At 38.8% G+C, this 121,896-nt stretch overlaps 2 protein-coding genes across 3 annotated transcripts; one reads left to right on the top strand and one right to left on the bottom strand.

The window, feature by feature from the left end:
- The first annotated feature begins 40,771 nt into the window (after positions 1-40,771).
- On the top strand, positions 40,772-44,574 carry gadd45aa (growth arrest and DNA-damage-inducible, alpha, a). Its single transcript, XM_036556499.1, has 4 exons — positions 40,772-40,945; positions 42,125-42,226; positions 42,317-42,530; positions 43,727-44,574. Exons 1-4 carry the CDS (start codon positions 40,905-40,907, stop codon positions 43,838-43,840), a joined length of 471 nt encoding a protein of 156 aa, XP_036412392.1. The 5' UTR covers positions 40,772-40,904; the 3' UTR covers positions 43,841-44,574.
- A 14,567-nt stretch (positions 44,575-59,141) lies between these two features.
- gng12a (guanine nucleotide binding protein (G protein), gamma 12a) lies at positions 59,142-121,506 on the bottom strand. Of its 2 annotated transcripts, none has more exons than XM_036556180.1 (3): positions 121,267-121,506; positions 60,114-60,222; positions 59,142-59,307 (listed from the first exon to the last, which is right to left on the bottom strand). In XM_036556180.1, the coding sequence occupies exons 2-3, from the start codon at positions 60,216-60,218 to the stop codon at positions 59,182-59,184; spliced, it is 231 nt and encodes a 76-aa protein (XP_036412073.1). In that variant the 5' UTR covers positions 60,219-60,222; positions 121,267-121,506; the 3' UTR covers positions 59,142-59,181. The 2 variants fall into 2 exon arrangements, with proteins under 2 accessions (XP_036412073.1, XP_036412072.1); XM_036556179.1 differs by lacking the exon at positions 121,267-121,506 and adding an exon at positions 107,038-107,125.
- Between the last annotated feature and the right edge of the window lie 390 nt (positions 121,507-121,896).

Consider the following 121,896-nt stretch of genomic DNA (forward strand, 5'->3'; position numbering starts at 1 on the left):
AAAACTGCCCCATCAGATAAACAGCACTTAAAGCTTTCATCTCTGAGAGAGAGGAGAAAATCAAGCTGCTTCAGATCTGAAAACATCCACAGGTGTTTCTGTCCATCCTTCTGATGAGTTTACATTGTAACTGGGATTACTTGGATCATGAGATGTAGAAAGTGCAACCAACTTCTAAGACTGAACTTTGGAGGTGTGGAAAAATACCCCTGCATATTTCTATGGAAAACTGAAAGCATTTCCCCTGAAGAGAATGATAAGAGTAATAAAGGAAAGAGTGGGCACCATAAATACTGAAACATTTGATTTTATTTAATATTTATTGTGTAATTTTCTTAATATTCCCTGATATTTGCACTTTACTGTATGACAACCTTTCATCCATGTCTACAGATAACAGTATGTCATACCAAGTCAATTGCTTGTCCTCGTAGCTAAAGATAGAAACACGTCTTGGCTGATTTACTGCGTTTTGGGGTGAGGATGTCCATTTTTGTTGAACCATTGCTTTATTGAGCTCGCACTTGTGCCGAGATGTGACAAGACGGCCGGAGAGTCGAGCCCAGCCAGAGGAGTGTGGACCGGTTAGCGTTTCTGACTGATTCCAGCCTACCTGAAGTATGTTTCCACGTCTTTTTTACGCCCCCTTGAGAAAAGGCGCCTCACTCTCAGCCCTGTTTTACCCACAACCCCCCTCTTCTGCCCCGCGGCGCTGCGTTCCACAATGGAGAACAGAGCGGTTTGGGAAATGGAGGCCATTTATAACCGCCGTCCGCGGCCCCCCCAACTTCAGAGACAAAGCGAGAAACACGTCCCCCCCCCTTTCGCCTCCATGCTAATGCTAATGTCACACAATTACCTCTTAACCGCTCAGACAAACTGCGCACAGGGGAAAAGTGACATCCAATCAAAACTGTCACAGGTGATCGAGTCCAGTCATGAGGAGAGCGGGCCCGTCACAACCACACAGGAGCGCGCGTGGGAACGCCGGCGGTCGAGGGGAGCGCGAGCGAAAGATTTGAAATGATAACAGGCCGTTAATATCCCACCAACACGCTCCTATCATCAGCCCTTAATGTCAATGCACAGGCAGGCCCTAAGACACCCCATGATAAATCACCAGACTTCTGAATCTCTCTCTATCTCTCTCGCCCTCTCTCTCTCTCTCTCTCTATCTCTCTCGCCCGACTCTCTCTGGGACTTGAGCTGGCAAGCATGGAAAATGGACTGCTCTCCGCTAATGATATTCAAAAATGATAGCTGGAAAGAGATTGAAGAAGGAAAAAAAAAAAAAGCGCTCCCCTCTGAACCATGCAGAATGTGTACCTACCAAAGCATTGCTTTTTCTTAATAGAGTTTAGGGGACACTGTCAAAAACTGCGGCCCGCAGTCAATGTCAACTTTATCTCCCTCCACCTTCAGCCGCGCCCGTGATGGATTACACGCTCTTACTGTGGCCTCCGCTTGAAACTTCCACGCTAACGTTTACGTATTCTCACTCGTCTTAAAAGGGGAATTCCACATTTTGCTAAATTGCTGCACATGCATGTGGTTATGATGTAGAATCAGAACTGTTCACAGTGGTGGTCATAGGAACCAGACGTCCACCTCTAAAAGCTCCCTCACAGAAAGTTATTAAATGAAGTGGTTATGAATACAACGTCAGATGTCTGAGACATTGTTTTACGAGAGGTTTGAGACAAAGACTGGCCTAAAAGCTATTTTTAAATGTGAAAATAAAAATGAAAAATAATTTTATTTTTCTCACTTTTTTGAAATAAGAGTTTGAGGTAGTGTGTAAATAAAGCGTCCAAACATACCAGACCAGTACAGTCCATATTTAACAATTATACTGCAAAAAACATTTTATGTTGTCATGAAAACCAACACACACACACACACACACAAACATATATACATATAGCCACCTCTTCAGCCTACAGCAGTTTAGCCCTGCCCATTCACACAGAAGTTTCAGCCCAGAACTGCTTTTTGAATAAGGGCATGATGCAGGGCAGCCAATTATAACAGAGCTCATTTACATATATCAGTCTTAAAGGCACAGTCTGTTTAATTCCAAGGGACATCATAAGTGGAAAATAAAACTATAGGATATGGACCCTATAAATAAATTATAAATAAATGATAAATATTCCATATAAAAACTCAGAGGACTCGTGTAGGTTCACTGGTGGTTCTGGATAGTAAATAAAATGTCTATATTTGTGTTGTAGTCATGGCGACCCCTGGTTCCTATCACCACCACTGTAAAGACATCTGAACCATTTCACACCAAACCCCTCTGAATCTCTCTGTTTACATCTCAACCGTTTTGAAAAATTGTGGAATTCCCCTCCAATAAAACCAAAATGGTCACATTATAGGAGAAGGAAATCCTTAGCTTTGATTTATTGTGTTTTAATGGGTTTACAGCTTTGTGGTTAAATGCAAATGAATGTTTATACATAATGTGCTTTTATGCTCTTATGTTTTTTGTTGTTGTTGTTGTTTTCACTGTGTGCCTGTTAAAGGGTTAATGTACGTTAAGGTTAAGACCGTTTTCCCACTCCTATGATGTTAACATATCAGAGAGGTCTTGACCATACATACATTTTTGTGTCAGGTTTGTAATCAGACATCACAGAAAGAGGAGAAGGCAGAAAACCTCCTTTACTTTAATGTGTGTTAAAAGGCCATATTATGAAAAAAAATCCATTGCTATTTTTAAATTAAGAGTTTAACGTAACAGTTTTAAAGTTTCAAAACATATCATTCACTTCCCAGTCAATACAGTCAATATCAGGACACAAAGCTGCAAAAACAGCCTGTTTTGAATTCATTGGGCCTCATTCAACAACCGTTCTTACGGAGAAATTTCTTCTTAAAACCCACTTACACAGTTTTTACGAAGATTCTGACATTCCGCAGTGTTTTCTTACTTGGGATTTGTTCTTAGGTAAGAACAGAATCTACACACACTCAAGAGCAAAGGTGAGAACAGTTCTGCGCTTTATAAACGCACCATGAATCTGACGCAGACTTTTTCTTAGGATCTTTCTCAAGAGCACATTAAAGAAAAAATTTAGGAAGATATTGGAGAATGAGGCCCAGTTGTTTTTGTGATGTCACAAGAAACAACCTAATTTCATATATCCAAAGCAATTTATCTCTGCCTGCTCATGCTGAAGTTATAAGGAGTGTTTCAGCTCTGAGTGTTTTTTGAAAAAGGGCAGCCAATCAGAATGGAGCTCATTTACATATCGCTGCAGTTTTGTCATTTTTCAGTTTTTGGCATAATTTGAAAATGCCTGTTGCCCTTTACAGTGTGCATACATTTGATGATAAATGGACCAAAATAAAAGGCCCAAAGTTACTTGGAAAGATTTCTGGTTCCATTGACTTACATTAAAAATAAAGTATGTTTTTACCTTCTCCTGTAAAGTTACTATTTTTACAAGGTTTTGATCCGACAGTAGCAATTTATCAATCTTAAAGGCACAGTAACAATAATAAAAAGCCCGTTTGATTCTAAGGGATAAAGAGAGGTTGGAAATGGTCACGTAGAAATGAATTGTGAATATTTTGTTACATAAAGCAACACAAATGTCAAGGGAAACAATAAAATACAAGAAAAATGTAGGACATGAGCCTTTTAATGCAACATTTCCTTTCCTTTTGTTTTGGGCTGTTTCTATTGGTCTATCTATCATGAAATATTTGTACAAAAGAGTAAAAACAATATGAAAAATGTGCAACGTAAAAAAATCACAGTGGAAGTCAGTGGAAGTCAGTGGAAGTCAGTGGAGTCAGGCGGTTTTGATTAGAATGCATTAGATAGCATGTCCCTAAACCTCTGAATCAAACAGAGGATCCTATTCAGATCTACCGAAAATGACTTTAAAACTGTATTTTCTTGTTATTTATAGCTCACATTTCCTCCACGGCTGCGTGTTTGATGGCAGATTGGCTTCTTGCTGCGTCTTCAGTGCTGTTCCGAGGCAACAGCCGGCAAATTACAGCAACATTACAGCCCAGCATGGAGCCGCACACGCATGCAGAGAGACGAGCTCCAGCGCGAACGCAGACAATCCCAACAGATTTACTGATAATCAGCATCTAATCTGTGTTTTGACTTTACACTTTAACTGTATGGTGTGTGAGTGCAGGAATCAATTCATCAGATTATAGTAGAATAATGACAGTTATGATGATTAATAATGATGAGGATGATTATTATTACTAATGATAACCAGCTGCAAATGCTTCTTATCTGTTATTCAGCCTTAAATTTTAAATGTAAATGTAGGAGGAGTCCAGTATGCTTGGGAGAATAAATAGAGCATAATATAATAGTGATAAATAATAACAGTTCCAGTGATGATGGCTATTGTTATTAGTCGTATTACTACTATTTATTTCTTATTATTTGTCTTTTGGTTATTCTCACAAGCATGAAAAATATTGGAAATATTAAAAGGACTCATTACATCTTTATCTCTTCTCTGTTGTTAAAGTTAATTAATAAAAAAAAATCTTCTATATTGTGTTTTTGCTTCTGAAATCAATAAAGTCATCATGCATGATTAGAATTAATACAAATAATCATAAACAAAGTAAAAAGTACGGTGAATGAAAAAACGCTTAAAAAAGATGGTTCTTCAAGAGTTGTTTAGTAAAGACAGTGGTTCTATAGAGAACCATTTGCATGCTTAAATGGTTCTCTGCATGTGAAATAGCTCATGAAAGCGTTCTTCAGATTGATGGAGAATGTGTTGTATACAGTTCTAAATAGAACCTTTTTTGAAAAGGGTTCTATATAGCACCAAAAAGGGTTCTGTGATGTCAAGCTTGTAGCAATAGAATAAACCTTTTTGGTGCTATATAGAACCATATACAACACATTCTCATCAATCTGAAGAACGCTTTCATGATGCAAATGGTTCTTTCTGTGTTCATGGTTCTATACAGAACCATTTTCTTTACTAAAGAACCCCTGAGGAACCATCTTTTTTAAAAGTATGTGTTCTATATAGTATCAAAAAGGGTTCTTCAAGGATTCTTTAGTAAAGACGATTGTCTTGTGCAGAACCATGAACATCCCAATAAAACAACTGCATGCTTAAATGGTTCTCGGCATGGTGAAATGGTTCTTCAGACTGTTGGAGAATGTGTTGTACAGAATCCTTCTGAAAGCCTGACATTGTAAACAACAGCAGAACCCTTTTGGTACTATATAGAACCACGAACACTTTTTAAAAAGATGGTTCTTCAAGAGTTCTTTAGTAAAGAAAATGGTTCTGTATAGAACTTGAACACTCAAATGGCCATTTGCATGTTTAAATGCAATTGCATTGTAAAAACGTTCTTCAGATTGATGGAGAATGTGTTGTATACAGTTCTATATATGGAACCTTTTTGAAAAGGGGTTCTGTATAGCACCAAAAAGGGTTCTGCTATTGCTGTTGCTATGATGTCAAGCTCGTAGCAATAGAAGAACCCTTTCTGGTATAGAACCATATACAACACATTGTCATCAACCCTTGAAGAACCATCTTTTTTAAAAGTGTTTGTGGTTCTATCTAGTACCAAAAAGGGTTCTGCTGTTGTTTAAAATGTCAGGCTTTCAAAAAGGTTCTACATAGAACCATATACAACCATTCCACCATGCAGAGAACCCTTTAACCATGCAAAAAGCACTTTGAGGGTTCATTGCTAAAGAATCCCTGAAGAACCATCTTTTAAAGTTGGTACCTTGAGGGCTGGATTGAAGAACATGGTTTGGTTCCAGATTTCTCCTGGACGCCTCCAGCCATCACGTGAACGTCCAGCACACCTGATATAATATAATGATGTATTGATTAACCAAACAGTTAAACTAAACAGACACATCGACATACAGCCATGTGCAAAGGTTTGTGCACCCCGGTCAAATTTTGATGTTTCGTTGATTTTCTAAGTGAAAATAAGTGAACGCACTTCTGCACACTTTAGTGCACAACTACTCTTTATTTACTGAATTTAACACCCTGGGGGAAAAACAAAACACAAGAAGAGTCCTGTGCAAAAGTTATGGCACATTTAATATGTTTTTTTTTTCAAAAATGTTTAAAGACATAAATGGAAATTTTGCACTAAAATATGCAGAAAAATATACCAGTAGAGGACAGATTAGCATGTAACTTGATAGGGGTGCTCAGACTTTCACAAAGGACTGTAATGATAGTCATGATGATGATGATGATGATGATGTTGCTGATATTAGATTATTATTAGTACTGATAAGCAGCTACAAACGCTTTAGAATGGCTGGGAGAATAAACAGATCATAATGATGACACATGACAACTGCACTGATTATTATTATTATTATTATTATTATTTGGATGGTCCCCTATAGATGCTATATATTTCAATCACTAACAAACCTTCTGGTTGATTATTAACAACATTAGGGTTATGGTTAGGGGTAGATGTAGGTTTTGCCTTGAGGTTAAGGTCAGGGTTAGGTTTAGGTTTAGGGTTAGTAATAGATTTAATACAGTCTTTCATACTGAACTTTAAGTTCAGTTTCATTTAATAGATATTTAGTTGAATGTTACTTACAGATACACTGAGCATTTACAAAGCATCTACAGTGGACCATCCAAATAAAGTGTTACCATTAATATTATTATTATTAGTAGTAGTAATAGTAGTAATATTTATCTTTTGGAATACAACCTGAAAAAGCTTTTTTAGATGTATTAATTTATTCGATTCCCACTGCTGTAACACAGTAAGATTCGAAAATAAATCTGTAAATGATGCCTGAAAATCACTGAGATTTTTTTTTACTTGTGCTGAATTTCATTTCCTTCCCTAAAATTTACAAGGAAAACATTAAAGTTAAAATTCTCAACAGTTAAAAGTGATACAAACATTTTTTTTCTAAATAAAAAAGTAAATAAAATGCTAAACATCAGTAGTGAGAAGCAGATATGTGGACACATTGTGATAATAACAATTAGGGTTAAAATAATAAAAAAAAGAAAAATTAATAATTTAATTTGCTGTCATTTAGAGCTCATAGTATTTATTGACATAAAGATTATGACCATTTTGTGCTTGTGCACCCCATTTTTGTTATTATTATTATTATTATTATTATTATTATTATTATTATTGTGTGTGATTTGCTAATAGTAGTAGTAGTATTGTTAATATTACTATTGATTATGACAGCCTTAATCAATCAGAGATGTTTCCGGTGTGGAGGGGTGAGAGGCTGATCACACACTCGAGTGTGAGCGAGCTCTCAGCCTGTCAGAGCCTCACACACACACACACACACACACACACACACACACACACACACACACACACACACTGCTCCGTACACTCACAGCTGTCACACTCTTAATTGGCTGTGTGACCCCCTGTCCACCCCCCAACCCCTGACAGCCCGCTAATTACCCCGCACACGCGTGTGACTGAGCGCAGCTGCATGCCAACAGCTCTCAATAGAACACTGTGGACAAGTATTACAACTGTAACAATATTATAATTGTATAAATAATAATACAGGTGGAGGAATAGAATATGAGATATAAATGTGTGTGTGGGTGTGTGTGTGTGTGTGTGTGTGCGTGTGTGGGTGTGTGTGTGTATGTGTGTGCGTGTGTGTGTGTGTGTGTGTGTGTGTGTGCGTGTGTGTGTGTAGCGTGTTCCAAAATGTTGTACACTGGTTCATTGAAACTGTCCTTTTCAAGTTGAATTTTTAATGTGAATTCTTTAAAGTCAAATAAGTTCATTGTTAATAAGTGAATTGCTAATTGTTTAATAAGGCCTTTAGGCAAGAGACATACAGACAAGACACACAGGGTCCAAAAGTCAGAGAACGCCCTTAATTTATTTAATTTCCAGTCAAAACTGCCATTAATTTGTTGATTTTTCAGCATCAGGAAAAAAGCAGGAAACACATTTAACAGAAAATCACACAGAAGCCTCAACAGCTAAATATCAGCTGTTTCAGTGTTCAGTGAGTCACTCTTTCCCTTTATTCCAGCTTCCATTCTTTTCAGGAGACTCACTTTCAGTTCCTCAAAGAATCTGCAGACACACCTCCAAAGTTCAGTCTTAGAAGCTGGTTGATCATTTTCTGAAGTAATCAAACACATTCAGTGGTGTTGAGGTCTGGACTCTGGGGTGGTCAGTCCATTGTTCAGCCTCTTTGTTTGATGTGTCCGTCTCCTTTTCTCAGTGAGGTTCTTCTTGACAGCTACACATCCTTTCAGACCCACAGCGCTGAGTCGTCTTCTCACAGTGGAAGGATGGACAGAAACACCTGTGGATGTTTTCAGATCTGAAGCAGCTTGATTTTCTCCTCTCTCTCAGAGATGAAAGCTTTAAGTGCTGTTTATCTGATGGGGGCAGTTTTGGGGTCGACCAGCTCTTCCAGGTGGTTGTTAGGAAGCCAATTTTTTCGTACTCCAGTTTATAAACTTAGGCTATTTATTTTGCTCTGTCTTTGTGCAAGTGGATTATATCTAATCTCCTCAGAAAAGCATCCTAAAACATTAATAACTTTTACTTAATGGCTGTTTTGACTGGATATTAAATAAATGCTGCTGTTGGAACAAAACCTTGTTTCTCCATTTTTGTTGTTTTTCAGTTTTTGACATAATCTGAAAATGCCTGTTGCCCTTCACATTGTGTGTAAATTTCGTGATGAATGGACCAAAAGAAACGGCCCAAAATGACTTGGAAAAAAATCTGGTTCCATTGACTTACCTTTTATGGTAAAGCATGTTTTTTCCTTCTCCTGTAAAGTTACCATTTTGGAGATACAAGGTTTTGTTCCGACAGCAGAGAAATAAACTGTGGTCTCTGACTTTTGCTCATTACTCATTTCAATGTATCTAATAAACAACGTTGTCTAAGGTCTGCATTCTTATAAACACAGGTGCTACAAAGGGTTCTTTGGCAATAGAAGAATGTCTTTGTCCGCTTTTCAGTCGACACTTCTTTTTAACAAGCCCTTTTTTGGTTCTTTAGAGAACTAAAAGTGTTTATTCCGTGGCATCACTCAAAAGAACCTTCTTGGCACCTTCATTTTTAAGAGTGTAAAGGTTCTGCTATGTGCCGTTCTCCCTTATTCTCCTGCTCCGCCGACAAGAGCAGAAAAACAATTAAAGTAGATGAGGGGAGTGCTCCTAAAAAAAAGGCCATGCAAATGACATGCTAATGGTATGCTAATGAGGGCAGTAGGGGGGCGAGTGGGGGGGGGTAAAGTTTGGTTAGAGAGCGGAGCGGCGAGGAGAGCGGGCGATGGCTGGGTGAGCAGTGAGTACGCCTGGTGCCACGCTGAGTGGCAAAACGTTTCGTTAGCGAGGGATCGGGCGAGCGAGGGGGAGAGAGAGAGAGAGAGAGAAGGAGAGAGAGAGGAATAGAAAGAGTGAGCGGACGCCCTCTGGGCTAATGAATACTGATTGATTCCCAAATTAAATTTCACAACTGTTCTCTCTCTCAATTTCCTTTCTCTCTCTCTCTCTTTTTCTCTCTGTTTCTCATCGTAGTCCAGTCCTTCCCTCACGCACTCCACATTTTAGCGACCGCAAGTAATTTTACTTCTCATATCCCTGAACAACATTAACAAAAAAGGGTGATTACTGTGAAGCAGGAAAACAAAAAACCTGTCTAGCTCATCCTAAAAAGGCTGATCTTGCTCTTCTTCCTGGTAACACAAGGCTAAGAGTGAAGGAACGCTAGCAAGTTCACATCACTTCACTATCATGATGCTATGACTGCTAATTCAAAGTGTTAGTAATAAAAAGACCCGACAAACTATAAAGTGGAGTTATTATCAAGCAATAAAAGAAACACCAGCCTCGCTCCTCATCCTAGCTAACAGAAGTCCAGATAGTAAGTATATATAGGTCCCCTGGCTTGATAAGGTCAGCACCCCACTGACTGTCCACCCTCGGACCACCGAGATTACTCTAAATACTTTTTAATCTCCTCAAACAGATTTTAAACGCACAGAGACCTTTATTTTAGAAAATAAACTTGGACAAATATTAGAAACACACACACACACACACACATCATCTAGACCGCTTATCCTTCTGGGTCGCGGTGGGGTGCTGGAGCCTATCCCAGCTGTCATCGGGCGGAAGGCAGGATACACCCTGGACAGGTCCATCGCAGGGATATTAGAAACAACTGAGAGAAAAAAAAAAGACTAGGCCTGATATAAAGTGATCTTATAGAAAATGTTGTTGCTGATTCTGTGCCAGATTAAAATTTATTTTAATTGAAATTTATTTCTAAATTTATTCACTAAACTCATTTACAAAGTGTAACTAAAGAAAGGAAGGAAGGAAAAATAAGAAAGCTGGACCATGAGTGGAAAATGAGCGATGAAAAGGGGAATTTTATCTAATACTCTGCGTTACTATCGGTGGGCAGCCTGGAAAACGCTGAGCAAAACACCCGTCGACTACCAGCTCTGCCATCAGCGGGCCAACAGTGGTCCACTATCCTCTTGCCAACAATGAAGGAGGCTTACAATGAAGGAAAGCTAGCAAGGGGCAGCAAACATACACAGTTTTAACAAGCGTTGACTCAACAAACTCTGTAGAGTAATTTTCAAGAAAAGCGAGACACGTCTTCTTCATCCTGGCTAACACAAGGCCAACAATCAATGGAAGTTGGCAAGATTTAGCATGACCTCACTGATTCTAGCTAATGATTAGCAATGTTATTAAGTGTTAATTAATAACGACCCAACAAACTAAACAGACTTATTTTCAAACAAGAAAACCAGACAGTTCTTCATTTTTCAGGCTTACAAGGCTAACAGTGAACAAATGCTAGCAAAGGCCTGTCAGGATGGCTTCACTGGCATGACTCTCGCTAACTGATCACAAGCAATGTTATTAAGTGTTAATTAATAAAAACCCAACAAGCTATAAAGTGGAGTTATACAAGCTAGTTCTTCATCCTGGGTAACACAATGAAAGAAAGCTAGTAGGAGACAGTTAGCATGGTGTCACTGGCATGATAGTAGCAAACTGCTGATTAGCAATGTTAAGCATCAGTTAATGAAAACAAACTATACAGTGGAGAAAGGAAGACAATGAAGGTGCTTTTCCTGGCTAACACAAGACAAACAAACAAGGCTGAACCAGAGCTAGCAAGAGGCAGTTAGAAAGAGCCCTTACTAGCTGACCACTAATTAGCCATGTTAATTAATAAATAAGTGTTAAAATAAATGTGTTAATAAATGAAAACTACAATCAATAAAGAGTTACTAGAAAGCATTAAAACTAATTCTTCATAACAAGCATTACTGGCACGACCGCTAATAGCAGCATTAGCATGCTTTGGTGGGAAACTAGGTTAAACAGTGGCTGTGTGGGTGTCTGTGGGCAGATGAAAGAAAGCTAGTAAGAGACAGTCAGCATGACATCACTGGTGTAATGGTAGCAAACCGCTGATTAGCAATGTCAAGCGGCAGTTAATAAAAACAAACTATACAGTGGAGAAAGGAAGAAAATGAAGGTGGTTTTTCTGGCTAACACAAGACAAACAAACAAGGCTGAACCAGAGCTAGCAAGAGGCAGTTAGAAAGACCCCTTGCTAGCTGACCACTAATTGTTAAGCATTGTTAATAAGTGTTAATTAATAAAGACTATAATTATTCTTCATAGCTAGCATTATTAGCACAATTGTAGCTGGCCGCTAATGAGCAACATTAGCATGTTTTGGTAGGGCACTAGGTTAAACATTGTTAATTAATAGTGTTAATTAATAAAGACTGTGATTAATGAAGAGCCTCTAGAAAGCATTAAAACTAGTTTTTCAAATCTAGCATTATTGGTACAATCATAGCTGACCACTAATTAGCAGGATTAGTGTGTTTTGGTGGGAAACTAGGTTAAACAGTGGCTGTGTGGGTGTCTGTGGGCCGATCGAGTCTTTAGGCCTCTTTTTGTGCACCACTGTTATGGATATTACAGTCAGTCAAAACAGAGCAGTTTGAGGGGGAAAAGGCAGTTAGCCAGACCCCTTGCTAGCTGGCCACTAATTAGTATTGTTAATAAGAGTTAATTAATAAAGACTGTGATTAATGAAGAGCTACTAGAAAGCAATAAAACTAGTTCTTAATAACTAGCATTATTGGCACAATTGTAGCTGGCTGCTAATTAACAACATTAGCATGCTTTGGTGGGAAACTAGGTTAAACAGTGGCTGTGTGGGTGTCTGTGGGCAGATCGAGTCTCTGTATGGATATTACAGTCAGTCAAAACAGAGCAGTTTGAGGAGGGAAAAAAGGCAGTTAGCCAGACCCCTTGCTAGCTGGCCACTAATTAGTATTGTTAATAAGAGTTAATTAATAAAGACTGTGATTAATGAAGAGCTACTAGAAAGCAATAAAACTAGTTCTTAATAACTAGCATTATTGGCACGATTGTAGCTGACCACTAATTAGCAGCGTTAGTGTGTTTTGGTGGGAAACTAGGTTAAACAGTGGCTGTGTGGGTGTCTGTGGGCAGATCGAGTCTCTGTATGGATATTACAGTCAGTCAAAACAGAGCAGTTTGAGGAGGGAAAAAAGGCAGTTAGCCAGACCCCTTGCTAGCTGGCCACTAATTAGTATTGTTAATAAGTGTTAATTAATAAAGACTGTGATTAATGAAGAGCCTCTAGAAAGCATTAAAACTAGTTTTTCATAGCTAGCATTATTGGCGCAATCATAGCTGACCACTAATTAGCAGCGTTAGTGTGTTTTGGTGGGAAACTAGGTTAAACAGTGGCTGTGTGGGTGTCTGTGGGCAGATCGAGTCTTTAGGCCTCTTTTGTGCACCGGTATGGATATGACAGTCAGTCAAAACAGAGCAGTTTGAGGGGGGAAAAAGGGGAAAGAGACACCTCATCAAGCTGTCACGTCGTTCCACACTTACAAATGACAGACTGGGACCTGGCTTGGTTTGTCTGGGGCACTAATGTTGCCACTCTGTCTTGTGGCCTGACAAATTGGAAAGCCACCCCCACCTACAAGCGCACAACCTCGTTTTCACTGCCGGCTTCATTTCAATCTCAGAAGCCCTCGGAAGGTGCGGCGAAAGTGGAAGCGTTTGTTTATGTGGGTGCGGATGGGCGTCCATCATTAGCCGGCTGAGAAACAAATGCACAAAGGTGTAAGGGGCCTCATCATGGGGGGAAAAAAACACACGCACACAATTGCTGCTTCCATTTCAACAGCGGCGTTTTTTTAAACAAAATATTAATGATCTTTCATTTGGGTCTCATCACGAGGCGGCGAGGGGGAAATTGCATTCTATTTGGCTGAAGCCGAAGAAAGCGCAGGGCTAGGTAATGGGTAATATGTGTAGAGAGCAGGAGAACGAGGGAGAGGGCCGTGAGGCTCGGGTGAGGAAAGAAAGAAAAAAAAGATACAGAACGAGAAAGAAATTCCCTGAGAGAAAGCGGGGCAGGACAGACCGGCTAAGGTAAGGAGTGAGGAGGGAAAAAAAAAGAGGAGAGGAGATTGGAAATTGAAATTTATGACATTGAGAGCGCCGGTGACAGAGACAGGCCCTTTTCTTCCTCTTTTTTTCTTTCTTTCTTTCTTTCCTTCTTTTTTTTTTCTGAAGAAATCACAGCAGCCAACCTTGCAATGAGGGCAGATCAAACTAAAATAGGCTGGTCAGAGAGAGAGAGAGAGAGAGAGAGAGAGAGAGAGAGAGAGAGAGAGAGACAGAGAGAGAGAGAAGAAAATATAGAGCGAGAAAAAGAGAAGTTGATGGAGAAAGATAATGAAAAAGAAAGAATTAAAAAAAATAAAAAGATAAAGAATGATGGAGAGGATGAAAAAGGATAAAAAGAGACAGAGGAGGGAAAAGGGAGAAAAGAAAGATTAGAGAGACAGGAAAGAGAAAGAATGAAAAAGAAAGAAAGAGAGAGATAAAGAAGATAGAAAGCGGGAGAGAGATCAAAAGAGAGACTGAGACAGTTTGAGAGAGAGAGAGAGAGAGAGAGAGAGGCAGAAGAAAGAGTGAGAGAGAGACAGAGAAAATGAGAAAAGAGAACGAGAAAGAGAGAGAGAAAGAAAATGACAGAGAGAGAAAAAGAGAAGGGGATAGAGAAACGAAAGAAAAGAGATGGGAAGAGAGAGAAAAGAAAGAAAAGAGAGAGGAAAGAGAAAGAATGAAAGAGAAAGAAAGAAAGAGAGAAAGTTAAAAAGAGAGAAAGAGAGAGCGATCAAAAGAGAGACTGAGAGAGTTTGAGAGAAAGAGAGAGAGAGCAGCAGAAGACAGAGAGTGAGAAAGAGAGACAGAGGCAGAGAGAAAATGAGAAAAGAGAGAAAGAAAGAGAAAGAAAACGATAGAGAAGGGGATGGAGAAAGATGATGAAAAAGAAAAAAGGATTAAAAAAAATTCAGAGAGAAAGACAGAGAAAAGAGAGAAATAAAAAAGACAGAGAGAAGGAGAGAGAGAAAAAAGAAAGAAAGGACAGCTAAGAAAGAGAACTAATGAAAAAGAAAGAAAGAGAGAGAGAGAAAGATAAAAAGAGAAAGAAAGAGAGAGATTGAGAGAGAAACAGAAGAAGAAGAGAGAGAGTGGGAGAGAGATAAAGAGACAGAGAGGCTGAGAGAGAGTTAGGGAGAGATATAAAGAGAGTCTGAGGGAGAGAGAGAGAGAGAGAGAGAGAGACTGAGAGGGGCAGAAAAGGGAGAGAGAGAGAGAGTGAGAGAGAGGGAGAGAGAGAGGGAGACAGAGGGGGTGGGGGGGGTTAGAGGAGAGTGAAGGGGGACATTAGTGAGTAGATGATGTTGTCAGTGAGTGATGTAAATCGGCGAGCGCTACATAGTCAACAGACACAGCCGGCTGGCCGCGGCTGGCACTGACAAATGGAATATTTTCGGGGGACTTAATCAGAGGAAAATGGGGTTTCATCTACACGCCTCCGCGCTCCGCTGCCCTCAACCAGAGGAATGATTGCCTGTCTTTCTCACACTCTCCTTCCATCCCCGTCCCTCTCTCACTCTCACTCTCCCTCTATCCATCGTCACCAAACACTGGAAAGGTCACACGAAGACCGCGTAGCTGATTTGGCCCGATGTTATACGGCGAAAGATGAGCACATCCTCGTGTCCACATATGTCCTCACTGATGGACGTCGTTATCTCAGATGATGAAAGGTTAAAAGCACTGACGTCTCACCCTAAGGGCACAGTCTTGCTGTCAGAAGTGCTGGGGGGACACTACACCGTTAACCGCCTAAATTCTCAGGCTTATTACATTAAGTTTGATTATTCAGTTACTGCATGAGTTATGGTTAAGTTACACTGATCAGGCATGACATTCTGACCACCTCCTTGTTTCTACTCTCACTGTCCAGTTTATCAGCTCCACTTACTATATAGGTGCACTTTGTAGTTCTACAGTTACAGACTGTAGTCCATCTGTTTCTCTGATACTTTGTTAGCCCCCTTTTACCCTGTTCTTCAGTGGTCAGGACCCCAATGGACCCTCACAGAGCAGGTAGTGGTGGGTCATTCTCAGCACTGCAGTAACACTGACGTGGTGGTGGTGTGTTAATGTGTGTTGTGCTGGTCTGAGTGGATCAGACACAGCAGTGTTTAGTGTAAACATGGACATGAGTGTAGCGTAACCATGGAAATGGGTGTAGTTTAAGCATGGAAATGAATGTAGCGTAACCATGGAAATGGGTGTAAGTCATATGTGTATTTTCTATGATATGTTAAACTCAACAAATAGAAATTGTGCACTAGAATTTGCTTAATAATAATGTCATATTTAAATATGTCCTATTAGAGGACATGTTAACTTATTTAGGCTTAGAAAATCAACAGAACATGTAAATTCACAAGGGGTGTTCAAACTTTTGCAAAAGACTGTAAGCCTAACCTCATTAGGCTTGTAGCTCTACACTGTTTAGATATGGGGAGATTTTGTCTTTTCTCCAAACTATCACTTTAACTGTTTTTACACACGAGGCCTAGAATGAACTGTCCTCGGCCGCTGTAGTGGTTTTGGACGCTTCGTGGTCCCGTGAGTGAATCGGTGTCAAACCAATATGAACCGATATGCAGCTAAGAATTACTGCATCTGGTCAGTGCTAACCTCACTTAGCCCATAATCACAATTTATGGCTGATATCTGCAGACGGTTTGAAAGTGGAGTTGTGGGTCACTCTTTCTGGTCAGAGGATAAGAAGTCGCCTCTATCAGGCTTTGCGTTAAGTTTGTTTTTCCACAGGGCAGTTTGGGCGCTTGGGGATTTGAACAGCTGAGATAGGGAGATGACATTCTGGCAAGATGGAATATATGTATTTCTCTCATATACACAAACACACACACATACACACACACACACAAACACACATACACACACACACAGAGAGTACTGGGCAAAAGTCCTTCATTTATCTCATTTCCAGTCAAAACAGCCATTCACTTTCTTTTTTTAGTGTCAGAAAAAAGCAGAAAACATATTTAACAGTAAATTACACAGAAGATCCAACAACTAAATGTAATATTCAGTGTTTCAGCATTTAGTGTGTCCACTCTTTTATTCCACATCCTTTCAGACCCACAGCGCTGAGTCGTCTTCTCACAGTGGAAGGATGGACAGAAACACCTGTGGATGTTTTCAGATCTGAAGCAGCTTGATTTTCTCCTCTCTCTCAGAGATGAAAGCTTTAAGTGCTGTTTATCTGCTGGGGGCAGTTTTGGTGGTCTTTGACTTTTGCACAATACTGGTACTATATATATATATATATATATATATGTATATATATATATATATATATACACACACATAAAGTATGTTTTTTCCTTCTCCTGTAAACTTACTATTTTTCTTCCAACAACATATATACATATATTATATATATATATATATATTATATATATATATATATATATATATATATATATGTAGGACTGTGCACACACACACACACACATGCAGTGTGTTGTGTGTTTAGTGGTGTACTGGGTCCAGGTCTCTAAGCCGCAGGTGACCACCGAGCGCTGGATAAACACTAATAAATCTTCCTGTGCAGGCAGGCAATCAGTCATCTATCAAAACTCAGAGAGAGAGCAAGTGCAGGAGAGGGAGGGGGGTGTAAAGAGTTTAGAATATCAAATGTGTGTGTGTCTGTGTGTGTATTTAGCTCAGTATGGGAACCAAATTAGATTTCTTTACAGTGGTGGTGATAGGAACCAGGGGTCGCCATGACTACAACACAAATATAGACATTTTATTTACCATCCAAAACCACCAGTGAACCTACACGAGTCTTCTGAGTTTCATATGAAATGCTGCTGATGGTAAAATAGTGGAAAATCTGAAAAAAATGTTTTCTTTGGGGACTATTTTGCCTCACAATGGTATGTATGTTTCCCTCCACCATGCATGTATTATAAAAATACATTTTAAGCCGAAATCTTCTCAAAGCTGTCATAAAACAGTGTCTCAGTCATCAGGCAGTGAATTCATAACCATTTCATGTAGTAACTTTCTGTGAGGGAGCTTTTAGAGGTGGAAGTCTGGTTCCTATCACCACCACTGTGAACAGTTCTGACTCAGTAAGTTTCTCTAGAACAGAGCGTTTCACACCAAACCACTCTGAACGGCTCTGTTTACTTCTTAACATTTAATTATGCCAGAATAAAAAATAGGGGGGGTGGTTCCTTTTCATTGTTATGGTTGAGTGCATGCCTTTATTATAACTGCACCACGAATATTTTTTTTCACTCTGTCCTTTATTGTCAAAAATTGTCTATCTTTAATTATAAGACTTTAATTTAATGTAATGTTAGTCTTTTATTTATAAGACTTTTATCGCATTGTTTTGCACTTGTTTCGTTTATTATTAGTACAGTGTACAGAATTAGGAACAACAGAATGAGTTTATTATTATATTAGTGTTTATTAATAACTTCACAGTCTGTCAAAAACTGCTAACACTTTTCTGTTTCACCTTTTTTTTACTACACTAGCTGTCCTTTCTACTGTGTGAACATTTCCTGATGAATTGACTAATAGAAATGATCCAAAATTGCCAGGAATAAAATCTTGTTACATTAGCATACATCAAGACTAAGAACTTTTTCCCTTCTCCTCTACAGGCCTGGATCATCCAATCAGATCTATGGGTTTTCAGGAGCTCGAGCCACGAGGGGGCCCCCCCGAGCAATAATGCCAAAATCTAAACAATTGTTTTGACTCTTGGCAGAAACTTCACTAGCGATACAAAAAAATTAACTCATTTCAAACTTGTTGCTGTGTCACTGCCGATCATAATCCTGACGCTCTCCGTGTTACTCCTCTCATAAATCCTGTTTTTCACATACAGTCACTGCTTAGCAACCGTTCCAATATCTGCCATCACCTCAGTCAAACTTTTATTCTTTTCTAGTAGCGATCCTGTGAAAGTACTTTAAATTTGAAGCTCCAGATATACAAAAGTTGTGCCTGTAAAAGTGAGACCTGACAACCCAATAAAGTAGAGGATGCCAATTTCCAAAAGCAAACACAAAAAATGGTGCAGCATCATTTTCAGCAGTGATCCATGAATTGTCTGCTTCAAAGGTAAGATACAAATGGTCCATAACATTTTGCACACCTGCTGTGACAGCATGCTTTAGCTTAGGATTTTTAATCATGTTTTAATTTCTATTCTCTTTTACTTACAGTCGTGGGCCGGAGGTTAGGGAACCAGCCCTGTGACCGGAAGATCGCCGGTTTGATCCCCTGAGCCGAGAGTACGTGACTGAGGTGCCCTTGAGCAAGACACCTAACCCCCAACTGCTCCCTGGGCTCTGTGGATAGGGCTGCCCACCGCTCCAGGCAAGTGTGCTCACTGCCCCCTAGTGTGTGTGTTCATTAGTGTGTATGTGGTGTTTCACTGTACAGATTAAATGTACAGTAAATATTTGTTTAAATGCAGAGGTGAAATTCCCCTGTTGTGGGAATAATAAGGGTCTCTTAATTTTTAAAATTGACTCTGTACTCTGTACTTTGGGTTTTTAAGTTTGCGGGTGGTCATCATCTTTGATGTGTACATCTCTGATTTTAATCTGGTATCTTTATTGCGGTAAATATTGTGCTTCTGAAGAACAGACACATGCTTTATAACAAAGTACTGCATTGGTTCCTGGGTTGATGTTAACCTGAGTTCTTGTTAATGTATGCAAAATGTACATTCTTAAAAAAAGATGGATCTTCAAGGGTTCTTTAGTCAAAAAGGTATGGTAAAAAGGTAGTATGAGGTATTTCCAGGGTGTTTCCAATAAAGTGGCCAGTGAGTGGAAGTACAAGGTGGTGTTTCCAATAAAGTGGCCAGTTTGTGGACGTACAATGTAGCTGTTTCCCATAAAGTGGCCAGTGAGAGAAAGTATAAATTAGCTGTTTTCAATAAAGTGGCCAATGATCAGAAGGACAAAGTAGGTGTTTCCAATAAAATGGCCAGTGAGTGGACGCACATTGCAGGTGTTTCCAATAAAGTGGTCAGTGAGTGCAAGTACAAGTCAAGTACTACACAACACCAAAAAGAGTTCTGCTATAGTTACAAGCTTGACATCGTAACAATAGAGGAACCCTCTTTGCCTCTATATAAGACCCTTTTCAAAAAGGTTCTGTATAGAACCATCCACAACACATTCTCCATCAATCTGAAGAACGCTTTGGTGATGCAAAGTGTTCTTTGAGCATTCCCGGATCTATATAGAGGCATTTTCTTGAATAAAGAACCATTGAAGAACCATGAGTGTACAGGACAACAAATAAATGATGAATAATTAACTTTACATTAGACTTTCATACTTAACAGAAAGATTTAATTCATGTTTTGAGGTCTGTTCCTAGAACCACTTAAATAGCCAGCGTTTAGTTTTTCTATACCACAAACACCAGACTATGCAGTTTGGTTGGAACATTTCAAACGACAAACACAAATTTGGGTGCTGCACAGCCCACATCTGACCTTCTGCGATGTCACAAAAAGGTACTCAAGTACCTCCCTGACCATTTCAGACATAAGAGCTTTTGTTATGAAAATTCCCTGAACTCATAACGAAACGTACAGTATGTGTTTCACTGAGTATTTCTGTAATCAAAAGGACATTCAATAGGATCTGAGGCTTTGGTTTGTCCTTCTAGCCGCCGCAGCCGCAGTGCTGGCAGTAAGCGCTAAAAGCCCCTGATGCCATCTAGTCCTCTCATGATGAATGTGGCAATCTCCCAGCCCTTTGCCTTGTCCAACTCATTTGTTACGACCTGACGTGCTCGCTGCTTTCTGCTCTGCTGTTGCCAGTGGGGACTGCTAGCTAAGTAGGATGATAACTTTTTAGCAGACTCGGCCGAAGAGAGGCTGCCAGTCAGTGCGACAAAGTTGGTTCCTTTTCCCAATTTTTTTGTCCATCAGGGTTTAAATGTTTGTCTCTATTGTTTGTGCATGACTATAAAGAACATCAGATCTTTGATGGTAAATGACACAAAGCAGTTTTGATGCTAAAGCCCATGCTAAAGCCCATGCTAAATGCTGCCCGCCACTTTCGTCTGCTAATTGGAACCATCTCCCTCACTTTACAGACAAAAGTTGGTAAAGATTAAGCTCATTAAGCAAAAGAAGCCTAGTTTCACCCACTACTTACCTAGCTTCACTGTTGACCCAACACACAGGCATGAATCATGCCCCCGTACGACAGCGAAATTTGTCACTTTTTTCCAGCAGATCAATGATAATTACCTCCCTGACACGCGTACGGTTATTACTTTACAGGATCAAGGACAGAGGGGAGGGAGGGCTACAGGCGATAGGCACTGCCTGATCGATACGTGCTGAAATATGGCTGAACAAACCCCTAGGCCTAGCCTCAGCAGCTCAACAAGCCATTACAGGCTCCGCTTCCACAGCTTAGCACTGGATCTGCTCGCTAAGTCCAGCTCAAAGTCCATCTGCTTGTTCCCTCAGAGAACCTCACCACTGCTGGACTCACCAGAACCCATAAGTACAGTTATATACACTCACTGTCCACTTTATTTAGAACCTTCTTCCTTGTACTTCCCCTCACTGACCACTTTATTAGAAACACTTGTACATGCACTCACTGACCACTTTATTGGAAATGCCTGTCTTGTGCGTCCACTCTCTGGCCATTCTATTGGGAACAGCCACTTTGTAATTCTGCTTAATGGCCACTTTGTTGAAAACAGCTAATTTGTACTTTCTCTCACTGGCCACATTTTTGAAAACACCACCTTGCACTTTCACTCACTGGTCACTTTCCTGGAAACAGCTACCTTGTATTTCCACTCACTGGCCACATTATTGGAAACAGCTCATTTGTACTTTCTCTCACTGGCCACTTTACTGGAAACAGCTACCTTGTATTTCCACTCACTGGTCACTTTATTGGAAACAGCTACCTTGTACTTCTACTAACTGGCCACTTTATTTGAAACACCACCTTGTATTCCCACTCACTGGTCACTTTATTGGAAACAGATACCTTGTACTTCCACTAACTGGCCCCTTTTTTGGAAACAGCTACCTTGTACTTCTACTCATAGGCCACTTTATTTGAAACACCACCTTGCACTTCCACTCACTGGCCACTTTATTGGAAACAGCTTGGGAGCCCCAACATTTAAGGTCCAGTATGTCTCAGTGTGTGATAATGTCCTAGTATAGGCTAAACAATATAAACGAGAGCGCAGATTTACTTCGCTCTGCTTTAAGCTTCGCCTACAGCCGCTTTCCTCCCATCTCCTCCAGAAAACTTTTCCTCAGAAGTAGATCAGTTTCTTGTAAAATGTCTCTCAACATTCTGCCTGAGGCGGACACCATTTAAGGTGGAACGGGGAAGTTCAAAAGAGAAGCGACTTCATCTTCGTAACTGTTTGCTGTTTGACAGTCTCTCATTGCAGATTTAACGTTCCAGGAAACCAGCTGCGCTGCTTATAAATGCAAATAACGCATCGTTGCTAGGTGACCTGCAGTCTGCACAGCAATTCTCAGTCGTTGCGAAACAGGGCTTTTGCGCAATGTTGCACACGTCCCGCCTCGATCCTCCCCACCCCTTTCTCTACAACAAGACCAAACCAAAGTTATAAAGTCACTAAAAACAGGTAGGACGGCTGTAACGTGTGCTGCGTGGTCATCCACTGCCCCTGGATCTTATTTCACCGTAACTGCACATTTTATCGTAGTTGAGTGGCAGCAGCATCTCATGTGCTCCCAAGGCAGTGAATGAGAGCCTTCCAGTTCACTTACCACATCACTTCCATTAGTTTTATTAATAGAAGAGATTGGAAGTAAATTCATTATGGATCATTACAAATACTTTGCTTTAAAACTACCAAGTCCTCAGACAGTAAGAAAATAGAAATGATGTATAGAAAAAAAAAGATGCATCGAGATGCATCGATAATCGTTTTATAATCGCATCGCAGCCCTCTGAATCGTAATCGAATCGAATCGTGAGGTGCCTAGAGATTCTCACATATACATATATAAAATGCAGACATTAGCTCTATATGACTATAATATAATCTATTCACTGCTTAGAGTACACAAACCCTGCCTGCAGCCCAAAGAGTGGCCTGATGCCAGTTTTGCGGTATCTTCTTTCTTTCTTTTGCTTTTTAAAATCTTATGGGTTACATGTGCCAGCTGTGTTTTAAGCGCTTTTAAAATTCTGGGATGAGGGCTCTTTATATCTAGGGCTATTAAGGTTTTCCATTGAAATCTTTAAGGCTTAAAACCACAGAGCTTTGTGATTTCTTTTGTGCTTCCACAGATGGTTAGTCAACGATACTGCTGGAATCACAACGAAATGACACCACTATCCTCGCGTGACCTTATAAGCGACTGTTTTTATGAAATGCTGCAAATGATACGTACACGCACATTTTGATTTAAGGTCCAAATGAACTCGCCGGGCAAATCGAAACAAGCCGCACACAAAGCAGATCCAATTAAATTCCTCCCTTGGTCTTGGACAAAGTCAGAAAAATTATACAAAAGCCTGTGAAATCTTTCCCAGGATGCTCGGGCTTTGTTTACAAAAACTTTTGAGTATTTAAGAGGCGAAGGATGGAAAGAAATAGGCCAGTTTTTGAAAAGTTTGCTTGTGTTTTTGCACAGCGAGGCTGGACCGGGCTTCAGGTTTTATTTTTAGACTCTCCCTCACACGCACACATACCCATGCAAAGCTCGCACAGAGCCCCCGTTCTCCACCTTATTCTATGACGGAGGGTCTCTGTGTCTCTCTTTATTAAATGACCTGTCTGCCTGTATTCGCTGGGGGTCCCTGGTGGGGCCTCTCGCTAAATTCCATCATTAAACCCCATTACTGAGCCATCAAAACCCACTGTAATTCGAGCTAATGACCTCATTTCCCTAAGTGTCACCCATGTCAGTCAGCGCCGGGGCCGCTTGTTCTGGCAAGCGTTCAACAACGGCGCACACACCTACACACTGCAGTATGTATTCCTATCTTTGTGGGGTGTTTCGCTGTGTTTGAGTATATGGACCACTCTACCAAATTAGCTCAAACTGCCGTCTCACAGTAAAATAACTATTAAAAACACAAACATGTATTCAGACCATTGATATTTACAAGGATTATGGTCTGATCTATTGAAACCCAAGGGATTAATAGAGATAGAAACAAGTTAAATATATACAAAATCATAATTATATCTATTTTATTTATTTTAAAATGAAGTTGAAGGATTTAGATTTATCATGAGTTTAATTTTTGTTTTAAAAAAAAAAAATGTCCCACATTTTCGTGTCACTACTGAGTTTTACTCCATGGGTGGAGCCTTATTTTAGCCACACCCCTGCATTATAGAGGCTGCGTCCCTGTGCCTCATGGCCACATGGTGAGCAGTTAGGTCCCATTGTTTTGAAGTATACTTCAAATGTTTTCTGCAGTTAATTAAACTTTTTTTTATGCGTGAACAGCTGTTCAAAGCTGTGCTTGTTAGTCATGTACTGGCCAGTGTTTTTGAGTTCTGCTCAAAGTGAGCTAAAATTGTCACTATCGAAACAGTCGCTACTGAAACACCTGGTAAAGTTTCGGTAGTGTTATGATTGTTTTGGGAGCGACAAAATTGGATGGTCAATTATTTTAATAAAATAAACATAATTAATGTATAGGGTCACTCAAAGCAAAACTATTTTAGTCTAAAGTCTACGTCAGTTAATGTGTTTTCGGTTCTGACTTAGAGCCAGTTCAGTAGAATGACCCAACTTTAGTCCCTTTCTGTAGTGCCCCCTAGTGGCCATTCTGCTGGCTATATGCAAATGGACTCAAATATTTTTTATTAATATAATAAAACAAGACATTTATCTCTATAACTCTGCTTTCAGATGAACTAGGACTCTGTTGTCTCTGTCTGTGTGAACTGTTGAGACTCTATGTTGAGCTGCCAGTGAGCAATGAGGGTTTAAAGGGGAGGGGTGAGAACCTCCTGCTGTGAAAGCAATTCACACCTCTCCACAAGGACGGCCGTGCCGAGATACAACAGACAGCACAAACGAATCTGGTGGCTTTGGATAGTAGTGGCTATATTGTGCTGCAGACCCCTGGTTCCTATGACCACTAATGTAAAGTCGAACCACAGCAAACCACTCTGAATAACTTCGTTTACATCTCAAACATTACAATATGAAAAATCTCTTTTGAGGTCATGCAGACTTGCTGATGTGGTTTAACAGTAAGACTTACTGTTAATATAAATGAGCAAAACTTCACCAATGTAGCTGAACACTGTGGACACGTGTTTATAGAAGCAATTTGGGTGACTATTGTGTTCTAGTGTTTGTTAGCAACATCATCCTTGTAGCTCCAGTGCTAAATTAAAGAGGCAAAGAGACACAAAACACTTCTTGGCTGGTCAGATACATCTGGAGTAAGTGGAAAATTGTGCACATTTGATTGTTCACCTAACGATTCCTTCAACCTCAGCAACCAAAAGATCAGCTTTGGACCACAACCAGAAAATGTTTATGTTTTCCTTAGACTGAAGAGGGGAATCCGGTCCCCACAAAGGGAGAAATACACACATAAACACACATGTACACCTCCTCCTCTTTTAAAACGGGGGGAATCAGCGGCGGGGGAAAGTGACAGGGCTCTGTGGTTTGGGACGCGTGTCCACGAGTGGCCGTTCATATATTCCTATTGACCTCCACTTCTAACAGCAGCAGTAGTCAAACGAGGGGCGGGTCCTGATGTCCCGATGTCCTGATGTTCTGCTGTTCTGCTGTTCTGATGTGATGGAGAACGAGGAGCAAATGAAGAGGCAAAAACGGCGACTGACTGCTCCAAATCCTACTCATTAGACCACCATGTCAGGCAAAAAATAATAAAAATCAGGCATTTTTTCACCATTTTTAATTACATTATGTGCTAAAAGTGGGTAAATAAATAATTAAATAAGTAAATAAATGGCATTTTACATTTTGAGTTAATTATTTAATTCATTAGCTAGTTAGATACTTATTTTATTAGTTAGATCATTAGTTAGTTAGTTAGTAGGTTACCTAGTTACTTGGTTAGTTAGTTGGTTAGTTGGCTTGTTAGTTGGCTAGTTGGCTGTTTGGTTAGTTAGGATGGCTTTTCAGTCTATATATATATATATATATATATATATATATATATATATATATATAAATTAAAGGGACTGAGATGGTACTGCATTGTACCTATATCCATGTTAGTTGGTTAGTTGGTTGGTTGGTTAGTTAGTTAGTTTGTTAGTTTGTTAGTTTGTTTCGTTTGTTCGTCGTTCTTTCGTTTACAGCATGGCTTTTCCAGTGAAAATATATATTAAAAATGCACAAAGTGCAGAATTAAGGGGACTGAGATGACACTGCAATTTATATATATCCATGTTTATAGATAACAGTGAGTCATACAGTGTCAGAAACCACATAATCAAGTCTATTAGAGATACTGAACACCTCCATACAGTTGAAGTTGAGAGTGTGATGATTTAGGAATGCATTTAGCACCAGGCCTATTGGTGGAGTATAAGCTTCTTCCAAGTCCATTGGCTGACTGACTATATTGGAGTAAGAAATTACTCCACTAAATTACTAAATTAGATTTTTGGGCAGGCTATGGCCTTAGTCAATGGTCACCTAAATCTTTTCTGTAAATTCATCCCCAACCTCTCTCAACTTCATTAGGGTGGCTCAGACTTGTTGTGGTTTAGGACACAGTATGACTTACTGTGAGCTATAAAACTGAACAGAACTTCACTGTGGAGCTGAACACAGCAGGTACTCATTTTGGTTGGGTATCATTCTGCACTAGACGACAGGAGTTTAAAGCAGCAAAGAACTGAAAGTAGTGCAGATGATAAGTAAACGCAGTCTATGTTTGCTATCACTGCTATGTCACTAACCTGTTTAAAGATGAGATTACATAGCTTCAACAATGTCGTTTGACGCACGAACGTGAAGTTTTATGCACGTATTTATGAAAAAGATTTGGGTGACTATAGATTTCTAGTGTTTGTAAGACACATTAGCCTCATCTTGCAAAAAAAAAATTTGGACATAAAACATAACTTAGTTAAACAATAACAAGAATCTTGCTGTATTTGTTAATTCATAGTTATTTTAATGCTACATAGTGTTTATACTGACGTTAGCACACTTACGGCCATAAATAGATTTGAACAGTTTTGTCTTCTGCCTGAGAATTTGTTGTTTTTATTTATTTTTTTACATAACTTAAACATCCCAGTTATCCTTTACAGTGCGTATAAATTTCATACGAATGTACGAAATGAAACGGTCCAAAATTACTTGGAAAAAAAGTCTGGTTACGTTTAAAGTAAGGTATATTTTTTCATTACCATATATATATATATATATATATTCTAACAGCAGCAGCATCCAAACTAGAGGCCAGTTTTGATATGAAGGTGGACGGAGAGCAGATAAAGAGGTACAGATATCTGCCTTTAACTGCCTGTTCTAGATCCCGTCTCACTTTCACACTCATCCAGCACGGCCGGAGCGGAGAGAGGGAGCCAAAGGGAAGAAGCGGGACGCGTCCCGTCCCCTCTCTAATCTTCATCCCTCTCTATTTCTGCAGCTCTGCTTCCTTCACGTCCCCCAAAAATCGTTCCTTCAATTGGAAAAGGGGCCCTTAGGCCACCGCAGGGCCCGCCGCCGTTTCTGCACTGGATAATTGACTCCCTTCTCTGGGTAATTCATCGCTTGCATATGCGGCCTAATACATCAGCAGGCGCAAAGCTGACGACGTCCCAACCTTGTCCTGCAACCCCACCACACACCATACACACACACATATACACACAGATACGCAGAGAAATCACCCCCCAACAACGCCCCCCCCCCACCTCAGTAAAGAGCCAGGAGCCTGGAGTGAATTGGAGAGGGAGAGAAGTGGCAGGGAAAAAATGAGATGATAGATGGGCTGCATTGTGGCATTATGAATGAATTATGCTGGCCAAATACCTTGAGCAGTGCGCTCTGTCAGCCTGTATCTATACTAATCTACGAGGAAATATGACTTTTTCCATATTAAAGAGAGCCGCCTAGAACAAATCAGCGACTTAACTGAGCAATCGGTCCTTTACAGAGACGGATTCTCACGTGCCATTTTTTCTGCACGTTCCACATTTGTGTTTGTCACTGGACACTGTCCTTCTACCCCGGTGAATGCAGATAAAACATAAAACACAAAACAATATCTGAGTTGTTAGACTGTTACAATAATAATAATAATAATAATAATAAAGTCTTTATTTATAATCTTTAAGTAATCAATACTCCACATGCAATTTAGGTAAAATACTCTTACAGTGTAAATATTATTAAAAATAGTGTATAATTGTTTATATTGTTAATTTTTGTTAAGGATAGAGTTTATAGTTTTTATCTTATTTTTACCTTTAGTGTTATATATTCTGTTTATATGATAACAACTTAAGTAATTAAAAAGGTTAAGTAATTAAAGTAATTAAACAGTAAAAAGGTTAAGTAATTAAAAATGTTTATTACTTGATGTTAATTCTCTTCGTGTTAGTCTTTTCCTGAATGCCTTGCTCTCCCTTTGCCGCTGTTATCTTATCTTTATTAACACTGCGCTTTTCATTTTAGTCACAAAATCTCAAAGTGATTTACATGGAAACAGTAGTAAAACATTCACACTTAAAAAAGATGGTTCTTTAAAGGTTCTTTAGTAAAGAAAAAGGCTCTATATAGAACCATGAACACTCAAAGAACCCTTTGCATGATTAAAGGGTTTTTGCATGGTGAAAGGGCTCTTCAGATTGATGGATAATGTGCTGTAGATGGTTCTATATGGAACCTTTTTGAAAAGGGTTCTATATAGCACCAAAAGAGTTCTTCTATTGTGAAGATGTCATGCCTGTAACAAAACAAAACACTGTATTCAATATAAAACACTCTCCATCAATCTAAGGGTTCTTTGAGTGTTCATGGTTCTATATAGAACCATGTTCTTAACTAAATAACACTTGAGGAACCATCATTTTTAAGCATGTTGGAATGATGGAAACCACACTGTCTAGATGAGCAAACCACAGTGAGCCACAATACTCTACTCATATGGTAGCATAAAGAAATATTCTGTTAATCTGGATTTTAAAACATCTGTCCAGCTTGAGAGATCCTGAGTTTACAGTATTAGAGTCCATCACACTTCTTATATATATATTTCTGCTAAACTTCCAAATGATTGTTTTTACGGTGGCTGAGAAGACCCAACAAACTGCAAATAAAAACGAGCTGCAAAACACAGAAGATGGGCGCTGCATCAGAGCCGGTTTATGAGGAGCCTGGCCGCTTCCTATTTCCCCTGTTATATCAAAAACTGGACTGCTAAACAGCAGAGGGCGCCCACGAGGGAGTCCTCAATGAATGGCAGTAAAATGGAGCTAAACGGCTAAAAACAGTTAAAATAGTTTCTAATCACTGAACCAGAGCGTTTCTTTAATTTTAGAAAGTAGAAGGCTGGATTTCACTAAAAAAACAAAGAAATCTCACCTGTATGTTTCCTTTTTTCTACAGTAAACAGGTTTTGGGCAGCAGATCGCTGGCATTACTGCTACTGAGTGCTGATTGGTTGGCGAGCGGAGCAGCTCATTGGCTGTTCGCGCTCACAGACATCATGAACGTACATGAGGCACCGTTTTAAACTCCTATAACTAGTAGTTAATAGTTTAAAAGCTCTTAAAAACATAACAGCAGTGTTAACATGTTTTACGCTGCTCTGTGTTCAGGAAATGAATGTATTCTTTTACGTTAAAAATGTTTAAGCATTTATGAACTATGATTTTGCTCAAATGCTCCATTTTATCCCATTCATTTTTGACTCGCTCAGGAGCGCCCTCTAGCGTCTGAGAAACCCTGGACGACATTGCAGAGCAGTAATTCTCCTCTCTACAAGTTCTCTGATCACACTTCTTTTTTAAATATGTTTCTGTTAAACAACAAACTGCAAATAAACCCAACAAACTGCAAATAAACCCAACAAACTGCAAATAAACCCAACAAACTGCAAATAAAAAACGAGCTGCAAAAGCGCTTTCATCTAAATAACAATGTGGCGCTGCTTTTTACAAACGTGCTGCAAATACAGAAACACATGCAACTTCAGAAACGCTGCAAAGCCAGTCACAGCACAACGGAAGTGTATCTGGAAGACTCAAAGGCCTCGAAGGGGATGGAATATATATGACGGAAAATCACTGCCAGAAGTTGATAACCTGGCTGGCTACTTCGCTCTCTGACGTCACAGCTGTACTGTGTTGGTTAAGCTGGTATTACCAGTTAAACGTTTACAGTTACACTCTAAATCTAATTCCAGTTACGCTGCAGTGATAGCAGTAACTTAATCTACTCAAATAAAAGTCTGTTTTTTCCGGTGAATGTTTGCGCTGCAAAGAATTGAAAAGTCTGAGTGGCTCCGTCCTCTGAGTGTCCTCCAGAAACACCTCCGCTGTGTTGCGACTGGTTTTGTGTTTCCGTATTTGCAGCGCGTTTATGAAATGTAGTGATGTTATCGTTTTGATGAAAGTGCTTTCTGTGTTCTGCAGCTCGTTTGTTATTAGTTAGTTGTTTTGTCTTCTCAGCCACCGTAGTTTTTGTCCTGTTTAAAGCTGAGGTGCCCAAACCTTTTGTCTCGTTTGTTGTGGGCCTACAAGACAAAACAGCTGGCAAGCAACTAATTAGCTTTACATTTTGAGACGTTTCCATCTTTGCTTTCGGAAACAAAACCTCACATCTCCAAAATGTAACTTTACAAGAGAAAGAAAGAACATCCTTCACTTTCAGTGGAAGGTAATATAACAATAGTCATTTTGGAGCATTTCTATTGGTCCGTTCTTCATGAAATTTTGACAACGTGTAGAATTACTGGCTTTTTAAATGACTATTTAAAAATGAAAAACATAGAGATGGAAGGTTTTGTCCCAACAGTGTCAGTATGTGGACAAACTACAGTGTTTTCTTATTTGGGATTTGTTCTCAGGTAAGAACAGAACCTACACACACTCAAGATCTGTCTATCTATCTGTCTATCCATCCGTCTATCCATCCCTCTGTCTGTCTGTCCATCTATTTATCTATCTGTCTATCTATTTATCTATCTATCTATATGTCGGCCTGTCTATCTATCTATCTATCTATCTATCTATCTATCTATCTATCTATCTAACTCTATCTATCTATCTATCTGTCTGTCTGTCTGTCTGTCTATATCTATCCATCCATCCATCCATCCCTCTGTCTGTCTATCTATCTATCTATCTATCTATCTATCTATCTGTCTGTCTGTCTGTCTGTCTGTCTATCTATCTATCTATCTATCTAACTCTATCTATCTATCTATCTATCTATCTGTCTGTCTGTCTGTCTGTCTATCTGTCTGTCTGTCTGTCTGTCTATATCTTTCCATCCATCCACCCATCCCTCTGTCTGTCTATCTGTCTATCTATCTATCTATCTATCTATCTATCTATCTATCCGTCCATCCGTCCGTCCATCTATCTATCTGTCTGTCTGCCTGTCTGTCTGTCTGTCTGTCTATCCACCTATATCTATCCATCCATCCATCCATCCATCCATCTATCTGTTTCACAGACTACGCCAAACTCGTAGTTGAAAGGCTGCGTAAGAAAATGATCTTCTGCACTGTTACTGTCTGCCACACTACTTCATTTCTACTCTCTGTCCCCGATTTCTGTTCTAAATCATTGTTTTTGTTTTGTTGAAAGCAGAGGTGCCCAAACCTTTTGTCATGGGGGGCAAAGTAAGGGCCAAAAGGGCAAAACAGCTCACTAGCAATTCATTAGCTCTTCATTTTCTCATGTTCCCAATAAACTGTATTCGTGAAATACTCCAGTGGTTTCTTTAGGTAAGCGATCTGCCTTTAAATCCCGTGCAAAGAAATTCTTCACCCCGGTGGTCCCTAAATCTCCTCCTGCCCGCCTGTTACTCTGTTTTAGCTCATAGCTGTTAGCTTTGTGCTGTTGGGCCATTTTACCATTGCGGTGACCCACAACTTTAATGATGCACTTATTTCAGTGGTTTTACGTCACATAGTGCATGAAAAACAGCAGGTCACAAGAGCGACTTCACAGATGCTGAAGTATTACTTTTATGTGAGACAACAATATTAAGTTTAATTGTAAAAAATCAAAAGTGATTGTGATATAGAAATTTATTATTATCAATTTTATTTTGATAATCCTGTCTCAGGATTTTTTGTCAGCAGTGTTACAGATATATAAAAATCAGGTTTTTCTGAATTTCATCTTGTACGCATATCTAATAGGAAGAAACACTGACTCTAAAGTCCCCAGTCAGTGAAGCCACTTTTTATGTTCATGATAAATTTGCCTGACAGCTTCATGTGTCGCAAAAAAGATCATCATGATACATTTTAATAATGAAATTACAGCAATAACAACATACAAAAACGTACAGTGTGAGTTTGACACTAAACTGTCAGTGGAGAATATTTTGGAAAAGCTCAGGTTTTGGTCTTTTAGTCAGTGCTGTTACAGTCAGCAGATGCAATGTTACGCTTGAATTACAATAGCAGTTGCACCCTGTTTGCCCCAACAGTGGCACAATGACCACCCTGCACTGCAGCCAATCACTAATGTAATATCATAAAATTACATGCAAAACATCCATAACTATTGACACCATACAGTTGTAGCTGACTGCAGTGCAGATTGGTCATGATATTGGAAAAAAGATTTTTTACGGTATTCAGTATTAAATTCATTTGTTATTAAAATTTTACAAATACTGAGCTCGGAGTTTCTTGTGCAAAATGCATTTTTGTTGTAGTTTCAACACTTTAAATCAGGGCTGACCAAATTTGGCCTACAACTTTCTAGTAGGCCAAATCAAACATCGTTGCCAAATTCGGTCAGCTCTGATTTAAAGTGTTGAAGCTGCAGCAAAAATCCAAACTGCACAAGAAACTCCAACCTTGGTATTTGTAAAATTTTAATAACAAATGAAATTAATACTGAATACTGTAAAATACTCTTCTATCCAGCAACACTATAGAAAATCGCATTTGTTAAACATTTTTAAAACAAAAACATCCTTATTAAATTCATTTATAGCTCTATAAGATTACATAAAATATCATAATGTATTTTTAAATATTTTCTAATTTTTTTTTACTATTTTTTTGACTGTTCATCTATATGAGAATTACTGATTTTGTATCGGCAAATAAAAAAGCAACCAAAGAAGCAAAGATCATGCTGGTCATTGATTCGTCAAGCTGCTTTTACAAAATTGCCTTTAAATTGTCTTAATAAAATCATCATAAAACTTTAGGCTGTGATCTCAGGTCAATTTTCCCATAGAGCTCACAGAGATTTAAAAAGGCTTTTTTCTAGAAACAGACTGAAAGCTTGGACATTAACAAAGCCACATTTGCAGAATCTAAGTGCTCCATTTAATAATGAAGGCCTTTTCACGATTGATGCGCATTTAGAGCCCAGCTAGTCTGAGCTCAACCGGCTCTACTAATCATCTCAGCATGTAAAAGACTTGTATGAATCGTCCGGCTCAGGTCAGTTTATCTGCAGCCAGAATAAAGCACAACTTCAGCAGCTTTAAAAGTCCATTTTTATGAATAATATCCTCAGACAGCTGCATTCAAATGAAAACATCTCAGTGCCATTGACTTACTGTGAGGCTGCTCTTAATATGAAGCTCTGTCGCCACCTGGTGGATCAACACAAAACTGCTGTTGTTTTAAGCGTTTTTGCCAAGTGGCAGAAAACAAGCTTAAGCAAAGTTTTGAGTGGCTAAAGTTGGCTATTCGACAGCTTCTTGCTGGAACTTTCCGTTCCACCTTAAATGGTCCAGCAGTCACATTCTGGTGCCTTTCAGAATCTGGCAAACTGTCAAAGATGCAGAAACTGATCAATGTTGAGGTCGAAGTTCAAAACACATTTCAGACTTTAGACTAAAGTCTAAAGAGTGACTTTATACCTTAATTATGTTTATTGTACTGAAATAAATGATTGAACATTTAATTTTGTCACTACCAAAACAATCATGACACTACCCAAACTTCACTGAATGTTTCAGTAGTGAGTGTTTCGGTAGTGACAATTTTAGCTCATTTTGAGCTCAAAAATGCAGCCAGTACATGACCAGCAAACACAGCTTTGAACAGCTATACACACATAAAATCACCATATTTTTCATGTTCTTAACTTCAGAAACTATGTGTTTCGGTAGCAGTGGTGTCTCTACATTAGGGGCCAGGCCCCACCAGATGTCGCTGTGAAGCAGTGCACGACATGATCAATAATTCAGTATAACAACTAAAATATATGTATATATTTTCATAACTAACATTGTGGCACGTTTATTACATATGACAGTGGTAGGGCTGTCTGATACATTCCGAATATCTTCCTGTACCTGTTGTGTAAATGCCAGTAGCCGACCTACATCTCCCAGCAGTCTTCGTTTGGTGAGTGTGGGGCCGTCAGCGCTCGTCTAACCAAGTGAGCAGTGAAAAACACTCATGTTCAATGCACTTTCAATAACCAGCCATGGGGCCGATCACGTTGGCCCCATGCTGAGAGCAGCCAATAAAAAATTATACGTTTGCATACGTCCAGACGTTTAGTAACGCCATTTACGGTGTGGACGTTGTGACGCAGCTAGCCTGTTCCTCATCAGTTGTGGTAGCCGCTCCTAATAGCAAAACTATGTAAAGACTCAAGTCAAAAACTGTAATAAAAGTTAAATTTGGTTCCAGCTATTAGAGCAGAAATTAGAGACTAAACGTTTGGGCCACGGGGCGGCACGGTGGCGCAGTGGGTAGCACTGTCGCCTCACAGCAAGAATGGCCTGGGTTCAATTCCGGTTTCCTCCCACAGTCCAAAGACATGCAGTCAGGCCGATTGGACATGCTAAATTGCCCCTAGGTGTGTGTGAATGTGTATGTCTGTCTGTCTGCCCTGCGATGGACTGGCGACCTGTCCAGGGTGTATCCTGCCTTCTGCCCAATGACAGCTGGGATAGGCTCCAGCACCCCACCGTGACCCAGAAGGATAAGCGGTTTAGATGATGTATGTATGTATGTATGTTTGGGACACACCAGCCAGAGGATTTCAACATCATTCAGTCTCGAAAGGACAAAAACTGCTCCTTCAGTCCAGAGAGGTTCAAGAGAAAAACATGGCTAACTGTGAGTGAAGCTAAAAACACCCTTCTGCTGTACTTGCCTGCTTTCAGTTGAATTGATTCATGGGTTGTTAGACTTTGAGAGAACAGTTTTTGACTTTGAGTTTGTTTGCTCAGATGAAAGATCGTCGTGCCTCTTTTCTTTTGGAGCAGTGACCGTCACTGGTGAGTTGTTTTACATTATTACAGGCAGTGTTATTCCTAAAGCCTGGAAACATGTTTATCTGCTCTGATATGCTGCTTTGGATATGAAATGCAGTCCACAATGATCGTTTAGTGCTAGATAACTTTGGATTTGTAATGCGAAGCTGTATAACAAGGTTTTGTGAGATCTAATGTTGTTATCATATCACTCATATTCTCCACTTCCACCAACTCCCTCATTAATTTGTGATTTCATTGATGGAGTGCGTTTGGGTTTGGATCAGGTTTGTGTCCAGTTTCATTGACGAGTCGCTGCTGCCCCTAAGTTGTTTTGTGCCCCACCAGGCTTTCTGTGTCAGAGACGCCACTGTTTGGTAGTGGCCATTTGTAATGTTCCTCACTGATTTTCAGACTTTGAGACACGTTCACTTCAAAACAATGGGATCTATCTGCTCACCATGTGGCCATGAGGGACAGGGATGCAGCCTCACTCCCTGCTCTAAAACACACTCAATAATAGACAAGACTAAATAGACTCTTCAGCTGTGGCCAAAACTATGCCCTATTCACTATGTCATGCACTTTTGGGGGGGTTCCACCATTTTGTAATGGTGTCTGAACACAGTACAGAAGATCCAGTGCACTCAAACAATCCCACAATGCACTGCAATAAGTAGTGTACAACAGAGCTGCGTTCACCCCCCACAAAACGTAGCAAAACCAGAGAACTTGTAGAGAGGAGAATTGCCACTCTGTGATGTTTTCCACTAGAGGGTGCTCCTGAGTGAGTCCAAAATGAATGGCTTAATATGGAGCATTTGTTTATTGTTTATTTGTTTGTTCAAAATCATAGTTTATAAATGCTTAAACATTTTTAATATAAAGAAATACAGTAAGTTTCCTGAACACAGAGCAGCATAAAACATGTTAACACTGCTGTTATATTTTAAGAGCTTTTAAACTCGAGTTATAGGAGTTTAAAACGGCGCCTCATGTACGTTCATGACGTCTGTGAGCACGACCAATCAGCGCTCAGTAGCAGTAATGCTAGTGTCCTGCTGCCCAAAACCCGTTTGCTGTAGAAAAAAGGAAACATACAGGTGAGATTTCTTAGCTTTTTTAGTGAAATCCATCCTTCTACTTTCTAAAATTAAAGGAAAGTTCTGGTTCAGTGATTAGAAACTATTTTAACTTTTCGTTTTTAGCCGTTTAGCTTCATTCAACCCCCATTCATTGAGGACTCGCTCACAGGCGCCCTCTGCTGTTTTGTAGGCCATTTAAATGGCCTGTTTTGTAGGCCATTTAAAATATAATGGGAGAAATAGGAAGAGGCCAGACTGCTCACAAACCAGCTCTGGCAAAATGTTTATTTAAACAGAAATGGTGGTGCGTTAAATGTTGTTGTGTTATGCAAACATTGCAACTAAGAACGTTTTTGCTATTCTTTTCAAAGCCTGATGAAATGGGTTTAATACTTTATAATAAACCTTATAACGCCTTCAGTAGCTGTGTACACCAAGCCTTACATCTGTAGAGGATTCCATTGCGTAGAATCCGTGTGCACTGCCTTTTTAACATGGTGCGGCTTATACACCGATCAGGCATAACATTATGACCACCTCCTTGTTTCTACACTCATTGTCCATTTTATCAGCTCCACTTACTATATAGGTGCACTTTGTAGTTCTACAGTTACAGACTGTAGTCCATCTGTTTCTCTGCATACTTTGTTATCCCCCTTTTACCCTGTTCTTCAGTGGTCAGGACCCCCATGGACCCTCACAGAGCAGGTACTATTTGCTGATTGGGTAACACCTCTAACACGCTAATCAGTCAAGATGAAATGTACATCAAAGCCCACTGCACACCATGTCGCTCAAAATGGTGCACAATGTTTTGAGACTGAATCAGATTTATCAGGAATCTGGCCACTTCCTTTTTACCTTGTTATATCAAAAACAGGACTGCTAAACAGCAGAGGGCGCCCACGAGCGAATCCTCAATGAATGGGAGGTCATTGGAGTTAAACAGCTAAAAGTTAAAATAGTTAAAATAGTTTCTAATCACTCAACCAGAACTTTCCTTTAATTTTAGAAAGTAGAGGGATGGATTTCACTAAAAAAACAAAGAAATCTCACCTGTATGTTTCCTTTTTTCTATAGCAAACGGGTTTTGGACAGCGGTATGCTAGCATTACTGCTACTGAGTGCTGATTGGCTGGCGAGCGGAGCAGCTCATTGGCTGTTCGCGCTCACAGACGCCATGAACGTACATGAGGCGCTGCTTTAAACTCCTATAACTCGAGTTTAAAAGCTCTTAGAAATATAACAGCAGTGTTAAAATGTTTTATGCTGATCTGTGTTCAGGAAATGAATGAATTCTTTTACATAAAAAATGTTTAAGCATTTATAAACTATGATTTTGCTCAAATGCTCCATATCAGCCCATTCATTTTGGACTCGCTCAGGAGTGCCCTCTAGTGTCTGAGAAACCTGAAGACTTCACAGAGTGGTAATTCTCCTCTCTACAAGTTTTCTGATTGAACGTGCCCCTGATGTAACGGGTTAGTATAGGGAATACCCATAATGCATCGCGTTGTATAGTTTGAAGACTCACATGCAACTTCTAGGATTACTGTCTCCACAGAGCTCTTAGACCTGTAACAGAACTCAGCTCTTCTCATGGGGCAGTCAGTCTCAGTGTTTATAGTGGACTGCTGGAGTGATGTTTATAGTGTCACTCAGTAATGAGCAAACCTGTAGGACGTAGTGTCCGAAATCGTTCACTACCATCACCAGTTCTGTTCCCTATCACAGTGCTCTGCATTCAGATTTTCAGATGTAGGGTAAAGTGATTAGTTTGCGCTTGTCTGTCAGTAGTGACAATATGGGACAGCATGTTCTTTAGAATTAAAGTCTTTTTTCATTTAAAAATTAAACTCATGATAAATCTACATCTTTCAACTTCACTTTAAAAGAAGCCAAAAGAAGATAAAAAAAATTATATTATTATTTTCTCAAGTGTAAATTTAGGGGTTAGGGTTTGGGACAGACACCTCCCAATAGAAGGTACCCTATAAATTATGATTTTGAATATCGTCGCTGTCCAATGAAAAACATGCATCTCCATTTTTGAGATTTTCACTTTTCTGCATCATTTGAGCTCAGCAGCTGTCCTTTACATTGTGTGAATATTTCATCCTGATTGGACCAATAGAATTGCTCCAAAATTGCTTAGAAGAAAAACTTTTTCCATTCACTTAAATGGAAAGTATAGAACGTTTTTGTCCTTTCCTGCAAAGTTACTATTTTGGAGATACTTGTTTTTCACTGGACAGCGACGATATATTAAGTTTATTATCTCAATTTTTGCCTTTGGATTAAATAGATCAGAACATAATCCTTGTAAACATTTAAGCTGAATACTTGTTGTGACTTTTATTTTGTAAAATTTGAGCCGGAAAGTCAATGACAATATATATATATATATGTGTGTGTGTGTGTGTGTGTGTGTGTGTGTGTGTGTGTGTGTGTGTGTAGCAGGTTTACAAGTTTTATTTTTAATTTTATATACAGTACTTTTTTCACTAACTTACTTAAAAGTGTTCATTGTGTTCATTGTGAACTTAGAATTAATTGATACAGTTAAAAAGACACTTATTAGTCATTTTTGTCTCTTTCACTGAATGTTGTGGACTCATTTCCTCTTATCTATATCTTATATCTGCAGACTTTTGTATTAATACCATTATATCCACCAGTAATATTATATAATATATATACATAATCAGCAAATATGAGTATTAGCGCAGTAAGAGCACTAAAATGTGCAGAGAAAGATGACATAAACAGGACTGAGGAGGTCAAAGCTTGAGAAATGTGTGCATTAAGTCACTGGTAGAAACTCTTTTGTCCTCAGGGTGTCGCTGCTGGGCTGTAAACAGTGATGAACTGAAACAAGCAAGGACGGGAAAATCCTGCAGCATGACTTCACTGAACATGTTACTGACTAAGTTGATAAATCATCACAATTCAGTCAGAGAGTTTTATATTATGAATAATCTGCGTAATCTGAGAAAAACTGCATTAAAACCATAATTTCCCATACAGAAATCTGTTAATATGGCCATATAGGCACATATCATAGAGGGTCAGGCATATATTTTAAAATACATGTACAAATAGGTTGTGTACATTTATGTATCAACTACTGGACAAATATGCATATTATTGATCATACATATATGCCTGACAGGTGGGTGACTACATATGCATAATATATGGGTCACTTATCTGATACATGGTTGAATATATCCCAGTACAGTTACAACTGACACTGTCTTATATGTTTGCACTTAAATATTAAATCATTTTAATACGCCAGAGAACAATATTTTCATTTATTTCTTGTTTTAATTATGTTATTGCAAAGCTTACAGTGTGCATATGTTTGAACTAGTTATACAGGTATTATACTAATTTTCTGGAATAAACAAAGGAGACGCATAAACATCTTATTATATAACACAAAGCTAGCATGTACACTCTTAAAAAAGATGGTTCTTCAGAGGTTCTTTAGTAAAGACGGTGGTTCTATACTCAAAGAACCATTTGCATGCAAAAAATGGTTCTTTGCATGGTGAAATGGTTTTGCATATTGATGGAGAATGTGTTGTACATGGTTCTATATAGCACCAAAAAGGGTTCTGTTAACGTGACAAGTTTGACATCATAAGAAAAGCAGAACCCTTTTTGGTGCTACAGAGAACCTAAAAAAGCCTTATAGAACCACACATGCTCAATCACTCAGAAGAACCATTGCACCAGTTTAGCATGCAAATGTTTCTTTGAGTGTTTGTGGTTCTATAGAACCATTGTCTTTGCTAAAGAACCCTTGAAGAACCTTGAGAGTGTAGGAGTAATATATGCCATTCACATATGAATAATATATAGTGGTATATATACATATATATATATATATATATATATATATATAATCATATAGTGGTAAATATAAATGATACACATATATGTATGGTCACATATGGCTGAAATACATGTGCCATATTTGATAATGGGCAGTTTCAAATACGTTGGCATATATGTCACATATATGTCCACATATGACTTATATAAGTTGGCTAAAAGTGAAATCCATATGCTAATATATGTCATATATTTGAAATACATATATTGCCATACATCAGATTTCCATATAGAAAAACATAAGGTGCTTTTATTCAACAAGTGTTGTTCAGATTTCCTTAAAGGCAAGAAAAACTATATATCCCTCTAGGTATCATTTTAAAAAAATTACTTAACCTGAGTTGTGTTGTGCAACTGGGCAGTGTTTATATCTGCAGTCTTTTATAACGACTTTTATAACGACTTTTATAACAAGATTCTCGAGCCGCGTAGTCTAAAATGTTCACAAAAGTGGGTTTAGATTGGGAGCTCAGGCGTTCACGAGTTGAAATGATGCATAATCTGTGATTTAATAAACATTTACGCAATATTCACAAATTTGTCCTCAAGCCACTGACATGCCAGGGCAAAGCCTCGATTACAAACAAACTCCCCCGGATACCGGCCACGCCCCTAACACTACAGCGAACCAATAAGAGACTCGTGTTCTTGTTGCTACGACCATTCAGAGCGTAGCTTGCCCGACCTAATTATCATACGTCCAATGAGTATTCACGTGCTTCTGCGAAAACCTTCGTAGTATTTTGCTTTTCCTCATTAACATACATCCAATGAGGATTGACATGCAAATTTTCCTCAGCCACTCGGAGCGCAGAGTTTTGTGTAATATGCAGATTTGGACAACCCTGGACTGGATCTTCTTTATCTGTATGTTCGCCGAGCCGGTCACCGTCAGATCGAGTTAACCGGCGAAGGAGAGAAGTACAGAGAAACCCGGTGGATTTTAACGACCTGAGCGAACATTTTGACGCGAAGTTACTTCAGTCCGTGCTGGATTTTACAAGAAACATGACTTTTGAGGAGCTAAACGCAGATTGTTCTGTCGAAAGGTAAGTTTTGTTTGACATTTTATGCGTAACGTTACGCAGTTACCGTCGTGTTAATGCAAATATGTTCGTACGTCAGCTAACGTTAGCTGGTTTTTACATCATGGTTGATATTTTTAAATTCTTAATGTTATTAATACTACTTAAGCACAGTAATCGTGATGATTTTGCACGGTTATCCATGTTTTCTTGCGATTCAAGTACGAGGATGAAGTCGCCAGCTTCTTTTTTCCGAATTTTCCCGTTCCACCTTAAAAGCCGCGGCGTTTATGTTCTGGCTGCAGCATTTAAGGTGGAACGGAAAATTCGAAAAAGAAGCTAACTTCAGCTTCGTCGCTCTGGTTGCCAAATATGTAATACATATGACGTTTAAAGCTTAATTTGCGAATACATATTGGTTTCAGGACGTTTTGTTGGACCCAGAAAAGTCAAAAGGTTGAACGTTAGTTACTTAAATAACATTAAATAACCAAAAACAGCGGTGCATGTTTATTACACTTGCAGTGACTGGAGAGTACAGTCAGTTCAGCTAACCAAGATGATTCTTCAAGGGTTCTTTAGTAAAGGGAACGGTTCTGATACAGAACCATTGCATGCTTGAATGCTTTGCATGGTGACGTGGTTCTTCAGATTGATGGAGAATGTGCTGTGAGCTTCTATATAGAACCATATTCAACACATTCTTCATCAATCTCAAGAACCATTCCAACATGCAGAGAATCCCTGGTTCTAAACAGAACCATTCCCTGCACTAAAGAACCCCTGAAGAGCTTTGAGTGTAGTTTATGCTGAGTATGCTGCAGCAACCTTGTCATCTACATCAGTTTGGAGGCTCTCTTGCATTTTCTGTTCAGTTTTGTGTGACTGACCACTAAAGATGGTTGAAATCGTCAAGTTCTGCTGTTTGGAGATGCAAGGTTTCTGCAGATCACCTGCTGTAGACACCTGTTTCCTGGAATCAGGGACTTACTTAGAGCAGGAACTTGCATTATATATCAGCTTGTATAAGAGTTAAGGCACTTACTTCCTTCTTTATCACATTCCTTTAGTGCCATGTGCAGCGAGGGTTTTAGTGGCTGCCTTGCTTTCTTCCCTCTCACATGTTCCCCTTCGCTTTCAGAATGGATTTGCTGCTTCCCTCTTGCTCTGCATGCTTCTCATTGCTTTCATGCCTTGTTTCAGGATGGATTCTGTGTCCAAAGCTCTTGAGGAGGTCCTCAGCGCCGCCTTACTCCAAGGCTGCATCACAGTCGGGGTGTATGAAGCTGCAAAGTCACTAAATGTGTGAGTAGCCATCAAGTATTGCTCCTGTCTTGATGTCCTTGAAAGATTTACATGCCTGATGTTCAAATTCTCCGTTTGTCACATGCACAGGGACCCTGACAACGTCGTGCTTTGCATCCTCGCCACTGACGACGAGGACGTCAAAGACGTCGCCCTCCAGATTCACTTCACTTTGATCCAGGCTTTCTGCTGTGAGAATGACATCGACATCCTGCGGGTAAACAACACCAGGCGCTTGGCCGAAATCCTCGGCGGGGGCAAGCAGGGAGGAGAGCAGATGGACTTCCACTGCGTCCTGGTCACTGTAAGTAGTCATCAAATTGCCCACCTGTAGTAGCTTCACAGTAAAAAGTGCAAACTTCTTAAATCTGGTCAGAATATGAAGACTATTCGACTTATTTCTAGACACTTTTGACTGTTTTTGAGTCTTTTTATGCAGAGAAGTTGTCTTATTCTATCACATCATAACATTGAGAAATAATGCTTGAAACAAGCAAAATTATCTGGTAGTAGAATAAGAATAAACTAGATAAATAAAATTTAATAATAGTTTAATATTCTTACAATAATCTTAAACTGAGAAATATTAGACACATTGACTAGATTTAAGACTTTTGGGCAGTGATGATTGCATCAGCACTGTAGAGCATCACAGTTACACGAGAGACCCTTAAGTAGAGCCACAAGTGAGCACGTGAACCAAATGTAGGGCATCCGGGTGAAGAGCAGTGAGTCGTACTGCTAAACTTGTCCCAACATGTCCTAAAGCAATGTGGCAATACTTGGCAAATGCCTGCTTTATGGCTGTCATGCAAATAATAATCTGCCACAGCAGTGAAAGGTGACTTTTCCGTGCTTGATTTGCATTTATTTACATAAAGCCTGATACAGCTTTGTTGTTAAAGCTGTAGGTTTAAACTCAATTGGACACTATAAACCTCTCTATGCTTCTTTTGTGTAACCCCTTAAATTTTAAAGCTTATTCAGTAACTACATGGACTACAGTGCAAACTAGCCAAGTTGTTCTGAAGTTGTAGAAGTTTAAGCAGTTAAAATGCCCAAATTCTGCACGTTAACCCTTAAATGACCATTTCAGAAATGGTAAAGATGTTCTCGGAGTATAAATCTGAAGAAATTCTTTAAATTGATGGGACTATATGGGTTTTTAATAACATTGTATCACACTAAATGTAGGATTTAGGTCACATGAGTCTTTTTTTGTAACAAAACAATAGAAAATCCCAATTTGATTGTTAAAAAAATATGAAATATGCATGAAATTTGCAATTTGGATTCATCTGAGTAATATAACTAGAAAAAAAATCAGCACTCTCGACACATCAGAACAGGTTCTGCAGGATTCTTCTTTACACTACATTTAGTTGTTGGGCATGAATGGATTCATTTCAGTTAAAGTCAATATTTCTGAAAAGCTGCAAAGCCATTTTGTTGAGTTATTAAGACAGAAGTTTAACAGCTTTTTTGTGGGTTTATTCGCAGAGCCCACGCACATCTACAGCGAAGAACCAGGCGCTGTGGAAGGTGAACCACTTCTGCCACGAGAGCCGCTGCATGGATCAATGGGTGCCTGTTATTAACCTTCCAGAACGATGAGGAAAGTCAAGACCTTCAAGAGAAAACTTGGGGAAAACCGCAAAAAAACAACCCAAGAAAATGGAAAATGTATTGAAAATGCACTAAAAAAGGCCCGTCCTCCTTGTAGGGCAGATTCAGGAACTAGACGTCAGCGTGGAGGAGGGGCGTTCGTCTCTGGTGACCAGTCAACATGACTCAGCAAGTTTTTGTTTTTGCTTTCGAGGCAGTCAGGAGACTGAAATCACCTTTAGCTGGAGAAACACAGCAAACTCTGACCTAAATCAAGAATCGAAGGTGAGCACCAGAGGCACCGAAGGATTTCTCCTGAGGAACTTTTTGTGTTTTGAACAAAACCAAAACGACCTGGCATCCGAAGACAGAGGATGTGGGCACCAATACCGAACCGAACTTGTTTGAAAACTCAACGTTCGTTTTTTCAGGAAACTTCTTGGTTATTCGTAGTGTTGCTTCTACAGTGTGTTAACATTTTATTATTGTTAATGAGATGTGTTTATGAAAAGGGAAGGGCATCTGAACCACTGAAATACAAAGGAACTACTTTCACAACTTTTTTCCTGTAACAGCTGTTTCGTTCTTACTTAAGTTAATTGTTTATTTTACAGTCCTTTTAAATTATTTCATTATATTAATTTAAGATAAAAATGTATTTATGTTAAAAGTTTTTATACTATGACCTGCGAATGGTACAGATGTATTTTGTGATGCAATAAAGTATATTTTGAAAACAGAAATGCAGCTGATTCCACTGTTATTTCTGGAACTGCATCTCTCTCTCTTTCTCTCTCGACAGATCATAGGAGTCACTCTGGCCTCTGTGACCTTAGCAGCTCCCCATTCGAGCCAGACAAAACCCCCTCCAGCCTCTTGTCATAATGCTTTGGTCAGCGTAACCAAGACCATTCAGCTGTACATGGTTCCCTTTTCAGCTCGCTTAACTCCCAGCGCTGTATTATAGCCTTTGTATTACAGCGTTGCCGTCATGTGGGCCTCAGTGAATTTGACACTTTGATACTCATTAACATCCAGGCTCCGCCCACATATTCATTCTTTAATCGCCGCTGTTGCTTGGTTGCTAGCTTTACAGGATGTTGACTAAAACATTCAAAACAACAAATTCTTTGTCAAAATACCTACATTTAAAATTTCTAATATTACAAGTGCAAAAGGTCGCACTGTTACGGTAGATCAGAGTTTTTATTGTCAAGCTAACATTAGCATGTTGGCAAAAACCTGCCTAGTTTTGCTCAAAGGCGGTTTATTTGCATAAATGTGAAGGTTTGCACTCGTAGGACAGATTAGCTGTAGTTTTTTGGTTGAACTAGTCATGCTAATATTTGCAAATTAGTACATTTGTCATTGTAAACCGGCCTAGTTTTGCTCAAATGCTGTTTATTTGCAAAAGCGAAAGTTAGCACTGTTTTGACAGATTAGTTGTAGTTTTTTGGTTGAACTAGTCATGCTAACATTAGCATGGTGGCAATTTTTTCATTGTAAACCTGCCTAGTTTTGCTCAAATGCTAGATATTTGCATAGGTGCTAAAGTTAGCACTGTTAAGAAAGATTGGTTGTAGTTTTTGGTCGAGCTAGTAATGCTAACATTTGCAAATGGGTAAATTTGTCATTGTAAACCTGCCTAGTTTTGCTCAAATGCTGTTTATTTGCATAAGCGTGAAAGTTAGCACTGTTTAGACAGATCAGTTGTAGTATTCTGGTCAAGTTAGTCATGCTAACATTAGCATGGTGGCAGATTTGTTATCATCGACCTGCCTAGTTTTGCTGAAATGCTGTTTATTTGCATAAATGTCAAAGTTTGCACTGTTTGGACAGATGTAGTGTTTTGGTCGAGCTAATCATATTAACATTAGCACGGTGGCAAATTTAAACCTGCCTAATGTACCTCAAATGCTGTTTATTTGCATAAGCGTGAAAGTTAGCACTATTAAGATAGAGGTTGTAGTTTTTGGTTGAGCTAGTCATGCTAACATTTGCAAATTAGTACATTTTTCATTGTAAACCTGCCTAGTTTTGCTCAAATGCTAGATATTTGCATAGGTGCTAAAGTTAGCACTGTTAAGATACACTGGTTGTAGTTATTTGGTCAAGCTAGTCATGCTAACATTAGCATGGTGGCAAATTTGTCATTGTAAACCTGCCTAGTTTTGCTAAACAAACACTGCTTGTTTGCATAAATGTGAAAGTTAGCACTGTTTAGACAGATCAGTTGTAGTATTTTGGTCAAGCTAGTCACGCTAACATTAGCATGGTGGCAGATTTGTTATCGTCGACCTGCCTAGTTTTGCTGAAATGCTGTTTATTTGCATAAATGTGGAAGTTAGCACTGATGTAGTTTTTTTGGTCAAGCTAGTCATGTTAACATTAGCATGGTGGCAAATTTAAACCTGCCTAATGTACCTCGAATGCTGTTTATTTACATAAGCATGACAGTCAGCACTGTTAAGAATGATTGGTTGTAGTTTTTGGTCGAGCTAGTAATGCTAACATTTGCAAATTAGTCAATTTGTCATTGTAAACCTGCCTAGTTTTGCTCAAATGTGGTTTATTTGCATAAGCGTTAAAGTTAGCACTGTTAAGAAAGATTGGTTGTAGTTTTCTGTTGAGGTAGTTATGCTAACATTAGCATGGTGGCAAATTTGTCATTGTAAACCTGCCTAGTTTTGCTCAAATGTGGTTTATTTGCATAAGCGTGAAAGTTAGCACTGTTAAGAAAGATTGGTTGTAGTTTTCTGTTGAGCTAGTCATGCTAACATTAGCATGGTGGCAAATTTGTCATTGTAAACCTGCCTAGTTTTGCTTTGTATTTACAGTTAGGATAGATTGGATGTGGTTTTGTCAGTTGAGTTGGACAAGCTAACATTAGCATGGTGGCAAACGTGTTGTTGCTGACCTGCCTAGTACCAGTTAGCCACAGCAGAGTAGTCCGGCTCAGTAGCATCGCATTTTTACACCGGAAACTCAACACTGCAGTGACTCAATCAGATTCGCTTCTGCAGTTTCTCATTAGTTTGAATGGGACTTTGCCAGCTTGTCCAGCCTTGAAGGAATGTATTTGTAGGAGGAACGTAGATAAATAGTCAATTATCAAAAGCTGTTGGGCAAAATTCTTCTGCGTAAAACATTATGCAAGTCACAATAGAGAACAAGTGTTGAAACCAGCCGTGTCTCTGTACGCTCCTGTCAACCTTTATCGCCAAAGGCGTGGCTCTGGTTGCATGACTGCAGAGCATTAGGGCAGGTATACAGAAAGAAACATGAGAGGCTGGCTTGTGCAACCCTTTCTGTACACAGCCATCAACTCAGAGAAGTTAAGGGAAATGATGTCAGAGCTGATGCAAAGCAGGCAATCCCCAACAGCAAAGTCACCATCACGAGCTGTTGGTCACCTTTGTACAGTGAAACCCAGTTAGCATGATTCCTTGGACTTTACTCTTTCGTGGAAGGAGTAAGAATCATGTGCTCAGACACAAGGGCACCCAAGTGGTTTAGTAATGAGGCGAGGCCTACAGCAGCAATGCGATTCCTGTATTTGCACATTCTGGTTCACTCATAATGTTTTTTATTTATATTAGAATATAATATAGCATGTGAATAATGTGATTCCATACTGAACTGGTGTTAACCAAATACTATATTCTTGTGTCTGCAAAGCTGGTTTCAGCTTCAGGAAGCCAACACCCTGCCCAGCGTGGAAAAATCCAGTTTTCTGATGTCATTCATGTCTTTTCAAAGGGCTATTTTTGGCATGCAGGTATCACAAGAGAGCAGGTGATGAGGAGGAGCTTTTGTCATGACTTTCAGCTCACTGTGTACTGAGCTAGCGTGAGTGTACTGTATGTCTCCATAGATAAAAATTTCCACAACATTGCATTGGCTGTGATTGACAGATATCTTGTTAACTCTTTGAACATGTCTGTGCATCTCTTTAGCTGGTGTTACCTAATCAGTTGCTGCGTCTGGGTTGAATGCATGCAGCTAAAGAGCTCGTATCATGAATAACACATAATTCTCACTGCTTTTGAGTTTGGTGTAGTATATAAGCATTTCCAAAGTTAGTTCCCCTGCTGAAAACAGACGAGCATTAGAAATAAAACCTGACGATTTGCTTTCAAATAGAAATTGGCTTAATGGTGACTGTTGCAGACCACTAGTTTCCTGTAGTATCCGACTTTAGATCCCATTAGGGAACCATCTGTGATATCAAATCATCAGGGAAACACAGAATACCACTGGAGACTTTTGGACACCAACAGAAACGTTTAATGGTTTCTATGATTTTTTTTTTCAACAGCGTCCCCAGTCCATACAGTCCATTCACGTTGAGGCTATACAGTCTGGATTGCTTTGTAAAAGAGGCACAAAACAGCACAGCCAATCAGAACAGAGCTCATTTACATACAACCCCATTTGCAAATAAGTTGAGATGCTGTGCAAAATGTAAATAAAACAATGCAATGATGTGCAAATCATTAAAACCTTGCATTTAATTGAAAATAGTACAACGACAACATCACAGGTTGAAACTGAGAAACATATTGTTTTTTGAAAAATCTATGCTTTTTTTCCATTTTCAATTTGATGCTAGCAACACGTTCCAAAAAAGTTGGGACGGGGGCACATCTACCACTGTGTTTCATCACCTCTTCTTTTAACAACACTCTGTAAGCGTTTGGGAACTGAGGAGACACTGCTGTAGTTTTAGCTGATCAACAGTTCAGGGTCTGCTTTGTTGTATTTTTTAATTTCATAATGTGCCAAATATTTTCAGTGGTGACAGGTCTGGACTGCAGACAGGCCAGTTTAGCACCCAGACTCTTTTACTACGGAGCCATGCTGCTGTAATGTATGCAGAATGTGGTTTGGCATCGTCTTGCTAAAATAATCAAGGCCTTCCCTGAAAAAGACGTCGTCTGGATGGCAGCTTATTTTCCTCCGAAACCTGTATATATCATTCAGCATTAATGGTGCCTTCACAGATGTGCCTATGTGATATATACCCATGCCATGTGCACTAATGCTCCCCTATACCATCACGAATGCTGGCTTTTGAAATGTGCACTGATAACAAGCCGGATGGTCCCTTTTCTCTTTAGCCTGGAGGATGCAGCGTCCATGACTTCCAAAAAGAATTTAAAATTTGATACATCTTACCACAGGACACTTTTCCACTTTGCCTCAGTCCATCTTAAATGAGCTCAGGCCCAGAGAAGGCGGCAGTGTTTCTGGATCCCGTTTATATGTTTTTTTCTTTGCATGGTAGAGTTTTACCTTGCGGATGCAGCGATGAACTGTGCTCATAGACAACGGCTTTCCTGAGCCCATGCAGTGATTTCTAGCCAGCCAATATTGGTTTTCATCCTTGTCCCTTGCATAGAGAGATTTCTCCAGATTCTCTGTATCTTTTAATGTTTTTAATTATGATGAACTGATATGAACTGATGATGAACTGATATTATGATATGAACTGAAGATGAACTGATATTATGATACTATGACGATGAAATCCCCAAGTTCTTTGCTATTTTACATTGAGAAATTATCTTCTGGAATTGTTGCACTCTTTCAGGCTTTCACAGAGAACTGAACCCCTCCTATCTTTAGTTCTAAAAGACTCTCTCTGGGATGCTTTTTTATAATCAATCATGTTACTGGCCTGTTGTCAGTTAACCTAGTTAGTTGTGAGATGTTCCACCAGGTGTTTTTTTAGCATTACAAACTTCACCAGTCTTTTGTTGCCCCTGTGCCAACTTTTTTTGAAACATGTTGCTGGCATCAAATTCAAAATGAGCATATATTTTCCAAAAGACAATAAAATTTCTCAATTTCAACATCTGATCTGTTGTCTTTGTACTGTTTTCAATTAAATATGGTGTTTAACTGATTTGCACATCATTACATTCTGTTGTTATTTTCATTTTGCACAGCATCCCAACTTTTCTGGGAAATGGGGCTGTAGATATGGAATAATTAATGAATAATTCATACTGAATATGTGCTAGCACTTATTGAATAATAGGTCTTAACATAAATAATAGGCCTACAGTTTAAGTCTTTTGACTATTCATATTATTATTATTATTATTTGTATTGCATTGGCAGCTAAAACAAAGCAGCATGTACTTAATAAGAAGCATAAACAGGCAGTATTCGGTTTGTTGTGTATGACCTTTTTTAGGCCTGGCAGGGTCTGAGGTGCCAGAGAGATGCATGCTGGTAGGAGTATAGAAATGCATGCTGGGATGCACCCCATCCAACCTCCACATCAGCAAATTCCACACCACTGACACACTCACTCAGCACACCTAATGCAAATCAGGCTGCGAGGCCTAATATGCAGAATATACTGTGAAGAGGTCAGTTTTGCATGCTTATGTATGGCTGTTGATATTCTGGTAGGCCGGCATTGGTTCATCAGCTGTACTGATTGAAGCACCTTTTTAGGCTTCAGCTGGTGCTCAACTACTGCATTCATAGACCTTATATTGACAGTCTGTTTAGTATCTAAGATGCTTTTTCTTGTATTTACCTTTATGGTGCACAATAAAACGATTACAACCAGTCTGCGCAATGCAATAGTTCTCTGAGGTCATGCACCATTCAGTAGTCAGGGACATGCCCAAATAAGGATCATCGGGTCTAACCCATTTTTAATTTTTTTTTTGGGGGGGTGTATCCTGTACCTAAATGACATTAGTATATTGAGTATATTTAAACATACTCAAGTAAATATGAATGTAAAAGGTACAAAAACCCTTAAACTCTTAAAATCTGTCTTATTACATACTAAGGCTTATTACTTAGTAACTACAGTGACTTCAATGCAAACTGGTTGAGATATTCTTAAGTTATAGAAGTGTGTAATAAAACTTTGTGCCCGTCGGTGGGCCTTGGGCATTTAAGGGGTTAAACAAACTCTGTGAGGTGTGGAGACTAATCGGCGGCACCGCTCCTTCCACAATGATGAATTAGCATAGTTCATGGGCAGTTTCATTTTATGGTGATGTAATAAAAAAGTGTCAGAACTCATGTGATAAAAAGAAAAATTAATCATCTACTCTTGTGATCGCATCTTCATCAGTATAATGTTTATTTTGAGATCATTTGAGACCTAAACATCAAGCCGGACCTTCTTTTTGAGTGCGTGTGACGTCAACATGTAAAGACGTACGATGCGACTTGTAAATGATTATTTCAGGCTTTGCAGGGTGACTCAAAGCATCACACGCTCACCACATTTTAGACTGTTTTTATTCTCTTCACTCAGAAATGATGCTTCTCTCAGTTTTCACGAAAAACTTACATAGTGCAGCTTTATGTTAAATGGGTCATTCTCCATTTGGAGTGGGAATCCAGGAAGATACATTTTTAAAAAATCAATTTCTTTCATTCCCAAAACTTAATAATCTTGATATGTCCATTAACATCTCCTATTATCATATATATGCAAAAAGGAGAGCTTAATTCCAGACATATTTTACAGTCACTGGTGTTGTATGAATATGGTGTAACACCAGCGACAGTGACTCCAGTGACATTCTGGTTAAAACTGAGGATTCTGTAAACTGGCTGACTCATTGGCATCAGGTGACCTTGTATAACTATTTAAAATCAGTAATAAAAGTGATTTATGGCTTTATTTTGACAACATTTTAATTACCCAGCCGTTAAAGCAAATAACACCGATGACATATAGAAGTTATGGACTATCTGATAAACAGAATTATTAATAAATGAATGAAATATAGTGAGCGAGTGTGACTTGCCTTCTCACGCCTTGAGATGCTTCCTCTCTGATGAGCCTCGACCCAAAGAAGCAGTTTAATAGAGCTGAAAATAGTGTTAAAATGTAAAATAAGAGTCCTGATAACACCAGTGACCAAAAAATCTGTGACAAATGAATTTTTTAAATAAAATACATATTTGTAAATGTAGAATAATGTTAATGATATAAAAAGTAAATATGCATCTGTTTTAGACAAATTCCTAAGTTAAACCTCTTAAAAATATTGTTTTATATTAAAAATTGTTTCTCAAAAGTTGAAAATTGGTTTTGTAACAAGCTGTTTTACACACGCAGAGCGACTATGAAACAGGATAAAAAGAGAAAAATCTGAGAATCATAAGAGAAAAGTCTTATTTAATCTTAGGTCTGTGTAAACTGTGTAAATGTACACACTTTTGGAGCTGTGCCTGATATTTTAAGTATCTTGTTAAGCCCTGCAACTTTTGTGACATGCTTTCCCCTCCAAATGGAGGATGACCTGAATTTAAAGCTACAAACTTTGCTGAAACTTCCTACGTAAACATTTCCCCAAAGAGATCTTATTCAGCTCATTTGAGGTAAAAGATTTAAAACAACCAAACATCTACATGGACATCTTGATGTCTTCTGTAAGAGTATAGCTCTCCAAATGTTGAATCATCAGCTGAAATCCAGTCCTACACTCTATTAGCAAGTTATTTTTCATGTTTCATAAGTACTGTACACACAGGGTAATGTACACACAGCACACACAGGGCCACTTCCTTACGATAATTAGTATTGATATTGCAGCAGATAAGCAGCAATGACAAGTTAAAGATTACTTAGAATGTACAACTAATCATGGATTTATTAGCTCGATGCATTGTCTGTATGCACAACAGTGGCGTGATAGGATCTTATGGGCTGCAGAATGAAAAAAACATTAAATATAGGCCACCTCATATGAAAATTAATTTCAATGAATAAGAAAATGGCATTATAATTTGCAATTCATTGTAACTCATTACCAACTACCCACTAGCATCTAACATTTACTTTAATGTCGCAATAATTATAAATCATATTTAGCTGTCTGATATAAAACAGGCCAAATTAGGAGATTCCCAAGAACAGTTGTTGTGTGACAAAAACAATTTGATTAATAGATATTTTATAGATTATTTGAGTGGAATCAGTGATCTTCAAATCGTTTATGGTGGTAGATAATGAATATATGATTTGAAAACAGTTCTAATAAATTTTCTGAATTATGAATAGGAGGTCAGTTAGGTTTGTTGTAAAGAACTTGGATCTTTCTGTGAGTCATGAGTGCACATTTGTGTCAGTAACTGTGTTTACATGCACTTAATAATCCAGTAACTGCAGAAAATCAGATTTTGTCAGTAATCTGATCGACACGTTTACATGCACTTGAGTAATAAGATAATAGGGAAACTCCAGGTCTACATGAGTCAGACAGTAATCGGATTTCTGCTTTACAACCAGACAATAAACTCACAGAAGAAAACGCGACATAAACGTAATGTAAAACTCAAAACTTCATGCAGCAGCTTTTTTAATAAAATTGCGCCACTTTACCAGGAAATATGAACAAACATCATCTAGAAGATGATTTAAATCCTTCATTTCATCAAGCATGTATTTTGGTTTCAGCGTTGTTCCAAAGTGTTTTGCTGCTTATTTCCGGTACTGCAGTTTGTTTTTGCACATGCTCAGTCTGAGAAATCCGAAAGAAATCAGAGTAAGAGTTCACATGCACTGAGAAATCTGATTACTGAGTTAAAATCCAGCCTCTTTATCAGATTTCTGCACAGAGGGCCCCACTAACTGGCTTTCCATCCATGTATTTATATGCATGTTTTGATGGAAATAGATCTTTTTAAAATGGAAAACCTCCCTAATTTGCATAAACGTTTGTATGCTTGCTTGAGGAAGAAAGTGTTCTTCAGATTGATGGAGAATGTGCTGTAGATGGTTTGAAGCTTGATACTGTAACGACAGAAGAACCCTTTTTGGGGCTATATAGAACCATCTACAACACTTTCTCCATCAATCTGAAGAACGCTTTCATAATGCAAAGAACCCTGTAATCATGCAAAGGGCTCTCTGAGTGTATATGGTTCTATATAGAACCATTGTCTTTACTAAAGAACCCTTGAAGAACCATCTTTTAGAATTAGAATCTTAAGACTATATATGGTTCTATATAGAAGGTTTTTGATGGTTCTGTATATCATCAAAAAGGGCTCTTCTGTTGTTACATGCTTGACATCATAATAGCAAGGAACCCTTTTGGGTGCTATATAGAACCAATTTCAAATAGGTTCTATATAGAACCATATACATCACAGGCTCAATCAATCTGAAGAACCACTTAAGCATGCAAATGGTTCTTTGAGTGGTCATGGCTTTATATTGAACTGTTGTCTTTACTAAAGAACCCTTGAAGAACCATCTTTTAGTGTGTAGTAGTTACTTTTATTATATTTAATATACATTTCATATGTAGAAAAGTCATTGTATATAGCACCAAAAAGGGTTCTTTTACTGTTGCGACATCAAGCCTGGTACAATAGAAGAACCTTTTTTGGTGCTATATAGAATCATTCTCAAACAGGTTCTATATAGAACCATCTACAAAACATTCTCAATCAATCTGAAGAACTCTTTCACCATGCAAAGAAACTTTTAATCATGCAAAGGGTTCTTTGGGTGTTCATGGTTCTACATAGAACCATTTTCTTTACTAAAGAACCCTTGAAGAACCATCTGTATTAAGAGTGGTACATCCCTGATGAACACTTTAGCTTTTTCACCCTCATTCAACAAAAATACCGTTTGAAAAGGTTGTTAAAAATAAAGGACTCAGAAACTCGCAGTAAAGACGTTTAGACGTTTTAATAAAATCTTGTAAGGGACATTGTTCTGAGGGCTTGAGTACAGAGAAGGACACAGAAATACAGCAGAACTTTCTGTCTGCGCAGGTCACAGTGAGAGAGATGGAGACAAACAGGAGAAAAGCTGCAAGTCGAGACAGAGTCCAAAGCTTCTTAATGCAAATACACTGTCGCTGCATGGCTTAATGCCATCACTGGATTCGCTCTTTATTCCACAAATACCTTCAGGTTGAATTCTTTACCAAAAACAGTCATGTTTGTATTAAGTTTGTTAAGGGAGGAGATGAAGACTGTGTTACCAGAGAGAAAGCATAACAGAAAGACAGTGTTTTATCTGGTATTACACTGTTAAAACGTTCATTTCAGTCTAACTACATGAATACTTGGCAAAGAACACCAGGTAGTCCAACAAGCATTACACATCTGACGCTTGTTGGAAAAAGCCTTTGTAAATGTTTATGTGGGGTTATGTCAGTTGTCATGAAAGGCTTACGTAGGTGTCACGTAGCCTTGTTGCTGTGTTGGACAAGCTTTACAGAACGCTGGTAAAAAATCCCATTAATTGTAATGAGAAACTGTAGAACAGACTCGGTTTATATCACAATACCTACATTTAGAGTCGGTTATTCATTCAGCCTAATGAGAAACTGTAGAACAGACTCGGTTTATATCACAATACCTACATTTAGAGTCGGTTATTCATTCAGCCTAATGAGAAACTGTAGAAAACAATACCTATATTTATATAATTATACATTTCAAATGATTAGATTAGCTATAACAACACAGTCCAGCTCAGTAGGCATTTCAAAACTGGAAATCCAACACAACGTTTTACCAGCATTCTGCAAAGCCTGTCCCACTTAGCAACAGTTGCTATGAAAGAACACATTTGTAGGCGGAGCATTCCTCTCTGGGAGGGCCTGTGCTGAAACACACCTCTAAAGGTGCGGCATCATTCTGTAGTCGTCATCATGCGCGTAGATCTGCGTATCTAATCAGATTTCTCTATGGAAAAAATGAATGGAGTTTCTAAAAAAAAACAAAAAACAAAAAAAAACACCGTGGTAAACAAAAATGTTCCGATACATTCTGTCCTGTACGTTTTCCCCCCAAATGTCACTGGATCATCTCAGTTACAACAGCTGAAATATACTTAATGCTACACACGCTACAAGCAATCTAACACTGCTGTGCACTGAAATGACGCTGCATGAAAGTAAGTCTACTATTAAACACGGTCATATAGAAGCTACTCAAGCTGTCAAAGCAAGTTAACTACCACATTTGGGGTATTTCGGAGAGGACGCCTGCCTCATGACGTCAGTTTAATTTGCTGCTTTTAGCAACATCTGAATTTTGACTTTTAACCGTTGTGTGGTGGTGTAGTCAGAGGGACCCATTTTCAGTATTTACCAAAAGAAGAAAATGATGTGATTTATTATTATTTCAACCTCAGATTCTTGTCCTTTGCTCATTTTCTGTGAAGAACATATAAAATAACCCATTTTCAGTGCCTTCACTCTGTTCACCCCCCTCACATTTATATTACACGTGGTGTTGGGTGAACCTGCGGGGAGTAAAAGTGTGGAGGTGCTGTGTCCTTCACTCTGTTCTCCTCCTACATGGCCTGCTGTTAGTGTGTGTGCGCGTGTGTGTGTGTGTGAGGGTGGACAACATGGACAGGCTGCTGACTGGCTACAGCTGCTAAAGGAGAACCTTATGCTGGACAATTGTGATATTTTAAACATCTGGTATTTTTACATAAATTGTTCTGGCTGTATTGATTTAAATAAACAATAATGTGGTGGGTCCACCAGACCACTGAGTAACACACACATCAACACCACACAAGGGTTAACAGCCTCGTAACTCATAGGACCCAGCAACATTTGGAGAAAAATATACATATGGCACAATGTCAGCTCTGGGACAATTTTGTTTAATGCAGGGCATTTCAGCAGAGAATTTCGAAGAATGACATTCATTTCTCCTTTAGAGAAAACCAGCTTAGACTTAGAATTTTAGGAGTTCCTAAAATGGGCAGAATGTTGACCAGAGAATGACGCCACACCTTCAGAGTTCTGTTCATTTAAATGTGGAACGAAACAGGCATTACAAGATAATCAGATAGTGGCAACTTGGGGAAGTTCTTGGGGAAGTTCTAAGTCTTAGGCTGAGTGTGCCAGTGTGTCGGTTACTCACAGTAGTTAACAGCTTTTAGAAAACTTCTATAATCTAAGGCTTATGGTTTCTTCATAGTCTTCAACAAGACAATCAGAGCTAGTGCTGTTTTGACTATGAATGAAATACCATAAAATCTAAGCAATATTGCATATTGCTTTCTCTAGCTTCCATGGATCACTGTTTTAAACAGTGCGTTGCGTTCTGTAGGCCTGACTGTGGAAACGTCGTCAGTACGAGGCCCAGTTAAAGCCTCGTTAAACTTGGCACTCACTAAAGCTGGTTAAAGAGGAATATCTGCTGCGTACTGTAAGGCACATGCATTTTAAAGTGTACAATAAGGCACTGCATTCTCTTTTTTAGCATCTCTGCAAAATTCAGTGGTTAAGATGTAAACAGAGTCATTCAGAATTAACCTCTTTAAGATTTCTTTACAGTGGTGGTGATAGGAACCAGGGGTCACCAAGACGACGACACAAATATAGACATTTTATTTACTATCCAAAAGTGAACCTACACGTGTCTTCTGAGTTTTTATATGGAATGTTGTGGAAAAACAGTCATAAAGTTGTAAAAATAAGACACCAGTGGGGACTATTTTGGCTCACAATGCCATGCATGTACCTCTTCACCATGAATGGATATAAAAAAAATACATTTTAGGCCACAACTTTCTCAAAACTATCGTAAAACAATGTCTTGGACATCAGGCAGCGTATTCATATTCATTCAATGTGATGCAGCTTTTAGAGGCATTGGACTTCTGGTTCCTTTCACCACCACTGTGAACATTTCTGACTTGGTAAGTTCTCTAAAACAGCATTTCACACCAAACCACTTTGTTTACATCTTAACCATTTCATTATGTGGAAATTTTAGAAAATCGGTGGAATTCCCCTTTAAGGCAAGTGATGCCTAGTTCAGCCACTGTTCCAGCAAATCCACATATACTCACTAAACTGATGTTCACTGGACAGAATTAAAGAATGCCTGTTCACAATATCGAGGTCCATCCACACGTTTACGACCTTGTATAATGCAAATATAAGGACAAATCTAGCAAATAAAGCACTCGCTGGCCACTTTATTAGAAACCCATCCCTTGCTGGTGTACAGTTAAGAGACTGCAGCTCATCTGCTGATACACAGTTTGCATGAGCCATCCTATAATCCTTCATCAGGGGTCAGTTTCTGACCACAGGGATGGCTGAGAAGTAAGACTGACATTACGTGATGTAACGTGATTGGCCCACCACCCAAATAATATGATGAATAGAGGATAACCTGCAGCAACAGGTGGACTGCAGTCTGTAAGTTTACACCTAAAAAGTGGAGCTATAAGGTAGGTGTTTCTAATAAAGTGGCCAGTTAGTGGAAATGCAAGGTAGGGGTCTCTGATAAAGTGGCCAGTGAGGGGAGAAAACAAAGTATGGCTGGTCAATAACAGCATGAAATAACAAGTGATTGTCATCTAGACTGATTTTGATTGAACGTTTTTAGATCAGATTTCAATGTCAATTAGTTCTTCATTTAAACTGCATTAGCTAAATACATGTGGCTGGAATCAAGCGAGAGCCACACTGACCAATCAGGATTTAAGTTTGGTTCACCGGTATAGTGGCTGAAATAGGCACAACGCTGCTGTTATTTGCTAATACGGTCCCATTCATAATGCACAAAGCTTAATGTAGCATCTACTTTCAACCAATACTGCAGTTATTTAACCCAGAACTTTCTCTTGTGATAAAGTATTCACCCTCAATAAAACAATGAAACATGTCCACTTCAATACACATTAAGAAACACAACTTCCTTAAGACGAATCAGTCCCTTTGCTATAAGGATCAGTGATAAAATACTAGAACACCACACGATTAGTCAACACATCACAAATGTTTCTCCTTATTCAACATCCCCATTTTTTTTTTACTACCAACAAGACTCTGTGGGACAAAAAGATTTTTCATTAAAAATAACCTGAAAAAGCAGAAAACATCCTTTTTCTGTTCCAGTAATGTTGTCTTGGCCTTATGAGGAAATGACAGGTTTTCTCATAAATGTGCCGATTATTAATTTCATCAGTTATTCAGTTTTCTCTCTTTCTCTCTCAGTTTCTTCACATGTGTAACTTCCTAAAACAAACCACATAGTCATCAACTAATGGCACAGTTTGGTGGAAAAGAGCAATTTAACACTTTTTTCTGCAGTTATGGACGAAGTCGTTCCCTGGAATGCTTTAAGTTCGGTCTGAACAACGGTACGAACGGAATATATGATCTTTATGATAAGAAAAGATGTATTAAATGCACAATGAAGCTAATCGTTGAGTGATTAGTACTGATTGACACTGATTTACAGTAACGCATACTGGATCTAAAATGCGGCCCGAAACGTTCCGCACAGTTTTAAGTAGATCTGGACTTTAAGGCAGTGTTGAGTGGAATTAATTAAATAATAAGGAACTTGAGGTGGGCGCACTACAATATAATGCAGGGCTTTTTGTCCTTGAAGGGGTTTTCTGAGGCAGGGATACCCATGAGCAGGGGGTCATACTTGGCGTGTTCACTGCAGTATCGCATCAGATCAGCTGAAGCCTTGGAAACCTGGATGAGAGGAGCAGAGAAAAGTGATGGGTCATTCAGAAACACAGCCGAATACCATATTCAGTACAGTATTCACACGGCGCCAAGTTACCATATGTCATTCCTATGGGTGTAAATCTCTGATCTCCAATGATTCGATTCAGTTATGTAAAAAATGATTCAGAGCTTCATGAGATCTCAAATTTCACCACAAATCATTTCGATTCTTTAGAAAATGATTCACTGCATCATTAAATTCGAGATCTGATAATAATCCGATTAGATTATCTAGGAAATGATTCAGTGCATCATGAAGTATGTCACCAACATTTGACCCTATAGGAAATGATTCAATGCACCGCTGAATCTCAATGCTCAAAACAAATATTGGACCCTCAGGCAGCACTGCATTAAAAACAGACAGATTCTGTAGTGTAAATCACTGCATGGGCTCAGGAACACTTCTGAAAACCACTGTCTGTGAACACAGTTCGTTGCTGCATCCACAAATGTAAGTTAAAACTCTGTCATGCAAAGAAGAGACCATATATAAACAGGACCCAGAAACACTGCCGCCTTCTCTGGGCCTGAGCTCATTTATGATGGACTAAGGCGAAGTGGAAAAGTGTTATATATATTATATAGGGTTGAAATGATTTACACATCATTGCTTTCTGTTTTTATTTACCTCATGCACAACTTATTGACTTTTTTGGGAGCATAATCATAATTTTTAAAATACTATATTAACATGTGACCATATCAGCAAATCACAAGGGTGAAAAGAAGAGAGACATTTTCTGGAACATAGTAGTGCAAACACGCACCTTTATCCTCTCAATACAGGCCTCCACTCGAAGCTGCTGAACTGTCTTTCTTGCATGGGCTATGTTGTCTGACCTCGTCATCTTAGAAGACATTTTCAGCAACATAAACCTGTGAAACACAAACACAATTCATTACTCTTTATTCAGAGCCACAATTTAAAATAAATAAAATGAAAGGGCAGAAATTGTGCTGAGTCACAAATACAAGGACTCTCTATTATTGAGGACATTGAACAGTTTCTTTATATTGTGTTTATTTTGTATGTGCAGCACTGTACAAAGCTAAGGGACCACTTGGGTTTATTTAATTTCCAGTCAAAACAACTATTAAGTACAAGTTATTCATTTATCAGAGATATTTCTGAGGAGATTAGATATAAGATCATCCACTTGCATAAGTAAGGAGAAACTGGGACTCCTAACAACCACCTGGAAGACCTGGTAGACACCAAACCTGCCCCCATCAGATAAACAGCACTTAAAGTTTTCATCTCTGAGAGAGAGGAGAAAATCAAGCTGCTTCAGATCTGAAAACATCCACAGGTGTTTCTGTCCATCCTTCCACTGTGAGAAGACGACTCAGCGCTGTGGGTCTGAAAGGATGTGTAGCTGATCAAGAAGAACCTCACTGAGAAAAGGAGACGGACACATCAAACAAAGAAGCTGAACAATGGACTGACCACCCCAGAGTCCAGACCTCAACACCACTGAAAGTGTTTGATTACTTCAGAAAATGATCAACCAGCTTCTAAGACTGAACTTTGGAGGCGTGTCTGCAGATTCTTTGAGAAACTGAAAGTGAGTCTCCTGAAAAGAATGAAAGCTGTAGTAAAGATAAAGAGTGACTCACTGAACACTTGTGAGTAATTTTCTGTCAAAAATTTGTTTTCTGTAGCTGAAAAATGGATAACTTGTTCTTAATGGCTGTTCTGATTTGAAATCAAGTGAATTAAGGGTGGTCTCTGACTTCAGACAGCCCGTTGTATCGAAGTGTGAATGAGTGTTTCAGGGTGTGCTAGGCTGCATCCTGCCTCTGAACCTTAAAGAACAGGACATTTCTGACGCAGCACAAGAGGAGGTTGTGAAACGAAAGCCACCACATCCGACAAAGCTTTCTGAACCTTTTAAAGCACATGGCCCATGTTTCAGAGAAGTTAGGTAACCAGATGACCTGCGGTCACAAAGACAGAGACGCAGCTACAAAACAAAACGTCAAATGAACGGAAAGCAATCATGATACTAGGGCGGTCACTGTTGACTATATTAGTAATGGAGAATCCCATCATTCAGTACTGAGGATTGAGAGTTTTTAAAACTAGTCAAACAATAAAAAAATCAATGCATGCAGAGACTTTCAAAGATTCTGAAATAACTGTACAGAACAAACCTCATGCACCCCATTCTTCAGTGGTCAGGACCCCCATAGACCCTCACAGAGCAGGTACTATTTGGGTGGTGATCATTCTCAGCACTGCAGTAACACTGACGTGGTGGTGGTGTGTTGGTGTGTGTTGCGCTGGTCTGAGTGAATCAGACTCAGCAGTGCTGCTGGAGTTTTTAAACACCTCAGTGTCGCTGCTGGACTGAGAATAGTCCACCAACCAAAAATATCCAGCCAACAGCGTCCTGTGGGCAGCATCCTGTGACCACTGATGGACTAGAGGATGACCAGCACAAACTGTGCAGCAGCAGATGAGCTATCGTCTCTGACTTTACATCTACAAGGTGGACTGACAAGGTAGGAGTGTCTAATAGAGTGGACAGTGAGTGGACTCAGTGTTTAAAACTCCAGCAGCACTGCTGTGTCTGATCCACTCATACCAGCACAACACACACTAATACACCACTACCACGTCAGTGTTACTGCAGTGCTGAAAATGATCCACCACCCAAATAGTACCTGCTCTGTGAGGGTCAATGGGGGTCCTGACCACTGAAGAACAGGGTAAAAGGGGGCTAACAAAATATCAGAGAAACAGATGGACTACAGTCTGTAACTGTAGAACTACAAAGTGCACCTATATAGTAAGTGGAGCTGATAAAATGGACAATGAGCGCAGAAACAAGGAGGTGGTCATAATGTTATGCCTGATCAGTGTATGTGGTAAACAATGTATAGAAATGGCTGCAGCCATCAGGCTCTGTTTCTTTAAAATATGCACATATCATTTACAGCACTTGGCAGAGGCTCTTATCCAGAGCGACTTACAACTTGATCACTTTACACATGTAGGTGAAGGTGGTGTTAGGAGTCAATGACTCTTATTGGTTTAGTGTAGGGTTCTTGCTCAGGTGGGGGATTGAACCCCAGTCTACGGTGCAGAAGGCAGAGGTGTTACCCACAATACTACACCAACCAAACTGGTAACTGATCAACTAACCAGTAATAGAGTTTAACCTTTTTTCACAGCAGCCATAAAATGCTGTTCAGCAGTTTCGGAATTCCCTCAGTTCAGCTTTGAAAAAGTTCTTAAAAATATTCTAACTAAATTTTAAATTACATTATTTTATTTAATTGCATAAATAAAATATCCGACAAGCCAAATTCCAATTTGCCAGCAGAATGACCTCAAAGAGGAGTTAATTAAGCAAATTAAGTGACTGTGAAAGAAAATATCAAACATAAAATATTACAATATGCTACTTTTACAACAAGCAGCAGCCCCTCATCTCAAAAAGCTTTGAAAATAAGAAGACAGAGATTTCTCTAAAGCGTGACACATACATCAGTGGGCTGAGAACTAGGGCTGAACGATTTGGGGAAAACCCTAACCCTAGACTAAACGGATTTTACAACAGTGATTCATCTGTGGCACTGCAGATTAGTCCAAGACTAGCTCAACCTATGTCCTTAATCCTGTCCCTCAGATTATACAATTAAAATCTACATAAATATAATTACAGTGCTGTGCAAAAGTCTACAGAGCCCTGCTGGTGACATCACGTAAATAGAACTACATTATAACGTGTGGGAACGAGATCTTAATGCAAGGCCACGACTTAGTAAGGCGTGGGAAAGAGATAATTAAGCCTTAGCTACAGCTTAAAAAGAAATTATCTTGTGAAGTCGTGGCTACAACTCAATTAACTCGTTCCCACGCCTTACTAAGTCATGGCATAGCATTAGGATCTCGTTCCCACACGTTATTACGTAGTCTTATTACTCCGAGAAGGTCAGAGACCACCATTCATTTATTTAACTTCAAGCCAAAGTGGGCATTAAGTAAAACTTCATTTCTTCAAGAGGAGAAAAAGAAAATCTGCAAATCAAACAAAGAAGCTGCTGCTGTTCTCAGAACAATGGACTGACCACCCCAGAGTCCAGATCTCAGCACCACTGAATGTGTTTGATTACTTCAGAAAATGATCAACCAGCTTCTAAGACTGAACTTTGGAGGCGTGTCTGCAGATTCTTTGAGGAACTGAAAGTGAGTCTCCTGAAAAGAATGGAAGCTGTAGTAAAGCTGAAGAGCGACTCACTGAACACTTCTGATATTAGATTTAGTTGTTGAGGCTTCTGTGAAATAAGTTTTCTGCTTTTTTCTGGACTCTTGTGTTTAATGGCTGTTTTCACTGAAAATAAAGGTTTTGGATATTTGCACAGTGCTGTATAACAGATATCATCAGTTAGAATTTCAGCACCTTAAAACTGGTTTCAGTATCGGCCACAAAAAAGTTTGGGCCTTATTTCTTTTCTTGTAGAAATTGTTTCCTCCCTCGACTGAAAACACACACACACCTCAATCATACACTGCACTCCCTGTGTGTCTGTGTGTGTGTGTGTGTGTGTGTGTGTAATCATTACTGGACGAGCGTGAACGCGCAGTGCTTTACAGTAGCAGCAACGTCATTCGCTTTCTGAGCAACCAAACTAAACAAAGAGAGAGAGAGAAAAAAAGGAAACCACAATGCACTGCTCCTGTGCTGCTTCACTGTCTCCGTTGGCCATGCTAGACAAATCAGCGCCTATTATGGTTTGTGTACAACTGAGGTCAACCGTAATAGTATTACCAATAAAGGCTGGGTGATGTGGCAGAAATATATCAGGATACCAAATACGTATCATGATATTTGGCTTTTCTGAGATCTGCACAAACAAATGCCCCAGCAAAACTAATGAAAAACTATGATGTACAAACAATGTACTATTTAAGAAGCAGCAAGAGAAAGAAAATCAATTACATCCATGTGATCTTTCATTAACCCAGGGGTCGCAACCCAAATGTTAAGAAGAGACATTTCGTCCTTTCAGAAAAATTAAAACCACTTTGGGAGCCACAATATTTTATGTCCATTTTACCATCTTGGCAGTAAATATGTCTCAGTATGTGCTGATGTACTAGTATGGGCTAAAAAATATTATATATAAAAAAAAACAAAAAAAAAAACAAAAAAAAACGCAGACTTACTTGGCTCTGTTTTAAGCTTTAGCTCAGCTATAGCTGCTTTTCTCACATCTCCAGCAGGAAACTTTTCCACAAAAGTAGAACAGTTTTTTTGTAAAATGTCTCTCAACGTTTGATTTTTACCAGGCTGAAGTCGCTTCTCATTCACCAGCTTATTGTTTGAATTTTCCCGTTCCATCTTAAATGGTGCAGCAGGCATGTCATTCGTGAACGGGTTTAGGAGTTGACTCAAATTTATTTTTCTTTCCTCGTAAATTAAGACAAACTAAATCACAGGACCCCCTCCTGGATCTCCTGGGAACATCCCAGCTCTGCCCCCTCATTATACCCGACACCTGCTGCATGTTGTGTTAGTTTGCCTCTGTTTTCGTTCTTGTTGGTATTCATGTAACCTCTTAGCCACGTTTCCAAGAGTGCCTCATCAGTTCCTCTGTTCTTTGACTTCTTTTTGCCTTTGACTGCTGACTGATGTGCCTGCATTCTGCCCGTCTGCTTATCTTGTGATCCCTGTCTCTCAAAGTTAATTTGGTGAAAATAATTATCTACTGACTTAAATACATTTTTTTTAAACAACAAGCCAAATTAATTTTTTTGAAAAAGTTCTGAAAACATTTTTGAAATGCCGGCCAAAAGAGCCGACTGTCACTTGCTCAGAATGCTCATCACCAATTGATATTATGGACAAAGAAAAAAAACCTGATAATTTTCAAGATGAAGTTTCAAGATTTTCACACATTTAAGATTGTAACATTTTCGAACAAAATCTAGCAGCGAAATAAGACTATTACTACAACATCTGCAGAGCTTAAATACAACAAACATGATTATTATATTTAATGAAAATTAAGTAAAAATTACAGACGTGTACTGTGTGTGTCACAGAGATCATTAGGCCTCCTCTGAAGGCCTGCAAGGACCCGAGGGTTCCCCACTGGTCACATCACATAGATCCTAACCTTTTTTTTTGTTTTGGTTTTTTTTTTGTAATATGTAATTTTCCTCTTGAGTCGCTGCCTCAGGCTCCTGGGTCTGATGTAACAAGCAAAAGGTGTTTAATCCACAGAATTCATCTTCCTGTAAGGGAAAGCTGAGTGAAAAGAGAGTGTAAGGAAGCTATTACACCGCACAATGATAAAAACCAGGAACATCCCTGTCCATCCAGGAAGAGCTGCATAATGACATCCTTATTCCAGAACAGTCGGACAACAAGCTACAGCTGAGTTACACTCTACAGACACAGCCTGGAGGGTTTCTGGAGCTTCCTGCTGTTTGCAGACGCACAATAAAAGCATGTTTGATTAAGGGCAGCGTCAATTCAGGGATATCGTGTTAACAGCAACAATGCTTCCCAATTTCAATTCCAGTATAAAAGTGTAAACCTGTATATTACCGCAGTACGTTTATGGTGGAGGCTGTGTTTTGTTCTATATTCCAATTTAGAATCAATAAATAAAATTAATTTAGTGCTATAACCAAATATAATTCTCTGGGTTTGCTTAAAGCTACACTCTTAAAAATGATGGTTCTTCATGGTTCCTTAGTAAAGAAAATGATTCTATATAGAACCATGAACACTCAAAGAACCCTTTACATTATTAAAGATGGTTATAAATAGAACATTTCTGAGAAGGGTTCTATATAGCAAAAAAAGGGTTCTTCTATTGTGAAGATGTCAAGCTTGTAACAATAGGAGAGTCCTTTTTGGTGCTATATAGAACCCTCTGCATAGAACCATCTACAGCATATTCTGAAGAACCCTTTCACAATGCAAAGAACCCTTTCACGATGTAAAGGGTTCTTTATGTTTTCATGGTTCTATATAGAACCATTTACTTTACTAAAGAACCTTTAAAGAACCATCTTTTTTAAGTGTACACTGGGCAAGATCTGGGGATTTGGAGACCTCTCTGGTGGAAATTTGTAATTGCACGCAGATGCAGAAGAACAATTTGTAACATCAGTTGTGCTTCGGCCCCCTTCCTGTGCGGATGACTCTGCTGATTGAAAGAGAATTCGAAGAGGACTCAGTCTAAACTTGGTGAAGGAGCGTCTCTGAGGATGTGAGTGAATTATATACTGTTGTCATCACATCTTCATCAGGATGATGTTGATTCTGAGATCATTTGAGCCCTAAACATCGAGCCGGACCTCCTTTTTAAGCCTGTGCGTGTGACGTTAATTTGTAAAGACGTACGGTGTGGTGTGAAAACCTCCCGACCCGACACCTCTGACTTTTAAATGATCGTTTCAGTCTTTACAGGGTGACTCGCAGCAGTGCATGCTCACCATATTTTAGCCTGTTTTTATTCTCCTCTCTCAGTAACGACACTTCTTTCAGTTTTAACAAAAAATCTTACATAGTGCAGCTTTAAACATGAGTCATTTCCCCAATGTCACCATTTCCCTTAGCCATAAAGGGGACATTTTCTATTTTTCTGCATAATTAAAGAGTGGTTTGGTGTGAAATGGTTGATTGCAGAGACTCAGATTTCTTTACAGTGGTGGTGATAGGAACCAGGGGTTGACTACAACACAAATATAGACATTTTATTTACTATCCAGAACCACCAGTGAACCTACACGAGTCTTCTGAGTTTATATGGAATGTTCATGATGGTAAAATAGGAATGAATCTGAAAAAAATCATTTTTATTTTGGGGACTATTTTGCCTCACAACGCCCTGCATGTATCCCTCCACCATTAGCAGATTTAAAAACATGTTTTAGGCCAAACTCTTCTCAAAACTATCATAAACAGGCAGTGAATTCATAACCATTTCATGTAATAACTTTCTGTGAGGTAGCTTTTAGAGGTGGACGTCTGGTTCCTATCACCTAAGTATGTAAAATATGTAAACCAACCAAGGTCAAGTAAATTCAACGTAATTTTAGCAAAACTGTCTCTTTAAATGTGTTCGTAATACGTTTCCTTTGGCATCAGGAGAGTCTGGGACAAAAACAACCACCTGTTTCTTCTTCAGGACCAAATAAAGGTCTCATCATCTTCAGTGTTTACAGAAGTGATGGGATCAATAATCTCGTGCTACCAACAAACAGTGAATCCTGTATATTCAGATTCAAAATATCTCTGTTTACTGTAAACACCTGCAGTGCTGCTTTGTCAGGTCCAACTGTTGAAACTGTTGCGGCTCAGTAAAGTCTGCTGAGGTTTCAGCCTTTATGCTTTTGTTTATTAGACAGTTTCACACTATCAGCATCAACATGCCACCACACATCCAAAGCTCTCTGCCATGGGAAAGCTCAGTAGGGCTGATCCTCACCGTACAGGGGGGTCTAATCACAGAACAGTCACTGATATACATTTTCTACACAGTTTACAGCTCCACAACCCATTTAAAGGGCCCATACCCTGGAACACTAACCTCACTTTTCTAACATCAAAAAGTTTGATGCAGTTTGTAAACACTGTTAAAGTTTCTGTTCACGTCTCAATTCATAAAGTCATTTACATTTACAGCATTTGGAAGACGCTCTTATCCAGCGTAACATACAATTTTAATAATTTTACACAGGTAGGCGAAGGTAGTGTTAGGGGTCTTGCCCAATGACTCTTATTGGTTTAGTGTAGGGGGATTGAACCCCAGTCTACAGCATAGAAGGCAGAGGTGTTACCCACTACACCATACCAACCAACTCCACATATTGAACCAACTCCATACATATCCAAGTCCATATAGGGTAACTAAACTGCAAATATGGCCTGTTTTGAGTTCACTGTTTTTGTGATGTCACACAAACCATTTCATTTACATATACTGCCTATTCAACATACAACAGTTTAGCTCCGCCTACTTACACTGAAGTCAAAAGGAGTGCTTCAGCCCTGCTTTCTGAACAAGACACAAAACAGGACAGCCGATCAGAACAGAGCTCATTTACATATATCACTCTTAAAGGCACAGTAACAAAAAACAGCATTTTTAATTCTAAGGGATATAAAAGTTTGGAAAATGATCGTGTAAAATGAATTATGACAGTTTTTGGTATAGAAAAGCACACAAACATTATAAGTAAGTCAACAATGGGAGAATCAAAAGGTCCACAGGCCATCATTCAAGTTCAATCCACTGAAGAGTCATAATTGATTATAACCTATAAAGATGGACAAAAGGATGAAGTACATTCAAGCTTTCAGATGCGTGCTAGTGCTGTTTTTAGCTACACAATGTATGTTTGTCCTTTTTTAATGCCACAACATCAGAAATCTCACTAGCAGGACGATTTGAGATTACCTAAAGGGGAATTCATACATTTTTGAAAATATATGCATGAGTAAATGTTTAAGATGTAAACAGAGTCATTTAGAGTGGTTTGTTGTGAAATGGTTGATTGTAGAGACTCTAGAGATTGTAGAGATTGTAGATCTCTTTACAGTGGTGGTGATAGGAACCAGGGGTCGCCATGACTACAACAAAAATTAGGACATTTTATTTACTATCCAGAACCACCAGTGAACCTACACGAGTCTTCTGAGTTTATATGGAAAGTTAACGGTGGTAAAATAGGGATAATTCTAAAAAAAAAAAAGTTTTCTTTGTGGACTATGTAGCCTCACATCGCCCTACATGTATCCCTCCACCAAGAATGGATTTTAAAACGGATTTTATCCCAAAACCTTCTCAAAACTATTGTCAAACAATTAGTGTGTTTACATGCAATAATCCCATACCTGCAGAAAATCTGATTTTGTCAGTAATCGGATCAACACGTTTACATACACTTAAGTAATCAGATAATGGGGAAACTCTGGGTCTACATGAGTCAGACAGTAATCAGATTTCTGCTTTGCAACCAGCCAATAAACTCACAGAAGAAGACGTGACGTAAATGTAATGTAAAACTCAAAACTTCATTCCGCGGCTTTAACATCGCACCACTTTACCTGAAAATATGAACTTCCATCATTTAGAAAATGAAGAATATTTAAATCCTTCATTTCATCAAACATGTATTTGGTTTCAGCGTCGCTCTAAAAGTGTTTTGCTGCGTCTCGTGGCGATGCTGTTCGCTTATTTCTGGTACCGCCGTCTATTTTCACACATGCACAGACTAAGAAATCCGAAAGAAATCAGAGTAAGAGATACATGCACTGAGAGATCAGATTACTGAGCTAAAATCCAGCTCTCTAGATTTGTAGACCTTACTCCGATCTAAGAAATCGGAGTATGATGCTTACATGACCATTTGAATAGTGAGATAACTGCAGAAATCCGATTATGATCAGATTATTGTATGTAAACGCACTCGGTGTCTCAGACACAGGGTAGCGCAGTCATAGCCATTTCAGGTAATAACCTTCTGAGAGGGAGCTTTTATAGAGGTGTTAATCCCTTAAATGGCCAGGACTCATCGACGGGTCCAAAGTTTTATTACACACATCTATGACCTAAGAATAGCTCAGCAAGTCTGCACTGCAGCCCATGTAGTTACTCAGTATTAAGCCTAATTAATATGCAAAAGCCATTTTAACGGTTAAATTCTTCAGACGTCTGGTTCCTATCACCACCACTGTGAATAATTCTGACTTTAGCTTCCCTAGAATGGAGCATTTCACACCAAACCACCCTGAATGACTTTGTTGAAATATTTATATATCTTAATTACTTAATTATGCAGAAATTTTGAAAATCGGCGGTGAAAGTAACATACAAAGAACAGTTTCTGGTTCTGAAAATAGTGTGATAATTTTATAAAGGTGACATCTTCAACTGATTAAATCACTAATATTAATACAGAGCACAGGACATCTGTTTTGCTTTAAGATTGTAAGGGAAATACACAGAAACCTGAGGACTGTAAGTCCTGCTCAGCGTGCCAGGCATCTTGAAACCCCAGACGACAAGGCCAGCTTAAAGTCAAGCCACGTTACAGTTTCAGAGAAAACAAACAGCAGATGTAGCAGCCTATGGTATGAATTCTCAGTAACAATACACAAAACATTTCACTTCAGCTGCTTCCTCCACTGGCAGTTTATACACGTAGTTCCACAGAACAGATTAAGCCTTTGCTGTTAGTCGGAATAAATATGAGCTGCACTGCAGAACTGCACTAAACTTTCCACTGACGAAGAGCAGAATGAAGAACAGAAGAATGAATCTAGCATCAGGAATCAAAAATAGCCTTTATGTGCCAAGTACACAAACATACAGTGCTAAGTAAATGTCAGAGACCACCTTCCATTGAAGTAAATACAAGGGAAAACAGCAGAAAATCACACAGAAGCCTCAATAACTAAATATATCAGATGTGTTCAGTGAGTCACTCTCTACCTTTATTCCAGCTTCCACTCTTTTCAGGAGACTCACTTTCAGCTCCTCAAAGAATCTGCAGACACACCTCCAAAGTTTAGTCTTAGAAGCTGGTTGATCATTTTCTGAAGTGATCAAACACATTCAGTGGTGTTGAGGTCTGGACTCTGGGCTGGTCAGTCCATTGTTCAGCTTTTGTTTGATGTGTCCGTCTCCTTTTCTCAGTGAGGTTCTTCTTGACAGCTACACATCCTTTCAGACCCACAGCGCTGAGTCGTCTTCTCACAGTGGAAGGATGGACAGAAACACCTGTGGATGTTTTCAGATCTGAAGCAGCTTGATTTTCTCCTCTCTCTCAAAGATGAAAGCTTTAAGTGCTGTTTATCTGATAGGGGGGGGCAGTTTTGGTGTCGAGGTCTTCCAGGTGGTTGTTAGGAGCCCCATTGTCTCTGTAGCTCTTAATCTAAAACTGGAAAGTCCTGTTTTTTTCACTTTGACTTCCCTCTTTCTTATGCCAGTGGATTATCTTAAATCTAACCTCCTCAGAAATACTACCTGAAATATCAGTAGCTTGTACCTAATGGCTGTTTTGACTGTAAATTAAATAAATGAAATGGGCGGGGGGTGCTCTGATTTTTGAACAGAACTGTATGCAAAGAATTGTAAGGCAGTAACCTGAATAAATACAAATAATAATAATAATTGCTATTATTAAGGCAAGGCAAGTTCATTTATACAGCACCTTCACAGAACACTGCTGTCATTCAAAGTGCTTTAATTAAACAAAAACTAGTTAAAAATGATGGGTGAATCCCACAATATGATGCATAAATTAATTATTTTGTAATGAAAGAAGCTTAAATCAACATGAAGTGCAATGTGCACAGACTGAATAACTCAGTCAATTCACCGCAGCAGCAGCCTGAAATGCAGCTCAGCAGCTCAGGGAGTTTCCACTCATGTGCATGGTTCTGGCAAGTGCCTGACCATCATGAGTGCTTTTTTTTTAAGCCTCGTAACAATGACGGGCAGAAGTGAATGGGTGAGTGAGTGGACATTATTCACAGCACAGTTAGCACCAGGTTCGGGTGAAAGAGGAACATGCACAGCAACAAATTCAGATTTATTCCTCTGAAATCTTGAAAGAGGAAGCCTTTTAGAAATGGCAGAGCAAAAGGACTATAAAGGCTTAACTGGTGGTACTGTTTTTATTATTTTTTGCTAATGCTTTATTTGAACACATGCATCAAGTGGGCATTGAACAACATATTTACAAAGCAATAATGTACCGTATGCCAGTATTTTCAAGTTTACAAAGTCATTTTCACAGCAATAAAGTTTGTAAAGCAGAGGCCTCGATTAACACCTTGCAAATACTGGCATAAGCTGTTCATAGAGGGTAATGTATTTTATTTTTTTAATACACTACTCAGCACTTCTGCATTATCGAAACCCAAAAAAGTTAGGGCAGTAAGTGCAGGGCTAATAATAACAGGGGGCAGTAACTAGTGAACTCTGTTTGACCTGTATTCAAGCTGGTTTCCTGATACGTTTGATCTGCAGCGAGAAACTGTGAAACACTAAAAAGCTGTGACGCTGAAGTCAGTTTCTCATTCGCCAGCTTCTCGTTTGAATTTTTCCATTCCACCTTAAATGGTGCAGCGGTTATTCTGGTACCTCAGGCACCATTTAAGGTGGAACGGAAAAATTCCAACAAGAAGCTGGCGAATGAGAAGCGACGTCAGCCTTAGTCGAACGTTGAGAGACATTTTACAAGAAACTGTTCCACTTTTGCGGAAAGGTTTCCTGCTGGAGATGCGAGAAAAGCAGCTATAGCTGTGCTAAAGCTTAAAGCAGAGCAAAGTAAGTCTGCATTTTCATTTATATTTTTAGTCTGCACTTGTACATCAGCACATACTGAGACATATTTACCGAGATGGTAAAATGTTACTTCAATAAATGGACATGAAATGTGGCTCCCAAAGCAAGTTGATCTTTGTTGAAATGACAAAATGGCTCTTCCTAACATTTGGGTTGCCGATTCCTGGCCCAGAGGAAACAACGTCCATTATTTACATAAATATCATTCTGGACCATTATTTACATAAACTTGTCAGACCATGTTTCCACTCTGCATCAGTCCACTTCAGGTGAGCTGGAGCCCGGAGAAGTGTCTGTGCTTCTGGGCGTTGTTGAAATATGGCTACCGCTGTGCGTAGTACGGTCTTAACTATTTGTGAAAGCAGTGATGAACAGTGATTACTGCCAAACTATTCCCAAGCTCATGTGGTGATATCTTGAATGTTGTTCTGTAAATGTTGTATTGATCCCTGATGCATTTTTATGGCGAGCTCCAAACCATCCTTTCTTATAGCAGTGGTGGACAGTAACTAAGTAAACGTAATTTGTTACTGTACTTAAGTAGTTTTTTGTGTATCTGTACTTTAGTGAAGTTTTTCCATTTTGGGCGACTTTTTACTTTCACTCCACTACATTTCAAAGTCAAATATCTCACTTTTTACTCCACTACATTATGAGAAATCTGTCGTTCCTTTTGGTTTAGGTGTGTATAAAAACATAACATGTCAAAACGAAAGAATCGTGAAGCAAGAACACCAATCAGGGCTCAGCACACACTTTGTTTTGAGCTTGTTTTGACCTGTTGGTCATACCGACCCAGTGCAGCACACGGTTCAACATCAGTGCAGCAGCGTAAAATTTTGGGAGAGTCTATTCAACATAAATGATGAACTAACCTAACTTTGTGTAAATAGACCACAATATAGAAATATGTACTCATATGCAGTTGTGACTGACGTGTCTTTTTTCTGAATTTATACAAACACATTTCATTTTATAGTAAATTAGTTTTGTCTAGTTTATGTTTATGAACAGAGACCTACAGATGCAGTTTAGTAAAGGAAACTCATTTGTGAATCTGAGTTTAAAGTTTTTATTAAACTTAAACTTGTAACTAAGAAATACATCTTAAACTGAAACTTTGCTTGTTTGTAAAAAGTGATTTCAGAGCCACTCAGTTCTGCCTGATGGAAACTGTTCGCCTTCAGTGTTTTGTGCTTATGATAATTTTAATAGACATCAGCGTCACTAATTAATGACATTCTATTAAAAGACTGGTTTACCAAGAGTGACACTGGAGTATTTTCACCTAAAATGAGATGATAAGGCAAGAGTCTTGTTACAAAAATGATAATAATGATAATATATGATAATGGTAATATGTGATAATGATAAAACGATAAAATATGATAATGTGGTGCAGTCGTGGGCTGGAGGTTAAGGAACCACCCTTGCGACCAGCCTTGTTGCCGGTTCGATCCCCTCAGCTGACAGTACGTGACTGAAGTGCCCTTGAGCAAGGCACCTAACCCCCAACTGCTCCCCGGGCACCGTGGATAGGGCTGCCAAGTGTACTCACTGCCCCCTAGTGTGTGTGTTCACTAGTGTGTATGTGGTGTTTCACTGCACGGATGGGTTAAATGCGGAGGTCTGTGTTCAGACACAGTTGGCTAAAAAGGTTCATTTCATTTTCATTTTCATTAATAGGACATCAGAGCTATAATTAATCTATAAGCTATAATTAAGTAATTTTATTAAAGGGAGGAACTTCTACTTTTACTGGATTTTACCTTGAGTATCTCTACTTTAACTCAAGTACATGGTTTGTGTACTTCGTCCACCACTGTCTTATAGAGGCGTAGTCTTTTCCAGAATGCTTTCTTTATACCTAAGCATGAATGCATAACCTGCTTAAGATGCTTTTTTTCACAATGTTCCTGGTCTTAAATTGTCTTTGTTGGAAAATGATGCAGACATCAATTACAGAATAAATGTAGATTTACAAAAAGAAGCAGTTGTTGATCAGGCAAAACAACAATATCTCGTAACACAGGTTACAAATCACTGTTTTAATTTGCATTGTAAATACTATCCAAGCTTTTTTGGAATTGTGACTTTCCATATTGTGCAGCCCCAGTGTCTCGGATTTAGAAATAACAGTCACAGACGGACACATCTTGTGACCAATGTGTAAAAATTTGAAAAAATGCATTTCAATTTGCATATTACCCCATTAAAATGCAAATTAATTTCTCCTTGAACATGCAGTCTAAGCAATGCATCTTTAAACCACCAAATGTCAGGACGAGCAGTGATGGGAGACGCACACTTCACTGCTACATTCTTGAGACTGCATATAGGGCCTTTAAGTGTGCAGAGCACAATGCACCATGGAGCATTCATCACTCTAAACGCACTCTCCGAGCAGGGTGATGTCATACGCTCGGCCGGCCGCATGCAGTATTAACAACTCGGTCAAAAATAGCCCCTGCACAGCAACTCCCCAGCTGGGACTGTGTGAAAAAAGCCCAGCGAATGCAGAGAGAAACGAGGGGGCACGGCTGCAATAATGGGCCTTTATCAGTCAGCACCCCTGCCTGAACAAACAGCAGCTCCGCCAGATAATGTCACACATACGTCAGCACTCACGCAGGCGGCCAGCCAGGAGCCGCGGCCCGGCCCTTTAAATTACTCCTCCTAAACAAATGCCATTGTATTGAAGCAAAGAAAAAACTGGTTATGCCAGAAAACCCCAAACCAATGGATTAAAATACAAACAAACACTTAAATATTTCAGTCTAATCTGCATAGTTCTGTGAACTGTAAGCTGCATTTTATTGTTAGCTTATTAAACTGTAGGTAGTGTTTATTAATATCAGGTAGTCAGTATTTGCTTTATTCTCCTTGTTTTCTTTTCACTGTAGCACATCTACAGTACACTCTGAAAAAGATGGTTCTTCAGGATTCTTTTGTAAAATAAATGGTTCTATATAGACCCATCGACACTCGAAGAACACTCTGCATGATTAAAGGGTGATTTGCATCATGAAAGTGTTCGTCAGATCGATGGAGAATGTGTAATATATGGTTCTACATAGATCCTTTTTTTTAAAAAGGGTTCTATATAGCAAAAAAAAGGGTTCTGCTGTTGTTATGATGTCAAGCTTGCACATTCTCCATCTATCTGGAGAACACTTTCACAATGCAAAGAACCATTTAATTATGCGAAGGGGTCTTTGAGTGTTCATGGTTCTATACAGAACCATTTCTTTTACTTAAAGAACCCTTGAAGAACCATCTTGGTGTAGGTTTCTCAGCATGGACTAAGCCTTAGACAAAACTGCATTAAGTCTAGGTTTAAGCTTAATCTGGGTCTGGGAAACAAGCCCATGTTCACTTGTCATTGTCGTTAAATTTTTATTTTTAATTTAAGTTTTTAATTGAACATTGACAACTGGACCAATACATAATAGAAATAGTCACTGTCTGAACAAAGTAGAGTGTATATGTGTAATATTATATAACTACATTGATCAGGCATAACATTATGACCCCTGTTCTTCAGTGGTCAGGACCCCCATTGACCCTCACAGAGCAGGTACTATTTGGGTGGTGGATCATTCTCAGCACTGCAGTAACACTGACGTGGTGGTGGTGTGCTAGTGTGTGTTGTGCTGGTACGAGTGGATCAGACACAGCAGTGCTGCTGGAGTTTTTAAACACTGTGTCCACTCACTGTCCACTCTATTAGATACTCCTACCTTGTTGGCCCACCTTGTAGATGTAAGGTCAGAGACGATAGCTCATCTGCTGCTGCACAGTTTGTGTTGGTCATCCTCTAGTCCTTCATCAGTGGTCACATGACGCTGCCCACAGGATGCTGTTGGCTGGATATTTTTGGTTGGTGGACTATTCTCAGTCCAGCAGCGACACTGAGGTGTTTAAAAACTCTCAGTGTCTGATCCACTCAGACCAGCACAACACACACTAACACACCGCCACCACGTCAGTGTCACTGCAGTGCTGAGAATGATCCACCACCCAAATAGTACCTGCTCTGTGAGGGTCCATGGGGGTCCTGACCACTGAAGAACAGGGTAAAAGGGGGCTAACAAAGTATGCAGAGAAACAGATGGACTACAGTCTGTAACTGTAGAACTACAAAGTGCACCTATATAGTAAGTGGAGCTGATAAAATGGACTGTGAGCATAGAAACAAGGAGGTGGTCAGAATGTTATCCTCTACAATTCTGCACAGTTACTGTTTATGTGCTGAACATAAATATATAAAATGCATTTTTTTTCCTCAGTATGTAAACTCAACACATAAATTGAAAAGTGCCATATTTAAGTGTATGACATACAGCAAAACGTAATTTGACCCAAGCTGCTTAAACTTTCACATACATCTGGATGGACTGATATCACAGTTTACATTTGGCAATAAACCATTGTATGAAATGTGATGGAATGAGGAGGAGAGAGGGAGAGAGGGAGAGAGAGGGAGGGAGAGGGGAGAGAGAGGGAGGGAGAGAGAGGGAGGGAGAGAGACAACGCAACAATAAAGGCATGCAGCTGTGAGAGGGCTAACACTTTCGCACGCTTTAGGCCTGTTCTGCTAACCCTACAGCCGCGCAGTAAAACTCAGAGCCATTGTGCGCTGTGTGTCCGTCACCTCTAAATGCCTCCATTCATCTCACTGCACAGACACGAACGACTATTCAACTCAACACAGCAATCTCCCCCTGCCAGCCCTCAGCACTCAGCACCTTAAAACAGAGCCTTCATTTAGCAACCACTGCCAGCGTATCGCTCCATCAGAGTACACAGCACTCTCCAAGGTTAAAAGTCCATAGTTAACTCCTGCTGCGCTTTCTGGTGGTCTTGGAAAACAAACCCTCTGTGTGACCACACAATAAGGTCATTAAAGCTACAGTTGTGTTTCGGTTGAACTGGGGGAGCTGTCTGATTGGAGGATTCCCTGCAGGAAAGTGCAAAAGGGCAAACAGGCACAGGCTAATTTTGAATCTGGATGGAAAGAAAGCACAATTTAGCCTCAGAAAACACGCAATAATACAAGCACCACTGTGTTAGAACAACACACTACAGGTTTAAAACAATTAGTGAGGACCAAAATTGCTTTTACAGTTTCCTGCCTCAGCACAAATGCAGTCCGTCCGGCAAGACACGTTTTGCACTGTTTTGCAGCTTACAAGTAAATGAAGCTTACATCCATAGATATTCATAGCTAGATGCCTGCTGTTCTCTATCTGAGGCGATACGTCTGCACGTCCGCCATGTTGGAGAGGTCAAGATCCGCTTGTGAATAAATCCGCTTGTACTGAGAGACGATGAGTCTCAGGATTAAATCAGCCACAACTTCATTATTTTCATCACATTAGTTTTGTTCTAATCCTCAGACACAGACTAATCTAGGCTGGATGGATCTGCTCTCGGTAGCTTTTATTTCTTTAATAACTGATCATGTTAATTAGTGTCCAGACCAGCAGGAAAGTATTCAGTCTGATCTGACGATAAAACAGAGTTTAGCACGAGAAACACAATCAGACACATCAGCAAATCCATCAATGTGTGAATCACTTCTAATCTTAATACACATAAAAATATAATAAACCCAGGGACGGGTTTATTAAGAAGGACGAAGCTGAAGTTCCTATTCGCCAGCTTCTTGTTCGAGTTTTCCCGTTCCACCTTAAATGGTGCAGTAGTCACTTTCTGGTGCCTGAAGCTGCACCATTTAAGGATGAATGGGAGAATTCGAACAAGAAGCTGGCGAATAAGAATGACTTCAGGTTCATGTAAGTAGGTTCTAACATTAATCAAGCATGAATATCTACACGGATTAAGGAATGCTATAACCTACCGAGCTACAAAGCTTTAACCATCACTGTAAATAAATAACTACTACATAAAGTTAAGACCCCCTGAATAGACTATTAAATGAAATAAGCTTAATATAAAACCAGAGGAAAAACAATCACATCAACAGGTTCTCTGTGCCTCATTAACCACACGGCCATATCTACACAAACACCACACAGACATGAGTGTGGATCTCTGCGTTCCCTCCATTATATAATCCTAACTCACTTTCTGAGTGTGATATTCTTGAATAGTGTAATTTTGACAGCATCTTTCTTAAACTGCCGCTCTGAAATGGTACTGAATGCAGTCCAGCAGCAACGTTGACCACCCTAAAATGGCAGTGCCGTTGACATGCCTGGCTGGACCCAACATGGCATCTAGTGGCATCTACATACATCTGTGCTTACTTATATGAATTAGCCTCTTGCTAACTGCATACCTAAATCATCACCTTTCCTCAAACCGCGTGGAGATGCTAAATAATCTCTAACAGACTTGCGTATGCTGTTTCTGACCCTGTATGACATTGTTATAGACCACATGCTTAATGTAATGTGACACAACTCTATGAAAGGGTTCTCAAGGTCCTTGTTAACATCAAATGATGTCATCAAAAGGTCATACAGTGAACAACGAGGAGCAGATCACCTTGTAATTCAGGCCATTGCAGAAATCGGAGTACAGAACACAAACTTTGCGAATAATTTGCTTTGTCTAATTTAAGTGTGGTGCATTGCCCTTTATTCCTCCTTGCTGTTGCTAGTTGGGTAATTTAGCAGAAGAAAGTAACAAACTTGAGTTGGTGACAGGGATTCCCCCCCGAGGGAGAACGATGAGGGGCATTTTAAAAACAGTGCAATAGAGGGCAGATTCACCAGGGTATGTTTTGGTTTTTCCTTCTGAATTCACATGACCAAATCATAAGGCAAGTTATTCAGTAACTGCATGAAATAAATGTCAACTCTTCTTTTATTTATTTATTTATTTTTGGTAAAAGCTCCCCTCAAATTAACAGAAAATGTGTTTTATGATCATAAACATATTGCTATATGCCTACAATTTGCGGTAACACTTTATTTGGATGGTCCACTGTTGACGCTTTGTAAACGCTCAGCATATCTTTAAGTAACATTTGACCAAATGTCCAATAAATGCAGCTAAACTTTAAGTTGAGTATTATTTGGATGGTCCACTGTAGATACTTCGTAAATGCTCAGTCTGTCTTTAAGTAACATTCAATTAAATTTCCAGTAAATACAACTGAACTACAAGTCTGGTGTGAAATTAAATTTATTCAATCTATACCTAACACCAAGCTTAACCCTAACCTTAATCACAAAGCAAAACCTACAGCTACTCCTAACCCTAGACTTAACTATAATGTTGTTGATAATCAACAGATTATAAGCAGAAAGGCTGTTAATGATTTAAGTATCTGTAGACCATCTATAGGGGACCATCCAAATAAAGTGTGACCCGAATTTACTGCTGAAAGCCAAAAATCTTAGACGCTCTTTGTATTATTTTATAAAAAGTAATGTTTACAGAGCAGATCACTGAAGAGACGCCATCTGTTTATAGTTTATAGCCCAGATTTGTGGAAAAATGGGTCGACTTTCAGTAGACAAAAAAACTTGAGTTCAGCTTCTTTTATTATAAGGGTTTAAAATGACATCACCCATCTATTTGACTGGAAAGAAGACTGTTACAGCTCTCATACGACCCCCACCTTTAGAATGTAGCTTATGAAATATGAAAGTTATGAAGACTATGACGAAGTGCGTTTTGGAACCACCGGTGGTCTGTTAAGGATTCCTTTGTTAGCACAAGTGGCAATGTATGCAAAAGTTTGGTCAAACTACGTTTTCTTGATTTTCTAAATGAAAGTAAGTAAACACATCTTATACAGCTGTGGTCACCAACCCTGCTCCTGGAGATCTACCTGGACTTCAGGTCCATCTAATATTGCTCTCAGCAGTCCTTGATCAGCTGAAGGAGGTGTGTTAGGTTTGGGTTAAGGGTAAAACCTGCAGGGAGGGTGATCTCCAGGAGGAGGGTTGGTGACCACTGCTCTCCAGAAAACACACTGGTTTTAACATACTGGAAGGACAAAAAATAAAACATTAATGTGGCTTGTGCAGAAGTTATGGCACATTTAATATTTTATGTTTTATTTTTTCCAGAATGTTAAACTCAGCAAATAACTAGAAAATGTGAACTGTAATGTACATCACTTCTCTGTAGAGGATGTGTTCACTTATCTTTGCTCAGACAACATGTAAATTGACCAGGAGTGTCCAACGTTTTGCATATGACTGCATGCATATGCAGTAACATATCGCTGTTGTCAGAAGAAAACCTCGTATATCCAAAATGGTAACTTTACAGGAGAAGGAAAAAACCTACTTTACTATTAATGTAAGTCAATGGAACCAGACTTTTTTCCATGTCATTCTAAGCCATTTCTTTTGGTCCTCTCATCATGAAATTTACAGACAATGTAAAGGGCAACATGTATTTTCAAATTATGTCAAAAACTGAAAAACGATAAAAATGGAGATACGAGGTTTTCTTCCGCGATTTCACAGCGATATTCTGTAATCTTTGAAAGGCTCTGAATGGTTGTCTATTTTTATGCTGTGGCATTTCGTAAGAACTTGATTAACTTGATGTAGATTATTCAGCCGCTAATTTTAGCAATAGTGACATTCCTAGTTTTAACTCTCTGATATTTCATTGCAGAAGAAGAACGGAGCATCTACTGACAAGAACGCCATCACGTCTCCATAACAGAATGCCAGACATTGCAGGAACCCACTGCTGGAACGTGTAATGCAAAGAATGTGACACTTAAACACATGAGCGGATATGCCACTCAGGGATCAAAGGTCATTTCCATGCACTCATCGTCACATGACGCAGCCCGTGTGATAAAAATGATTTTAAAAAAAGCACTGGAGTTACACTGTCAGTCACACTGCACCTTTACTTCCTTTTCCAATGAAAACCAAAGGCACGTAGTCTAATCATGTATATTTCACTCTCCCACTGATCTTTCTTACAGCAAGTTGCACCTTTTACATACCGTTTTGCCTCATAGTGTCTTTTTAAAGCCTTCCTACTACATCTTATTCCATTTTTGGAATTTTGTCTCGTTTATTATTATTGAGTTTAAGAGAAATTCCACCTAATTTTCAATATTTCTGCACAATCTGGTGGTTCAGATGTGAACAAAGTCATTCAGAGCGGTTTGATGTGAAATGGTTTACAGTAAAGAAACTCACATCTTTTACATAGCTTACATAGTGCAGCTTTAAATGTAATTTTCCCATTGTCACTCTCTTCCTCAGTCCGGAGGGGAAATCTTTCACATTTTTTGCATAATTCAAAAGGTTGAGATGTTTAAAAAAGTCAGTGGAAATCCCCATTTAACCCCTTTTTTCCTGTTTAGCCTTTTAAAAAAATGGTATTCAAATAACTGAAAATAATCAGTAGATTACTTGATTATTAACATGAACAATAGTGACAGCCTGTAATTAATCTCCAGGCATAATGTGGGGTGCTAGCACATGATGAAAGCACATGAGCCCTATACTGAGTGAAACCCTTGGTGATCTCTACACGGGTTCAAGGTCACACTCACACAGAGCATGTGACCAGGGAGAAGCCCAGACGGAGATCAGGAAAGAAGTAGCTTGACATAGTGAAAGAAGGGGAAAGTGAAAGCACAGCAAGCCAGCAGAACGGCCTGGGAAATTGCACTGAATTTTCTAAACACTTCATCATAGCACCGAGGCAAATACCTGGCTCCAGCCCAGTGGCTTCACAGCGCACCGGCCATCTAATGTCTAAAGTTTAAAAATAGTTTGACCATAGCCAAATCCTCCTAGGCCAGGGGTCGGCAACATGCAGCTCCACAGCAGAATTTGATCTTTTAGGTAAAAATAATCCTTCTTTGCAAATAAAGCTCTGCTGATCAGTCTAATACAGTTTTAACAACAAACTGTCTTAAACGCTGGAGTTAATGAAGAACTTTAACCCTGAGGGTTGGCGCTTAGACTGCTGGTCACCATAGCAACATCAACAATCTCGCCTAGCTAGTAGCTAACGAAAAGTCAAAGAGAAAGAAAAAGTCGAACATCAATAATTTGGAGACCAACTGACTTATTTACACTTATAATCACTCCAGCTGGTTTCCTGATACGTTTAATCTGCAACGAGAAACTGACAGAGACTAAAAAGTCATGAAACAGTCACATCCTGGTGCCTCAGGCACCATTTAAGGTGGAACAGGAAAATTCGAACAAGAAGCTGGCGAATGAGAAGCAACTTTAGCCTTGTAAAAAGACATTTTACAAGAAACTAATCTGCTTTTGAGGAAAAGTTTCCTGCCGGAGATGCGGGAAAAGTGGCTATATCTGAGCTGAAGCTTAAAGCAGAGCAAAGTAAGTCTGTGTTTTTGTTTATATTATATATTAATCCTATACTAGTACATCAGCACATACTGAGACATATTTACAGCCGAAAGGGCAAAATGGCTCTTCTTAATATTTGGGTTGCCGACCCCTGATCTAGGCCTAGATATGGTCAGCCAACTTTGGCTTCAGAGATTTCTTTAAATCTGCACTGGAGCTATGAGACTAGTGTAGTAATGAAAACTTCTCTAACCGTGTGGAGCAGTTCAGTAATCTAGAATAGACTTGATAATGTGGTTTCTGACACTGTATGGCACATTGATATCTATAAACAAATTAGATACAATTCAGGCTTCTAAGTGACGGCTGTTACCTTTTCTTTGTTTGTTTGTTTGTTTGTTTCTGCTATGCTACTTTTGTCCATTTTTAGAGATAACAGTGTCGGAAACCCAGTGGTACAGCATGACTCTTAAAGCTCCAGATCGGACAATAAAGTTTGGTCAAAAAAACAAGACAAAAAACACCTTTAAGAGAATGCTAATTTTTGCTAGAACCCTAGGGGATTTCTAGTTGTTTGTTAGCGCTAAGCTAATGCTGGTGAAAGTTAACACTGCTAGATTAAGCACGAGTATCTCAAGCTTATAAAAAGACATTCCATATGTTTAATTTGGACAGACATTAACATACATTTGAGTTTGTATGTATAGTGACTCTTTCAGTGAAGAGTCCTGGCACTGAGCTAACAACTGAAGCCCGCTTAGACTGCAGCTTGCATTCACAGTCAGTGACATATCTAGAACTTCCAGAAGATCTAGAACGATGCTTTTTCTCCAGAAACTGGTCCCACTGTAAATCAAATAAAATCACTTGATGATTGATTGATTGATTGATTGATTGATTCCTTGCTCGCTTCTTATGTTGGTAGTTGATCTAACATGTGAGGCCTTCTTATTATGTTATGTCTATGCTCACTCTGCTTTTAGTTTACCTCATACCACTCAGTGCCTGCTATCATGTAAATACAACAAATCTGTCTCGTATGCTATGTAAATATGCAAATATGTATACTTTTATTTCTCTTATACTTCAACTTATGTCTAGATTTATTTCTATTTTTTATTTTCTGCCTAATATATTTAAGTTTATGTGCAATTATATGTCTTGCTACTGAAACACTGCAATTTCCCTTTAGGATCAATAAAGTTCTTTCTTTTTTTCTATCTATCTATGCATATATCCATCCATCCATCCAGCTCCTGAATTCCTAACCAATGGGACAGCTCACTTGGTTGTATCTACTTAGATACCACAAAGAAAAAACCTTCTTGAATAATTTTCTGTTCCAATATTTTAATTAATATTTTCATTTGAAATATGAATAGTACTATAATACCTGCAAGAATGAAAACTGTATTAAATAAAAAACTGATTCTCTGAAACCACATAAGCAAGTCTACCTGACATTACTTATCTCTACACACTTGGAGGCAAGTGAGTAATTATTCGGGAACGCAGATCCTTGGCATTTATGATTCCATTACTTGGTAGCTACATTAGCCACATAGCTTCAGTGCAAAACTAAAGCAGCAAACTATATACAGAAAATATCTGGGGTAAAAAGGAAAACTGCATAAATTTCATTTTTTTTGACCAAACTCTCTCTTTAATAAGCTATGTAGAACTTTGAATTTAATAGCCATGAATGCAGACTGCTGGATGTGTCACTCGGTTGTGAAATAACCCCATAATTGCCCTTATGACCACAGCACAGTAGTGTCCTACACAGCGCTCCCACACAGCACAACACTTAGGAAGGCGACCATTAATCAAATGAACTAAGTGATTCTCTTTTCAGTTCATCTGAATCTACAGTGACACCCAAAGGGCCTTCTTCAGTTTGCATGTCTGAGCTGAGATGGAAAAGGAGGAAGCGAATGTCAGTGGTGGTTCTGATACAGAGGGCAGTTGTGTAACACGGAGGCACCTGCAGGCTCGCTCTTTTCCCACACAGGCAGAGGTTAGAACATTTTGGGGCCCTCGGGGGGAACCGGGTGACTCTTCCTTTCATTCTCTCACACATTCACCACAAATGCCCTAAGACCTTTACAGGAATAGAAAAACAGAAGAAAAGCACCCCCCTGCCCCCCCTTATCCCAGCTCAGACCTGTTAGGCATCTAAAGTTTTGCATTGGAGCTACAAGGCTAAAGCTAACAAGTGATGCACATTTATCCTAATTAGCATGGGGCCAATCGCAGGCCTAAATAATCACATCTGCCTCAAATTTGAATTTGTGTCATCATTCTACATTTGACGTCAGGCCTATTAGGAACCCCAGGTGTTTCTTCATGGGGAACATGAAAGGCGTTTTCCAAAATCACACCCTGTGGTGAAGAAACATGTCCTAAAGCAGATACATTTTGTTCTAGGTCCAGTTTTTTTTCTCTAAACATCACCAGATCCTCTGAATTACGAGGTCATTAAGAAGCCAAAATACAAACTACAAAGCTAACGCTGCATGTTGCAATGGCATTTCTAGTTGTATGTTAGCGCTAAGCTAATACCTCATTTAAAGCTTGTAAAGGACATTCTGTATGTTTTATCTGAAGCCTGTAACAAACATAATATATTCTGTCTTGTAAGTAGCACATTTTACAGTGACTCCAGTTTCGCACTGGAGCTACATGGCTAATGTACATAACAAGTAATTGAAGCTTATGCCCCCACGATTAGCACTGTGCTAGCCTAGCCGAACGCCTAAATCATCACGTATTGCCTCAAACTGTGTGCAGCTGTTAAGTAATCTCTAACAGACTTGCTTCTGGCACTGTGACACACTGTTATCTATAAAGACAGACAAAAATATAGATATAATTAGGCCTAGTTGACTGCTGCTACTTTTTTTGCATCTGTTTTTTGGCTATGCTGTTTTCCATTATTATAGATCGCAGTGTCAGAAACCCTGTGGTGAACTGTGAGTACTAAGCTAGGGCTTTAGTTTGGACCATAAATGTCAAAGATTTAAAAAAAAACCAAAAAAAAACACAAGACTGCTAATTTTGGCCATCTTAACTATGGGTTTTCTAATAGTATGTTAGCATTAAGCAAATGCTGGTGTGAACATGAATTTTGGCCCGTTTTGATTAACCTCTTATACTCCTTGGAACCACCGGTGGTTCCAAAATGCACTTCATCATATTCTTCATAACTTTCATATTCCATAAGCTACATTCAAAAGGTGGGTGTCGTATGAGAGCTGTAACTGTCTCCTTTCCACTCAAATAGATGGGCGATGTCATTTCAAATTATAATATAATATAATTATATTATATATATTATAATAAAAGAAGCTGAACTCACAATTTTGTACTGAAAGTCGACCCATTTTTCCACAAATCTGGGCTATAAACTATAAACAGATGGCGTCTCTTCAGTGATCTGCTCTGTAAAAATTATTTTTATAAAATAATACAAAGAGCGTCTAAGATTTTTGGCTTCCAGCAGTAAATTGTAAGCATACAGCAATATGTGTATGATCATAGAACACGTTCTGTTAATTTGAGGGGAGCTCTAACAAAAAAATAAATCAATAAAATAAAAATGTGCATTTATTTCATGCAGTTACTGAATAATCTGGCTTACGATTGAGCTTGTAAACAGAAAACATGAGCGAGCCTATTAGAGATTACTGAGCATCTGTGTGAGGCACTGAGCATGACGCTAATTTGTATATACATGAGCTTCCACTGCTTGTTAGCTACATTAGCCTCATAGCTCCGGCTGAGTGACTACATTTGTGGTAAGGGTGGGAAAAGTGTGCACATTTGATTATTTTGCCAGACTATTCCTTTAGGCCTATGCAAATTTGTAATTCCAGACCTTTCCAAGGTTCTCACAGTCCCTACTCTGTTCCTATGGAGTGCTAAAGACCTTTGTTTGGGGGCTCCTCTGTATAATGGTGACCTGAGACCTCCTAGCTAACAAAGAGGACTTCTCACTTTTCCAACACTGAAATATGCTACAATAACAAGGTCATTCACACACTTGCTCTACTATTCATCCACTCCCGATGCCAGCAGGATGCTCTTCCCCCAAGCCGTGCCCATCCTTTCTCTCAGAGGAAGTGATACAGTCTTTACCTGCCTGGCAGGAAGCGGCTGTGGCAGCGGGTTAGGCTTCGTAAATAAGGAAACTATGCCCATATTAGAGCACGCAGGTTATGAAACATGGTCAACATGAGTCACGTCAGGTGAAACGCATGAAGACCAGGCCAAGAAAATCCTTATCAGAGCAAGAGAGTGGAAATCACTGCTGAGATGACTGTACAGCACTGTGCAGAAGTATAATATGTAAAGGGCCCATATATGGAAACTGAATTGCCCTCGCTTTTTTTTTACTAAGGTAGTCTGAAGTAATATGCAATTATTGCATAAGTTTTAAATCGCACTGTTCACTCTCCAGTCCATATAGTCCATATATAGAAACTAAGACCCAGTCCCATTCCTTATTTTTACCCTCAAATAAAAAGAGCATCACTTCATTAACAGCTACCAGCGCTGCTCTGTAGGCGACCCTGCCAGTCTGCAGTGACAGCAGAGGAGGGTAAAGTTCAGCTCCTCACTGCTGGGCTTTAGTTACATTTAGGGCATCATATGACTTCAAAGAGGGGGCAATTATTTATTATCACCCACCCCTAATTCTTCAGTGATATGAAGCTGAAGTCAGATATTCACCGGCTTTTTGTTCTAATTTTCCCGTTCCACCTTAAATGGTGCAGCAGTTACATTCTGGCGCTTCAGGCATCAGAACTGCTGGACTATTTAAGGTGGAACGGGAAATTTAGCTAACTAGCTACCAAAGCATTAGCATACTATCAGCGATCTTTATGCTTGTTATGAAGAAAAGGACCATAATACACTGAAATGACGTTAAACTAAGATAATTTAATGGTTATTGTCATTTTTAACATAGAAAATACTCAGATTTGTGGGGGTTTTTTGGTCACTTGTGCTCCATCTTGCTGGTTTTTCTTCTGTTCACTCCATTTGGAGGGTCATGTAGCCCTAACACTTCGCCCTACCCCTCTATCTCAACAAAAATCGGGACACCCTACCCCTATATGTGAACACGCAAAACGAAGGGCTAAGGGCTGAGTGGTAGGGGCGAGGGGTAAAATGAGATTGGGCCTAAGCCTCAAAAAGCAAATTTTGAATTTACTCTTTCTGTGATGTCACAAAAACGAAAACATTAATGTATATCCGCCTTATTGTCACATGCACAAACAGACAGACGCTGCACAATGCAAATCTTACTTTGAGCTACTTCTTGTGCTACAGGTTACTATACAACTACTGTATAAATACTAAATAAGAAAAGAAAAATATATATAAATTAGAAAATATACAAAATATGTGTCATGCACAATCTGTGTACAGCCTATTGAGCCTACAGCAGTTTAGCTCCACCCACTCACACTGTTATAAGGAGTGTTTTAGCCCAGACTGCTCTTTGAATGAGGCGTAATACAGGACAGCCATTCGGAAATAAGCTCATTTGCATATATCAGTAACAAAAACAGCCTGTTTGTTTCTTATTATTGTTTCTAAGGGATAGAGAGAGGTTGGACAATGGTAATGTAAAAATGAATTATGAATGAATGAATTAAAACCATATTAATATTACTTGTGGAGGTCCGTAAGAAACAAATTTAACTGGGCAGAAAGGGCTACTTCTTGCTTTTTACTGCATTTATGTTTCTTCGTGTTTGTTCTAAAGTTATACAGTGTTTTAGTACAAACTGATACATAAATAAACAATACTGTATTTCAGGTCACTGTATAGCAGGCTTACCCAATATATATTATTTGTTGCAACACTGGCTTTTGCAATACTCTTATCACAGCAGGCTGCAATACGCAAATAAGCTCTTTAACCAATACATGTTGTTTACTGTGTGCTGTGATCATCCTGACCAATCACAGCTCCAGATGTGTTTTTGTGAGTGTTTTAGAGAATCATGATGTTCATGTAATCCCACAAACTAATGATTATCTTGGTCAAAATAATGCAGACGAGTCCTTAATCATGTCATATTATTGGTTCACCATTGCACTGCAAATCCTACAGGAAAGATCTACATGTGTCTAAATGAAAGATACTTTAATCTCATGCCTGCAGTGCTGCGTAAAACTTCTATGACAATCATAACATCTTCATTGTCTGCAATATTCCTGCAGTACTGCCTCAGTCACAATCATGAATTTTTAGTTTAATGCAGAAGTAATGCTTAAGTGCATCACTTCTGCATTAAAGGGGAATTCCACCATTTTTTCCACAATTTCTGCATAATGAAATGGTTAAGATGTAAACAGAGTCGTTCAGTGTGGTTTGCTGTGAAACGCTCTGTTCTAGAGAAACTTACCAAGTCAGAACTGTTCACAGTGGTGGTGATAGGAACCAGACGTCCACCTCTAAAAGCTCCCTCACAGAAAGTTCCTACATGAAATGGTGATGAGACATTGTTTTACAAAAGTTTTGTGGTACTCTTTTGGGATATAATATATACCTTTTAATCTATTCAATCGAAGATGTACATGTAGGGTGTTGTAAGGCAAAATAGTCCCCAAAGAAAACTTATTGTTTCAGATTTACTACTATTTTACCATCATCAACATCACATATATAAACTCGTGTAGGTTCACTGGTGGTTTTGGATGGTAAATAAAATGGCTATATTTGTAGTCATGGCGACCCCTGGTTCCTATCACCACCACTGTAAAGGCATCTGAGCAAATACGTTTCTCTACAATGAAACATTTCACAACAAACCACCCTGAATGACTTTGTTTACAACCATTGAGTTACACAGAAATTTGGAAAAATTGGGAAAACACCCCTTTAACTCATCGAAATCACTGTGCTAATAGAATAATCTTTGACTGTTATGCTGCTTGCCCTGGCTAAACAGCTCCTCCACTAATATCACAGGCTTTGAACTGTGTATTTACAGCACTTACTATATGATTCACTGTAAAACTGCAATATAAAAAGTAAAGAATATCACTAGAATGTTTTACAAGCTTCATATGTCCATGTTTTGGTAGGTTCTGCCTTATGCAGCATCAAACCCAGGCTGAATCTCAAAGGGCTCCCTCCTTCCTTTATAGTGCGCCATGCAAGCTCTGAAATTCTGGCTTCTACATCCAAAGAGTCCACTATTTGTCCAGTATGGAACTGTGCACACATGGCGGAATCCAAAGTGGCGACTTGTTAGACATATTATGCACTGTTTGGGTGCAGAAGCCAGTATTTTAGGGCACCATGTGGGGCACAGGGCAACATGTGGCTCTTTTACTGCCCTGTTGTGGCTCCACAGCAGAATCAGATTTGTAGGTTCAACACAGTTTAACGATAAATGGTCTTAAACTCTGGAGTTAATGTAGAACTGCTAATTCACCCTTTAACCCTGAAGATCGGTGCGCAGACAGCCGGTTACCATAGCAACAACAACAGTCTCGCCTAGCTAGTAGCTAACGAAACGGCAAAGAGAAAGATTTAAGATGAACATCGATAATTTGGAGACAAATGGACTTATTTGCGTTTATAATCACTCCAGCTGGTTTCCTGATACGTTTAATCTGTCACTAAAAAGTCGCAAAGCTAAAGTCAGCTTCTTATTCGCCAGCTCCTTGTTCGAATTTTCACGTTCCACCTTAAGTGGCGCAACAGTTGGATACATAGTTAGCTACATTCTGGCGCCTCAGGCACCATTTAAGGTGGAAAGAGAAAATTCGAACAAGAAGCCGGAGAATGAAAGTTGAAGTTGAGAGACATTTACAAGAAACGATTATACTTTTTCAGAAAAGCTTTCTGCTGGAGATGCGAGAAAAGAGCCTATAGCTGAGCTTAAAGCTTCTATTTTTTTAACCTACATAGGAAACTAGTTAATTAGCACATACTGAGCCACATTTACAGCCAAGATTGTGAAATGTTACTTCAATAAAATGGTCGTGGCTCCCAAGGTGGTTCGATTTTTGTTGAAACCTGATAAAATGGCTCTTCTTAACATCTGGGTTGCTAACTCTTGGCATAGGAAGTCATTTGAGATGTAATGCAGTATGAGCAGGGGTGCCCAGACTTTTGCATATGACTGTGTGTTGTCTAAATTCACTGTAAGGTTCTTCTAAGATTCTTACAGGAATTTCTGAAGCATTGCTATAGACATTTATCATAAGGAATATATTACTAAGCGCAATACACACCAATGTAATCGATTTTACCAGGTATAGTGTTTTGTCCACATTGTGTGTACATATTAGGTAGATTTGCAGGACAAAGCCAACAGCTCAACTTCAGTCAACAAATCATTTCCAGGTAATCAGTCCTCTAAGCTTTTATTAAGCGCCACTCATGCAACCCGACAACCAGGCAACAGCGCCTGAAACGATAACGGCATCCTAACACATGTAAGGCAGTCCACTTAGCGGCGGCCTGTGTTGTGTATGACCACACCGGACTGTAATGTTTTTTACTTGGTATGACGGATTTGTTTTAAAGTTGACAGAACAAACTGCCTGGAACCGCAGCTGAGTCACAGATTACTGCAATCAGTGAAGGAGAACTGCTAAGAGGTGGGCTTTATCGAATATGATGCTGATGCAACTCAGCACTAAGTACTATTGCGTCTGCTTGTGCCAGGCAGCAGAAACACAGACACGAATGTAAAGTGGTCCAAAATCAGATAAAACCCACACAAATCGGCCCTGCCACATGTCCACATGGCTGTGTCCACGCTGGGCAGCTGTGGAATGACCAATACAGAGTATTTTGACCCAAAATTGGCCCACTTTCACAATACAGACTAGTATTTGATGAGAGACCCGCTTTACTACACAGTAAACATTCCAACCAAAACAATGATTTACAAACGCTTTCACAGAAGTACAGACTGTTTAGTTTAACTGTGTCATGAGTCGACCTCGTGCAGCAAATGCAAGTCATCCTAACCTCAGCTCGAGTGACTGAGGAGCAATGTACACGAATGGAGGGCAAAAGTAAACAGTAAAGTGATCAGTTAGTGCCACCTCTTGGAAAGAAAGTGGAACTGCAGGTTTTGTAACACCAGAGCCATCTCAAAGTGAACAAGGTCACCACAGCCACACTTCTAATTTGATCAGTTCAATCAAATAATAATGAATTTACTCTACAGCTGGCAGGATTAGTCTACTAAACCCTGTTTAACCTCGTATTGGACCATATTACAACTGTAAAAATTACCTGCTCTGTGATTTTTTAAAATTGTTTTATTAAAGAATATAGACAGAAAAAAATAGCTAACCCCAATCCAAATTTAAAAAAAGCAGTAATTTGTTCAGTTTGCATAATGACAATGCATATTTATACCCATTTTTATTTTATGATGGTCTTTTAACAGCTTCTTGGCAAAAACGAATACATTAACAACGAATATGTTAATGTATGTCCGCCTTAACATCAGTCACAGAGAAACAGACTCACTGCACAATAAGAATCTTACTTTGAGATACCTCCTGTGCTACAAGCTACTATATAAATACTAATTAAGTGAATAAAATGATATATAAATTAGAAAATACACTATATACATATATATATATATACACACACACACACACACACACAGTACAATCTGCGTGTGGCCTATTCAGCCTAAAGCAGTTTTTTTTTAAATTAAATTATTTTTACACATTTTTACACATTTTTATTTTAGGATGATCTTTTAAAGGCTTCTTAATTTATGTTTTTTTTTCAATAGACTTTTGGAACTTTGCAAACACTGCAACCTTTGTTATTGTTTTTCCACCAATTTTCTTTTTAATTTCAACAGAATTCAATCATTGAGAGACAGACAGTCATTCAGAGTGGTCTGATGTGAAATGGTTCACTGTAGAGAAACTTTAGAAGCCATTTTTTTCCCAAACGTCCAGTAAACATATAAACAAAGTTTGCACCTCTCCCATTTTTTAAAAATACATTTTTACACCAAAACCTTCTCGAAACTATCATAAATAAGTGTCTTAGGCATCAGACAGTGAATTCATAACCATTTCATAACATGCAATAACTTTCTGTGAGGGAGCTTTTAGAGGTGGACGTCTGGTTCCCATCACCACCACTGTGAACAGTTCTGACTCTAAGATTCTCTAGAACAGAACATGCAATAATAAGCATGTTAAAATCTGCATGGTGAGCATTTACCTGCTGTGAGCTGTAACTGGTTTATAATATTCCACTTTTATTTCTTCATAAGAGCAAAAGCTGACTCAGCTCAACACGCACCACTGAATACACAGTGAAAATCATTCTGTAGGTAAGATAACTGTCTGTGAGGGAGCTTTTAGAGGTGGACGTGTGGTTCCTATCACCACCACTGTGAACAATTCTGATTCGGCAAGTTTCTCTAGAACGGAGAACATTAATTTTTATGGTTTGATTTCTGGATTAATTATATTAAATTATATTAAATATAATCACCAGCGATGACCCTGGTTCTAGATCCATTAACTGCTCACTGTAAACTGCTTACAGTATGATTTTCAGTGTATATTCAGTGGTGCATTTTGTGTTGAGTCACCTCTTGCTCTTTTGTAAGATACCAATATGCCTGAATATGAGCCCTTTTCAAAATGTGCAGAAGAAATAAAAGTGGAATATTATAAATAAAACAGTTACAGCTCACGGCAGGTAAGCAGATCCAACTATCCAGGCCAGTGGTCAGCAACCCTGCTAGAGATCTACCTTCCAGCAGACCTCAGCTCCAACCCTGATAGAACCCACCTGATCCATCAAATTACTGCCTTCAGAAGTCTCTGAGTAGCTGAAGGATTGTTGGACGTGTTGGATTTGGGTTGGAAGTGAAACCTGCAGGACGGCAGACCTCCAGGAGCAGGGCTGGAGACCACTGGTCTAGACTAAGAAGGATTAACAGACACAGCATTAGTTGAACGGAATGAAAAAAAGTGATTTAGTGCTCTGAAATGTGAAAGAATTAAGGATATTCTGACGTATTGGCGCGGAAAACAGGTCTGAGGAGGAATTAGAAGAAAAGACCATTGGCGCCATCTCCTGGAAAGAAGCAGTACTGCAGTTCTAGGAACAGGAGACTTAAACCACAAATGCTAAAATCACTTCAGGGTAAATGTGGTCACTCCACACCCATAACTTAACCAGTGGTGTGGTCCAGGCTTAAATAAGAAAAACCTCCTCAAAAATGCTAACGATGAATGGAAGGTTTTAGAGGCCAGTTGCAGTTAAATATTTTCTCCAGCTTTCGTTCATTGTTGAGTTATTCCATGAATTTCATTTGATGTGTATAAGAGACAAAAAGAAATAAAAGATTTAGTTTGAAAAAAGTTTGATTCTATATACATATTTTTGAGCATTTTAAACATTTTTTACTGCATACTTTAGTGGTTGAGATGTAAACAGAGTGGTTCAGAGTGGTTTGGTGTGAAATGGTTCAGATGTCTTTACAGTGGTGGTGATAGGAACCAGGGGTCGCCATGACTACAACACACATATAGACATTTTATTTACTATCCAAAACCACCAGTGAACCTACACGAGTCTTCTGAGTTTATATGGAATGTTCATGAAACCTAAAAAACAGATTTTCTTTGGAGACTATTCTGGGTTCCCCTTTTTGAGTCTTGGTTCCTCTTTAGGTTCCTCCCTCTTGCTCTTAGAGAGCTTTTCCTTGCCACTGTCGCCATTGGTGACGCTCATGGGGGCTTGGATTTTTGAACCTGGATTTTTCTGTAAAGCTGCTTTGTGACAACACCTGTTGTAAAAAGCGCTATATAAATAAACTCTGACTTGACTTGACCACTGTGAACAGTTCTGACTCAGTAAGTTTCTCTTGAACGGAGCGTTTCACCCCAAACCACTCTGAATGACTTTGCTTACGTCCTAACAATTGAATACTGCAGAAATTTCGAAAAATTTGTGAAACTGCCCTTTAACATCAGACTTTTACCACACTCTAATGTACACCACATTAACACTATATATATCAAATTAATATAAAAGCTTGTATTTTTTAAGGAGAATATAATAATGTATCTGTGTCCTTACATTCTACGTTCCTCCCCAGTCCAACAACTTATTTATTTATTTAAATAATGTTCTATCACATTAAGTGACAAGATGAAGAGGAAGTGACATCACTGAGGTCTTCAGAGGCGCCGAGTTCAAAAGCTGGTAGGTTTTGCTTTTACTTAACCCCCTAAAATCTCAGGCTTATTACATACAAAAGCTTATTATTCAGTAACTACAAGGGCTTTAATGCAAACTGGTTGAGCTATTCTTAGATTATAGAAGTGTGTAATAAACGCCGGCAGGCCCTGGCCACGTAAGGGGGTTAACTTGAATAATATGTTGGATTCTCTGTCCAGGGCAGGGTCCGTCAAGCATGTCATGTCCACCCTGTCACACATAATGAATAATTTTTTTATTACAATTTTGAATATTATATATTACAATAATTACAATTTTAGTGTTTGTAGTTGTGCACTATTCAGTAACTGAAATTAGGTAGCGCTTTACTTGAACCCTTCTACATAGCAATGACATAACTGGTTACCAAATATGACATATGGTAATAATACTAAGGTGTCTGTATACATAGACATACACATATATACTTTACTTGAACACTGCTACACTGCACTGACATAACTGGTTATGTCACACTGTTATGTAGCAGCTCTGAAGTGTTACCAAATATGACATATGGTAATAATACTGAGGCAACATGCATCGATTTAAAGCCAATTACACTGAATGTATATATGTGATTTTATATACATTTAATATAATGTCATTTTTTCTGTTTTGCTCTGCTCCCATCACATTTCAGAGTGAAATAAAGACTCAAGCCCAGCCTGTGACACATATTTGACAAACCTGGAGTTATTCATGTGCTACCATAAAGGTGTGGCAGAAAAAAAACAGCACATGTAAATTACTGGTTTAGATAATAACTGGTTTATATAATGTATGTTTTCTTTTATGTTAAAGGAATGAACAATCTAATAATACAGCATCTGTCTGCATGATGTAACACTACCGAGGTGGTCAGATTTGCTAATATCGATGATGAGCAAAAATACAGTTCATTCAACAAGTCAGCTTCAATAAAGGCACAACACACACAAACCGGAGAAACATTCTGAAATCTTTTCTTTTTCTTGTCCCTTCACTGCATCTAAAATAAGAGAGCACAGGTTACAAAGCTAGTGGGTTAAGATAGGTGGGCTAATGTGGATTAAGACAGGTGGGCTAATGTGGATTAAGATAGGTGGGCTAATGTAGGTTAAGATAGGTGGGCTAATGTGGGTTAAGATAAGTGGTGCAATATCTTCACAGCCCTTAACTGACTGGTTTGCTCAATAAAAAAGTTTTTCCATCACGTTTTGTTTATATGAAAGGTGCAGCAAAGTCTGGCTGCTTTCAGTGAAACGTGCTTAAGTTCGCTCAGTTACTAACGTCAAAGGACAGCAGCCCAGATAGCAAGCAAATACCGGTCCACTGTCTTCATAAGGTCAGCAGTTTTTAATCTCTTGAAACAGATTTTAAATGCACACAGCCTTTTATTTTGGAAAATAAACCAAAACCAAAATTACAAACAATTGAAGAAAATTAATGACCCGGCCTAATATAAAATTATTTTTTGGAAAATGTTGCTATTCACACCGTCTTAGATTGGCTACAGCTGTACGACCGGCTATATTTATGATATTGCTGTTAAAAGTATTAACTAAGCTAATTTACAAAGGATAATGAAAGAAGGAAATGAAGGGAAAGTAAGTAAGTTGAACTGTGGGTGGAAACTGAGCGATTAAAAGTGGTTATGTTGAGCAAAAAGCCAGCAGGCCGCCAGCTTTGCCGTCAGTGAGCCAACAACAGCCTGCTATTCTCTTGCTGTCTGGGAAGCAGGCCTTTAAGGCAGAGGTAGCATGATTCAGTGCTAATGCTAATTCCCTCTGTTAGTTTTCATTCAAAGTTAGCCATTCAATCATTTTTTGTCAAATCATTGCTGGAAAAGCTCCATCTTCAGTGTGAGAAAACAGACTTTTACACAACTAAAACACTGATTCACAGATTCACGGATTAGCTAACCTATAATGACCCCCATGCAGGCCACTAACACACAGCTAAAAACAGTAGCCTGGACTTTCAATTTTTATAGATATTAGTGTCTAACACAGAGTCAGAAACCACATAATCAAGTCTATTAGAGATACTGAACACCTTCAGGTTAGTGATTCAGGATTCCCTTTAAGATGCCAATCTGTGGCAAAATAAGCATTGTTTACTTGTCACCTACAGTACCAGTCAAACGCTTGGAATCATTGGTTATATTAATAATTTGTGTTTTTTTTTAAATAACACAATACAATGTAGATTTAAATCTTAAAACTAGACATTTTCATGCTTTATTCAGTATTCCAAGAAAGATTTGATGAACACTTTTCAAATATGAGGCATTTTGGATGTTAATTACAATTTCATTCCTGATTTTCTGCAGCTCAGTTATTTTTGAATCATCTACAGCTCTGTTCATCATTCTAGACCCATCTAACATGGTTTCACTTTCTTACAGCTTTTTACTAATTATTTGAAAGCTGTGAAATTGCACAGGACTACTGAATACTGAACGCACCCCTCGCCCCTACCATTTAGTTCTTAGCCCTCCGTTTTGCGTGTTCACGTCTAGGGGTTGGGTGTCCCGATTCTTGTTGAGATAAAGGGGGAAGGGTGAAGTGTTGGGGCTACATGATCCTCCAAACGGAGGTTTTTCAGAGACTCCAAACAGAGAGTTATGAGAAAAAAAGAAAAACCTGCAAGATGGAGAACAAGAGACCAAAGAAACCCACAAATGTGAGAATTTTCTCCGTTAAAAATTTACAATAACCACTGTTTTATCTTAATGTTGTTTCAGTGTATTTTGGTCGTGTTCTTCATAACAAGCATAAAAAAAATCGCTGATAGTATGCTAATGTCTCTGTAGCCAGCTAGCTAATTTCCCCATTCCACCTTAAATAGTCCAGCAGTTCTGACGCATGAAGCGTCAGAATGTAACTGCTGCACCGTTTAAGGTGGAACGGGAAAATTCCAACAAGAGGCTGGTGAATATCTGACTTCAACTTCATATCACTGAAGAATTAGTGGTGGGTGATAATAAATAATTGCCCCCCTCTTGAAGATCATATGATGCCCTAAATGTAACTAAAGCCCAGCAGTGAGGAGCTGAACTTTACCCTCCTCTGCTGTCACTGCAGACAGGCAGGGTCGCCTACAGAGCAGCGCTGGTAGCTGTTAATGAAGTGATGCTCTTTTTATCTAAGGGTCCCATTTCAGAGGGAATATTTCAACCACTAGAATGTTTCGAGTGTTAGTGTGACACTCGAAAACAAGGGGTAGGGGTAAAAATAAGAAATGGGACTGGGTCTTAATGTTTCCATTTTCACTTTATTAGAGCATTTACCATTATAAGGCTAACACACTAAGCACTAGCTAACATGCTAGGCGCAATATAACGACAGTACGATATGCAGTGATACAAAACCACATGCTGTGTTGTATATACGTTTCGAAAACCAAATGGGTTTTTATATTATATTATGTATTACCGGGCATGTCTGACCGACATCTCTTCATGGATGCCAGCTCACCACCTAAAGCTCAATCCTAGCAAGACTGAGGTGCTACTCATCCCTGCAACTACAGGTCCTCATCATGATCTTCCATCTCATTCGAGAACTCTCTGATTGTTCCGTCTGGAGATGCAAGAAGTCTTGGTGTGACTCTGGATGGCCAGTTATGGTTCTCAGCTCATATTGCGAACCTGACTCGGTTATGCAGGTTATATGTCGGTTATGTCGGTTATGCGACATCCGGAGGATTCGGCCCTTTCTCACTCAAGGTGCTCGTTCAGTCTCGTCATCTCAAGGCTTGACTACTGCAACTCACTCTTGGCTGGTCTTCCTATGTGGCCATCAAGCCTCTGCAACTCATCCAGAATGCAGCAGCGCGGCTCGTCTTCAATCGTCCTAAGTTCAGCCACGTCACCCCACTGCTACGCTGCCTTCTCTGGCTTCCTGTAGCTGCACACATCAGATTTAAAACCCTGACGCCTACAAAGCCAAAAACTGACCAGCCCCTACCTACTTGATGGCGATGGTCAAAACCCGAACTGTACCTCGAGCCCTTCGAGCTTCAAGTACAGCTCCTTCAAGATGTGAGGAAGACAAGCATCAAGACTGTTCTCTGTCCGGCACCCAGGTGGTGGAACGAACTCCCACTGGCTGTCCGAACAGCAGAGCCTCTCGCCGTCTTCAAACGCAGACTGAAGACCGTCTCTTTATACAGCACTTAAGTGAGCACTGAGTTAAGTGTTCATTGCATTGTACTGCACTGCGCTGTGTTTAACTCTTTTCTCTAGGTCTCAACAGGGGCTTTTGTTTCCAGCAGTATCTGAGCTCAGGACTGGCTTTCTCTCTAACCTATTTGTAACCAGCAAAGATACTTTCTCTAGGCAGACAAAGCACTTTTGTGAGTCACTCTGGATAAGAGTGTCTGCTAAATGCTGTAAGTGTAAATGTATTACACTTTTGAACGTTACTGTAGATTAGCCTCGCAGCTCCAGTGCTAAACAAAACAAGCAAACTTGTCCGAACGTGTCCTGGCTGACTGATTACATTTGCGTTAGGGGGAAAATCGTGTACATTACTGGCCAAACTATCACCTTATCTTCCAGGTGAACTTCCACAGAATGAAATCTGCCCTCCTATTTACGGAAACTCAGCATATTTTTGAACCACAGTTCAAGTTCAGTCAATTTTTTTCCCCTAGCAATTAAAAAAGAAATAACGACATGATAAGGCAGGATTATTACACTGTTTTGTTCAATGAATCACACTCATTATACAATTATTCAGAAATCACACTGAAACTCAAGACCAGGTTTCTCTATACGAGCACGACAGATAACATGGCTAAACCAGCAGCAGTCACGCAATTAAGCGCCCGAATCAACAGCTGAACACACTTAAATACATTTCAGAATGACTTTATAATAATACTGAGTAATATATTGTTTGTTAATCGTTCTCATGATATTGGCCTTTCCAGTACTGATATCACAAGAGTCTGCAATATGCAAATGAGCCTCTAACCAATCAAAGTCTTCTTTATTTACAGATGGGTTATTCTCCATTTGGAGTGGGAATTCAGGTGGATACATTTTTTTAAAAATCAATTTCGTTCATCCCACAACTAAATAATCTTAATATGTCCATTAACATCTACTATTATCATATATATGCAAAAAGGAGAGTTTAATAAACATATTTTACAGTCACTGGTGTTGTATGAATATGGTGTAACATCAGTGACAGTGACTCCAGTGAAATTCTGGTTAAAACTGAGGATTTTGTAAAGTGGCTGACTCATTTGTGGTCAGGTGACCTTTAAATAGGCAACTATTTAAAATCAGTAATAAAAATTATTTTTGGCATTATTTTGACAAAATTTGATTTACTTACCTCAACTGTGTAAATGTACACACCAACTTTTGGAGCTGTGCCTAATATTCTGAGTATCTTTTTAAGCCCTACAGCCTTTGTGACATGGTTTCTCCTCCAAACGGAGAATGACCCAGCTACAGATTAGTTTCTGTGGGTATTCTGATGAATCAAGGTATTCGTGCAAGTCAATAAAAGTAAACTATTTTGGTTAAAATTGTCCACTGAAGTCTTTAATAACCTCACGTTATTGATTCACCAATGTGTTATTATACCGCAAAGCATATTGCAATCACAATACACAGCGCTATATCTGGAATACTACAAACCTCAATTCTGAAAAATTAGGACAGTACTGGAAACGCAAATAAAAACAGAAAGCACTTTGACTTCACAACAAAACAGTACAAAGACAAGACAATTAATATTTTACCTTATCAACTTCATTGTTTTTTGAATATATGCTCATTCCGAAACTGATGTCTGCAACGCGTTACAAAAATGTTTGTATAGGGCAATTTAGGAGTTGAGGCTTCTTTGGGCTCCAGCTCATCTGAAATGGACTGAAACATAGTGGAAATGTGGATTGAGGACTGACAAGTCAAACCTTCCGATTGGTTATGGAAATAAAGTAAAACTGTCAAGGTCCATCATGGAGTGCATTTACATGCACTCAATAATCCGATCATTATCGGATTTCTGCAGTTATCTGATTATTCAAATTATCATGTAAAAACCATACTCCGATCTAAAAATCTGATCAAGAAATCCGATAAAGAGGCTTGATTTTAGCTCAGTAATCAGATTTCTCAGTGCTGTAAACTCTTACTCTGATTTCTTTTGGATTTCTCAGTCTGAGCATGTACAGAACAGACGGCGGCACCGGAAATAAGCGAGCAGCGTCGCCGCGAGACGCAGCAAAACACTTTTGCAGTGACGTTGAAACCAAATACATGCTTGAAGAAATGAAGGATTTAAATATTCTTCATCGTCTAGATGATGTATGTTCATATTTTCAGGTAAAGTGGCGCAATGTGTAGTCGCAGCATGAAGTTTGAGTTTTACATTACGTTTATGTCACGTCTTATTCTGACTTTACTGGCTGGTGGTAAAGCAGAAATCTGATTACTGTCTGACTCATGAGTTTTCACATTACCTCATTACTCAAGTGCATATCAATGTGTTGATTAGATTACTAACAAAATCTGATTTTTTGCCGTTATCAGATTATTCAGTGCATGTACACGCACTCATGGTATGCAGGATAATAGTCAATAACTTGAACATCTTGAACAAGAAACTATGTACACATTTTGGTGCAAAACATGCTGCCTTCTAGATGACGTCTTTTTCAGGAACATCCATGCTTATTTCAGCAAGACAACGGCAAGAAACATTCTGCATGTTACAACAGCATGGCTGCGCAATCAGAGAGTGTTGGTTCTGCTACTGACAGCGTGGGGCACATTATGAAGCACAAGCTGAAGACTCTTCAGTCCCCAAACGATTATTATTTGTTAACAGGAAAGGTGATATAACATGCACATTTTTTGGGAACGTATTACAAGAAATCAATTTCATAAGCTAAATCATCTAATATGGTGTTTCTGTTTTGTCTTCAATTTAATACAGCTCAAACAGAATTTACTGATCACTGCTTGCTGTTTTTATTAGCATTATACATTCTGTCTTAACTATTCTGGAACTGAGGTTTGTAGTTTTTTTCTCCATATCGAGCAGCCCTGCTCTACATACACTTGGCAGCTGGACTTCCATCACCTACAGTACATCAGATAGTCACCAAGACGACCACTCTGACGTCAAGGAGTCACTGCATGAATTCTGTGTCAATAAAATCAAATTACGGACGGCTCTAAGACAGCAACACTTCCTGCATCGGTGCGCAGGGGAAGTGTTCTATCTCCATTGGCTGACTTCCTGCCAGGCTGATATTTAACAGTACAGAGCATCAGCACCATCCAATCCTGCATCATCACCGCAACCTCATTCTCTTACCTCATTCCACATGACTTTTAATGGGTATCTTTTTTATTTGCTTCACCACAAAACAGCATATTTGTGAATCTTGCGACTTTAAAACACAGGAAATCAAAGTGGCGCAACACAACATTTCACAATCACACAGAGCGGATGCACATTGCATCAGTTCCAAAAGTTCTGTAGCTACATCACTTTATTTCTGGACCTTCAGCTGGCCGACAGATCGGAGATGAACAGACGAACTGATACATGTACTTTATTGATACTACCGATATACTGACAGATCTACTTTAGCGACAATGTTTTGTTTTTCCATATTTCTCCACATTTAACTAGGAATTTGCATATTAAGGCTCTATGGGAGAAACAAGGGATGGAAAAAAAAGACAAACGGGTCAAAACAACATTGAATTCGCCCCACGTTATTTTCTAAACCCTCCAATTACTGCTTATTAACCGTTGCTATGCGCAGCTGCTTGATTAGCATCAGGACACCGAGGTCTTTGGAACTTTCTGAAGGGTTTTATGGGATTCAGTGTGGAAAAAGCCATGAAACTACACAGTAAGCAATGAGAGGTTCTCAGCTGGAGTCAGAACAGCTGTGGTTCGGCCCTAGACTGAACTGCCCACTCTGTTCATCTCTGTACGAGACGCTACGCTGCACTGAGTACCAGAGTAGCTGACTTCTTGAGATGTTCAGGTATGCAGCACACATGCTATACGCTAACATATAACATCACTATGGTTAAAATGTCAACGTTTACAAGCAAAATTTACACATCATGCTTGTAAAAAACAAACTCCATTATTTGTTTTTTTTTAGTAATTTTTTGAGCACTCACAGCGGTGCTAGCTAAATCAGCATGCTTTTGTCTAGTTCCAACAGCTGCTCAGTTTAGGCTACAGGCTCCGCAGCTGGCGATATTAGTCATTTTATGAGAAATTAAAGCTGTATTTTATTACCTACACATAACAAACTACAACCGGCATGAGAAAGTTCACTGTTAACCAGCATAGTGATGGTATAGCAGCTATACTAGACTGTGTTTTATTTCTTTAACTGTATGAGTTCCTTTCCCGTTATCTGGGGTTTGGTACAGACAGCCTTTTACAACGTATGTTTACTGTGTGTTTTTCAGTAATCAGTGAGGACAGAGATGTAAAAGAGACAGGCAGAGAGTGAGAGAGAGAGAGAAGGAGAGAAAGGGAGGGGGGGGGTGAAATAAAATCAATTTCAACATGTTTTTTTGCTGAAAATAAACATTTCAATAAACAGTTGAAACTTGAGACTATTTAAATAAGCCTAATCAGGGTAGGAGTAAAATCAGTGTGTGGAACATTGATAGCAGTTCATGGAAGAATGGCATGAGGAAAAGATGCGTAACAGTTACGGACTAAAGAAGTTGTTTATGGTTGGTGTAATACTCATATCTGGCAGTTAGTTTATTCACTATGAGACGCAGGTCACATTTCTGCAAAATGGACCTCACTAAAATTTTGATCCTAGTTACGGCCCTGAGCGCAAGTCGTTATAATTTGCCAAGTACAGTAAATCCTTCCTCTGCTGGGGGGACAGCAGTGTTGTAGCCCTCTCTTGATGCATATCATTTAGCTCAGTTCCTGAAAGCAAGCACAACCACCCTGAGATAAACTAGCCAACAGCGATGCTATCAACATGTTGTGAAACTGTTGTTTTAGCTATAAAGAGCTATAAACTCAATGTGCTGTATTGAAATGTACACAAAAAGGACGGTGCTTCAAGAGTTATTCAGTAAAGAACGCTTTGCATGATTAAAGTGTTCTCTGCATCATGAAATGGTTCTTCAGATTGACAGAAAATGTGCATGAATGTGCTATAGATGGTTCTATATACCTTTTTAAAAAAATGCTTCTATATAGCACCCAAAAGGGTTCTTCTATTGTTACAAGCTTGAGAGCACATTTTTCATCAGTCTGAAGAACCTTTCCATGATGCAGAGAACCCTTTAATCATGCAAAGGGTTCTTTGAGCGCTCATGGTTCTATATAGAACCATTTTCTTTACTAAAGAACCCTTGAAGAACCTTCCTTTTTAAGAGTGATAGGCTGTATCAAGTATTCTGACCTCCTCTAAAGCAACATTGGCACAATGCTTAAAACTTTTTAGAGTTAAAACTTTAACAATGAAACATTTTATCGTCTACATCTAAATATCGTAGACAGGCAATAAAGAAGCAGCCCACCTCGCTAGAAAGTGAAGTCTTTGTGTTGATGGGCAGAAACGGGAAGCAGATGCGAAGAGTAGAAAAAATAATTACAGTGTTGTGGTTTGAACTGCTTGTAGTTTGACTAATGCACCTTTAAGACTGTTTTTTTTTGCATTAAAAAAAACAAACATAATAAGGAGCGCCAACATTAACGAGATGTAAATGAATAAAACAGTTTGGTTCCATCTTCACATATGTGACCGTTTTGCTATGGTCACGGTCACTACTGCAATACTGTTCTTCCATCAGGTTCGATACGGCTTCAAATAAGTTTATTATTACAGAAAAACCTTCGGTCTGATGGACAGAATTTAAGCGCTACATACAGTAAATCACTGCTATCGGAACAAAATCTCGCATCTCCATTTTTGTTGCTTTTCAGTTTTTGACATAATTTGAAAGTACCTGTTGTCCTTTACACTGTGTGTAAATCTCATGATGAACGGACCAAAAGAAACAGCTCAAAATTACTTGGGAAAAAAGTCTGGTTACATTAGCCACGTTTACATTGAACCTTGATAATCCGTTAATAACTCGACTAATAGCTCAGTCAGAATAGAGTAAGTCCATGTAAACACCTCAATCAGAATAGTCTAGTCTGATTGAGGCCATTCAGAATACAGTCTCTATCTGACTGATCGAGGTGGGTAATCCTGTAAATAATCCATTAAATAGAAGAATAATATCCGTGTAAACGCCTGTATCTGATTACATTCCCTATCGGAAAGTTTAAGTCCGTTCTGATCATGTCCGTTGCGTCATAGTGAAAGTTTATACCGTTCAACACGGCGGAGCAGAAACTGGTCTGCAGAGGAGACGAAGTTTATGCTCTGATCTTTAAAAGACGGCGGTGGGACGGACGTCCAGCTTATGTGTCTCAGAACACGACGTCTTCCTCTCGGCCTTCTTTAATAAGGACATGTGAAGGACGTTTTCCTGAGTCACTCTGAGTGGACTCACGTGATGCTGGTTGTCATGCTAACATCTACACTAAGCGGTTTTCTACGCATGCGTGTAATTTTGGATCTGATTACTTGTAGCGTGAATGTAAACAGAGATTTTCATCAGATTGTTGAGTAGAGTGAGAATAAACACCTCAGTCTTAATCTATAATCAGAATGTATTCAATCAGATACAAAACACAGACACAAACACAGACACTGACTTACATTAAAAGTAAAGTAGGTTTTTTCCTTCTCCTGTAAAGTTACCATTTTGGAGATACGAGGTTTTGTTCCCTTAAATGTACTGAAACGTGAACTGGATAAGCTTCTGTGCTACATACAAAGAGATTAACCATCCATTTCAATTAGTTTTGCTTCTTTCCTTTAAACACTGTGTTTACTGTGTGTAGCGCTTCAGTTCTGTCCTTCAGCCTGAAGGGTTTACTGTAATTTAAAAAAGCTCATTATTTGAAGCTAAACTGACCCTGAGGTTTTGAGCAGAGGTTTACTGTTCTGTGATTATTGTTTGGTGTTTTAGAAAACTCTGCTTTCTTGATAAATATTTAAATTAATCAGTGGCTTACTCAATTAATAATATAAATCAATAATGACAGCCAATAAAATTTGTCAAACATGCACCACCAGCTGTCAACATTGATGGTATGATCTACCTTTGGAATGCAAACATCTGACAAGACCAAACAGCGCTGAGGTCACCAGCAGCTCTGTTTTAGAAAAGCTGGACTGTCACTCCCGTCCTGTGACTAACAAGCTGTGGTGAGATTTCAGCTGTGCGCTGGTGAATCACCACACCCGCTTTTTATTACTTATTTTTAAAGTTTTGGTTTGTGTCCTTCTAATCACTGCGGTGCGGAGATGACGGGGTGTAACAGTACACAAACTTTCAGGTTTAATACATTTTTCAGTTATAAAGTCAAGATATGATTAAATTACAGTATTTTATGTGTTAAAATGAACTGTAGTTAGTTGCGTTATTTAACCCTTGTGTGGTGTTGATGTGTTTGTGACTCAGTGGTCTGGTGGACCCACCACAGTATTATTTATTTACATCAATACAGCCACAACAATTGGCTAAAGCAGGGGTGTCAAACTCAACCACTCAAAGGGCCGTATTAAAAAATCTCAACAAATCTGTGAGCCAGAGATCGCAGATGTTTTTTATTTTATTTTTAATGAACTTTCTGCTAAAAACCGAACTGATCATTGTTTATTCAAAATACGCAACAAATTCAACAGCAAAATTGAGGCACTTGTAATAAACCTTGAAATATTCAAAATTTAAACGTCCCCAGGAGCTCAATCTTTTAAACCTACCTATTTGCTTGAACTCGACACCCGACATCCTTTCTTTGCTGCCAGCTCATTAATGCTTGGGCTCAACTTCTGAGCTGCTGAGCTGACGTTCAGTGTTTATATTGGCTGAACTGCAGTTATATCACCAAACTAACTGGTGTGCAACTGTGTAGAACTGAAGTGTAACCAGTGTCCCATAAACTGCTGTTGGGGTAGGAGAGTCAGAGTGCACATTATGTTGCAGTGCATGCTGGGGACCGTAGTGCAGTGCACTGTGAAGCAGGCTAATATTAATAGAATGCTTTTGTGGGCCGGATAGGATTGTATTGCAGGCCTGATCCGGCCCGCCAGCCTTGTGTTTGACACATGGGTTCTAAACGCAAACATAATTCCTTAATATTTCACCAAATGTTTTAAAACCTGTGAAGTCACACATGACTAACATATTAGCATCATTTTTTAACATTTATCTGCAACCAAATTGATATTATATATTTGAAAACAGTGATTCCACATTCATAGTGCAAAACTAGACCGCCTGCAGTTTCTATTGGCACCAAAAACTAAGCTTTTTTTGAGAATTTGGGCTGGGCAACATGACGAAGTGTTACTTATTGTGATTTATCACAATAAGGGTCATTCTACAGAAACATCCACTTTTCTGTCTCTCCATAGGAGTCACTGGTGTTACTGATCCTCACTGGTGTTCCACTTAATAAAGGAACACCAGAGACATTTTTAATGAACAATGCATTTTACAAAATAACAGCTACAGAGCATCAAACCACATGTTGTCAATCATGGAATATCCACTAAAATATGGAATTTAATACATTTGTGTTCTATTTTATCACAGTTACCTCAGAATAAAGTCGGTCACACCAGTGACTTCAGCTAAAAGCTTCATATAAAATCATGAGCTAAATGAGAAAATCTCTGATAACTGAAAGACACAGTGGACTCACCATGAGCTTTTCTTCATAGATCTTCAGAAAACAGGTAAAAGGAAGTCGAGTGATGTCATCAGTGTGACTTTTATTTCAAAATAAGGGATTTTTTGTTACGCAGTAACACCAGTGACACGGCTCCTGGGGCAACAACTTTCATTATATATTTAATAATATTTATTTGGCATTTGTTTTCTTTATGTCATTTCTTTATGTCGATGTCAATTTATATATTCCATAGTCATGTATAGTTTATTGTAGTTAAAACTGCAGAAAAATGCAAAATATGGCCTCATCCTTTACACATGGCTGTGGGGACGAGCTCTTCTGTGGTGCTTGGAATTCTAGATAACTGATTTAAAAACCAATATTGCTAAATTGATGGCTGAAAAAGGTGTAATTATTAAAATAACTTTTATTTTTATTTGAAAATGTAAAAATAATTGTAACCCTAACATGTTTAAGTGTAACATATCTGTATACCTGTAAAGGCCAGGGACACAAAAACGGACATTTCTGTAGAATGACCCATAAGCTTTTCTGAGTAAATGATTTGTGTGGTCAGCGCTTCTAGAAAACTGAAAAACTTCATGGACCATCAAATAAAAAGACTTAGACCAATTACAGAGTGTTTACCAGGCCTGGATGGTGTAACATGATATCAGTGATGACAAAAAAGGCACATTTTTTTTACTTTTGCAAAGATGCATGCAAACCTGTCTGTGCTGATACTCATAGATAAGAGTAGCTCAGAGAAGCTCACAGAGGCCTCAACACGCAAACCTCCTAAATCAGGACTATGCCTGGTGCGAATCTGCAGGGCTGTGCGCCAAGAAAACACTGATTGGCTATCAGTGAGATGAGCCGGGACAAGACCCAGAACATACTTCACCTAAACTAGAACTACCGTACAATCAAGTGGAGCAAACATTTACATGACTCGTCTTTTTTGGCATATTCTGGTTTGGACGCAGCCCCCCTAGCGCACACGTTGACATGCAAGTTGGTTGGCAGACACCTACACAAACATCTGCACACTACGCACACGTTCGCAGATATGCAGGTATAAATCAGATTTAAGACGATGTCGATGCATCAAAGGCAAAAAGTTTTTGGGAAAGAAAGCTGACAGAACTAGAGAGGACTAGTGTAAGTCTAAACAGCTTGCTAAATACTATTAAATAACAGTTACTGTTAAAACAATGGATTATTACAGGGCATTAATAAGCTGTTAGGCTACAGTGTCTGTTCCCAAACGGTGACGGACATATACAGACAATGGGGAAACTCCAGGTCTACATGAGTCAGACGGTAATCAGATTTCTGCTTTGCAACCAGCCAATAAACTCACAGAAGAAGACGTGACGTAAACATAACACAAAACTCAAACTTCATGCTGCGGCTTTTTTAAAAAAAACATCGCGCCACTTTACCTGAAAATATGAACTTACATCATCTAGCATGTGTTTGGTTTCAGCGTCATTTCAAAAGTGTTTTGTGCGCCTGACGACGACGCTGCTCGCTTATTGCTTGTTCTGCAGTCTGTTTCCACACATGCGCAGACTGAGAAATCCGAAAGAAATCAGAGTAAGAGTTCACACTGAGAAATCTGATTTCTAAGCTAAAATCCAGTCTCTTTATCGGATTTCTTAATCAGATTTCTAGATCGGAGTGTGCTGTTTACATGACCATTTGAATAATCAGACAACTGCAGAAATCCAATTATGATCGGATTATTGAGTGCATGTAAACGCACTCAGAGTCTCAGAGCCATATATAAATTAATTTCCACATAAATAAGTGCCACTGTTCATTTTTACACCTTTAATATGTAAAGCATGTGAACGTGGCTTTGGAACTCACTCTTTTACTGAGCATGTGTAGCACTCTGAGATTTCTCCAGCAGGAGGTGCTATTAGTACACAATTGCTGTCAACCCACACTAGCAGGAGCTCACAAATACACATCTGCAGTAACAACTTTTAAAATGAGCTGTGTTATATTTAATATAAATCTTCTATGAAATCATATAGTAAATTATATATGGTTTTCATTACATCAGTTGATGTTAAAAAAAGCATGAGTCATTCTGCCGAATTGGTTCAAAGTTGGAGCTGAAAACACATTTCAGACTTTTACAAACAGACTTTAGACTAGAATTCTTTTGCTTTGAACTTTATTGTATTCACTTTATTAAAACAAATAATTGAACATTCCAGTTATTCACTACCAAAACAATCATAATATTACAAAACTTTACCAAATATCTCAGTAGTGATGGTTTAGGTAGAGACAATTTTAGCTAATTTTTAAGCAGAACTCAAAAACACAGCTTCATATATATTATACTGCACATATAAAACTATAACTTTTTCACTAAAACGCAAAAAAGTTTATTTAATTGCAGAAAATGTGTTTTGGTAGTGACAATTTTTAACATTCAAAACACTGTGATCTAACCGCTCGCCACGTGGCCATGAGGGATGCAGTCTCACTTCCAGCTCTAAAATGCAGGGGCGTGTCTAAATTAAGGCTCCGCCTACTGACTAAAACTCTGTGCTTCGGTATTGAAATGAAAACACAGGACTTTTTTTAATTTAAAATTTAAACTCATGATAAATGTAAATCGCAACTTCACTTTAAAAGAAATCAAAAAGATCTTTAAAAAAACAACAAAAAGATCTTTAATAAAAACAGCAAAAACAATCTAAGCATTGTTTTTACATGTGTAAATTTAGATGATGATGTTTTTATATATTTAGCTTATTACTGTCTCTATCAATGCCTTGGGTTTAAATAGATCAGAACACAAGGTCTAAACACATCATTGTTTTTTTAAATAATGTTTCTTATTATGGTAAAAGCAATGATTTGTTTGATATATATATCCCATTCCTAGCCTGTGAACAACAGAAGCAGTTCAATGTAACTGCATTAGCTGTATATAGTGATAAATGGCCTGATCTACTGTTGTCATATCGCCTGCCTCATCTTGCAGGCTGGACAACAGACCAGACAGGATTGATCAGCATAGCCAACACGCAGAACTCCAGTATTTACCAGGCACGCAACATCTACTGAACCAGCATTAGTCAGCATTACTCCAGATGCTGTCATCCCGCTCTGCTGGCACTGAACGCACTAAAAGTGGAAAGAAGAGAAAATCCGAGAAAGAGAAACACCTCCCTGTTTAATGAATGGGTGCCCTTCACAGCGGCTTTACACGCTTACTAATGAGTGCGAGGAATTAACAGTAGGACTGTAGCTGTGCAGCCATGTGTACAGGCCGCTTTGGTTTAGAGGGGGAATCGCAGGGTTTGGTCCTTCACGGGCAAGTCTGGGCACCGAATTTCACAGCCCTCATAGTAAACGGAGCAAACGTTCAGTGGCATCATTAACATTTCACAGGGCGTCGTTCTTTCACGAGGGATTCTGAGGCGACTTGTTGCTTCACGTTCTCCGATTTCATTTCACGCAGAGCATTAGCATAGCGACAGGTATCAACAATGATTTCAGCACTGTTAGTGAGAAAAGGACAGACAGGGTTTGATCACCTTTATGGAATATACTGTATAGTGCTGTGTCTGATCCACTCGTACCAGCGCACACACTGGTCAGTGTTACTGCAGTGCTGAGAATGACCCACCACCCAAATAACACCTGCTCTGTGAGGGTCCTTGGGGGTCCTGACCACTGAAGAACAGGACAAAGTATGCAGAGAAACAGATGGACTACAGTCTGTAACTGTAGAACTACAAAGTGCACCTATATGGTCAGTGGAGTTGATAAAATGGACAAATAGTGTAGAAACAAGGAGGTGGACCTAATAAAGTGCTCAGTGAGTGTGTATTGTATCTAGTTTATCTAATTAATCAAGAACCAAACCTGTTTTCGTCTCAATGTTCTCTTCTAACCTACACATCCATAACTTTACTGAAAACAAATCATTATTGTTACATTTTACTGCACAGTGTTTACTTATGTGTTTAGCTGGGCCTCTATCACACAATGCTACCAAGCTGGGAGGGTGAAGCCTAACACTGGCTAACACGTAGGTAGGGTTACCAACCATTAATCGATAGTCGATCAACTGTCGTTGAATTTAGACAAACTTTGGTGTCATATTGGCCTAATTTAAAGAAGTTCTTTGCTAAAATTGTTGTGATTTAAATTTCTACAACAAAGCAGTGAAAAATGAAGAGAAAGAAACGGAGCCATGTAGGAGACCATTTTACAACGATTAGTAGCACAAAGAGAGTTTAGCAGCACACGCAGTCCATCTGAAAACGTTTCACTACTTAAACACGGGCCATTCTACAGAAACGTCCACTTTTCTATCTGTCCATAGGAGTCACTGGTGTTATCAGTCCTCATTGGTGTTACACATAAGAAAGGTAACAACACATTGTGTCTGTCTCTTACCAGACACATCTCAATCAAATCAAATCACGTTTATTGTCACATCACATTTACACATGTGCGAAGGTGAGTGAAAATCTAGTGCATAGCCCTCTTGTACAACTTAAATACTATATATATATATATATATATATATATATATATATATATATAAAAAGAAGAAAAAAAGAAATACATATGGGTCATTCTACAGAAACGTCCACTTTTCTATCTATCAATAGGTGTCACTGGTGTTACAGATTGTCACTGGTGTTACCACATAATAAAGGAACACCAGAGACATTTTTAATGAACAATGCATTTTACAAAACGGCTGCTACAGAGCATCAAACCACATGTCGTCAATCATGGAATATCCACTAAAATATGGAATTTAATACATTTGTGTTCTATTTTTTCAGAGTTACCTCAGAATAAAGTCGGTCACACCAGTGACTTCAGCTAAAAGCTTCATATGAAATCATGAGCTGAATGAGAAAATCTCTGATAGCTGAAAGACACAGTGGACTCACCATGAGCTTTTCTTCATAGATCCTCAGAAAACAGGTAAAAGGAAGTCGAGTGATGTCATCAGTGTGATTTTTATTTGTTATGCGGTAACACCAGTGACACGACTTCTGGGGACAACAACTTTCATTATATGTTTTATAATATTTGGCATCTGTTTTCTTTATGTCATTTAATTTATACATTACATAGTCATGTATAGATTATTGTAGTTAAAATAGCAGAAAAACGTGTTTTTTTCTTCAAAATATGGCCTCAGCCTTCACACATGACTGGGAGGATGAGCTCTTCTGTGGTGCTTGGAATTGTATATAATTAATTTAAAAACCAATATTGCTAAATTAATGGCTCAAGAAGATGCAATTGTACATTGTTTTATTTTAAAATATAAATAAATTGTAGCCCCAACATGTTTTTGACCTGTAATATATCTGTAAATGCTAGAGACACAAAAATGGACATTTCTGTAGAATGACCCACATAAACTGGTTTCAATTTAAATCAAAAGGGATAATTTAAAAGCTAATAATTTAATGGCATAACAAATCCTGAAAAAGAGTCCAGGAACCATCAATCAAAAGAAATGTCCAACAAAAGAAACCAGAGCGGCATACAAAGTTATCAAAACAGAAACCAAAAAGCCACTCTTTTAAATAAGCCTGTCACTTTCATTTTTACCTCCACCTCATTCATCCTACTTTTTTAACCAGTTTACAGCAGCAGTGACAGTTCCAGCACGGCTCAGTTGAGTCTTGGCAAGACAAGCCTCTCGACGAGCGATATGTCTTTTTGACAGGCTATGCTTATGAATATTATCACATTCAAAAACTGGATTGCTGGTTATGCTAGGCTTGCCAGCTTTTTATCTGCTGCTGAAAGTACCGACAGGACCTAACCCTGCTGGCTTAGTCATAACAAACCGAGAGAGGAGGCCACTAGTCTAGCATTTCACTGGCCATAACCAGTGAAACACCAGACGCCGACTTTTCGTCCTCTAAACGGTCTATATTCTCCCCAGTGGACGACGTGCCAAGATGTTGGCTTGATGAGGCAACTTTTATATGGAAAGTCTTTGGGCTCAAAACATGTTTGCACGTTAACACATTAATAAAATTTTGCACATAAAATTTAGTTGTGATAACGTGACCAAAAATAAAACGTGTACACATTTTTAAGGTCTCTGCCAATGGGAGGCCTCAAATCCAGACATACATGCATATTCATAATAGGAATTACTGCACACATTACAACCAACAACAAAACTTGAAGCCTATGTGTACGTAGCCCCGTCGTTTCATTTGGTTTAATCATGATATAGTGAGCTGAGCACTTACCTATGGCTATGCTGAGCCCACCTCATCAGACAGGGGAAATGACGCAAGAGTAACATCCCCTTTAAGGACGTTAAAACTTAAACTTTTAGAGGGAGTGAAAGTGCTTTGTGTAACTTTCTTTTAAACTGCAATCCACTTTTAGGGATTGCTCACACTTTAAACCGTTCAACAATGCAGTGTATTTATGCTAAAAGAAAATTCTACCAAAATACATTGTGTAGAATATATTTTTAAATAAATTAAAAACAGGATTTCTTTGCCTTTATTTGGTCTGTTGGTTCTGTATGTTGTTTGAGCAATAACGCCACACCAGTAGGTGGTGGTAAAGCATCATGATGACAAAGGTTTCCCAACAGCAACAAAATGCACTTACTAACGTCTTAACACATTTTAACGAGTTAACACAACGAATATTTACCTGTTAACATGGAGATTCCGACATGTTTTGAGCCCAAAGTTCTGCCTTACTTTTAAAGCTGAAAGATACCTTTTCAAAGTTTCTTACTTCACCCATCGCCATTAGCTCAGCTAGAGAAACTGCACCACCTCAGGTGCTTTCTTAATAATGCGCCCTTGACAATGAGCTAGCGTTAATGCTTCGTAGCCGGAGCGCTCAGATTACTAGGGAGGCAGCATTTGTTTCTATTGCTGATTTAGCAAAACAGCACCCATCAAAGCCAACCACAAAATGACTGAAACAGACACGACGCTAATAAACACTGAGTGTGCTTACATGCACTCAATAATGTGATCATAATTGGATTTTTTCAGTTATCTGATTATTTAAATTGTCATGTAAACAGCACACTCTGATTTCTTAGATTGAAGTAAGATCTAGAAATCTGATTAAGAAATCTGATAAAGAGAGCTGGGTTTTAGCTCAGTAATCAGATTTCTCAGTGCATGTGAACTCTTACTCTGATTTCTTTCGGATTCTCAGTCTGTGCATGTGTGAAAACAGATGGCGGTACCGGAAATAGGCAAGAAGCGTCACCGCGAGTCGCAGTAAAACACTTTTAAAGCGACGCTGAAACCAAATACATGCTTGATGAAATGAAGGATTTAAATATTCTTCATCTTCTAGATGATGTTTGTTCATATTTTCAGGTAAAGTGGTGCGATGTTTTAAAAAAAGCCACGGCAAGAAGTTTGGGCTTTCGTTACGCTTACATCACGTCTTCTTCTGTGAGTTTACTGGCTGGTTGCAAAGCAGAAAGCCAATTACTGTCTGACTCATGTAGATCCAGGGTTTCCCCATTATCTGACTACTCAAGTGCATGTAAACGCGTTGATCGGATTACTGACAAAATCTGATTTTCTGCAGTTATCGGATTATTAAGTGCATGTAAACACACTCACTGTTGACAGTGAGGGATTTCAGAAGCTCATTAACTTCTACACACTTAAAATGATGGTTCTTCAAGGGTTCTTTAGTAAAGAAAATTGTTCTATATAGAACCATGAATAATCAAAGAACCCTTTGCATGATTAAAGCTTCTTTGCATTGTGAAAGTGTTTTTCTTTTGGTACAAGCTTGACATCCTAACAATCAAGGAACCCATTTTGGTGCTATATAGAACCATTTTGAAAAAGGTTTTTATACAGAACCAGCACGTTTTTTCATCAATCTAAAGAACCCTTTCATGATGCAAGGAACCATTTTCTTTACTAAAGAACCCTTCAAGGACCAAAGTGTAGCTGGAAGCTGGAGGCTTCAAAGAGAAGGACAAATAAAGCACGAGAAGTGATTTAACATCATTTTAAACTGCTGCTAATGCAGCACAACTGGACAACTCAACACGCTTGGAGGAGAACACTAACTGCTAACCCTGTTATGTCAGCCTGCGCTGTCTAGCATCGAGATGAGTGATGGGGGAGAGGGAGGAGCATCAGAGACCCACCCAGTCAGATGATCTCTCAGGGTGTTTTCACACTTGTCCTGAAAACTTGACATCAAAAACTGGACCGATTCTGGGCTCGTTTGGGGGAGGGGCTTATTATCACTGCTTTGCTTTCGCACACAAGAATTTCATCCGATCTGTGGATCAACTGTGCAGTTCTACTCGCCTCTTTTCTGTGCACAGGTTTGCAAAGAGGTCAGCACAGCTTCATCCATTTGCTGCCTTTTGCTCAGTACTGGTGCTGTACTACAGCTGATTACTCAGTTTAAAACAACATCAGTTAAAACTGACCATGTTAATGAATGGACAGTGATTAGATGTCAGTTTGCATGTTAATAATGTGTATTTGAATTTTTAATTTTAATATTTTTTTTTAAACTTCTACTCTCTAACCACCTCCACTCCTGTTTTATTTATTACCATTTTTATCTTATTTTCATTATTTTATGTATTTGTTATTTTATCCATTATTATTCATATTCTTATTTTAATTATTATTATTTTATTATTATTTGTCATTTTAATACATTTGTTTATTAGTATTTTTTATCTTCTAGTTTTATTTTGATTTGATTTTATTAACCTTTACATTTTATGTATGTTTAAATTAGTTTTTTTATTTTTTTATTTTTATGTATTTTTTTTATTAATGTTTCACTTTGTATACTTACCTGATCTGAGTGTTCATTTATTAAATTGACTTTTTTGTTTGATATGTTCTTACACATTATTAACTCGGCAACATTGTAAATGAGGGGCACCTTCAATGTCCTCCGAGATTGAATAAAGGTTGATTGATTGATTGATTGATTGATTGATTGATTAATTGATTTCCACCACTCTCTCATGCAGAAACCGAACCATGAACCGTTTAAATGCATGACGGTACCACATAGTGGTCGATATTTCTTCAAAGTAGCCTTTTTTAAATCTTCCTAATTTTTTTTGGATATCAGTTTTTCTCTTCACATCTTCTCATTCATCACAGTAAGTCTAGGGTTCAAAGGGTTATAAGGGGAAAGCGTTTAAATGCCCACGCAGTGCTCTCTCATGCCGTCATGTTCCAATAAATGACTGTCTTTAATGACTGTTTACAAACAACTCAGTAAACAAACCAATTACACCTTCAGAATAGAGGCTGCTCAGAAATGACAGCCGACACTCGCAGCAAAAAGAGAGTTCTATACGGTACCGGAACAAAAGGCCCTTTGACTTTGCAACAACAGCGGAACCCTTTCTGGTGCAAGAATAGCACCATTGTTATAAAAGTTTCTTTAAAGAACCATATAACAGGTTTTCCATCATACAGAGAAGAACAAATTAACCAGACAAAGCACCATGCAAATGGTTCTTTGAGATGTCATGGTTCTACCATTGCTTTTACTGAAGAACCCGTTCTTTAAAGGTGAATTCAAGCCCACGTTCTTAGCAAAAAATGTTCTACATGGAACCAAAAAAAGGTTATTTGACTTGTAACAACAGTGGAACCCATTTCGGTGCAAGAATAGCACCACTCTTTTAAAAGGTTCTTTAAGGAACCACATAACAGATTTTCCATCAAAGATTTAACCAGGCAAAAAGAACCATTGGCTATACCAAAGAACCCCTGAAGAACCCTTTCCTAGGTCATCATCCTACACATGACCATTGCTTTTACTGAAGAAGCCTTTTCTTTAAAGGTAAATTCGACCTTAGAACCCTTTTTGGTGCTAGAAAAGCACATTTTTTAAAAGATTCACATATAGAACCATTTTTTGTTTAAAAAAGAGTGAATTCAAGCCTACAGTCTTAACAAAAATGGTTCTATATTGTACCAAAAAGGTGTTCTTTGACTTAACGTAACAGTAGCAGAACACTTTTTGGTCCTATATAGTACATTTTAAAAGTCTTTATCTAACCGAGTACAACCAGTTTTCCAGCACAGAGAGGATTTGACCAAGCACAGAACCATTCAGGTGGCTATTTGAGGTGTCATGGTTCTATATATTAGCACTGCCTATATTAATGAACCCTTGAAAACCCTTTACTTTAAGGGTGAATTCAAATTCAAAGCCTACGATTCTGAAAACTTTGCTTTAAAGGTTCATGTTAAATCTAATGGAAGAGTCAACACAAACACGGCTCAATTTAAAGAAACATCTGTGAGAATAACTAAATTAAAACCAGCATCTTATCAATCTTCACAAGTTCAGGCAGGTTTACCAGGCACAACAGACACTGTTAGTAATAAAGGTTCTGTTCAGGTACATTTTTCGTTCATCAAGGTACAAACAGTGTAAATGTTCCCTCAAAGGTCCAACAGTGGTTTTAAGGTCTGATTGTGAACCTTAAATAAGTTTTTCCAGGTGAAAAGTTCGTATTTGTACCTTTTCATAACCGAATGTTTTAAACAGAACAGTAAAATAAAAGCCTGGAGACGAGACGGGGTGTGTGGAGTCAGTACAGCTTAGAACATATCATTTCAGTGCATTATGGTTCAGTTATGTTCCCTGACTAAAGGTACTGAGATGGACCCTTGAGGGTTCCACCCCAGTGACAAAAGGGGAACTGACCCAGTGACAGTTTAGCACCTTTATTTCTGAGAGTGTACAAGAGACCACACTTTTAGCACAAAAATGGTTCTTTGACTTGCAACACTATCAGAACCCTTATTGGTGAATATACAACAGGTTGTCCATCATAGAGAAGAACCATTTAAGTACTGAATCGACTCTTTGAGTTGCTGTGGTTATATGTGTTTCGCTGCTGTCGGAACAAAACCTCATATCTCCAAAATGGTAACTTTACAGAAGAAGGAAAAAACCTACTTTACTTTTAATGTGAGTCAATGGAACCAGACTTTTTTCCCAAGTAATCCAAGTAATTTTGGGCCGTTTCTTTTGGTCCATTCATCTTGAAATTTACACACAATATAAAGGACAACAGGCATTTTCAAAGTATGTCAAAAGCTGAAAAACGACAAAAAAAGAGATACAAGGTTTTGGTCCGACAGCAGCGACATACAGTTCTGTGCACAAATCAGACGCCACTCTTAATTAATTTAATTTCCAGTTAAAACTGCCTTTAAGTACAAGATATTAATTGGTCAGGAGATGTTTCTGAGCAGATTAGATATAACATAATCCACTTGCATGAGGATGGAGGAAGTCAAAGTAGAAAGAGTTCCCAAAAACTGGAATTCAAAAAATTATTAATCGCTACAGAGAAAATGGGGCTCCTAACAACCACCTGGAAGACCTGGTAGACCCCAAAACTGCCCCCATCAGATAAACAGCACTTAAAGCTTTCATCTTTGAGAGAGAGGAGAAAATCAAGCTGCTTCAGATCTGAAAACATCCACAGGTGTTTCTGTCCATCCTTCCACTGTGAGAAGACGACTCAGCGCTGTGGGTCTGAAAGGATGTGTAGCTGTCAAGAAGAACCTCACTGAGAAAAGGAGACGGACACATCAAACAAAGAAGCTGAACGATGGACTGACCACCCCAGAGTCCAGACCTCAACACCGCTGAATGTGTTTGATTACTTCAGAAAATCATCAACCAGCTTCTAAGACTGAACTTTGGGGCTTTCTTTGTTTTTCCTGATGCTGAAAAATGAAAAACTTATGTACATAATGGCCATTTTGACTGGAAAGTAAATGAATGATGATCTCTGGCTTTTGAACAGCACTTTATCAAAGAACCCTTATCTATTCTCCTTAAGGAAGCACACATATCAATAAAGCTGACAGCTAATATGTCATTCCAATATCCAATATTACAGAAAAAAAAACTAATAAATAATCTAATAAAAAGTCTAATAATAATAATGTCACTAAATCTCACTAAACTCTTTGAAGATGACCTAACGTACCTGCCACATTAGACACTGGTCTGCTTTCTACATGAATTAGAGCAGATTGAGGCAGAGATGAAACAGAAACAGTGACATCGCTGCAATATCTTTCCATGCTTTCATTCATACGAACCTCCCCGTGGAAGCTCATTCCCACCGCTTAAAAAATAAAATACAATTAAAATTCAAAATTCAAAATTTGTTTTTATTATTAACTGAATTGCTATGCCATTATTTTGAGATACTAAGTCATTATTTTCATATATCATCTCATTATTTGAGATGCTAAGCCATTATTTTGAACTACTCTCTCATTATTTTGAGATACTAAATCTTTATTGTCAGATATCATCTCATTATTTGAGATGCTAAGCCATTACTTTTGAACTACTATCTCAATATTTTGAGATACTAAGCCATTATTTTGAATCACTATCATTTTGAGATGCTAAGTCATTATTTTGAGAAACTAAGTCATTATTTTGAAGCACTATCATCTTTTTGAGATGCCAAGTCGTTATTTTGAGATACTAAGTCATTATTCTGAATCACTATCTCATTATTTTGAGATACTTTATTTTCAGATCCTCCTATTATTGAGATACTAAGTCATCATTTTCAGATAACATCTCATCATTTGAGATGCTAAGTCATTATTTTGAGATACTAAGCCATTATTTTGAAGCACTATCATCTTTTTGAGATGCCAAGTCGTTATTTTGAGATACTAAGTCATTATTCTGAATCACTATCTCATTATTTTGAGATACTTTATTTTCAGATACTCCTATTATTGAGATACTAAGTCATCATTTTCAGATAACATCTCATTATTTGAGATGCTAAGTCATTATTTTGAGATACTAAGCCATTATTTTGAAGCACTATCATCATTTTGAGATGCCAAGTCATTATTTTGAGATACTAAGTCATTATTCTGAATCACTATCTCATTATTTTTGAGATACTTTATTTTCAGATACTCTCATTATTTTGAGATACTCTCATTATTATGATATGCTTTATGAGATGAAAATATAAATAAAATAATAATAAATAAAAAATAATAAATATAAACATAAATGATGAGAAAGCACTTGAAATCAACGACTTAGCATCTCAAAATGACTTAGTATCTTAATTAATGGCACAGCAATTCACTTCATAATGAAAATAGAATAATTAGGGGGTACATTTTCCATTTTAAGCGCGGGAATCAGCTTCCATACAGACCACGCAAACCCGGCTCCGTGTTCAGACCGCAGACCGTTTAAAGGCGATTCACCGTGGAGTGAAGTTTTATTTTACCTTCAGTTGCTCAGATTTGTCGATCCCGGACTGACCCGTGAAAAGACGGCAGAAACGCCTCCGAAGCAGCTCCAACACGACAGACCCGAGCTCAGAACCGAGCTGTACTCTCTCCAGAACCGAGCCGAGCTCCTTATTCACGGTAAAATAAAGTATTTTTACTTGTAGAGTGGCAGAGTTTGTAACACTTCCACCCAGCCAACCACACTAGTGCGAAGAATGACGAAAACGACGACCTTCCGCAGCCAGCCAAGTGCGTGAAGTGGGAGAGGCGTTCCAATCGGCATCCAAGCAGCCTACTTAGGGCACTTGCTAGGGAGCACGTTCGCTCTTGCCATTTTGTGGTTGTTTCACGCAGCAAAAGTGGTGAGAACTGTAATTTAAAGGGAATTTAAAGACAAAAGAGGGACAGAAACACGACAGACGTGCCCATTAAACAATGTAAACGCAAAAAAAGGTGTGAAAAGTGAACAGAAGAGTCATAAAACTGTGAAATGCAATGAAACAGCAACAGCAATGGAAGGGCGAACTAAGGCCCAGTAAAGATGCTTGGCCATGTTATGCGTTTTTGCTCCTCCAATCAGCAAAAGTTCAGCCTAACTACACTCAAAACAGTGATGTGTGAAAGAA

This window comes from Colossoma macropomum, unplaced genomic scaffold (genome assembly GCF_904425465.1).
Source record: "Colossoma macropomum unplaced genomic scaffold, Colossoma_macropomum, whole genome shotgun sequence".
Taxonomy (NCBI): domain Eukaryota; kingdom Metazoa; phylum Chordata; class Actinopteri; order Characiformes; family Serrasalmidae; genus Colossoma; species Colossoma macropomum.

Excerpts from the sequence above, each read along its gene's own strand:
- gng12a (XM_036556179.1), bottom strand. The coding sequence starts at position 107,087 with ATGAGCTGGCAGCAAAGAAAGGATGTCGGGTGTCGAGTTCAAGCAAAT. Across the intron at positions 60,223-107,037 it reads TGTCGAGTTCAAGCAAATAG|GTTTATGTTGCTGAAAATGT; the intron begins GTAGGTTTAAAA and ends TGTGTTTCACAG. Across the intron at positions 59,308-60,113 it reads CCTGTATTGAGAGGATAAAG|GTTTCCAAGGCTTCAGCTGA; the intron begins GTGCGTGTTTGC and ends CCTCTCATCCAG.
- gadd45aa (XM_036556499.1), top strand. The coding sequence starts at position 40,905 with ATGACTTTTGAGGAGCTAAACGCAGATTGTTCTGTCGAAAG. Across the intron at positions 42,227-42,316 it reads GCTGCAAAGTCACTAAATGT|GGACCCTGACAACGTCGTGC; the intron begins GTGAGTAGCCAT and ends TCACATGCACAG. Across the intron at positions 42,531-43,726 it reads TCCACTGCGTCCTGGTCACT|AGCCCACGCACATCTACAGC; the intron begins GTAAGTAGTCAT and ends GTTTATTCGCAG.